This window comes from Euprymna scolopes, chromosome 38 (assembly GCF_053919585.1).
Source record: "Euprymna scolopes isolate OS-2025 chromosome 38, ASM5391958v1, whole genome shotgun sequence".
Lineage (NCBI taxonomy): Eukaryota > Metazoa > Mollusca > Cephalopoda > Sepiida > Sepiolidae > Euprymna > Euprymna scolopes.
The window spans coordinates 9,106,131-9,250,309 of record NC_136519.1 but is presented as its reverse complement, the minus strand read 5'-3'; the positions used below and the strand labels follow the sequence as shown (position 1 = coordinate 9,250,309).

General features: G+C 33.9%; 2 protein-coding genes across 3 annotated transcripts in view; both read right to left on the bottom strand.

The window, feature by feature from the left end:
• The window catches only part of LOC145263068 (DNA-directed RNA polymerase II subunit RPB1-like), a 47,373-nt gene extending 3,522 nt beyond the window's left edge, over positions 1-43,851 (bottom strand). Inside the window, exons 1-23 of the mRNA XM_080119926.1 lie at positions 43,663-43,851; positions 34,943-35,212; positions 33,636-33,797; positions 31,766-32,047; positions 30,316-30,477; positions 29,610-29,830; positions 27,904-28,161; positions 26,982-27,192; positions 25,731-25,940; positions 23,406-23,654; positions 22,197-22,286; positions 20,494-20,622; positions 18,566-18,788; positions 17,680-17,890; positions 16,779-16,923; positions 14,938-15,043; positions 13,765-13,970; positions 11,135-11,359; positions 7,447-7,693; positions 5,822-5,922; positions 3,811-3,915; positions 3,422-3,604; positions 502-705 (exon numbers count right to left, since the gene is read on the bottom strand). Coding sequence (XP_079976052.1) covers positions 502-705; positions 3,422-3,604; positions 3,811-3,915; positions 5,822-5,922; positions 7,447-7,693; positions 11,135-11,359; positions 13,765-13,970; positions 14,938-15,043; positions 16,779-16,923; positions 17,680-17,890; positions 18,566-18,788; positions 20,494-20,622; positions 22,197-22,286; positions 23,406-23,654; positions 25,731-25,940; positions 26,982-27,192; positions 27,904-28,161; positions 29,610-29,830; positions 30,316-30,477; positions 31,766-32,047; positions 33,636-33,797; positions 34,943-35,212; positions 43,663-43,743 — 4,281 coding nt within the window. The 5' untranslated portion in view covers positions 43,744-43,851. The remainder of the gene's footprint in view (positions 1-501; positions 706-3,421; positions 3,605-3,810; positions 3,916-5,821; positions 5,923-7,446; positions 7,694-11,134; positions 11,360-13,764; positions 13,971-14,937; positions 15,044-16,778; positions 16,924-17,679; positions 17,891-18,565; positions 18,789-20,493; positions 20,623-22,196; positions 22,287-23,405; positions 23,655-25,730; positions 25,941-26,981; positions 27,193-27,903; positions 28,162-29,609; positions 29,831-30,315; positions 30,478-31,765; positions 32,048-33,635; positions 33,798-34,942; positions 35,213-43,662) is intronic.
• Positions 43,852-65,700: 21,849 nt separating this feature from the next.
• Positions 65,701-139,190, bottom strand: LOC145263067 (dnaJ homolog subfamily C member 1-like). Of its 2 annotated transcripts, none has more exons than XM_080119924.1 (11): positions 138,978-139,190; positions 129,158-129,259; positions 124,418-124,464; positions 114,242-114,413; positions 109,353-109,635; positions 99,747-99,886; positions 96,384-96,506; positions 89,537-89,600; positions 83,987-84,405; positions 81,434-81,527; positions 65,701-66,993 (listed from the first exon to the last, which is right to left on the bottom strand). In XM_080119924.1, exons 1-10 carry the CDS (start codon positions 139,125-139,127, stop codon positions 81,453-81,455), a joined length of 1,575 nt encoding a protein of 524 aa, XP_079976050.1. In that variant the 5' UTR covers positions 139,128-139,190; the 3' UTR covers positions 65,701-66,993; positions 81,434-81,452. The 2 variants fall into 2 exon arrangements, with proteins under 2 accessions (XP_079976050.1, XP_079976051.1); XM_080119925.1 differs by lacking the exon at positions 65,701-66,993 and adding an exon at positions 77,131-77,229.
• Between the last annotated feature and the right edge of the window lie 4,989 nt (positions 139,191-144,179).

The following is a 144,179-nucleotide window of genomic DNA, read 5'->3' as shown; positions in this document are numbered from 1 at the left end:
TCTTGATTTGGAATTATCTCCGTTCTTCCTTCAGCCTGCTTTCAAGATGGTGTTGCAAGATCAGCACTCGTAGTTTAGCCAAATTTTATTTTATCTTATTTAAAAATAAAACTATTTGATCAAGTTACGTGATTTGTGGTGTAGAATATTTTTTTCCATCACAGGTATGTACATCAGATTTTTGTTTTTTCATGGGAGAATTCTGGACAAGCACCAAATGCTGATGCATCACACCCCCTTCACTCACCTCTCCTCCTCATCAATCCTATTTTCTGGTCAACTGACTTATATTATTATTCCAAACTCACACATATCCTTTATATATCTAATGCTCTTTTTTTTTTTTTTTTACAACTCTGACAAATATTTTTTGGTCATTACAAACAAATTAATTACTCAAACGAGTGGATTTTGTTGCTTAATCACCCCCCCCCACTTATTAATCAACATTATATACACACGTGCAAGAGAATAAGCGTTAAAAATGGCGCAGAAAGTTACCGTTTCTTCAAAGGAGCATCGAGCAAGGGCTCCCGTTTCTTGTCTGTTCACACCGTGACGTGTGATGGCCATTAAATGGCCTTTGGCAGTCATCACATCGCACAACAACGCCAAATGTCGATAGTTGACATAAGAACCATCAAAAGAGATGACGTGATTCATTTCTTTTTCGATTGATTTTCGTACAGCTTCAATTCCAAGGGACTGCATGGAAAGAGAGAAAGAGACAACGTTATTCCATTTGTCTAAGAAACAAATTCATAACACTGATAAAATATATATTGTTGGAAAGTTGAACAAAAAAAATATTAAATCAAATATCTTCATTGAGAATATTAATAGGTGTTTGTTCGGAATAACGGAAATTGAAAAATTAAATTTCAACAACAATCAATATTATTTACTTGATCGTGGTGTCGAAATTAGTAACATATCCTAAAATTACAAAAAAATGATCTAGTAAAAACTTAATTATGAATAAAAATTGCTTTAAGATAATTGTAAATTTTACTTAAACATTCCAAACAGAGTTACTTCCCTTGTCTAAGTTTCATTTAAAAAAAAAATAATGGTGGATTGTTGGATTATGAAAGTATATTTATTATGTAATTAATACAGTAACATGTTACTAATTTCAACATTGCAATTAAATAGATGAAATTGCTTTTAGTTGAAATTCAACTTTTGCTATTATCCCAAAGAAGCACCATAATACTAGTACAAGAAACGCAGATGTTTAAGTAACTATTAAAAAATTTAACAAGTGTATACTATCTAGCTAGGTGCTTATTCATAACAAAAATCAAAAAGTTGAATTTCAACTAAAAACAATTGTCATGTCGAAATTAGTAAGATATCCAAAAATTACGAAAAAATGATAAAGTAAAAAAAATTGTTATAAATGAAAATTTCAAAGTAAATTGCAAGTTTTACTTAAATAATAAACAAATACTAAACTATCCTTTGTACAAGTTACATTTCAAAATAATAATGGCAGATCACTGGAACATGAAAGTAAAGATTTTATGTAATGTAAGATGTTACTTATTGTGACATACCAGTTAAGATAGGATTGCTTTTAGTTGGAATTCAATTTTCGATTTTATTTCAAACAATCACCAATTTAGTTTTATTATTAAAGTGACAGAACTGGATTGTTAGCATATCTGTCATAATTCTTTGACAAAAATGTAAAAAATTTTTTTTAAACTAGCAAAAATATGCTCGCCTCCAGTCACATATTTTTGCTAAGCTTAACCCTTACCCTCGTCTGGCTTTCGGGCCTTGATAAGCGATGATTCACAAGTGCAAGAAAAAAAATCCCTTGTAGGATTATATAACTTGTGAAAGAATATTATGTAAAATACGTATGTTTTGGATTATTCAAATAATTTCAAACATTTAATAATATATACCTATTCATTCAATTTTTTCGATTAAGTTTGAATTGATATTTTGAAACAGGACATAAATCATAAATATACGATGTCACGCCAAATCTATAATTATTTTAAGGTAACGTTTTAAGCTTTATTTATAAGAAATTCTAAACAGACGAGTTGGTAGAAGATTAGACTGAAGATCTCAAAGTTTTTGAGTTGGGAATTTATTATTTATTATTTAACATTAATGCAATATTCTCTATTTCTAAAAAGTTGCTTAGATCTGAATTTTTTTTTCACAAGAGAAATCCTACAATATTTTTATGTTTAAAAAAAATATATATTCACATAGGATATTAAAGATGAAAATATTTTATCTAAATGACAGTTTAAAAGGAAAAAAAAAATTGTTTTTTTTTCTTTTATAATATGTTCAATAAACAATTGATCTGTTTAGAGTTTTTTTTTTTTTTTAACCTAAAATTGACAAAAAAAGAAAAAAAAATCTTGTAAAAACTAAAAGAAATAATTCAACCATTTCTAAGTAACTGATCACCTCGACTGTCAAGACAAAGTTTAGTTGGAACTACAGTAATAGGCGTGCACCGTCTCTAACTTTATAAAGTTTGCGAGATTTGTTTGCTTAACCAGCATATCAACCTTCTTTGGGTCATTTAATGCTGTATACAAGATTTACATTTTTGAGACTTTTAGAATCGATTTTCGCTGGGTATATTCAAGCAATGTTTTGGTATAGTTTGTTATTTGATAGTATTTATATTTTATGGTAAAGATTTGCTTTTTTTTTTTTAAGAAATTTAGAATGTTTTTAGGATTTTCTTTATCAAAGAGTTTTTTTTAAGTTTATAGCCTTGTAGTAGTGTTGTGTGAGATCATAGCAGTCAAGTAAAAAGTGTTTCACTGTATAAGGTTTGTGACATGGTATACATTTGGGAGGTTCTTCACTTTTTAGTATATGGGAGTGAGTTATGTATGTGTGTGTCCTATCCAGATACGTGATAAGAATACTTCTTTACGCGATTTTCTGGTATCTAGAAGGTTTTTATTTTTTTTTTTTTTTAAGTATAGGGGTAATTTGGAAGAGTTTGTTGTTTTGGCAATTGTTCCAGTTTTCTTGCCATTTCTTTGTGATAAAATTGTTTATTGAAGTTTGTAGTTCATATATGAGACTTTAATGTCACTTATTTGGAAAGGAAATGGTTGTACTTAGTTAAAATTGGATTAAAGAGTTTAAAAAGAAAAAAAATTGTAAAACAAACAAAAAGAATTTTCTGATACTAGTCAAACTCCAACAAAACTGGCAAAACCAAGTGACCAGTAAATATCTGTCGTATAATTACGTAATACTATAAATAAACAAAACAATCATAGGATTTATGCTTAAAATGTTTTTTTTTGCCGTCCGATGTCCATAAAAGCCTGAAACCTGATTGGTAATGACCAATTAAAAACACGTTATTCAAATACTCTATATATAAATCTATATTCGTTTTTAATGTGTGAAAAAAAGAACTAACCGAGAAAATTTCGACAATATCATTGGATGTTGACCTGACTTTATCAACGTTCTTCTCACTGATAACTTTCATGAGAGCTGTGCCGTCAGTCTCAAGAATCCATTCGGCCACAGCTTTGAATTCACCATCGTCTGTGATGTGAATCCTTTTCTTGTCATCAGTTGTTGGTAAATGCATGTACACCTAGAATAAAAAAAGAAATTTTTTTTTAAAAACTTTAAGGCAAAAATTATGTATCTATAAGTTTTCAGAATTTGACACAAGTCTAGAAATTCTTGGTGGGCTTTCTTGACAAAGAGCTTACGGATAATACTTTTTACTTTGGTTAATTTTAGATTTGCAGCAAAATTGAGATGTAAAAAAGTGTGAAAAGAATGGCTGATTCTTACTTTGGAAATTGCCTCAATTCCCTGCAGTGTCATGTCTGTAAGAATATTTGCTTCAATGCATCTGAGCAAGACATCGTCCTCCATCTTGTCAGCAATTTCTTCCTCCTTAAAATACAAATATTTGCAAGACATTAGCTTTATGATTGTCAAACATAACATTGCGTGAATTGCCGAATAAATGTAACTTCAAGTTTTAATTTCAAACAATTTCATTCAATTAATTTAATAATTTGAAAATATATCAATAAAAGTCCTAAATTTCACAAGAATCCTAACTAAAAATAAAATTATTTTATAAAACTAACCTTTTAATTTCGAATCTTTAGAAATTAAAGTTACAAAAAGAATTTTTAAAAAAAGAAAATTTCAGAAGGGGGGGGGGGATTTCATAGAAAAATAAAAATTCTAGAAAAAAAAAATTTATAAAAAGAAACCCTTACAAAGGACACACCCCTCCTCTCCGATAATGAGACATTCAGTTTAATTTGTTTCTTCTTCAGGGAAACAAAAATAAGTGCTTGTTTGTTCTTTAAACAAAATTCAGAGATGAATATTATTGCATTATTAAATGAAAAGAATGATCAAGCTTTATCAAAAAAATGCATCACCATAATTGTTTGGAAGACGTGATGTAAAAAAAAAAAGTAACTCATGATTTGGAATTGGCTTAAGATGTTCAAACTTTTCAGAAAATAATTACTTCCCTTACCACAAAAACTTTCATTTTCGTTGATTTTTTTCGAAAACTATATTAATAATTTTGTACTTTATTGTTTTTCATAATTTTTGGATATATTATTTCGACATAATTAAGTAGATATCATTGGCTTTATTTGACATTCAATATTACGATTTGCACTCTCATAATGAAGAAGCACCCCAAAATAAAAGTAAAGTTTCCTCCTAGCAGATACAGCCGAGAAAAAAAAAAAAAGTTATTTTCACATTTCATTTAATGTCTGACCTTTAGGTGCAATATTTTTTTAAAAACGGGAAATTTCAAACTGGACATTTTATTTAATCTATAGAGTAAATTGCTTTTGCTCTATCAGCCATGACTGGAAAAAAAAAATCAGTGGCGCAACAAATAAGGGTGCCGAGTAAAATCATTTGTAAGTGGCAGTCTTCTGGAGGTTGAAGGTTCAATTCTCGCTACAAGTGATAAAATAACTAAGACTAAAATTATTATTTAAAACTTCTACTTGATCATAGTTGATGAAACGAGAATAATCTACCACTGTGTATTAACTAGGATATTCAGTTTGAAATTCAATATGGATTTCTTAGTTCAGCAAGATACACTTGAACAAGACTGGGGGTTAAATTAGCTGAAATGTGAAAATAACATCCAAGATGAGAATAATTCATACTTGTTTTGATTGGACTATTGTTGTCATTTTGAGTGTTATTTGTGCAACGTGTAGCCTCCGACCTTCGTCAAGCATCTTGGTAACGGTGAAAGGGAAGCAATCCAGTCCAACGTTATTAAAGTTACCTCCCCTTGTCAACCAAATTTTCTCTCACATATGGTGTATATATATATATATATATATATAAAAAACATGTCCAGGAATATGAAACCATCTACGGAGCCAGTAACTTCTTTTCTGAAATTTTTTTTTTTATTTTTGTTCCTTTTCTCCACGTTAAAAAACGACCCTGGTGTCTAACTCTGTCCCGTGGGGAGGCATTGTAAATAGGAACTTCTTTTCTGAAATGCCTGATGAAGGTCGGAGGCTACAGCAACCAAAATCTTGCACACGATGAGATCAATAGTCCGATCAAAACAAGTAATACCAACAATCAGTCCTCATCTAAAAAATTCAGGTCGTAAATTCAGTCCTTGGCAGCAAGTACATCCAATAATAACACAGTTCACACGTGGAGAGGAGACAAAGTCACCAAGATGTATCAGAAAGAATTTCAAACATCAATCGATTATATTATTTACTGTTATGGCTAAACAAGTGTTGTATATATTTATATAAAAAAAAATTTTTTTAACACTTACATCTTGCATTTTTCCCTCTTCCGAACTCATGATTCGAATTCGTAGAACCAATTTCTCTGCATTGTCGTCATTGAAAATACAATTCAAATCTTCACCAAATCCTTAAATAAAACAAAAAGTATTGCTTATTAATCGTTTTGTTTCATACAACATAAATCTGTTTTCATCCTAAATTGAACATTAATTTACGTTTCTGAATCTTTGAGATGAGGATTGGTTATTCATATTATTTGGACCAAAATGTTAAAAATGACACTCAATATGAGAACTCTAGTCCAAAGTATCCAAATAATATGAACATTAATTTAGGTTTGACTTTAGCAAATTCATTAGGTTATACATAGTTTTAAAGCGTAACAAAAGCAAAAACAAGGCATTTGGTGATTTTTACTTGAATGTATTAACTATTACAAACAATTTATAAAAGGTTAATAAAAATGTGGAAATATAGAAAGGAAAAATGAATGACAAGGTGTTTTTTTTAAATACATAGTCAAATCTTCCTTGTTTCTAGATTTGTCAATCACTTGAGCCGCATATATGAAACTAGAATATCACATTATTTCAGAGGTATTACACCCCTTTTCAAGTGTTTCTATTTCTTTATCTTAAGTTGCTTGATTGTATTATAAACTGTTATATAACAAATCCATATATATATAAAAGTGAGAATATGTCAGGACATTTCTCAACCTATATACTCAATGAATTTTGGATCTACAAACATGAAATTTTGTACATAGGACATTCAGATATCCGGAAAACTTTTTAATCAGTTTTCATCTGAAAAAAAAAAAAAAAAAAAAAAAAAAAAAAAACGTCTGCTAAGAGGTCAAAAATTGAAAAATTAGTATGTGTGAGTGATCAGATTTTTATCTGTTTTCAATAGTTTCACGGCTGCATATGTGCGGTCATGAAATATGACAGCTTCCTTACGTCATGTATAATTTCATTAGAAAACATTTCTTAAAGATCACGTCAAGCTGGCCTAATGATTATCGTGCTAGATTCACTGTCTTGATATCATCTTAAGTTTTTTTTTTTTTTACTTACAAGAAGTGAACGGTTTAGAAAATAATATTCACATGCACATATCTCAGTTTCTTTCCGATTTTTTGTTTTTGCTTTTCTTACTTCATTTTTTTTTTAAGAAGAATTTAACATTACGTTTAATATCTACAGTATTTCTGTTTATAATAAATAAAAATTCTGCATTAAAATATATTTATGCGTATTTTACGAATGGGCAATGCCAGGCAGCCTGCTAGTAATTTATAAAAGGCTAATAAAAATGTGGAAACACTAGGTTGTAAGAAGGAAAGCTGAATACTTAAATTTTGTTTTCAAATTTCCCTTGACCACTAGAACTGTATGTATGTCGCTAGAATATTACAATATTTTTGAAATATTACCCTTTTTTATTTCTCGATTTCAGATTACTCTTTATTTCATATATAAACCTGGTATATTTCCACATTATCAACTATATATATAAATAAATAAATATATATATATATATATATATAAAAATAAATACTAGTCAGCTTTGTTAGCTCATTATCGTGTTGTAAAGTTTGCAGCTAAAAACCAACATTTACTTGGCACTGATGATTATGAACATGTACCTGCAGTAATTTTTTCAGAAATCTGTTCCATGGTCAATTTTTTATCAGTCATTCTTTTTCTGTCAAGTTCGATTCGAAGCAGCCAGGGTGAGATACGAGAGACGTCAAAATCTGGCATCTCATAGTACACATTCACCCAGTCTTGATCTTCGGCAAGTGTTGTATTCTGGGGGTCAGGATCATAATGGATGGCAGTATTGGCTGTCACTTTACGCAAAGTAGTGTGCTCCAAACGATGTAAAACATCCTAAGGGAAGAAATAAAAAAAAATTTAAAAAAGGGAAGATATAAATTGTTCACATCATAACAAATCAAAAGTTAATTGTTTTTTCCTCACTTCTTAAAAACAAACTATTTCATACAAAGTATTCGAAGGCTATCACAATGCAAGAAATGGAAATTTGCCAGTGTTGAGAAGGTAAGACAGGGGATTTTCTCTCTCTTTATACATATATTTTTTCCAATAGTAAATCTTATTTGATTAATAAAAACTTCTTTACAATGATCTAATGTATGTGAGGTGGCATCCAATGTACTGACTGTTTGGAAGAAGTGCTGAGGTGGTCAAGTCAAGACGTGACTCGCAACAGTCAAAGCAGACATGGAACTTTTATCAGGTGTTTTTGGCGTCAGACTCTGGAATCACAAATGGCTACTTCATGCCGCTGACTTTGTTGCCAATTGACATGCGTAGATAGCCTTAATGTGCAATGCGGTTAACACTATTGGCGCCAACCCCACCCCATGTGAATGCTGCTTACAAGTCATGTGTGACAGTGTTCCATAATATATTTAATAATTCCCCCCACTCTTTATCTGTGCCTAAACCTAAACATAGATTCCATGAACAAAGCTTCTTTCTTAGAACTGCACGCCTGTGGAATTGTCTTACGTTTTCTTGCTTTCCAGCTGACTACAATATGGTTACCTTCAAGCCCAACGTAAACAAGTTCCGTTCCACTTGTTAACAAATTTACTGAATTTCCATTACTAATGATTACTATATTGTCCAATTGACTACTGCACACCCTTAACCCTTATCCTCGAGTAGTCTCTGGGCCTTGATAATGGTTATGCCTATGTAAAAAAAGAAAAAAGACCTGTCATATGGTAGGTGCTTCAAATCCCTAGAAATCCGTGTGGATCTAATATTTTATGTTAATACTGCAGTAGATATCAATGTCACCTGCAACAAATAGAACAAAATTAAAATTATCTTTATTTGCTTGTTTTTGGAGGAGGGAGTAACAAGGAGTTTAAATCCCAAGTGTTACTCCATTTTATAGATATATGTATTTTTTTTTTTTTTTTTAATTACTCACTAATTTTGTTTTCTTTTTATATTTTATCAAAATAATAAAGTAGAAAGACCAAGACGAAATTGGGTAAGAATTATCTCTTTCCCCTCTCTAGTTATAAGCCCCTTTATGTAACTAATGTTGAGCCCTGTTTGGGAAATTAAGAACAGGCAGTCAACTATTGATATGCAACTAGCGGTCATAGAATGCTCTCTACTTGCTTACTATGTTATGCCTGCTTTTGGTATTTATAGGTGTTAAATTTGTCTTTATTCTCGTGTAAATTGCTGGTGGCCTAGAGGTAATCTACTAGCCTAGGTGTCAAAAGTGACTTTATGACTGGGTTCAATTCTCCCGACCAGCAGTAATTATTTCCTACACTGATGACTGCGAAAGGATGAAACAGCAGTGTTTGTAAGTATAAAAATAAAATAACTATACATACATACATAAATATGTAATGTTTTATGAGTTAATCCGGGTATTATAATGGCAATATATTTTCGTTGCAATTTTAACTTATGTACAAGTAATATTTATAAAACTTAAAAATCAGCAGTATTAACAAAATAAAATCTGACAAGAAACAAGCACATTGTAATTAAACAATTTGAAAATTCATCAGAAGTATTGCTCAAATAATATCTTAACATAAAAGAGGAAATCATAAAAAAAAAAAAAAAAACCCTAAACACTCACAATCTCACACTGTGAAAACAGCTACACAAAAAAGTTTGACCTGAGGTGACCTTATAATGATTGAAAGGTTGTTAAACATCAATAAGAAAAACATCCTTTTCTGGCATTTTCCAAACTAAAACAAGCAAAATTGCTATAAATTATAACTGTCACACCTGGATAACTACCTCCATAAAATGATTTACCTACTTAAAACAAGATGTGTATGATAGGAGTGAACAGAGAGGGGGAGGGTGTAAGTTAATAACACAGCAATTAACTAACAAATTTTAATAGGCACGGGTGTACATACAAGAAGCAGAAATATGTTAACCCTTTATAATGAAACATGTTTAAAAAAGGAAGGTTTTCAACACAAATATACTTGAAAATTTCGGGATTTATCAAATGCTTTTCATTTAGAATAGTAGTTGTTGCTACAAGAAAATACATTTTTAATTCAGTTCTTGGCCTTTTTTTTTTTTTTTTAAAGACAAAAACAGAAAAAAGAAAAATTGGAAGAGGTCCTTGAATTTGATACATTTTACAATATCAAATTCAAAGACTTCTTTCAATTAACTTTTCTGCTTTTGTCTTAAAAAAAAAATAAATAAATAAAAAAATAAATAAATAAAATAAAAAATACACACAATTTTTATAAAAATACTTGGGAAATTAAGTAGGTTTAAGTCCACAGTATCAATGCGGTATTATGGTAAATGGTGCCAGCCAAAAGTATTCTTTAAAGTTCTATAGACCTTTTAGGAAGACCCCTCCGCTCCCCCAAATTTCTCATGGGCTTCATGATTTAGTTTCTTGTATGTTATTTTTCATTTTTTGTGTCATAACTTAATTTGTAAATAAACTATATACACAAGATCACAGTGTAGTATCTGTTCTGATGCTAAACTTTACCTTTCAGTACTTGATCAGTGAAGGAGAAATTCTTCATGATTGAGACAATTTTTATTCCTATCCAGAGTGCCCCTTTTTGGGAACTAGATTTTCCCCACATTAAAAACCGTCCTTGTGTCTTACGCTGCCCTTGTGGAGAGGCAAGTAATTAGGAACAAGCATGAAAATAAACAATCAAAAAAACAATAAAAAGTTTTCATTTATTTTCTCTATATTAACTAGCAGGATTACCTGGTGTTGTCCAGGGCAAAAGTGCAATTTTTTTTTTTTTTAACTTCTATCTTTCTACTTCTCCATAGCAGTCCATCTTTTTTTCTTCTCCCATTCAACACATTCCTCTTTGGGCAAACACATAAACTGCACTTTATCTAATAAATTTCTTGAGAACCGAGTTGACATTTTTTTTTTCTAAATCAGAACATAAAATGGCATAGAAACAAACCCACCCTTAACAAAAGCTTAGTTGGTCTTCAAAATATGAATTTTTTTTTTTTTTTTTTTTTTTTTTTTAGACGTTATTCCTCCAGAACAATACTAATAAAGAATATACCAATTTTGTGGGTGTTTTTTTATAATTGTTTTTATTTTTTACCGAACACAGACAACTGGCCTTTATATAATACATCATCAGGCAAGATCTTGTATATATGTGAGTTTTTCATCTTTAAATAGCATGAATAAATGAGCATTGAATTTTTTTATTTACTATTAATCGAGAATGAAAACAAAAAATAAGGAGAAAACAAGAACGGATTTTTAAAACTGCCAAAACAAAAAATGGAAAAGTCAAATCATACCTTGGCTTTCTCTGCGTCCCTTGCCGACTGTCCTGTCAGATAGACAGTGAGCGAAGGTGTTTTTGGTTTCTTTGAAATGTTGATAATTTCCTTCAACCTGGGTACACCCAGGGTTACATTTTTAGCTGATACACCAGCATAATGGAAAGTGTTGAGTGTCATCTGAGTAGCAGGTTCGCCCAACGACTGGGCAGCCAGGGCACCACACATCTCACCTGGGTGAGCCTAAACAAACAAGAAAGAGAAATGATTAAAATTTATGAAAAATACATTTATTGTTACGAGGTGATGCTGAATTAGATAACGATGTGGATGGACTACCTACACATGCTAAGTTCAAACATCTTGTCCGTTCTATATCCTTTTCATTATAGATATTGGCAACCTTCACATGATCCATCCTGTAAATACCAAATTCTTTTTTTTTTTTTTTACTCTTATTTATTTCTGCATGTTAGGGAAGCAGGAAACAGAAAAGGAATTTCAAGTTCAGCAATTCAACAGAAGAAACTATTTTTTTTACTCAGGTTCACACCTAACATAGCATATCGCTACTGAGGCGTAAGGGTCTACTATATGGGACAATGCCTAGGAAAGATTAACAAGATGTTGGTTTACATTACATTTAAACTTCTGCATGTCAGTACAGTCAGGCAAGCAGGTAGCAGAAACTATTACCCCATAAAAAGCTTTCGGAGATACAGGAACCACTACAGTGGGATTTTGTTGTCAGGTTAGTCTAGGGGAGGTATTTACATTGAGGGAGCATATGTGCTACAAGTTCATCACAGCACAATCCATTAAAGTACTTCAAAACCAAATGCCGGGATACAACATTATGGCAATGGGACAGAGGTTAGAGCTTGTCCGACAGCGCAAAACCTATTTGATTTGGGACTCTTTTTTGGATCCTGTTTAAGAGGAAGAGACTAGTAGTAGATGCACCAGCCTAGATGTGGCAACAATACTCCATAAATTTGTGGCTTTATAGAGATACAGTATACTATCAGATGTAATTTTCTAGAACAATCAAGGGAACCCACCTTCTTTGCAGCAGCCTAGGCAATGTTCTCAATGTATTTATTCTAATTCATGTTTCCTGTGAATGTTCACCCAAGAAGTTTGAACAATGAGCTCTTAGGTAGTATGTTATTAGTCATGGCAATCAGTGGTTGAGAAGGTTTCTTGCAATTGTTAAAGGAAAGAAGCTTAGTCTTAGTAGCATTAAATGTTACTATTCATTTTCATCCCCTATTCCACTACTGACTGAAGATCATTTTCTAAGGCTCTTGGGAAGAATCTGGGAACAAAACAATAGAATTAAATCAAAAACTGATACCATGCAGATTCATATGAATCTAGTTTATTGTGTTATGTATTCGCTGCAGTCGGTTATTCCAAATGCGTTTGTTCAATCTATATAACCGTTAACATCTACTTTTGTCACTGGTCTATGATATATGATATATATACACTGACAGTAAGTAAAACAACACAGCTGATCTATATCTTTTTTTCTTACACCGACAAACAGTTTGGGATTTAAAGTTGTGACTGGTGTTTTGACATCAGTGAAGGCGTGTGTGGTTGGTGTGGATGTTGGCAGTAAAGAAATGTGTTAGTTTGTTCTCTTTCTGATCGACTGCTCTGCTTTCTGTTTGTGACAATTTATATAAACATTCTTTTTCCCTGGAATGTTTAATATTTCCCATTGTCTTTGTTTCAAATCCTTCGACCGATACCATCTCACATTTCTGGGTCAAATTATGCATTCCAATAAACAATGGTGGAAAAATATAGGTCATTAAACAAAAATTTTTAATTGCTTTTTGCAATAAAATCAAGCAGACATCTTATGTAATGCTGAAATTTAAATCCAATAAATACTTTGCGTTTTTTTTTTTAGGATTTATATATTTCGAAATTTAAAAAGATAAAAACTTAAATTTATTATTAAACAATTTTACCTATTAAAAAAAATTTGTTTAAATTGAACTTTAAAATTTTATTAGGATAGCATTTTGATCATTAAATTGAATTGTTGAAACTATTTTGAACAGTTACGTAGAAAAAAAAAAAAATCATCAAAACATACACACATTAATCTGGTGACAACATTTTCAAACTTAAGCATGACAGAGCAACAAAAATTTTGGATCTTGTCCAAACTTTAACCTAATTAAAAACAAAGGTGTTTTAGAATTACACTTAATTAAAAAAAACAATCTTTATGATGTAGGTATTTGTAATGGAACAAAGATGTCATATTTCAAAAGTCATCTAAAGTAGTTTTATTTTTAACTAAGAAAATCAAATAAAAGGGACTGTCTCATGTCACCATCTTGAAAATACAAAGGCAGATAACTCCACAATAATTCAAACTTACAATTTCACATTGATCCTTTAAAATCATTTAAAAATGATTATCTTAAAACAACTATTTGATAAAATTACATGATTTTTGGAATACGACATTCAATAGAAAGATTTTTTGTTTTGTTTTTATTTAGGTTGAACTGTTAACTTGTACGAAAATTTTAAGCAGGTACAACAAATCAAGGTTTCTACTAGAACTGCATGAACACAGACGTAGACGCACACAAAAAAAAATACAATCATTTTTATCTTACCTGAGCCTGCTGGAATCTGGTCTCAATTTCTCCGAGGAGCCATTCAAAAGCTTCGGATGATAATCTGTATTCTTCTGCAACACGTTTCGCACACAGTGTTGATCGGATTAAGCATTTCATCAGTAAAGTGGCATTTTCATTAGCGATGATACTGAGGCGATCTTCACCAGCCACAATAGTCAGCTTTTTACACAAAGCACGGACACCTGTAGAGAAAAAGGCAGTTAACCAGATGTTACTTTTTCAAAGGATACAAACAAAATAAAGCATGTAGGATTCCAATACGATTACCTACATACATGCAAACATGTACATAGGTATCACAAACCAGCATAGAGTTTACTATGCAAAAATAGGAAAAAAAGAGTAACATTCTATTCAATTTAAACTTGTGATATCTCATTTATTTTGATAAAATTTACATGCAAATAAAATTTTATTTTATTCATAAATGTACTAACAGGACTACTCAGCATTGTTTGGAGCCATGAAAAAACAAGAGATTAAAAAGTATGTGTAAAATATTTATATTAAAACTTATCTTTCAACCCCCCCGCCCCGCACTTTTTCCATATTTGTCTCCTCATCTCTTTCACCTCAGCCCTTTCCTCTAATGTCTTAACTTATTGAAAAAAAAAAAAATAAATAAATAATAATATAAGCCATTTACCTCTCTTAAATAATAGATACATTGGAAATAGCTGAAAAACGCCCTCCCTCCTCTGACAAAACCTGGCCCAGTTGACCCCCAAAGAATGAATAATTTTTCTTAAATTTTAGATATTATTCATCTGGGGAAACGCGGATAAAGAATATACCAACTTTGGTGTTCGTTTTGTAGTTTTTTCATTTTTAACTAGATATATCAACACACAGACCAATATATAACATAATTCTTTCTCTATTGTTTATTATTTCTTTATTTTTTGTTTTCATTCCAGGCTACTTCACCAGAAATGGATTCATGTAATCATTAATATTAACAAATAATCAAAAGGTACTTTTCAATCTAATTGAGTTGTAGAATAATTTATTTGGCCTTATATGATATAGCAATAAGAATAAAACTAAATGCATTGTATAAAAAGATTAGAGAAGGGGAAGATATTTGATAGGCAGATTTGATACGAGGGCAATGTCAGGTAGTAAAGAGATCAAAATGGTAAATTTTACCTTCTACAACTTTTAAAGGATGCAAATCTGATGGTTTTCGTTTGTCGATTCTGAAGATTTTCTGGGCATTCCAGATCATTCTTTGAAGGTTACATGGGAGTACAACCTGGTAAAAAACAAAAAAAAAAAAAAATCAATTGATGAAAGTATAAAAATGTTCATGAAAACAAACCGTCATTCAGGCAGTAGAAAAATGTTAAGTAGAAATCTCAACAATGCTTCAATAATATCTAACCATTCAAAAATGAGGGTTATTAAAATGGATAGATTACTAGAATATTATGAGAGGATTGAAAATAGTGAATGGAATGAAGAAAATTTGATTACTTATGAGGACAGTTCAGAAGTATTTCACATTTTATTTGAAAATGACCATGTTGCAGCAAGTAGGGAAGTAACACCATAACATTCTACAGATGAGAAGTTCTTGGAAATAAACTTTTCATAGAAATTTCATTTAAAAAAAATGTTTTCTTATTTTTACAAAGGGGTTACCACATATCAAGCCCTAGATGCCACTCAAGGATAAGGGTTAATGTGTGTAGTCCTTGGAACAGTAGTGTAGTAATCGTTTGTGGTGGAAATTTGGTAACTTGTTTACGTTGGACCTAAAGATGACAGTATTGTAGTCAGCTGGAAAGCAGACCAGCGAAACAGAGTTCCACAGATAGGCAGTTCTATGCTTTGTTGATAGAATCCACGTTTAGGTTTAGGCACTGATAAAGAGTCGGGGAATTCACTGATAGTGGTTTTTGCTAGACAAATGTTTTTTGTGAAAGATTGGCAAAAGGGGAACCATAGATTGGAGCTCAGTCAAACACTTGCCATGAAAATAACGATGGAGCAGAGACAGGTTCACAACGTCTCTTCTGTGGGAAAGAGGTCGCAGAGAAGAACAAAGGGCATTGCCTAATAGATTACAAAATCGGTTTTGAACTGTCAGGGAAGGATAAGGTGCTTCTAGCAGCTCCTGCCCAGATGTGGCAACAGTACTCCATCCTAGGACATACTCGGCTCTTATACAGGGAGAGAATTGCATCGGCTTTAAGATAACTACTGGAGTGGTAGAATGATCTAATCATTTTTCCGGTAACCTTGGAAACGATTTTGATGTATGTGCTCTATTTCAGATCAGGAGTGAGGGTCAGACCAAGAAGCTCGTCTAAACATTGAGTACTCTCCAGATGCGAGTCAGAGCGTTGATGATGGAAAGAGAGAAGCTTGGTTTTCGATGCATTAAAATTAACCAGTCACCTTTTTCTCCATTGCACCACATGCTCAAGATCAGAGAGGAATCAGAGAGATCTTGATCATTTCCAGCCTTTAAAGTGTTGCCAGAGATGGTAGTGTCATCAGCATAAATGTCTATGAATGATCTAAGAATATGATTTGGGAGATCGTTGATGAAGATCCAGAAGAGAATTAGACATAGGATGCAACCTTGAAGGACACGAGTATTAATGTGAGCTTCTGATTTTGGCCCATCAACAACTATTCTTATAAACCTATCAGAAAGAATGATTTAACGATTGATAAGACATTTCCAGCTATTCTGCAGCTGATATATAATAATGTTTGTACTAATGTACATATAAAATGTCTCAAGTGGTAGTTACAAATAAAATTTAAAAAAGGGTCCAAACCTAAAAAGATTGTGCCTTTTATGCTGCTGTAGTCTAATACGGTTACAAGTATATGGCTGACATCCATAATACTTTTGTTTTAAATGAATTCAAACAAATTTAAGATTATTTGAGTAGCAACCAAAAAAAAAAACAAAAAAAACAAAAAAAACAAATGGATCATTTAAAAAACAAATTTTTTTTTTTTTAATAAATTACCTTGTTGTCTCCCTTGTCAAAAATCGTCCTCAAAACATTTCTGTCTGCTATCAACTGGTCCCATTCTTTTTCAAGTTCTCCGATAACATGAGCTTCACCCAACAAATCTTTGATGACATCTTCCGTCAGGCATTTTTTCATATAGCTAAAATTTGAAAAGTTGGAAAAAAATAAAACTTGTCAACTTATGGAAGAGTTTATTGTATTAGTAAATCTGAGTCAGGATTAGTAACCCTAACACCTCAACAAAAGAACAAGCCGAATGAGAATTACACAAATTCTTAGTGACAATGGTCAAGTTTTTAATGTAGGTAGTCTATGGGACACACAAGTAAAGATTTGAATGTGTCCCCGAGAAATCCAATCGGGTTCTAGTAATTTCCAACCTTCTTCAGAGGTATCTTGTCAAACTAAGAAATCCGCATGGAACTTTCAATGGAAGCTTTTATTTAATCCACGGGGGTAGCATGCTCTCGTTTCATCAGCCAGGACAAGGTAGAAATCTATGTAATTTGCAATTAATTATTCTTAGTATCAACTGCACTGAAGATGGAACCAGGTCATTTACAATTGAATTTTATCTAGTACTATGCCATGGATCCTTATGGAGTTTGAAGGGTCAATTCTCAATGTGGTGGATACTCAGAATACAATTGAAAATTACTTAGGACTTTTACCCTGTCATGGCTGATGGAACAAGAGTATGCTAACCCCACGGATTAAATAAAGGGTTCCATTCAAAATTCTGCATACATTAAGTTTCACAAGTTATGTTTGAAGAAAGTTGGCGGTTACATTGGCCAAAACGTTGTACAAATAACATTCAAAATGAGTTTCAATAATCCTAATTATCTAAAAAATTCAGAAATAATTAAAAAAAAAAAAAAATAAATAAAATTACCGTTCATTTGAAGCATCAAATTTGAATTTTTTCTCAAACGCTTTGTTCGAGGGCTTCAATGTTGGCATTTGTTGAAATTCTACACAGCAAGCATCAAGTCCGTCTTCCCCATAACGCAATTGAACCAGCTGTTCAACTTGATTTCGGACTGTCCCATCATACTTGACCATCACGCTCTCCATAGCTTTGATTAAACGTCGCTGGATATAACCTAATACAAAATAAAAGTCATGATGGAATTAGAATTTGTTTTTTTAAAAACATGTGCAAACACATTCCTTATGATTTGATGCTTATGGTTTATATTTTAATCTATTTTCCACTCCATTCTTTTTTCATAGTTTAGCTGAAAATGCAAACTGTCAATCCTGGCTTTAAACAATTTTCAGGAAGTTATTACAATTGTAAAATGGATCACAGGTTTTCTATGATGTCTGTATAAACTTTCTGCTACCTAATTATGAACAATATAGTTATCCACATATAGTACTGTTTCACTATATTATACTTCATCAGTGCAGCTAAATTTATATGATAGATAGAGAGATAGACAAACACAGTGACCAGTAGCTTCTTGCATCTCATTTTTCAGATCAAAGTCTTAAGACTGGTAAAATAAAATAAAATATAAAATGTGCAATTCCATATCTACATGAGCTTTATCATTATTGAGCAGATTAAATAAGATACATTTTATTTTAAAATATAAAATAAAAATTTTGAAAGTAAAAAATAAAACTATTTAATAAAAAATTTTGAACAAATTTTTTTTATGTAAAAATTAAAAAAAAAAATTAAAAACAGCACTGATTCCAGTTATGAAAACAGGGGGAAAAAAAACAACTCAAATTAAAGTTTAAAAGAAACAAATTTTTAAAATTCTTACCAGTTTCAGCAGTTTTTACAGCTGTATCAATGAGACCTTCACGACCTCCCATGGCATGGAAGAAAAATTCTGAAGGTGTCAAACCGGCAAGGTAGGAATTCTCTACAAATCCCCTAGACTCTGGGCCATAATCATCTTTGATGAAATGGGGAAGTGTTCGATGGCGGAATCCAAAGGGAATCCTTTTACCATCAACGTTCTGTTGACCCACACAGGCAATAACCTAGAGCGAGAAAAATAACATTTTAAAAGATTTTTACAAATTGAATAAAAACATCAAAATAAAAGATTTAAATTGTTTGACATTTTTTTCTTTCTAACTTTTATGAATAGTCAGATGTTTTTCGTATTTAGAATTAAATCTATTCTAAAAACAAAAATACAGAAAAAAAACATTTAATCACGTCATATTCCAAAATTACATAAATTGATCTAGTTTTTTTTTTTATTAAGAAAATCAAATTTGTATCTCGTTGAGTTGTTTTGATCAAAATCAGCTTTGTAATGGATACAATGTACATTAAAAATCAAAATTATTTTCTGTGTGTGTGTATATATATATATATATATATAGAAAGAGAGTCAGCCACATACAATACTGTTTCGCTGTTTCACAGCTCATCAGTGCGGCTAGACAAACTACCTCAAGCCAGGATTGAAATCCGATCGCCCAAACGACAGTCAGAGCTTCTAACTTGCGCTTTACGGCTGCTGCTATGCAGGCAGTGAATTAATGTTTTGACATATATAAAAACCTACTTGATCAATTTTACATAATTTTTGGAATACAGCATCTTTGTTCCATGACAAGTCTATACATCATAAAAATTTTTCTGTAATTTTGTGTTTTTAAAACGGTTTAATTCTAAATACCACATATTTCAGCATATAAAACAACCCTTAAAGTTAAAATATCATCTTTAAAAACCAATATTTCATAAGATACCGGGTGTTGTAATCGCTAGCCTAGACTAAACAAACATGGTTTTGTGATTTAGCAATTGTCTTATATAACCGATATACGATAAATTTATTAAAATTTGCTCCAATTTTGTACCTTGTCTTATCTGACGGTCGCCTTATACGCTAAGCACTTTTTTCATTTCTATTAGAATGTTGAAAATGGACATGAATACTATGATTTACCAGCAGAATGAAGCAACACAAAATTGCTGCAACGTTTAATTCAAATATTTCCATCATTATTGAAGAGAGCCTCATCTATGATACAGATTACCCTTGACGTGTTCATTCTTCAGAATTATTCCTTCAGTTTATTTTATGTAGCGATACCTAAAAGACAGCATATACTAAATTCTCAAACTATCGCTGCATTCAATAGTATTCTAATAGAAATTTAAGAGATTTCTCCATTACATGTTGGATAAATTTCTAGCAATTCAACATCAGAGAACTTGAATCAAAAACATCATACTATTTGGGTTGTGCTAGCAAAATGGTGGTATATTGAAAAAACAAAACTTATAGCACACAAAATTTACATGCCTGTAAGATAGGTCTATAAAAAGAAAAAATATAAACTATCTATTATTCAATAATGAATGTTTCTTAATTAACTGGTTTGTAGACATGGCCTCACAGGAAAGCCATCCCTCTAGGGCCAATAGACACTGCCTTGCAAGACAGCCATCCCTCTAGCCCCTGTAGACATGTAATTCTTCTCCTGATCACCCTTTTTAAACGTATTTTTATGCTGAGATTTCATCTCCAGATTTCTTTGAGCTTCAAACGAAATCAAAGGAACATTTTAGTGAGTGGTGTTTTTAAATTCCTCAAAAAATTTAACCTTTATTGAAATTTAAAATTTCTAAAATGCCCAAACAAATTTTCTTTCATAGATTGACGATACAAGATATATATAAATAAATGAAAAATAGCAATAATTCAACAACGCTTATTCTTCTTACCTGAGAGATATTAATTTTGGAGCCTTTTGAACCAGCGACTACCATAGCCTTGAAGTTATTGTATTCAGATAGAGAGCGCTGAGCAGCACTGCCAGTTTTGTCTCTGGCATCGTTTAGAATTCGGTTCACCTGTTAAGAAAGAAATTGCAATTAAAATAGCAAATACCATTGGACAGTGATAGTTCTCATATGGATCTAGAACAGGCCGTTGGTTTGTCATACAGTACGAAATAGTATTTTCGTTAGTCTGTCATGCTGAAATATTCATTAGCATTTTTGAAATCAACGTGTTGTGGCCAGGATTTATCTGAAATGTTGAATGCTCTACCAAATCGAGAGTGATTTAATGCTGAATAAAGTTATCACACAATAGAGTCCTAAGGTAGGATAATTATTTTGTTTTTGAAAAAGAAAAATAATGAATTATTCAGATGATCAATGATTTGTATTATTTGCAAGGATCAGTGGCATAACGGATAAAGTAATAAGTATAATTCAGTTCTAAGCGATACTCATCTGGAGGTTGAAAGTTCAATCTTTGGTGTGAGTGATATTCAAAATACAATTTTAAAATTAATTAAGGCCTCTACCGGATCATGTCTGATGAAACGAGAGCATGCTACACCCATAGATTAAATAAATCATTCCGTTCAAAATTCCATGCAGATTCACAAGTTTGACAAAAATTTTAAACAAGATACATCTGAAGGAGGTCGAAAGTTGTGAAAATAGTAGCTCAAAGAATCTAAATAAAATGAAAATAATGAAATGAAATTTTATTTGGAAGAGTTTAACTTCTGTGACAAATTCAAAGATGTTGGTCTTGAGTGTGTTTTTAAGTAATTTAAATTTTTCAAATTGTATTTCCTTCAGTTTCTATTTTATTTTATGACAGTCTATTACTGATTGATTGTATAAAGATTCTTGACATGCTATACACATTGGAAACTCTTCACCTTCCAATAAACGTTTGCAAGTAATATGCGCACGTCCTACAGAAAAATTTGGCTATTATAACCCAGTCTCTTCTTGCCTTTCTGTAGCCTACGGGCAACTCATCAATAGTTGATCAGATCTTGTGTAATTTTACTTTGCCATTCATCCCAAAATTCTTGCTATTTAATTTTGATTATCCTGTTCATCGAAGGTTGAAGATCAATACATGGGACTTTTGTATTGGAAGATAATTTTTGACGTTTTCAACACTGGAAAAACATAAGCTGGAGAGTAGCACCAAAGATTTCCATTACTGATCTAGAGTGGCCTCTTTTGGAGAGATCTCTCTACCTTTTGTTACATCAAAAACAGATCTTATGTTTAACTAACCCCAAGAAGAAAAGTAAATCTGGATCACATCAGTTCTACTTGTAAAAAGGAAAACATTAACATCTCACCACAAAGATGAGAAGATCTGGCCCAATATTCAATCGAACAACTAAGCAAGAATCATGCTGGAGAAGTGTTATCGAGAACTGTTTGGAAGTAAAAGAGAGATTGTGCCAGTGTCAGTCTGTACTAGGAGATTTAACTTATTGTATGCATCTGAAACAGATCAGGAATTGACCGACTTAATCAATAAAGTCCATCAGTAAGAAGGAGATAGATTCCAAATATTGTCCTCTCTGGCAAATTGTGAGGAATGACCTTATTGTCGCCTTATAAGCAGCTGCTACTACTATGATTACAATGATTAAAAATGGTACCTGATTTTCGAACGTCTGCCTCAGTGTGTTTCCAGGACTGGGTTCCAATTCATCATTATGAGCTTTTTGAATGACTTCTTTTACATCACTCTGAAAGTAGAACAAAAAATAAAAATTAAAGCGAATAAATTTCAGTTTTTAGATAATATAAATTTTCACCCCCTTGCAAAAGCATTCACAACAAGAACGCCTCTAGCTACCATTACTGCAAAGAACTTTCCTTCAATCCTCTGTATTTAAAACCAGAGTTTCTTTCCAAGAATTTCCTTCTGTGAAGGACATTACCATAGGACGGGTTCTCTGCTGACTACAACATGGTCCTCTTCAAGTCCAATATTAACAAATACTTGTTGTGCTGCCCTTTCAAATGTTCAAACTCTGCTCACCTCACCCATTGTTTTCAATCCTCTCATCATATTATTCATCATCCAACTGACAATCTCATTAACATTTATCCTCAATTGATTTTTAGCCTTGGTAAGTCATAAAATGCCAACTAAAATCCAATAAGTCAGATTTTCTTGAACAAAGACTTTAAAAAAAAAAAAAATATTTAATCTTTGTATCAAACAAACATCATGTGTGATTAAAGCGTTTGCACACAAATATAACAGTTCTTCCACAATACAAAAATTTTTTGGTTCAATTTTTAGAGAATTTAATAGAATTTAACAATTTGTTCTAGACACCAAACTAAAGAATTTTGCTGAAACTATATTTTCTGCTTGTTAAAAACTGGCAAAAGTTATAGCCCATTAATTAAGAATGAGTGCTTTATGCCAAATTGATGATTGAACATGGTTAAAATTATGTTAATTTTCACATTAAATACTAATCCCTAATTGCTACAATACTTAGTTCGCTGCACCTTAAAAGGCTCATACATAATTTCAGCCAGATCAGCCAAGTAGTTTCCGAGAAAAAAGTGGAACGAATGACAGAATAAGAGAAATATAAGACATAGATAAATGTGGCAATATCATGACTAATTCCTAATTGTGCAAATAGATACCATAATACTTAGTTTGCTGCACTTTATCATAGAAAAGTTTCATCTCAGTAGTTTCCGACTAAAAGTGGAACAGACAAAGAAATATAACGAAATCATATTTTCACACTAGAAATTGAACAAAAATTGAAAGCAAAGAAAGTTTCAAGTAATTTTTATCTCTTATCAATTCGATCATCTAAATAAAAACTTTCTCTCACCTTAGCTTTGAGAATGGTGTCCTGAATGACGAGATAAGTGGAAGGGTCGGCAATGGTGTCACCAATACCGATGCTGTGACCCTCCAGAAGAAGCCAGTTATTGACAACAGTTTGAATATCACCATAAAGTAGGCCAGCGACTTCGTGACCCATCTCCAAGAAGACGACGTGTGCTAATGCACCAGCAGACGGTCCAAGGGTTTTCTTGCACAAAATTCCAGATATCAATTCTCCATCTTCAATAAGTACCTAGAAAATTTTTTTAGAAATATATTTTAAAACGTTTTTTTGATATACGTTTACAATATATTTAATGAAAATCTGTATAACAAACAGCATATAAAATTGTTCAGATGCAAAGACAGCGGACAAAAGGATGCTTATCCTATTTTATCCCAATAGTAAAACTACTCATAAAAAGAAAATGGCACAAAATTTTTTTCATGCACTTGCATGTTAAAAAGAAAAAAAAACACCACTTAATGATAAAATGTCATCATTTTCCGCTTATATTAAAACAACCAAGTAACATAATTCAAACTTAAATTCAAGTTTTATTTATAATACCAGTTAGAAATCATTTACCAATCAAATTTGATTTTATAAAAACAAAAATATTAGATAAATTTGCATAAATTTTAATGTAAAGCCTTTTTTTAACCTAACACAATTTTTTTTGTGCAATTATAATTTTTTAATAAGGGGTAAAATTGAATAAGCACAGACAAATGTTATTGATATTAATAAAGGATTTACAATTGATGAGAAATGGTTGTGCGTAGAAAGAAAGAGAAGATTTGGCGCAGGGGGCGGGTGCCAGGATTCCAGAATTTTTATTTTGATACAATACTAGCGTTAAAAAAAAAAAAATACACTAACACCACTGACGTCATATGTTGCATAAAATTGGCTTCCTATAAATTTCATTGCCAAAACTTGTGTTCACACATGGCAAATTGTTTTCAGGCACTTGCCAAAAGTTTTCAAAAAGGATTAAATGTAAAAACTTTTGTACAGGAAATCTAATTAAAATGCTACCACTTCTGCTTATTTGCATATTTCTATAAAGTTGGGTAAGTATATTCGTCTATTTGTATATACAGGATTCACTCCTAAACCAACCATAAATTATAAAACACCTGCTAAGCATAAGGAGCTATAATGGGGGCTATATTTATTTGGATTTTTATGCAAAGGAGATATAAAAAAAAAAAGGAGTGGAAGTACTTTGTAAAAATTTGGATAACTAATTTTTGTGAAATTTTAATAGGTATTAGACAAATAAATTTTAGTTTATTTGGCATATTTTAAAGAGTTCTAAGGGGGGTCATAATGAAGATACCAATTAAGCAAATTCTCTGCATTTCAATTTATGTTTAAGATTTCTTTAAACTTTAAAAATCTTTCTAAAATCAAAGGAATGTAATGGCTTTTGGTCAAATCGGAATAAGGATTCTAGACATAAGGTTTAGTATCATTAATTTTAATCTTTGTAAGGAGACAAAACAGATTAACTGTTTTCATCAGAGAATTAATAATTCTAGGATGGATGTTTGTGTATATATATATATATATATATATTTAGTAATGTGATTGATAATTTAAAATTAAAAATTTGTTTCATAAGAAGAAACACAACAAAGTCAATAATTTGTACGATCGTTTCGAAACAATGTTTTTATTGCGATAGACATTAAGTCATGGACAATAATTTTGACAGTTTTTTTTTTTAAAACAAAGTCTCCTCATCAGAAAAAATATTGGGTGGATTTTTTTTATATATAAAAAACACCATAAATAAACCTAGCATTTTTTTAAGTAAGGCAGTTGTATCTTTTGTTCGCCTTTTGAAAACTGTAATTATCGTCAAAGCATTCATTTGGATGTTGATTGTAGTTTATAAATGCACAAAATATATATATATTCATAAATCTTTAAACAAGAAGAAGCAAAGGTGAAGAGAAAAATTCAAAATCTTGTCAAAAGATTGGAGAGGGCGATAAAAATGTTGAGCAAGTGGAAGACAAATAAAAACACACACACACAAAAAAATTGAATAATCTAATATAAAGTAATGCAAAATAAATGTCATTTCATTTCTATAGCATCATCATTTTTATGTAAAATGAATATACAACATGTATTGCGCTAAAAACATGAGAAAATACTAATTCTTTTGAGAATCCTAATTTAGAAAAATAGAGGCATCTTAAGTGGGGAGTCAGTTTTTTTCTTTTTTTCAAGAAAAAGTTTTCATTAAATGACTGATCAAACAAAGAGGCTCCATTCCTTTTAAAAATAATATAAAGTTATAAATGTACTCACTCTGGTGTCTCCAGGGGAGATCCACTTATATGGACCATCGTCTTCACTGTCTGGATGAGTACTGTGCACACGGATGCAATTCACGCGGCCAGGGATAATCAAAGAGAAAAGTTGTTTGCCTGTCCACAAGGGTTTCGGTTTGAGGATAGAAGGCTGTGGGACACGACCATCCCATCGGGGTAGATACATGAGTAGGTTCATCATTTGAGACTGAAAAAAAAAAAAACGATTATAGCAAATGAAAACTAAATATCAAAAAGGCTGCCAATAACTGGTAAAGTGAATTTAATTTATATCCTCCCAGTAGTTTTATATGGCCTTAATTGTATCACATGGACTAAACAACTAGCCAATCGCGTTGAGGTGTTTCAAAGTCATGTAATGCGTTTCATTACGGGATATCGGAGAGCAAAGAAAGACAGGCTTAATTTAAAAAAAAAAAAAATAATAATCGTATAATTTTTTTTTTAGTGTAATACCGAATAAGCACTTATCACGCATGTGACAGTGAAAAATAAATTATCAATAAAAATGATGCTTGTGCAGATTAGTTATGTTTTAAACCAACACATTTCAGGTGAAAACATTATGTACTTACATGTCATAGCAAAATTAGTATAAATTCCAAATATTTATAAAAATAATCCAGTGCTAGACATATTTTTAACAAAAGAAACATCTACAATTACATTGCGATTGTGTTTAAAAATGGCAGAATCACAATATAATCAAGATGATCGATTGCAGTTATTGCCCCTGGATCTTGCAAACTCTTCGACATTAAACATACAATAAAACTATAAATCAATAAACTTTATTTGCAATTTCTACTCAATATTTTTTTTTTTAGTAAGCGGCTCCAGGGCGGTGGTGCCGCCATCGTCCTTTGTTAATTTTAGACAAGTAAATACTTGTTTATTTTCATAATACCGAGTTGTAATTCGGATTTCAAACGTATTTAATATGTATTTCAATTTAAAATTCAATCAACGCTTCTAACAAGGAAAACACTACCCTGAATTTTTTTTTGTAATTTTTTAAAATTTGTACTAATTTTGGCATCACACATAAGTATGTAATAATGTTTCGACTTGAAATGCGTTGGTTTAAAATATCTTTAATTTACATAAGCACCAAATAAATTACTACTTTCCCGGGCGACACTAACTTTGTTTAATTTTATTAATTTTAAATAAATATGAGTTTTATCAAAATTAAAAGATGATTTTATTTTCAAAAATTAAATCTAACCCTTGTTAAAAAGACGTCTCGTTTGGTCATTTTTCTTACGGCTGCTAGAGTGTCCTGTACAATACCCATGACGGGTCGGTTAGCTTGTGGAGTCAGAATCATACGAGGGACAGAAGCGAGGTTGTAAATTTCTGCCCTTGTCTCCAACGATTGAGGAAGATGGAGATTCATTTCATCGCCGTCAAAATCTGCATTGTATGGTGTCGTTACACTGAAAGAGAAAACTTAGATTGTTAGAAACAAAATACTGATCGATATCAAAATTGAAAAAAATGCAAATGGCCGAGTTACAAACAACTAGACCAATTAGTAAGAATGCTTGTGTAGATTGGTGATCTTTTAAACCAATGCATTTCAGGTGAAAACATTACATACTTACATGTCATTTTGAAACTAGTAAAAATTACAAAAAATGATCCAGTAGAACATGCTAGATGTATTTTTAACAAAAAAAAAAAAAAATCATCCATAATTACATTCTGTTTAAAAATGGTCGACCCTTAATTTAAGTCAATTTAAGTCAAGGGAGATAAGTCAGTTTGTCATACTGAATTGGTCACAACTCTTCCACATTTAAACATACAATAAAACTCGATACTTTGATAAATTCTATTTTTACTTTAATTATTTTTTTCTACTTGATCTTTTCATAATTTTTGGAATTTATACTAATTATGACATGGCACATAAGTACGTAATGTTTTCACATGAAATGCATTGATTTAAAAGAATTGCCAAATGCTGGTCCAAATATTTAGTTTTTGATACAAATAGCCCCCAAACAGAAAGACAGAGAAGATTGTAATTATTTTAAAGCAATCATTGACAAAGAGCACATTTTAGGTCGCTGAGTAAATTGTAGATGATAGAGTCATAAAATAAAAAAGAAATTGCTTTTCTAAAATGAAAATTAATGTCTTACCTGAGGTTCAATCGGAAAGTGGACCAGGGTAGCACTTTGACCCTGTGACACATCATACTCATTTTATGTAGAGTTGGTTGTCGGTTGAAAATGACAACGTCATTGTCGTGCATGTGACGCTCCACTTTGTAACCAATTTGAAGATGCAGATCACTGGCTTTTGGATGATATCGTAGATCAATTCTCTCGCCATTGTCACGAATAATATATTTTGCACCGGGATATTGATTGGCGCCTCTGTGAACAAGTTCATGCATTCTGAAATTTAAAAGTAAATTTTCTTTCAAATTTAATTGAAAACAAGAAGGTGAGTGGTCACCGACTTAAAAAAATTTGAAACAATGGAGTCACCAAGGCCCGAAGGCCACTCAGGGATAAGGGGTAATGAATGTAATGTGGTAGTGTAGTAATTGTCAATGGTTTGAGTTGGGTAGAATTTATTTAAGGGGACGGACGGTTCAGCAAGAACTTGTTTACATTAGACTTGAGTCTACCATATTGTAATCAGCTGAGAAGCAGGCCAATGGAACTGTGTTTCACAGGCGGGTAGTTTTAGGAAAGAAGCTGTGTTTGTGGAATCTGTGTTTAGATTTAGGCACAGACAGAGACTGGGGGAAACTGTTGATGTGGATATTTAAAGAAATATTTTTTATTTATTGTGCGTATATATTATTTCTAATGGAGAAAGATTTTTTAGGTCAGAGATGAAATATTGAAAGGTTTTGTGCTACAGATTCTATAGCCTTACTCAATGGAGGTCATCCTTTTAAGACGACAAAAATATGATTTTTCTATAACTCACTTCAAGAGATTAGAAAGTGGACATTGGTTTACTTTCGACAGCCTCATAACTCTCGCTTCCCTTATTTTATATTTATCTTATATTTTGACCTTTAGTCCTCATATTACATTAAAAATGTTTCTGACAAAGGGAGAAGTATTGCTGTTTTAGGATCAGAATTCATCTAAAAAACACTTATTGTGTGGTATTTTTTTTTTAGTTCTTGAAATGGTATTTTTTTTTTTTTAGTTCTTTACATTAAGTGACTTTATGCTTTGGAGTAATTTTCATATAAATATTAAAAACAAAATGAAAATTTTATTGTTAATTATTCTTTATGTCGAAAGGCATCCATCTTAGAAAGATACCAGTTTAATGCTACTTGAAGTGATTTTTTTTTTCTAATTTCATACGTAATAATACTAAATGGATTTGTTCAGCATGTCATAATCTTAAAAACAATTTTGAGCTACTGCATATTGTCTTTCCAATAAAAATTACATTGATTGGAAAATGATAAGTTTAACAAGTTTGAATTAACTTTTCATCTTTTCAGCAATTTCTCTGATTAATCAAACCTACTTCTCAAATGTTAAACCTGTACCTGGCATTTGCGACACAAATACTTAGAGACCAAACTTTAAACACACACAAATTTCATTCTCTATTGAGAAGACGATTCCTGTCTTTGTTCTTTAAAACTTGTGCAAAAACAAATTATCACACTTGTTCTTTTAAAATTTTTAAAGGGCTTTTACAAATTCTAGAATGTGGTGAACCCCAGATGAAAAACGTTAAAACTGTCATGATCAAATCCAACCAATCCAAGCCTCAGACCTCTAACCCATCCCTCTGTATTCAACATGATAAAAAAATGAGGATTAATAAAAAAAAAAAAAAGAAAAAAAAAGAACAATCACAATACCTGTCTATGTTGAATGGTGTTACGATCTCTGGGAAAGTTAAATTTTGAGCAATACTTCGAGGTACTCCGACCTGATCAATTCTCAAGTTAGGATCCGGGGTGATGACAGTACGTGCAGAGAAGTCGACACGTTTTCCCATCAAGTTACCTCGGACACGACCTTCTTTCCCTTTTAATCTTTGTTTGATGGATTTGAGAGGACGCCCAGATTTTTGGACTGCCTGCAATATAGGAACATTGCATCATTTTAGAATGGAACTTCTTTTTTTTTTTGTAAGTAAATCAGATAGAAATTAAATTTTTAAAGACAAAAAAAAAAAAAAGCAGATAAAGAAAAATCTTTGATATATGTACCACTTATGGAACAAAAATGCTATATTTCAAAAATCATATACATTGACGAAGCAGTTTTATTTTATATACAGAAAATCATTTTTTCACTATTTTTAGAGATTTTAATAGCAAATGGTATCTATTGGAAGCCTAATTTTGATCTCTGTGGTTTGAATCAAGTTGTCTCCCTTATTTTAAAATATGGGGGATCAAAACACTCACGCTTATGTATAAAAAAAAAAACAAAAAAACTGATCAATTTACATGATTTTTGGAATATTACAGTTTTGTTCAGTGACAGGTAAGTACATCAAAATTTTTCTGTATATTTTTATGTTAGGTTGAAATCTAGACCAAAAATATTTTGCATTACCCTTGGCAATCCTGGTAATTCATTGTCAACCAATGTAGCAACGTGATATTGCAACATTTTTGTGTCTTCTGAAATAATGTGGGCAGCGGCACCATTCTGTTCATTTCGACGCAATTGGTTATTTGCTTTGATGATATCAGCCAATTTATGGGTCAAATCATCCTGAAATTAATTTGTAAAAATAAAGTTAACAGTCAAACGATGACAATCTTTATAAAAACAGTATTTTATCGTAAAATTTGTAAATAGGAAAGCTTAAACTTAATGGTGACAGACTCCTTTAAATAATTACATAACTCCTTTTGAAAGTCTCCACTTTCTGTTTGGCTTTTCTGTGAAAGTTAATTTCATTTACGTAAAAAATGTTCCGCATGTGTGAATCTGGGAAAAACTCTTACACAGCCCAGATGAGCTCAGCAAGATACATCGCCAAATTTTGTTTAACATTTTACATGCACACATGTATCAGCAATGGTTAAGTAACTCCAAAGTTTAGCACAAAATTCAATTATAATGCAAAAAACATGAAATGAAAAAACAGAATTTTCCTTAGAAGCATAAGTACTTGATCATCCAAACTTTTGGTGGATTCAGAAAAAAATAAATGAGAATTTTATTTTTTTTACATATGATAGAGGTATGAGTAACCAAAAATGTAATTGAAATAAATTTCAAAACCTAAAAGGGAAGGGGGTAACAGGTCATTAACATGTATCCTTGAGTGGCTTTCGGTCTTTTATAAGTGGTGAATTGTGAAAAATACAAAACTTTTGAAAAACTTATGAAATTTTCGGAAAATTAGAATACAAACAGACAAAGAGATTGAAAAAAAAAAGATAACTCCTTTTTCATTTTTATGAGGGTCGTTCCAAAAGTAAAACCTCTTAAATTTTTTTTTTTTAACCCAAAAAGTTAAAGAGCTACAAACACAGAAGTGATATCATTAAAATGAGCAACCTTTTTGTGCTCCAGAATTTATTTTTCTACATAGTCATCACCATTCTCAATGCACTTTTGCTAGGAATTCAATGACGCATCTCTGCTTTTGATGCACATCCGTTACAATTGCTTTCTTAATCTCACACTGTTAATATCTGCAACAGAGAAGTGAAACTTTCAGGTCATGAATGCATAAGTTCAGATATAACAATGCAATTTGTAATCCTCTCTAATCCATTTGGGTGGAAAGAAGTAAGAGGCATTACTTTTGGAATACTGTTTGTACTTTATCACTACTTATCAAGGCCAACAGCCACTTGAGGCTAAGAATTAATGATGGAATTATTATCAGAAGAATTTTATGAGATTCTTGAAAATGGTTGGCGTTCATGACAGAAAGCTCTTCACATCGGATTTAAAGATGTCCATGTTGTAATCTGCAGAAAAAAAGTCACAAAGGTCTTTTTCGAATAACATGACTGGTGAGGGGGGTGGGGGATGCAAAACTGACCTGATTTCTGGCCGATCCATACATAACAACAGCTGGTCTCATAGGAAGTGGTGGCACTGGCAAAACTGTGACGATCATCCAATCAGGACGTGAATGTTTCGGGTCCATACCCAATGTGATGCATTCTTCATCTGAAATCCTTTTGAAGATTTCTAGCACCCTCTCGGCAGTTAGCATTATTTTCTTTTCTTGGGAATCTTCATTCACCTGCTTCCATTCCGCCACTAGCTCTAAGCCGTTTCGGCGGATTTTAGGTTGGAACCGACCACAACCGCCATGGCCCTGTAAATTAATAAACACATTAAATTAAAAACCCAAATGGAGGCAGGAGGGGAGGATATGGTTATGTCTTCCTAAAATTTCTTATATTATATTCTTGCATCTTCTTTATATTAAGTTAAACTTCCATCCTATTTTAGTTTTTTTTTTTTTTTTTTTTTTCAATTATTTGGAAAAGAAATCAATCAAATTATGGAATTTACTGGTTGTACCTAGCAGGCATTGATTGTGATTGAAAAAAAAAAATCATTCATTTTGGTGACTTAATTTTGTGATATAGGTATTTAAAAAATGTTTTTGTACTCAATATTAATCGATTAAGAACAAATGTGTAATATAGAAGTAAAAAACAAAGGCGTGGTTAAAGTTGAATAATTTAAGTGATATATTTATGGTTGAAGAATTCAAGGGAGAGAACTCAGTATAACTGCACACAGTAAGTTCCACTAAATGTGTTTTGATGAGTGAAAGAAATTGTTTCTATCTTGTTTTCTTAGTTGGAATAAGTATTTAAAAAAAAAAAAAAAAAGTTAAATTACAACATATTCATGCTAATAATATTGAGCACAAAAATAACAAAAACATGTTAGACTGGATCAGATCAAGATATGTCCGACAGATTTCTATTTGGATTTCACTCTGGCATTATCCGATTGTTAGAAGATAAAAGAAATCAAAACGGCTTAAGTTACCAACTTTTGCTTAACACGTTTGTTTTGACTTATGGATGGTGAATTAAAACATGACAGAAGACAAATTGTGCAAAGTAATAATGGTAAACATTTACACTCCTTGCTTTTTCAAAGTGTTTCATTTGTGAAGGAGTTCTCCAGGTGGGTGTCAAAACTTTAAAATGGTTTGAGTTTGCTGTTTAACATCCAGAGGAATAAATATATCACAAAATCCTTTGTATTATTTGGATTATTGTTTTAATCTTGAGTGTTATCTTTACATTTTATGGATGTAACCACTGACCTTTGTCAGGTGTATCTTGTCGAACTCAAGAATCCGCATGGAATTTTGAACGGAATCGTTTATGTAATCTATGGGGATAGCATGCTCTTGTTCCATCAACCATGACTGGATAGAAGTCTTAAGTAATTTGACATTATACTTTTGAGTGTCGCCCAGGCTAAGGATTGAATTTTCAACCTTTATCCACTATGCCACAGATTCATGAAAATAACACTGAAAATGAGAACGGTAGTCTGGAAAATCCAATACAAAGAATCAATCCTTATCTCAAAAATTCCAAAACAAGGTTCTTCTTTCCTCTTCGACTCGATTAATAGAAAAATGTTGATGGCATTTGAAGATCTGATCTGGACGGCAACAAGGCAAAACGGTTTTGATTGGGCTATCATGCCCACAAATGATTTGCGACTGTGGAATTGGGATTGGCTGGGCATAGCACATTCAATATAAAAATGTGGGAAATTATATTTTTGCATTTGTTTAGATTGCCAGTTTCCAAGAAAAATCAATTCTAATATAAAAAAAAAGTGCTTTACAAACCAAGCGGAAATTGTCTTCTACTAAAGAGTTCAAATTTGTCAAGAAAAAGATTTGTAAAAATAAAACGATCGTTTACCTTTTTAGCTTGGTCGACTTCGCCATTTTCATTTTTGACAACATCCATTTCATCACCACCTTCGCAGACGCGTTTGCTTTTACAAAGATCGTAGACGTGAGCCAACCGCTTACGGGGGTAGCCTTTTGATTTACTTACGATATCTTTGATTTTGGGATTTTGCTAAATAAAAAGAAAAAGTGAAAATTTAAAAAATGAAAAAATATTAAGGAATCTGGTAGCTGGGAAACAATTTTTGAATAATAAATGATGGATCTATTAAGATTAAGATTCCGGATATCTTCATTTTTTAGTTTATTTCACAGTTAATTCAAGAATAGTTCTTAAACATTCTATTTCAAAGACATTCAGCTTCCCTTCACGCTGCCAATAATAGTCCAGGTTTCATTCATGTATGTTTGATTGTTAGTTACCGGAAATGTTGTGAAAAAGAAAAAAGAATTTTGTAAAGAATCCACTGAGTGTATGCACAACCAGCGATAATTCTGGTATTGCCTAAATCAATACCCAACACCTACAGTAATAAAAAGTATCAATGCATTGTAAAGTTTTCAAATGTTCTTTCTGCTCCATATCTTTTGTTTTTGACGTTCAAATGCAGAAGTTATTTGTATTCTTTGGCTAATATCAGATGAGAATCCTGCAACCACTGAGTAAAGAAATATCTTTTTTTTTTTTATTATCTCAATTATTTTCTGCATACCAAAAAAAACAGCTTCAATGCTATATAAACATCATGAATAACGTATCATAAAAAAAAAACAAATATTTGAAGATGCGTAAAAGATTAAGCATAAAAACTTACACAAATGATTATTCGACATTAAATAATTAAAAAAAAGCTGGATGCTTATTTAGAATTAAACAAAAATACAGAAATTTTTTTTTTTTTTTAAATTTTATGTGTATCTGTTACAGAATGAAGATATATTCCAAAAATCATGTAAATTGATCAATTAGTTTTTATTTTAAGAAAATCAAATTTTATGATGTAGCAATACACTATTTTGATCCGCCATGTTTTATAATTAAGGGGAGAAAACACAATTCAAATTATTGAGATCAAAACCAGTCTTCTAATGGATACAATTTAGTTTTAAAATCGTTAAATAAACATAAAAAAATGATTTTCTATCAAAAAAGAAAATACTTGATCAATTTATGTGATTTTTAGAATATGACACCTCAGCTTTGTGACAAATACGTATATCATAAGTTTTTTGGAATTTAGTTTTTTTAAATAGGAAAAATTCTAAAACAAACACCAAAGGTTGCTATGACATAAAACAAAAGAAAATTCTTCTTACCGTATCAACAAGCAATTTTGAACAGAAGAAGCAAACACATCGGATTATTTTGATGGTCTTCACTAAAAACCCAATGTGATAAACGGGTTTGGCAAGTTCAATGTGTCCAAAATGTCCAGGGCATTCAGTCATGTTACCAGCACAAGTCTGGCACCGAGACAATCGATCTGTGGTTCCTTGGCGAGGGTCCATTAGACCTCCAAGTTTGGGCCGGCCGGCTTCCATCGTTTCTGGATATTTGATGCCTCCCTCTGTAACCGACATACGTCGCTAGAACAGAGAAAAATGACAAAATTGAAACAGGTTATTACAAACATAAAACTCCACAAGTTAATTAGTTGCTAGATTTGGTTTTTAATAAATGTCAAACCTAACAGTGGATCATTTATGCTGTTATCTTTATTGTCCAAAAATATTCTAGTAGGTTTCTTGCATTAAATTAAAAAAAATTGTTTCTGATATGGACTATGTTTTTGCATTCTAGAAGAACATTTTTGCTAATGATCGGCACTTATCAATGCCAAAAGCCACTCAAGGATAGGAGTTAATCAGATGAACAAAATTTTTAGTTGAATAATGAATATTAAGAGAGGATTGAAAATGAGAAATTGAATGAATAAAACTTAATCATGAAAACAATTTATAACAAATGCACTCAACAAAATCATAAAAATTATATTTATATACGAGTTATGTTGACACACTGGTTACATACCAAAGTTAAGCAACAATGACCTTGGTCAGTACCAGATGCGTGACTATTTGGGAATATTAGGTGCTGCATATATTGTACTGGGGACATAGAAATTTCCAGGTTAGAATCTGGGTGCACGTTTAAAATCACTAAGAGAGATGCACCTTCGGTCCACATTAAAACATGCATCTAGGAGAAAGAAAACCGATGTAAAACAGATCTACTGTCTGCTCGGTCGTGTGACATTTGCAACGACTGAGGTTAGCAGTGGTTTCAGAATGTGGAGAATCTTACGCAAAGCCTTCACTGTTATAAAAAAATCATCTGTGTGTATTTCAGACAACTTAGTTGCCGGAGTCTCATACGTCAGGATTCAATGAGAGCCTATTTTATATATAAAGCACAGTTCATGTTTTAATCTACATAAAATCTAAAAGTGTATTTTTAAGTAAAATTTAAGACAAAAAAGTATTTCCAAATCTCTAAGTACAGCCCTAGGGGGGTTATGAAGGCATAACCCCCTTAAAAGTACAAATATATAGTTATGAAATTTAAATCATATAAAATTTCCTGAAAAATAGAAGTGGTCTCAAATCTTTACATGCCACACCTTTAAGTGATCCATGAGGACAAAACCCACTTAAAACTTAAAATACATCCAAATGTAATGAAATTTGATTTGTATGTTGCTTCTCCTGGCTATATTTAGGAGATTAAACGGGAATGGGGAGGGCAGTAAAAAATAAATTTGGTGTCATGAGCGTAATGAAAACAGAAAGACTAATCCTGATTCAATGCCGAGCAACATCGGGTCTTCCTGCTAGTATTATATATATATATATATGATCCGATATTTTGTGCCACTCCCTCAGTCACTGAACGTCCATGTGCCCAAAGATGTCTTCAGTCCTGCCAGCAACTTGCACACCCTCAACAGAAAGGACACTAATGACAGTCATTGGTTTGAATAAAACCAACAACAACAAAACTTATTGTGCGCCTTCATGTGATTAACGAAACCTGCCTTGGACAACAAAGCCCAGTCACACACCTCACAGATCGAGAGATCCCATGATTGGATGGCAAGGTTTGGTCTTTCGAAATGCTCTCTTTAGCTTCGCTCGGTCTATCTTAGCCGCTTCAAAGTGCTCTGCGCGCCCATATATCAGTGCTTGCCACTGCTTGTAATCAAACACAAGGGACTCCCAACTGTTAACAGGAACATGAAAGTCCACCAAACTCTCCTTCATACTATCACAAAAACGTGTGTGTGTGTGTGTGTGTGTATATATAATATATATATATATATATATATATACACACACACACACACATACCAATCAGGCAGTAGATAAGAAAAGTTTACCAGATAAAAGCAAAAGTAAACTTCAATCTAACATAAATATTAATATTCATAAATTAATCATTAAGTTATTAATTTATTTTAACTGCTTTGGATTATTCATTTTAACCACGTCGTATTGGAATATTATTAAACGTCATTGTGAATTGGGATTGATTAGAATCTGAATATATACATTTTTTTTTTTTTTTTTTTAAATCTAATTATCCACTGACACGTGTTTCGTCATCTATAACTCTGGCTGAGTGGCTGAATCTAGCAAGATTTGAAATCGGGACCCTATGGTAAGAAGCCTGAACACCTACCACTGGACCATCTCGCACAACTGCCTTGGATATATCGCAATTTAGGTAGATTTTATTTATTTGTTTTTGTGATAGGTTTTGAATGATTATATATTTTTAACTTTTCTTCGTTTCTTGATTTTACCAAAAGACTTCATTTCACTATAGAATTACTAATTTTCAGGATTTTTTTTTTTTTTCATTTTTATAAACATTTTACAAATATTTTTTTGCATTTTTGACCACCGTCATATAATGCAGTTTCATACAATGCTAAAACCAGCAAATTTTTAGCTTTGCTCTATACATAAATTTGCTAACATTTCTTTTCTCTGAGAGGAAAATTTTGTATTCTTCAAGTCTCCGCAGAATAAGGATTAATTAAATTTGTTTGAGGTATTCTGCCAAAAATTTTTTAAATGTGTAAAATTTGCGGCGAATGCTCTGTTTTACGGTTGTTTTAAAAATGGAATGGAAATTTAAATTTCGTTCCGGTACATTACACTACATCCAACCGTTCATATTTGACATGTCAACTTTTATAAGTTTTCGGATATGCTTACAAGGTTGGGAGTGTCTATTCTGAAAGCTGTTCTTAACATGTGAAGGTTGGCGGTTTATGACAACCATAAAACAGAGCGTTCTCTTCAAGTTTTTACCCTAATTATCAACAAAAATTAAAATTGCACACTTGTTTACAAATAAAGTAAAATGCATTCTGGTAGATTTTATTTCGCAATTTTTTTTAGGGTTTTTTAAAAGTCATTTTTTGTATTTTACACTATTGCCTCCTTTTATTTCAATGAATAAGCGATTAATAGTAAAAAAAAATGTATTTATGGCGGCAATTAAAAGTAAAGAAAATACAGAAAAGTCTTTATGATGTACGTACTCGGTACAGAACGAAGATGTCATTTCAAAAATTACGTAAATCGATCAAATAGGTTTTTTGGGTTTGTATTACTGTACACATAGATTCGAAAAAGTTGTCTAAAAACAAATAAATGTTACCAAAGGCAAGATAAGTTACTTTTCTACCAAACTGGATATATTTTTCGTGTTTTTATTCAATATAACATGTTTATTCAGCTCGAAAACCATACAGTGTTTACCGATGTATTGGAAGTTCAAGATGAAGTCTGACTCTCTCTTTAATACGGTAAATTTAGGAAAAGGTGTTATAAATAAAAAACCAGATAAAATACTGTTAAAAACTCGCTCAATATATGTTACCGTGACATAGGTTGACATATATTCGGCGGGTTTTTAATAGTATGTTGTCTTACTGTGTTAAAGAGGGAGTGAGGCGTCATCTGAATTTTCCAATACATCGGTAAACACTGCATGTTTTTCGAGCTGAATAAACATGTTACATTGAATAAAAACACGAAAAATATATCCAGTTTAGTAGAAAAGTAACTTATCTTGATTTTGATACTTTTATTTGTTATATATTTGTTTTTGACAACTTTTTCGAATCTATGTGTACAGTAATAGAAACCCGAGTTGTCTCCCCTTTTTTATTTCATCGGATTTAATCATGGCCGACAAAATCCTTACGACTCACCTAGTCGTAAAATTTGATTTTCTTAAAGAAAAAAAAAAACATCAAATTACGTGATATTTGGAATATGGCATCTTCGTGCTGTAACGAGTACGAACATATTTGAATAATTACCTAAAATATCGGTAAATTTTAGGTATTTTTTTTTTATTACGTAAGAAAATATTGTTAGATTTTTTTTTTAATTATCGAGTTCAAAGGAAACCAATTTCCTCTCTGAACGCAAATAATTTAAAATAAAAAAAAGTATATCTGATAATTGTATTTGGTCAATGGAATAAAAATAAAATACGTTAAACTTATTTATCGCCGTTTTATTTACTTTTTTAGGCGTTATTGTTGCGAAAGCTTAGTTTAAACGATTAAAAAAAAGTACGAAACTATGTAATTTCTCGCGCGAAATCTGCCTAAAGTATTCATATCATTTCACTTTATAAAGATTAACAAATTTAAAAACAAAGAAATTCCTATCAAGTAATTTTTCAGAATTAATCCAATAATACAAAAATGCATATATATTTTCAATGAAAATAGTCGTATTTAAAGTCGTACAATGAAAATACAAAATGATGTATGACAATGGTAAAAAAAAAAAAAAATCAAGTTCCGTCCGTCTTTGTTTTTATTCTTCGTCAACTGATAGTTGTGCTTCACGATGAATGCCCTGGAAAAGCTCCATCTGATTAATGTCTACAAGTTTTAAAATATTGTTATCATAAAAATAAAAAAAAATAGTCAACTTCGTTTGCATATTTTACAACGAGTAAACATTAATCAGAAGTGACAGTATTTTTTTTTTTTTTTTTACATAACCCAGCGTAAATACTCCCAACATTCCCATGTTAAGAACGGCTTTCGTAATAAACACCCCCAACATCGAAAACCGTTCTTAACATGGAGAGGTTGGGGGTGTTTATACTACGCTTTTGGTTAGATCGTAAAACAATAACAAAGTGACTTTTCCAGGTCATTGATCGTAAAATACACCAATTACGTAACGAAGAAGGTAAACAAACCCGGACACAACTTGATTTTCACTAGAAATTTTGTTTAAGTGATAAAAATGGTTTTTGTTTCATGAGGATTCGTTTAGAGTTAAAATCTACTTAGTATTACGCATGTGATCTGAAGAAAAGCACGTTTTAAATGTGTAAATAAAGACGCCATTTTGTAGAAATTAAATCTCGATTATTCGAGCATAATTTACGTTTCAAAGGATTTCATTTCAGACTAAATGAAAATTGTGCCTTATGTAATAATATAAAATAGAAATCTTTGTTATCCCACTTTGTTTAGGCATATGATCTCATTTACCAAAATAAAATAAAAGAAAAAAATAATATCGGAAAAAAAAAAAGTTTTGCCAACCGGATTTAAAGCGTGTTTTTTTTTGTTTTTTTTTTTTTATTATTAAGTTTATTATTAGAAATAACTGTCCACGTGAAATTAAAATAATTACAAAAGAATATTAAAAATAAAACGCAAATTCATTCTGTTGGTAGTTATGATAAACTAAAAGGTTATTTGAACTGAAGTTCCGAAAAAAAAAAAAAAAATTTGTTATGATACCGAACAAAAGGTTCAATTTTTAGGAAGAAAAGCTAATATTAAAGATGGGGAGGAAATGTCGGCGCTTTAAACCGAGTTATCTCCCCGTGGCGTTTCTAAAATCCAAACAAAAATTTTTAAATTAAAAAATCTGCCCTCATAAAAACGTGTTTTTCCACTGTAAAAAAAAAAAACAAAAAAACTACTCGATCAAATTAAGTGAAATTTTTTTTTTTCGGAGATCTTCAATTCAAAACGGAATAATTACAATATCCCTGGTCCCCCCTCGCCAATCTTTCACGAAAAACACCCGTCTAGCTGAATCCACTGTGAAAAATTTCCCCCACTCTATATCTGTGCCTAAATCAAAACGCGGATTTCATGAGCAAAGCTTACTGCACGCCTGTGGAACTCTGTTCCGTCTGCCTGCTTCCCTCCGGACTACAACTTGGATGTCTTCAAGTCTAATGTTAACAAATTCCTAATGAACCGCCCCCCTAATTAAACACTTCATAAAATCTCCTCACTAACGTAATGTACTTGCAATAACCCTTATCCCTGAGTGGCTTCCGCCCTTCCGGGCCTTGATAAGTGGTGATCACCGTGTAAAAAAAAAAAAAAAAAAAAAAAAAAAAACTTTTTTCGATATTTTCATTTTTTAATGTCTTGATTAAACTGTATAAGTACCAAATCGTCAGCTAGAAGCACAATAGTTACAAAACACCTTCCCCATGTTAAGAATGGCTTTCTAAATAACGTTATTATTTCAGCATGGTAAGATAAGTGCACTATTACATTAAAATCTATAGAGCATATCTCCCACAAACGTATTTTTACGTTTGAGAAAATATCTGCTCATTTTTTTTTTTTTTTTTTACACGTGTTTTACGATAATCGGAGGGGGGATAACTGTAAAGTAACTATAGTATAGTTAAATATTTAAAGGATCAATGCACTGCACTGCACTGGTTGGTTGTCTAACCTCCAAAGAGTGTTTATTGCGAAAGCCGTTCTAACATGAAGAGGTTGGGGGTGTTTATTTAGAAAGGCATTTTCCTATTTTCAACCTCACCCCCACCCCCGTAATCAATTTCTGAAAGGTAAGTCCTCCAGCGCACTTTCACCATCTAAAGATTTATAAAAATCGGAATTGAGAATAGAATGTAAATAAAGCAACTGCTTCAATTTTGCGTCAGGAACCCGATTTTAATTTTGTGTAGTCAGTGATGATGGGCGAGTTTTCGGATGTTTTAACTCATCAGTGAATTTTACCGATCCAACGTGGGTACTGATGTTTTGAACTAATTCAAACTTTTTTTTTTTTTCAAAATAAGATTAAAATAATAGCATTTACATAGTATACGAATTCACATAAAAAAAAAAAAGATTCTTATTTATTGATTACATGTAAAACAGCCTTAAAACTTGGCGGTAAAAACAGAATAATTTTTTTTTTTTTTTAAAGAAAGGGATCAGTTTCACGTGAATTTAAAGTAAAATGATCACCAAGTTTTCGACCAGTAAAGAGTTTTTGGGTTTTTTTTAAGGACATACCCATAGTTTTTTTTTTTTTCCTTTTAGGAAGAGGATTAACAGAGTACGGGACTTCAATAATATCGAAAATTTACGATGTTGAAAAAGTCACCTTTAATATACAGAAAAAGTATGAAGTTAAAATAAACAATCTTTTTTTTTTTTTTCCCCACCGGAAAACGAAAACAATATTGTACCTATTTACTATGCCTCCCCACGGGTTAGACACCAGGGTCGTTTTTTAACGTGGAGAAAAGGTACAAAAATAAAAATTGTCTCAGTCGTGAAGGATTTCTCCTCCACCGAAAGAGAATATTGTAAGCTGGTTTCTTTGGATTATAAAGCGATCACTACTCTATTCAGCAAACAGTGCTCATGCACTTACTGATCCGCGCTATTTTTTTAAATCGTATTTCCACGTTTAATTAAAGTTTTATCTTTTTTTATTCAATTGTAAGGTTAAAGTACAGAATAGGTACAAAACACCCTCCCCATGTTAAGATTGGCTTTTAAAATAACGTTATTATTTCAGTACGGATCAATAAGTGCAGGAGTACCCCCCCCCAAAAAAAAGGTAAATTTATACAAATACCGTGACAGCGAATTAGTAGAAAAAAATGTACCCTAACCCTAACCCAGTTTTCAGATTCGTGTTCAGCACACCGAAACGTAACAGAATACTACGTAAAAGATTTTACTAATTCGCTGTCACGGTGTTTGTAGCTCATGTTTATTTTTGATTCTTATTTACAATTCAACCTAATTAAAATAATAAAACTGCAGAAAAAAAAACGGTCGACCTAGACGAGAGTGCCCAAAATGCCGACCAGGACTGAATGGAAGAAATATCTCATGTATTTAATTTAAGCCGTCGTTTCGTATCTTACAACATCGTATCTTACAACATATACAACAAATATTTTCTGGGTGGACACGAGCTGTTTACTTTGGGCATACTGTAATCCTTTCTCCTGGGTAAAATTAAGGAGAATTTCCATTCTTGGAGAAGTAGCCATTTTTTACAAGCGATAACGGTAGAGAGAAGAGTGTTGCCAAAGTAAATTCAAGTGCCTATCAGGGTTGACAGCTTGGTTTCTTTTTCAATTTTGGCTTCAAATTTGGCTTTTTTCTGATAATTTTATATAAATATTTATAAATTATTAAAGATTAAAGAAAAAGTTACAATAAAGTATTTGTTGTATATGTTGTAAGATACGAAACGACGGCTTAAATTAAATACATGAGATATTTCTTCCATTCAGTCCTGGTCGGCATTTTGGGCACTCTCGTCTAGGTCGACCAAAAAAACAAACTGATGTACGTATCAGTCATGGAATTAAAATGTCATATTCTAAAAATCACGTAAATTGATCAAGTAGTTTTATTTTTAACGAAAAAAATTCATAAGGATCTGAGAAGTAACTTGCCTCGTTCGCCATTATGAAAAATAAAATTTCAAGAAACAAAAGGAGATAACTCAACAATAATTCATAGTATATTTGTTGTAATGGCGACGAATTCCCATTAATCGTCTAAAATGGATTTTTCTTCATAAAAGTAAAGCTACTTGATCATTTTACATAATTTTTGGAATATGACATTCCGTTCGATGACGGATACGTAGGTCATAAAGATTTTGCTTTAGTTTCGTTTTTTGGGTTTTTTTTTAGGTTGAATTCTAAATACGAACTGTTTTTGTGATTTTGGACGGCAATGTTTCATAATAGAACTTACTGTTTCATCAGGACTCAAGATACCAAATTGAATCCATTTACATTCCCGTAAAGGAGCGTTGGAGTCACCAACGTAAGCCATGTTTGTTTAATGTCGTATCAAGTTTGCTGGGAAATTAACTTATGACGTCTAGTCTTTTGAGTTAGAACAGAATTTCTGCCGAATACGCCGCTGCGCACCGCAATTTATATTTTTTATTGCTACGGGGTTTTCACTTAGTATAGCACGGGCTACTAATTTCTTTCCCAACAATATAAAATGAATTATTTACAAAATATATAATTTAGGATGCAATATTTAATTAATACAAATATTTTACAGTTGTTTATTTATTTGTAAATTTTAGTTTTAGTTTTTCGGATATTTTAAAATCGGAAGTAAGTGCGGGATCATTGGGGTGTTTTGTTGGAAAACGAGAAGGAAAAAATTGGAGTTGTCCTCCTCCTGTGTAAATTTTATACAGACCGCGGCAAAAAAAACTCCCACATTTTGAACGGATTATTCTTATGAAATTGACACAACAATTTAGGAACAAAACTGATTATATTTCTAAAATTACATAAAATGCATATGAATATATGTGTGTATATTGTAATGATAAGACAATAATAAAGTAAAAGAATTTATTTCAGTAAATGTAGTTTATTGTTTACGTACGTGTGGTGTGTGTGACGCGTGAAATTTTCAACTTGTAAAAAATTCTGGTTTCTAAAAAATTTTCTTGGAAAAACAAATTATTTATAAAATAAAAAAATACAATTATACATAATGTATATAATTGAATTGAATTAAGGATCACTATATATTTTCTGAGCTTTTTTTTTTTTTTTATTCTTCTATCCTTTTAAAGTCGGACATTGTTCAATACTTCGTGAAGATAAAAATTACTACTAAGATTGTTTTTATATAAACGACAGGATGGCGGGCGAAACATATTTTATTTTAATTTAGAAACCCAATTGAACTTGGCTGTTGTTTTCACATTTGAATTTAATCATAACCAGAAATTATTTTCTAATCGACAAGTTTTAAGATTTCAAAACATCTGCTCCAAATTTCGAAATAATATCGAAATAAACATGTCGGCCATTTTTTTTTTAATCTCACATTTAAAATGGCGAATTTTATCGCGGATGTTTGTTTAGAAGAGAATGTAATGTATTTAAATAAATGTAGATAAATGCGTGTTTGGTTTGAAGGAAAGTTTTAAGGAAAAGAAGAATTAAACCGGAGACATATACACACATATATTGCAATTCTAATGAATCAATGCAAATCATTGACAATAATAACTGGTAATTTTATATTTATTTAACTTTATTACAAACTACAAAAAGTTAACAATATCAACAATATTAATAAATAAATCCAAGGTGCTTGTTCAGTTTAATCAAGACATTAAAAATGAAAATATCGAAAAAAAAAAAAAAGTTGGGTTTGTACTATTGTACACAGATTCGAAAAAGTTGTCAAAAAAAACCAAATATATAACAAATAAATGTTATCAAAGGCAAGATAAGTTACTTTTCTACCTAACTGGATATGTTTTCAGTGTTTTTATTTAATGTAACATGTTTATTCAACTCGAAAAACATACTGTGTTTACCGATGTATTGGAAAATTCAAAATGGCGCCCGACTCTCTCTTTAACACGGTAAGTTTGGGAAAAGGTGCTATAAATATAAAACTAGACAAAATACTGTTAGAAACTGGCTCAATATATATTACCGTGACATAGGTTGAGATATATCGGTGGTTTTTTAATAGTATTTTGTCTAGTTTATTATTTATAACACCTTTTCCCGAACTTACCGTGTTAAAGAGAGAGGCGAACGCCATTTTGAATTTTCCAATACATCGTAATGTATGTTTTTCGAGCTGAATAAACATGTTACATTGAATACAAACAAAAAAAAATGTATCCAGTTTGGTAGAAAAGTAGCTTATCTTGCTTTTGATAACATTTATTTGTTATATATTTGTTTTTTGACAACTTTTTCGAATCTATGTGTACAGTAATACAAACCCAAAAAGTTATATTGTACGTATCCGTTTTGGACTGAAGTTCTCTGGGGGAAAAAAAATTCACTTAATTTGATTGAGTATTTAAAAAAAATTTTTTTTTATAGCGGAAAAACACGTGGATAGTAATTACGACTACGGAAAGTATTGAATAAGTGCATCGCTGTTCAAAAACAAAGCATCAACAAAAACGAAATTATATACTTTTTTGCTCTAAAAAAAAATCCTGTAAATTTATTTCACTCGGATAGTAATTACGATAACGGAAGGTCTTCTATAAGCGCATCGCTGTTCAAAAAGCAAACAAAAGTATATAAAAAGATTGGATAAAGAACTAAACAATATGGTCTCAGATCTTCTTACGAGCAACACTTCTACTGCTGATTCTTCTAACTCTACTGCTGTTTGCTCAATTAGTCCATCTAACAAAGCCATAACCCTGGCTACTATAAATAGCACTGCTTTTCCTCTTAACTCTGACCCATCTTCCAATATTCAATGCAAGTGTGGTTTTTGTGGCAAGAAAGTGGGTGATGAAGATATAGCTGTAGAGTGTGAGGTGTGTCTGCTCTGGTTTCATGCTAAGTGTCAGAAAATAATATTCAAACTCTATGAGGCCATGTCTGGTGATCCTGACAATATCTCATGGTATTGCACCTCCTGCAAGCAGGAAGCAAGAAAGCTCCACCTACAAATTGTAGCTTTGCAGAGAGATCAGTTGGCAATGCGGGAAACATTAGATTCTCTTGTCAGAACCAACACAGAGACTATAGCAACTCCGAACTCTCTGGTCACGGCCAATATGGAGACTAAAACAACTCTCTTCAAGTTACAAGCTGGCATAACAATGGCTGACCAGAACATCGAAGATCTTAAATGTGGTTTGGAGCTCGAATTGAGGAACAGGCTCGAATCCTGACCCAGAATCCCACCGGGATGCGGGAGATGACAGATATGGAATAGAGGTAGATGTCAATGCAGAGATGTCTACCACAATCAAGAATATGGAGGAAAGGGTAATAGAACTGGCCAGAACCCGCACCCTTCCACCATCACAGAACACAAGGAGACTTAGGGAATGTTTGAAGGAGCTCGAAGACATTAAACAAAGGAAGCTCAATCTGATTGTTTTTAACTTCCTGAAATCAGACACTCCTGATGAGAACATCCAAGCTGTCCAAGAGATGATCAAAGAAGAATTTAAAATAAAAGTAAAAATAAACAAGGGTACCTGCCTAGGACCTCCCAGCAGCGGACAAAGGAGAATATTGAAAGTTGAGCTGGAGTTTCTTTGTCAAAACAAACAAATATTAACAAAGGCTAAGGAATTACACAAAAGTGCCAACAACACTGACAACAGAGTATACATAAGAACCAGATCTAACCAAGAATCAGCAGCTTGCCTAAAAAAAAACTTGCAAGCCCAGCTCCTGAAGGTAAGAAAGGAAGACCCCACCAAGCATTGGGTCATCAAATGGAACAAGATCATAGAGCAGGCACCCAATCCAGATCCCACATTAGTTCAACAAACTCTAAAAGCATAAATGTATCTTCAAGGCCACAATCTCAGACTGCATGCACTATAGGCAACCTTTCAATATACTACACCAGTGTGGATAATTCTTTGATGAGCAAACACAATGAACTTACTATTTTTACTCACACTGACTCCTACGAGATTATAATCCTTACGGAAATCAAACCCAAGATGGGGCATATACCAGATATACCTACAATGAACATTACTGGCTACGATCTTTTCACTAGTGACTTGCTTGCAACCAATACTCGGGGAACCTGCATCTACAGCAAATCCTCACTCAACGCCAAGCAGATATATCCAGATTTCTGCACTTCATATAAGGATAACATGTGGATCACCATCAGGGGAAGAACAATGCGGAGTTGTTGGTTGGTAGTCTCTATAGAAGCGGCAGTTCAGCAGTGGCTATCCCATTGGATGAAGATCTACGCAGGATTCTTTCTTGGGCGTCTTCCATGAATTGCTCTCATAAACTTTTAGCAGGCGATTTTAATCATCCCACTATCAACTGGACTCCCATGCCTGAACTCCCCGAGAATGTCAATCCCAGCAGCCCACCTTCTAGATTTGTGGAGCGTATCAGGGACACCTACTTCCTGCAACATATTACTGAACTCACCAGGTTCGGGCAAGATCAAACCCCCACATGTGATGATCTTGTATTTAGCAATGAGTTCGAAATGGTTGAGCAGTTAAAAACCCTTTGGGAGCAAGTGATCACATAGGTATTCATTCATATTCTCATTTAATCATCAGTATACTCCCCCTAGCAAGACCTGCTACATCTATGATAAAGCAGATTATAATGCCATGAGAACTATGCTGCACTTGAACTGGGAGGATACACTAAGAGACAAAACTACACAAGAAATTGCTGACTTTTTAGAATCATCTATTATAGATGCTATAGAAAAATGCACACCTACAAAGATTGCAGATCCATGAATTATTAAGAAAAAAACCCTGTGGATGACAGCACTGCTCTTCATAAAATTAAGAAAAAAACCTCACTTCTGGATCTGCTACCTTAACACAAAAGACAGCCACGACTACCTGAGGTACATCATAGCCAGGAATGAAGTTTCACACACAAGTAGAAAGCCAGGGAGACACGTTTCAACAATAAAGCTTTCCGGAACTATGTAAATAGCAGAAGAGCAACCAGGCGCAGAATCCCAGATCTACGTAAAGAAGAAGAATCCCTTGCCTGCGATGATAACGATAATGAATAAACAGTACTGCAATGTCTTTACGAAAGAGGATACATCTTCTCTTTCATCATTCACTCCCAAGCATATGGATTCGGAACTTAAGGTCAAATCACCAGCGAATCCTCAAAGAACTGGCCCACATTCTCACTACTCCCCTATGCATCCTGTTCAATGCCAGTCTTGTCAATGGATATGTATCTTATCAGTGGAAGTCTGCCACCGTAACCCCTATTTTTAAGAAAGGTAACAAGTCTGACCCGGCCAATTCCAAACCAGTCTCTCTCACACCAGTTGTTTGCAAGATCATGGAGCGGCTAGTATCTGAGGACATTACCGACCACCTCAAGAAAAATAGCTTACTTTGTGAACAACAACACGGATTTACTACTGGCAAGTCAACTATCACTAATCTCATTGAAGCCCTGGTCATTTGGACAGAGGCATTGAGTCATAATATACCAGTTGCTGTCATCTTTCTGGATTATGCTAAGACATTTGACACCGGTCCACATGAGCGACTTCTTACACAATTGAGTACCTTAAAGATCCAGGGCTATACCCTACAGTGGGTTTGTAGTTTCCTCACACACCGAAAACAGAGTTGTAGTTCATGGAACGTGCTTTGACTAGGCGAATATGACTAGTGGTGTGTCACAAGGTTCTGTTCTTGGCCCACTACTCTTTATGCTCTTCGTTACTGATATCCCAGAGAAACTGAAGAGTTCCGTTCTCATGTTTGCCGACAATACCAAGATCTTTTGAGTCATTGCCGACTCACAGGATACTCAACACTCCAGTCTGCAGAGTGACTTAGAACAACTCCAATCCTGGGCACACAACATATCTATACGGTTCCATCCTGAGAAATGTACAACAATGTATCTGGGTAAAAACAATCCCAAGTATCCAAACACCACGAGATACAGTGATGGTAGTTGTTGCACTCTGAACGAGACCAATGAGGAGAAGGATCTAGGTGTGATCATTGACCAAAAGCTATTCTTCACTAAGCATGTTGAAGCCCAAGTCAATATGGCCAACCGGGTTCTTGGAACCATCAAACACACTTTTACAGGTCTGAGCACAACATTTTTCTTGCTTCTCTATAAGTCCCTAATCTGCCCACACTTGGAATATGCCTCTGTGGTCTGATATCTGAATCTGAAAAAAGAAAAGGATGCCCTGAAACGGGTCCAGCGTAGAGCAACAAAACTTGTTCAGGGTATTTCCAATTTGCCCTACTCAGAACACCTTGCCTACCTCAACCTCCCTACTCTTGAACTCCGCAGAAAATGCACCGACATAATATAGGCCTACAAGATAGTACGGGGTTTCGATAATGTCCACCATAACAGACCTTGCACCAACTGTGGCAATTGCTTGTTTGCTCCAGCCCTCAACCCATCCACCTGGGGACACAATCTAAAGATGCAGATACAACATCATCCTGGCTCTTCTGGTCAGTTCTCCTCTAGCAGAATTACTCCTGTTTGGAATGGGCTAAGTTTCCACACTGTTAATGTCCATTCAGTTATTGCCTTCAAATCTTGCCTCGCTACAGATGGAAGAACCACCAGGACTGATACCACTACCAATTTTTCTACTGGACCAGTGACCCTACCCTCCCATTTTTTCCCTCCATGAACATACAACTAATATCATTTGATACTCTTCGATAGAAGATGGCAAATGGTCTTCATACATTTGTCGGGTAACCAATGACCTTTACTTAAGATAATACTTAAGATAATACTTTTATGACAGTGTGCTGGAGGCAGCCATGTTTGGACTTTTAGAACACACCATGGGGAGATAACTCAGTCTAAAGTGCTGACACCCCCCACCCCATCTTAAATAATAGCTTTTCTATCTAAAATTCGGAACATGGCTACCTTTTGAAAACAAATTGTTTTTTCGCTGTAAAAAAAAATACTTGATCAAATTAAGTGAAATTGTTTTGTTTTTTTCGGAGAACTTCATTCCATAATGGATACATACAATATAACTTTTTTTTTATATTTTCATTTTTTTATGTCTTGATTAAACTGTACAAGTACTAAATCCAACAATAACATTTTCTATGGATAATTATAAATATTTAAAATTTCTCATTCAGAAAAAAATCCAAATATTTTTTCAAATTTATATAATAGCTAACTTTAAATGGCACATATAAGGATTATTTTTGCTTTTATTTTTATTTTTATTTATCTCTATAGTAATACATTTAATTTTTCTAAATTTTCAATAGTAAATTTGTAGATTAACACCTTCAGCTAAATATCCCCCTCCTAAAAAATGAGATTATACTTTTTAAGCAATTATGTGTGAATACCCCGAAAAACTTGAAGGAAAGAAAAAGAGAAAAAAAAATTCAGAGTGGAAGATCAAATTCGTATATATATTTAACCCAAAATGATTCCCCATTTTCGGGCCATTCTAGCATTTTAGAGCAGTTAATCAAATTTATTTGCTACTAACCCTAAGTCCGAGTTGCAAGGTTGTGAGACCATACGTAATTGCCTATAAAAGTATCCCCCCCCTCCATCGACCATCAAACATACACACAGGATTTATCTCACGTAGCAAAGAAAAATATAGGTTAACAGCCCTAAAACGCTATGGTTACCTGAAAATGGGGGGTTATTTTATGTTGAATTTATATGCAAAAATGAGTCCCTATTTTAAATTCTAAAATAATTTTTTCCACAAATTTTTCAGGGTGTTCACAAAAAATAGAATATCTTGGGGGGGGGGGTATTTAGTTGCAATAATATTGTGTAACCACTTGTCGTGCGTATATTTCTCGCCTGTATGTGATTTACACATTTTTTTTCCTTTCTGCTCGTCCTGTGTTACAATGTCCACAATAACAGATTTTTTCCTCCACTTGAAAAAAATCAAAAATGAAAGCCGGTCTTATGGAAATCATTGTGCTGGACATTTTTTCTTTCTTTAACTCTTTTTCACCCCCAAACAAGATATGTTGCCACTCAGAAGGTAAGCGGCTATTATTTGGGAGCATGTCCAACAGGGGGCTGTGGGAAGTTGTCCAACAAGATGTCTGTTCATATTACATTAAAACTTCTGCAGGTTAGTACAGAGAAGCAGGAAACAGGGAGGGAATACCAAAGTCTAGCAGTTTGAGGGAAGAAACTATTAGAGTAGAAGGTTTTCCAGCATCTAGGGATCTCAACAATGAAAGGGTGGAATTTTGTTGCATGTTGGGCTGGTCGGAAGAATGTGCATTGAGGGGGCACAAGTGCAATGAGTTCATCAGAGCACGTTTCATTAAAGGACTTGTATAACAGGCACGGGAATGCAGCATTGCGACGATGGTACAAATGTTGGAGCTTGCCCAATAGTGCAGGTCCTATTAGATTTGAGAGTAATTTTTTAACACGGTAGAGGGAGCCCACGTTCTTTGCAGCAACCTTTGCAATATCTTCATTATATGTATTCCAAGTCATGTTGTCTATGGATGTTAGGTTCCTATTTACTTGCCTCCCCATGAGGACAGAGTTAGACACAAGGTCGGTTTTAAATGTAGGGAAAATCCAGCTCCCAAAAAGGGGCACTATGGATAGGAACAAAAATAAAAATTGTCTAAGTTTGAAAGATGGACTCTCAGGTAGGGTGTAATCTGCTCAACTCACTGGCTTTCATTTCTATCGTTTCCAAACAACTTCAAATGCAACTTGTGCGACAGTGTTGCCGATCATATTTAAACCATCTAAGCCGTTATTTTCTTATCATTGATCAGCGCAGTGTTATAGCACCTTCAGATGTCATTATCATGGTTGCAATCGAAAAGTTGCAGTATACATTGCATGTTCAACGAAATGTTGCAGCATTAAGAATTTTTTTTCAAATTCAATTAATAACATTACATAATCAATTCTTAATGCTGCAATATTTTAAGTTATAAACTTATTATATTTTACTAGAATGTCTCGTCCTTTTCTTTTCCAGTTTTAATAACTAGCCCTTTACTTTTCCACGTTTAAGCTTAACAATATTACTTTTCATACTCGCAGTTTTCTATTGTAATATATATGTGTGTGTTTGTGTGTGTGTGTGTGTGAGGAAATTTTTTTTTTCAATTATATTTCACCTTTCATTAATACAAATTCTTTCATTTATGAAACTCAATGTAATTACAGAGCATATAACAAATAAATGACAAATGTCTATTTTCCAAATTTCAAGATGTTGACCATCTTACCATTTATTCCTTAAGTATGTTGACATTCACAATTCTTGACAGCATCTGTTTCGTAGCACAAGATCATTCATTTAATTATTATATCAATCAATGAATTTATTCTATTGATGAATTGATAGGTGCTTTTTCTTCTAATGAGTTAAAGACAGAATAGATTCATTGATTGATATTATAATTAAATGAATGATTTTGCTTGAAATAGGAGCTGTCAAAAATTGTACATGCCAACATAAAGGAATAAATTGTAAGATGGTCAACATCTTGAAATTTTAAATATAGACGTTTGTCATTTATTTGTAATATATTATATATAGGAGAGATTCTATGTGTTAGTGTATGTGTTTGTATGTATGGACACAATTTTTGTCATCTGCATCGGACAGGCACAAACTGGTACCATCTTTAAGGGCAATGCCCCGGATGCATAATATGTAAAAATTAGAAAATAAAGATTTATTCTGTAGGAGTCAACTGTACCACTTTTTGGAAGAAGAGTCCGTTTTCCAAGTCTCTTTTTCACAAGTCACATGCATATTAAACTAAAACTATGTTTAAAATGCTTGATGTCATAAGCACTCATGGTCGTTTGGCTTCTTCCCCTCTTTCGCGTTTCACGTTCGGGTCCGGACACTGTGGCTCATTTTTTTCTTCTTTTTTTTTGGTCACATGGGCGCTTCCTGCTATTTTGATTGAAAGAAAAGTTGTTTTTATTTGGGAAGGGGGGGGGCGTGGTAATCATTTTTCCAGCACACAGGCAACGCCATGCACCCACCTGCTAGTATATATATATATATATGGCTACTGGTACCATGTAACCCAGTACTACCTGCCTCATGGTCGGGTCACCGGCGACTAAACTGATTCCCCCACCAGACTTGTTTGGTGAGGAGAGTTGCTAGTTTCCCTGAAGGATTAAAAATAAGACCTTCCAAAGGGTGAATGAACCTTTTTTCGGGGTCAATGGCCAACTAGCACCGTGTGTGTTTGTGTGTATGTATGTGTGTGTTGTGGTGGAGAGGGCTCCCGTAAGCTGTGGTGAAGGCAACCTTTCTAGGAGAAGCAAATCTCTGATTTAAAAAACCATAAAGCCAGAGACCAGTACCCGCATTCAACTGGTCTGCAGTTTAACTTGTTGCTGGCTATCTTGCTCTTGCTTGTTGCTAGATCTCAACATTTTGAACTGAGAGAGAGACTTGGCTGTCGTATAAAGCTAAGACTCTGTAGCATCATCTGTGTATAGATACTCCCTCAGGCATTTGTCTATTAAAATGGTCCTTTGGCGTTGAAAGTCATTTTGGGGCTCATGGATTTTTAAGTGTCTGAGGGAGTGGTATTCGTCTGACAAGACGTTGCAATCATCGTGTATATATATATATATATATATATATATATATATATATATATATATATAGAATAAATGATAAAAAGTTATATTCCAAAATTCATGATGTTGATCATCTTATAATTTATTCCTTTAATTCAGTTGACATATACAATTCTTGACAGTATATTGGAAGAGAAGCTTCAAATACCTTTATATTTTTCCATTACACCATATTGAATTGAATTCAATATCAATATGGCGTCATGGAAAAATATAAAGGTATTTGCAGCTTCTCTTCCAATTTTCGGATTTTAATCATGTCAGATCATTCGTTTCTCTTTGACGAATTGATTGTTGCTATTTCTTTTAATGAGTTTAGGGGATAATAGATTCACTGATTGATATAATAATTAAGTGATTGATTTTGCGCTACGAAAAAGATTTTTTTTTTTTTTTTTTACATAGGCATAACCACATTATCAAGGCCAAGAGGCCACTCAAGGATAAGGGTTAAAGAGTGTACAGTAGACATTGGACAATATAGTAATCATTAGTAATGAAAATTTGGTAAATTTGATAACTTATATGGAACGGCTCATCAAGAACTTATTTACGTTAGACTTGAACACAACCATATTGTAGTCAGCCGGAAAGCAGGAAAACGGAAGACAATTCCACAGGCGTGCAGTTCTAAGAAAGAAGCTTTGTTCATGGAATCTACGTTTAGGTTTAGGCACAGATAAAGAGTGGGGGGAATTATTGATAGTGTTTACAGCTAGACGAGTGTTTCTTGTGAAAGTTTGGCGAGGGGGACCATAGATTGAAGCTCAGTTGAACACGTTCCATGAAAATAACGATACATCAGAGACAAACTCGCAACATCTCTTCTGTGAGATAGAGGTTGCAAGGAAGAGAAAAGGACATCTCCTACGAGGCTACGAAGTCTATTTTGAACTCTATCAAGGCAGCTCCTGCCCAGATGTGGCAACAATATTCCATCCTTGGACGTACCTGGCTCTTATATAGATAGAGAATAGCATCAGCAGTGAGATATTTACCGGATCGATAGAAAGATCCCACCATTTTTCCAGCGGCTTTGGCAACAGATTTGATGTACGTGTTCCATTTAAGATCAGGAGTAAAGGTCAAGCTCAGAAGCTTGTCAAAACTTGAGGCCTCCTGAAGACGAGAGCCATTCATTTCAATTGATGCCAGATGTGGATCAGAATGTTGATGATGTAAAGAGAGAAGCTTGGTTTTAGATGCATTAAAAGTAACCAGCCACTCCTTTCCCATTGTACTACATGATCAAGATCAGAGGAGAGAGAATTGGAGAGAACTTGGTCGTTTATTGTCTTAGATGTGCTATCATAAATGGTAGTGTCGTCAGCATAAATGTCTACAAATGATGTAAGGATGTGATTTGGAAGATCATTAATGTAGATCAGGAAAAGAGTTGGGCCCAGGATGGACCCCTGAGGGACACCGGCATTAATAGTGTGAGCTTCTGATTTTTGCCCCTCAACTACTACTCTTATGAACCTATCAGAAAGAAATGATTTAATAATTGAGAAGACATTTCCAGCTATACCATAGCTAGAGATCTTATGAAGTAAACCTTTATGCCATACCCTATCAAAGGCCTTAGATATGTCAAGAGCAATTGCCCTAGAAAGGTGGCCTCCGTCGAGAGATTTACTAATCCTATGAGATATAACTGTAACCACATCTGCTGTAGATCTAGATACTGTCAAGAATTGTATAAGTCAACTGAATTAAAGGAATAAGTTATAAGATGGTCAGCATCATGAATTTTGGAATATAACTTTTTGTCATCTATTCTCTATATTGCTCTGTAATTACATTGAGCTTCTTAAATAAGGATTGATATATAAGAAAATATATTTCTACAGAAATATATATATATATATATCAAACATGCCAATTCTGGTCAAATGCTAAAATGGATGACAATTTTGGAATAGCAGGTACTGTTTTTATTCTCCACTTACCTCGGCATTGTTTCTAGTAGTCCCAAACTTCTCTTTGCCACTAGATTCAGGCAGTGCCGACTCAGGATAGGTGAGGTTGGCCATGACACAACCCTTGCTTCACAATTACATGCACTGATACTGTTACAGGGGATATCCATTATATCTCGGGACAAAACAAAAGCATTCTAAAATAAACATCAGTTTTCCATTCTTCTTCCCAATTTACATGTTTTTATCACGTTTACTATTCATTGTATTTATTCCACTTCTCTCATAAATTTTATCTTCCCAAATTTGTCAAGCTTTGGTCTTTTCCCATCATTTATTTCATCCTCTTTCTGGCCGAACGTTTTTCCTACAATCTTTGGTTAGTTGTGTCGACATGTTCGCCTATCTCGTCCTAGTGGACAATGTAACAAAATGCGTTTCAACGATCTTTTCTGCCTGCACTAACATTTATCATCCTGGATCTGCTTCCAGCGTGTTAAATTTGCTTGTGAAGGAAGTACATCATAAATCGAAAAAAGTCCGTGTATAGAATACTATCCAATGCAAATAATCTTACTTAACTACAAAATTTTCCACTGCAGTTACTTCCCTTGGATCTTATTACAAAACAATACAGAGAAAAAGATAATATGCATACGCATGTATGTATAAATAATTAAATAAGTAATTACACCTAAGAGAAACATGTAATAATAATATAATTATTACTGGTAAATGCTATAATAATATTTAACAATACCGAGCAGAAATGCCAACACACATTTCAGTTATAATTTAATAACCATGCTAACCGACTGTAAAGCTGTTATTTCTGGCTTCCGGCATAAACACACCTCCACCGAGTGATTGCTTGTGCATATTATTTTTTTTTTCTTCCTGAAGATCAGATATACTTTGAAAATTTGAGAACTTAACACCACGATACTATCCTAGTTCGACATTATGTTTGTAAATAAAAAATATATTTTATAATAATTGAAATCTTTCAATATTGTCATCATTCTTTTTACATTGTCTTGTACCCAATAATGTTCCAATGAGCTTATTGTACTTGTACCCCTATCAATGAAAATACCCCCGACTAGCAGCAAAATTCCACCCCTTCACTGAAGAGTTCCCTAGATGCCAGTAAATAAAAATATGCAAAATACTATTAAAAACCTACCGAATATATATCAGTCTATGTCACAGTAACATATATTGCGCAAGTTTTTAACTGTATTTTGTCTAGTTTTTTAATTATAACTCCTTTTCTCAAACTTACGGTGTCAAAGAGAGAGTCTGGCGCTATTTTAAATTTTCTAATACATTGGTAAACGTTGTATGTTTTTCAAGCTGAATAAACATGTTACATTGAATAAAAACATATCCAGTTAGGTAGAAAAGTGACTTATCTTGCCTTTGATAACATTTATTTGTTATATATTTGTTTTTTTGACAACTTTTTCGAATCTATGTGTACAGTAATATAAACCCAAAATAGTTTATTTTCTTGGATTGCTTCTCTTTGGTATTCTCTTCTTGCTCCATTTCTCCGACTGTACCAAACATCATATTTGGTTTAACATTGATTTTCCATGTTGCCATGCATTAAACAGCTTTTAGAAATTGACTTCCAAACTAACCTATCTCTGGCCATGTCTTCATTTATCCCTCTTTCAATTAAGTTCATCCTCATCACTTTCTCCTGTACTTTTCTTGGCCTTCCCTGCTATCTCAACTGGGCAGTTCTACACTATTGGGACGAGATTTTGGAAATCATAATATTGAATTTCACATGAAAACAATGGTATTTAAGTATTCCCCATATTTTTAAGATGATTATTTCCCAAAATTACGAAAATCGATAAGGTAGAAAATTATTTATTAAAGAAAATAGAATTTGAAGAACACAATTGTGTTTGCTTATTTATGTAAGACACAGGAGAGTCACAAGGGAGATAATTCAACAGTTGCAAAAAACTTGTATATATGTTATTTTTATGTGAACAGTTATTTTTATATTAAAAAATAATGAAAAAATCTTAAATGAAAACCAGACTCAGAAACACTGTATATGTTATGCTTATTTTGTTATTTGTTTTGCTTTAGTCACATTAAAAATTTGGAGTTATTTCCCTTGCTTATGGTTTCGTTTCACTTCATTTTATAAAAACAAGATGGCGGCAATTTTTCACCTGCTAACATGATTGAAGTTGTTTTTTTTTTTTAATAATTCAGTAATATTCAGGTAATTTCAACTGCATAATTTGGAAACTACCATTGTAACTTATTAGATAAGTAGTCACATTCAAGACATGTCAGGAGACATTGAATGCAATCTTAAGTCAGAAATACTGAAACATAAGTTATTTGCACTTCAAGTTGATAAGAGTACGGACATTATTGGTAAAGCATAACTTGTATTTGTTCCTTTTATTAATGATGATGATATCATAGAAGACTTCCTGTGTTGCAAAGAATTGCCAGCGACAACAAAAGGAAAAGATGTATTTGATGTTTTGAATTCATATTGAGAGTATTTTTGATTAGACTGGAAAGACTGTGCTGGTATTTGTATAGATGGTGTCCCTGCAATGACAGGTCTTAAAAGCTTTGTCCCAATCGTGCAAAAACAAAATCCAAATATTATCCATGTTTATTGTTTTATTCATGGAGAAACACTTATTGCTTAAACTCTCAGATCCGAACTAAAATCTGTATTGGATATGGTAGTGAAAATAGTTAATTACATCAAGATGAAACCACTTAAATGTTGACAGTTTGTGAAACTTTGTGTGGGTATGGAAGCAGACCATTCTACTTTAATTCAGTACAGAAATATGATAGTTATCAAGGGGGAAGGTGTTATCTCATTTTTACAAATTAAGAGATGGACGTCTTCAAGTCCAACATAAACAAACTCCTGACAAACCGCCCCCTTAAGTAAGACACTCTATCAAAATCCCCAATACTAATGATTACTACAATACTATCTCATTGATTACTGTACACGCAATAACCCATCTTTTTTTTTTTTTTTTTTTTTTTTTTTTTACGTAGGCGTCACCACTTATCAAGGCTGATAGGCCACTCAAGGATAAGGGTTAAAGAGTGTACAGTAGTCAAAAGGACAATATAGTAATGAAAGTTCGGTAAATTTGTTAACTTAAGTGGAACGGCTCATCAGAAACTTGTTCACGTTGGACTTGAAGACAACCATATTATAGACAGCTGGAAAGCAGGAAAACGGAAGACAATTCCACAGGCGTGCAGTTCTAAGAAAGAAGCTTTGATCATGGAATCTATGTTTAGGTTTAGGCACAGATAAAGAGTGGGGAGAATTATTGATAGTATTTTCAGCTAGTCGAGTGTTTCTTGTGAAAGTTTGTCGAGGGGGGAGCATAGATTGAAACTCAGTCGAACACTTTCCATGAAAATAACGATAAAGCAGAGACAAACTCGCAACATCTCTTCTGTGAGATAGAGGTTGCAGCGAAGAGAAAAGGACATCTCCTACCAGGCCACGAAGTCTATTTTGAACCCTATCAAGGCAGGACAATTCCTTATCCCTGAGTGGCCTTCGGGCCTTGATAAGTGGTGACCCCCATGTAAAAAAAAAAAAAAAAAAAAAAAATGTCCGAAGTTAACATGTGTTGCTGATATAAACCATGAGCCAAAAGCAGGGCAGGAATGAAATTATACTGTCTTCTACTGATAAAAAAAAAAAATGCTTTTCCGAAGAAATTCACAAAGAGATGCATAAGAGTAGGAAATTTGGAAATGTTTCCAAGTATTTTAAGAAGAGATGTTCAAGAATTTAGGCCACTGATTTTGAAGCATTGGATCCTTTAACAAATCTTGAACAATATTTTCCATCGATAAATAGCTGTTGACCAGTATGACTGGATTAGAACCCCATTTGTAGAACTTTAGCCATCAGAAGAACAGTTCACATTAGCAGAAGAAGAACTTGCAAATGTTCTAAATGACATGCTATTAAAGTTGAAGCATTCTAAGCTTAATCTGAATGCATTTTGGTTGTTGGTTAAAAAGGAATATCCTGCAATTGTCCAGAAAGTGCTACATGTTCTTGTGCAAGTTTCAACTTATTATTTGTGTGAATTTGGATTTTCAGCTTTGACAACTATTAAGCACAAGAAACAAGCACAATTGCTGTATGTAGACGATGAAAACAATCCAATCTAAAAGAATTGTGCAAGAAACACTAAGCTCAAGTTTCCCATTGAGTTTTTGATAAGAATAAATAAATAAGAATAAATGTACTCTATTCAAATATGTACGATTTTGTTTCCAATTACATATAGAACAAACGTGTACAATACATTGAACATGAGTATTTTTAGTTTATTTTATATTTTAAATGCTGTTTTTTTTTGCATGAAACAACTAAATCATTGCATAGCCCAGGGAATGTTTCTATGGGGTTCCACACCAGCAAAAAAGGTTGAAAAACATTGACTTACTGTTTAATTTATATAGATTTAACAGAATGAATAAAATGTTTTTCGCTTCTTTCTAAGGTATTTAGGGTGCTACAAGTGTTTTGGACTCACTTTCGTTACACATGACAGTCTTTTCTATAATATAGAACATTTTCACATTTTAAGAATATAACATTCGTTTTAAAATCTATTTTCTTAAAAACCTGGGTATGTTTCTCGCCTCAGTAACAGAGCGCGTACATGCATATGGCAGCAGCAGCACACGTATGCAAATGATCGAGCCATGTACGATGTGACATCACAGCGAGGAAGAAGGAAAGAAATTACAAAAAAAAAAAAAAAAAAGAAAGAAAAAGAAAAAGAAAGAAAGACATGGGATGAGAGTGACAGGGAAAGACGTACCCTAAACATGGTCGGACTAAAACAGAGTACCAAATGTTTGACATAGAATCTTGTTAAGCATATTGGAGTACGAGAAAACTTTTGAACCAGAGAAAAGGTGATATTCTGGAAAGTCCCTGTAAATAAATGTCTGCTAAAAAAAAAAAAAAAAAAAAAAGTCGAATTCTTTTCTTGTCTTTGTTTTCATTGCAACTCTCTGCATAGAACAGGTCTCGAGTGTTGACATGTGACGACTACTTAACAGATTTTACTTATAAGTAATTGAATAATTACTGAAAAAAATACAACAACCATGTAAAGATTTGATAAGGAATGAGTTAAGTTTAAAGTGCAACAACTGGCAATGCTACAAGTGTCACGGACTCTTGGGTGGACGACAACAGCCAATGACTCACAAATGCTCTCTATAGGTTTGTTTTACAAGTCAGCCATTTTAATCATTTTGTTAACAGTTGGGTGAAAAAAGTGGATTATATTGTGACTCTCCAAACAGGTTATAAGGATTCTAGGCTAAACAAAACCAAACAATAACTCACTCTTGCTTTCCATGCAGTCCGATCAGTCAGGTTGCATGTATACAAATTTTATTTTTTTTGATCAAAGGACAGCTTAATCTTAATAACTGATAATAATAATAAAGGAAAAAATAATTATGTATGCAAATTTAACTTTTATGAGCAAAGAAGGATAAGCTTAATCTATTATATAAAGAGCAAACTTCTTTTTGCATGTCTGGCTAAAACTTGAAGAATACACGACAGACACCCATAAAGATTTTTTTTTTTTTTTTTTTTTAAATCAGCATAACTCCAGATGTATAATACCTAAAAAAGAAGAAAAAAAAAAAAAAAAAAGAAAGAGACTCATTACTTGAGAGTGAAATGGCCAGTTTTATGAGTTAATTTGGAATTGAAAGCCAGGTTTAATTTCAGAAGATTTTTTGATGAGTAGCTGATCTGTATAAGCCCTTGACTTTAAAATTTTGCAGAAACAAAACCAAAGCTTTTTCTCTTATGAACACAAAAAAAAATTATATGCAGTAATTCTGAAAGTTCCAATACTTTTATGAAGCAATTCCGGTTTCTGATTGGTTGCTAGCAGAATATGGCTCCATTTGATTGGTCAGTTCATATCACCAGTGTCTATGAGTAAAACCTTCCAATTTTCTTTAATCATACCCTCTAATTATCTTAAAAATATTGCAATAATGATCATTAAGGGAAGTAACTCTTGATTTTCTTTCACAGAGTTATTTCACTCATGCCGACTCAACGTACGTGTGTGTGTGTGTGTGTGTGTGTGTGTGTGTGTGTGTGTGTGTGTGTGTGTGTGTCTCTCTCTCTCTCTCCAGAGATAGGAATTGGCTGGACAAAGAAAAAATGGGTGCGGAGAGGAACAAGAGAGAGGGTTAAAAGGTATGTTGCACTTTTTATTCCGGGCAATGCCGGGTAGCCTTGCTAGTATTTTACAAAAAAGAAATGAAGGAATTTTTAATTTTTGAATAATAATATATTCCCTTATTATTGTTAAAACAGGGAGAGTTTTGTCTGGTTTTTCTTGTCAATTAGTTTCGTTTCAATGATTTTAAGTAATAAATAATAAAATTGAAAAGCGAACTGACGAAGCATGTGTAAGGGAATGATGAAGGAGAACACTGGTTGCTAAGCAACCAATGGCTTACTTCTCCTTAAGTAGAAAGACTCAGACAAAAAAGATTAAAACATCAAAATAATTATTTTCATTGTTTTTTTTTTTTTTCAAGGTTAAAAAATTTTTTTTTTTTTTTTTTTTTTTAAATAATTCTTAGTAAACAGTAAATAAATTATTAACCATCTTGCTAACAACAACAACAACTCTGAGCATCTTTTTCTGTCAAACACACACATGGGGATGCCTACCAAGTCAGAAAACAGCGCAGCTCCTATGACTTTCAGAAACATTTTTTTTTCATATTCAGGATTGTTGGAACATGAAACAAATTGCTTGCATCAGTTGCTGGCTGCAGAGGCACTGCACCCTTTAAAATCTTCATGCTTAGCAAGGTTCGTCAAAACCCCATCAATACATGTGCAAACATGTATATCACAACGCATACATTGTTCATTTCCTTGAAAATTGTACCGTATTCTACGTAGTATGCAATGAATTCGCCATCATCATGTTGTTCACTCACAGGCCATAATCATTTTTCCACACTCAGAATTGGTAAAGCATGAAGCAAATAAACTACATCAGCTTATTGGCGGAAAGACAATGCATCCTTCAAGCCCTTGTGCTTTCTGAAGTTTGCTAAAACTACACCTGATGTTTCCCCCTCCTTAAAAACACATGCACACATGTATATATGACTAATACACGGTTCATTTCCCTCACAACTATAAATTATCCTATATATCACACATGCTCATTGGATAAGTTGAAGTTGACCTCCAGAGCACTGTACACAATGAATTCATTATTATTAGCGTTATATTATGCTCAGGAGTTTTCACACAGGGCATCATTAAAGATTTTTCTCTGTCAACAAACTGTGGCATTCCCTGAAGTCTAGGTGACAAGTCCCCCCCTCTTCCGATTTCCAGTATTTTCCACCTCTTTCGATAACATCTGTTATTGAATTTTCGTTATCACAACAGCCATTTACCATTGATTTCTCACTGACAATGACTATTAGTCTTTACTGGAAGTTGGGTAGCAATAAGGCTCCTGACAGTTCCAGTTCTCTTTGCACTAATCCATTGAAAGTCAGGTTAAGATAAAAATTACTACCAGAACAGTAGCAGAAACTTGCCATGAAGCAGTGAACAACAGATGTTGTTGTTTTGAAAGAAACAGCTAACCTTATAGGCTTGTATATACCGATGCTTATCAGCTGTTTTCACTTGTGAATTAATCCTTTTCAGATAAAGTTAATGTCAGGAGAGAAAACGTGCCTACCTAGGGCTTTCCTTATCTTAGTTTTTGTATAGGATGGTGCTTTTTTTTGTGTGTGTGTGGGGGGGGGGGATATTTCATTGTATATCTTAGTTTTTTTTGGGGGGGGGGGGTATTTCATCTTACAGATAATATCAGATAATCAGGAGAGAATATGCACCGTTTCAGGGGCTTCTTTCTATCCTCCTTGACTTTTTTGGTGTGGTGTCCGTTGATGCGAACATTAATATTTTATTATTATTATTATATGCTTCTGAGGATAATAGAACCAGTTCAAAGCGCCATAAATTCATCCATTCTTTTTTTCCAACTATTAACAAAAGATTAACATGGCTGACTTGTTTACTGATTTCTATAACTGCCCCCAATCCCCCTCTTTACAAACACACATGACTAATACATTGTTCGATGTATCACACATGCACATCGAATGAGTTGTACTGCACCTCCAGAGCACTGTACATAATGATTAGATTTCATTGAACAGCAGGATAGACAGAGAGACAAATAAAAATGCTACTTCATCTGAAAGCCTAACAGACGGAGTGTTTTATAGCAGTGCTTGGACATATCTAAAATGAGATGCGTTCATTTAATGCATATTTAGTGATAACAATGCAAACATGATTGACTGCCCAACAGAGAGAACCTCTTACAGAAATAAATGCTTTTTTTTTTCTATCCAAGAGATTGTCTAGAATTGCTGACACTAGAAACAAGCAAAATAAACAAATAGTCAACAGTATTACTAAAGCCAATAGAAGTTACTTTTCTACTAACCTGAAACATTTACTGTATTTTTAAATTGTCAATATTCCCACCTCCCCAAGTGTTTGGAATTAAAAAATAAATAAAAGGAGAAAATAAATTCATCAGCAGAACAATAGAGAGGAAGTTATTCACCAAGGTACACAAAAGGAAGTTGAATAGGATTGTTAATCAAGATGTGGAAGTGAAGGAGAACAAATAACCAAACAATGGAGGTTAATATGTTCAGAGTTATGGGTAGTTTTAGGAGTGACAAGGAGTTTTGTGATAGAAACAGTTTACAGATAGTGTTTGGTTGGTAACGATTGAGGACAGTTTTGAGTTAAGGAGTTGCAAGTTTAACTCAGTTGAAAGCAAACGGGCCAGATCGAGAGAGTTTTAGGAGATAGAGAGGAGTTGACATCAACTGACAAAGAGGCCTCGACAGACTGTAAAAATATGGACCTTAGCATTCAGAGGGTTGATGGTGTCACGCACACACACAGAGTGCAACTGATGTTTGTAAAATGTGTGACAGTGTCGTTGGATGTAACAATAATAGTAGTGACGATGATGGAAAGAAAGGTTACGGTATTGATTTAATGTGCACACACTTATTTGTGGATATAATGAATTAATAAGAGAAATGTTTTCCTTCCATGGTAATCGAGTTGGCATAAACAAGCATAGTATCCCTGCAACATATATCCCCGATAGTAGCCCCCTACATCAATGTGGCTTAGTGCCTTGTTTGGGGTGAAATAATAAATAAAAAAAAAAATAAAAATAAAAAAAAAAAAAACCCTCTGTTGCTTGTCTCAGTCTATTTTTTTCTATAAATACTATTATGGCATGTGCTCTGAAGTACTGTCTGATCTATTCCCTGCTTCCTTTGTTCCAGCTCGTTTGACTAGAGGTCTAGTGGTCTCCATCAATCTGCTGTTTTAATACCTCCTTGTAATACAGCTTCTTTCCAAAAACTGCAAAATTGTGGAACTCTCTTCCTGCTCAGTTTTTCTCTTACTTACAGTTTTAGTCTTTTCAAGACTAAGGTCAATAGACATCTCCTGTCTTTGCAATAATCACCTTTCGTTCTTGTTAACTCCTTACATCAATTGGCTTCATGTCTTGTCTCAAGCGATTTTCATAAAAAAAAAAACAAAAAAAAAGAAAACACTAAAATCACTTGATGCACCAATTTATTCATCACAAATTGGAAACATACTTGAATGATTTTATATAAATAATGTGTCAATTCATTCATATTAACTAATACTTGATTAAAAGTATGAAAAATGTTTGTATAATACAGCCAGAAAGCATAGTTCAACATTTTAAAAAATTGTCCAACAAAATCTTAAAATATTTCTAAGATAAATAATGAATCTGAGAGAGAACTTTGAAAATTCTTTGCAAATTTTGCTTCCAAATTTTTCACACGAGGATTGATAACTTGGATTATTCAGACTACTATTCTCATTAAATTTCCGAATTTTGGAGATAAGGATTGGTTATTCATATGATCTGGGTTCTTCAGACTACTGTACTGTTGTGAAAATGACATTCAAGATGAAGACAGTAGTCCGAGGATTCCAAATATCATCATGAGTCATATCTTTTGCTTGGTGTGGATTGCAAACCCACGTGACATATTTTACCATTCCTTCTGATCCAAGGCCGATCAAAAACATTTTTTCTCCACCTTCTCCTTAGCTTTCCTCCGATTCCAAATAATACAAATACTATTCTTAGATGTTATTTCTCACAACTTCTATTGAAGAAAGTCGGGAGTCATATCAACGAAAACATCAAGAGATGAAAATGGTAATTCGAATAATCCAAATAATCATATTCCACAGTGTTTGATATAAGATTAACAAACATCTAAACACATCATGAAAATTGCAGGATAGAATTGGCAAATCGGGATTCTTCAGATTACTAATCTCGTATTCGACATGAATATCCTAATCTCTGAAAAGATGCACCTGAAGAATGCCTGAGATTTCAATGGACAAAACTGAAAATGTCACTCAGGATGAAAATATTAGTCTGAATATTCAAAATTTTATGCAAATTTTATTCTGCAATTTTTTTTGTCTTATGCCTAAGTGTTTGCTATTCTTTACCAAAAAATGAAGAAAAGAAATTATTTCAGGATTATACAATAATTAGACACATTGTCCTCCTGGCATCATTTCTCCATGTTGCAGAATCCAGTTGACTGCCGCTAGGCCTGTTATAAGCATCATGTTTTTTTTTATGGTTTTAAGTTTTGACTTTAAAGAGTCTTTTCAGCCAAGAGACCCCCCCCCTTTCATGAGCCCATTTTTTTTTTTTTTTTTTTTTTTTTTTGTAAACTTGCGAGGTTAATACAAGTCAATGTGACAGAGTCTTTATCACAGATGTTCGTTTAACAAGATGAACTGAAGTCATTCGCTTTCAGATTCTTCATTCTCACCCCACCATGATGATCTAAAAAAGAAAAAAAAAAGTTGTCCATCATTCTTTTTTTTTTGTTTGAAAAGATCAATTGGTACTTCTGGAGGAAATGGGACAATGCACGCATTTTTTGTTTAACGACTGGTCTCTGCAAGGAGTATGCATGCGTAAATATTCATCTGTAACATTTTCTTATGCACTCATATGCACTATCAGCAGCAGTGAAGGATAGCTGGCTTGCAAAGAGATTAGCAGCAGCAGTAGCCGAAAAACGAGATGACATTTATAAAATCTGGTGATACAAAAAAGTTTTGGGCGTCAATTAAAAAGCGGTCATTTTTGGAGAAGTCTAAATTGACTTTACCAGATTTATGGTCCAAACAGATAAGTGGAATGGTCGCTACTGACTTATGTAATTTGCATGTATGTATGGTGCAAATATTTAAGATATTGCAAGTCACCATTTGTTGTTGAACCCTTATCAAAAGTTTTGTTTGATTATTTTTTTTTATAAAAGAATGGTTTACACACTAAAAGATCTTTGTGATGAAATAAACCAAGCTAAGTAAATAAATATGTTGAATGCTGCGTTAAAAACAAAAAGAAACAAAAAAGAAAAAACGTTTTGTGGTTAAAGAAACCGTACAAATGCATAGATCTTGCAAGAACCGGTTGTTAAAACAACTTGCGTATGTGCACTTTTTTTTTCCCCCTTTGGGAGTACCAATTAATTTTTTTTTTTTTTTTAATATTCCAATTATCGTAAAAACCCACAATCTCAACACATTTTGCTAACAAACAAGGAGATAAAGTCAAATAAACACGATTACTCAAAATATACGTTCATCTTGCAGTGTTTAGATTTTGTTTTAACGCAACATACATTCATGGTGGACCTGATTCATCTAACTTACAGTCACTATCGTTGCAGTACTCGAGATAAAAGAAATAAAGACATTTGAGAACGGGACTTTTTTTTTTCTCAAAATAGTTTTTTTTTTTTTTTTTTTTTTTTTTTTATTCAATTTTCACCCCAAACAAGGCACAGTGCCACTTTGAAGCAGGGGGCTACTATTAGAGAATTAATTAGCGGGGTCATTATGAAGGGAGAAGAGTAGAAAGATGTTTGTTAACATTACACTTGAACTTCTGCATATCATTGCAGTTGGGAAAGCAGAATCCCGGAAGGGAGTTCCAAAGACCCGCAGTTCTGGGGAAGAAACTATTGGAGTAAAAGGCTTTCTTGCACCTAGGGATCTCCACTGTAAAGGGATGAGACTTAGTAGCTTGTCGGGTTTGTCGGGGGTAGTTACGTCGGGGAGGTACAAGTGTTTGCAGTTCGTCAGAGCATTCACCATTAAAGTATTTGTAGAACAGGCAGAGGGATGCAACATCTCGTCGATGTTGCTTTTTCTCGTTCCATCAGCCATGACCAGGTAGAAGTCTTAAATAATTCATAATTGTACTGTTAGTATTACCCATAGCGAGGATCGAACCATCAACCTCCAAAGACTGTCACTTAGAACTAATTATCAATTAACAATTATATCCATCACAGATCCTTGCAGACATAAGTAATAATCAGTTCTAAATGACAGTCTCTTGGGGGTTGAAGGTTCAATTCTCAGCATGAGTAACACCAAGAACACAATTACAAAATATTACTTGTTCAGTGATTGTTTTGTGAACACGCAAATTTTAAAGATGATTTTTAAACTATCAATTAGAAATTCTTTGCTAAAACCAAAGTTTAAAAGAAAAAGTTATTTTTTTTTATTTTTATTTACTAGCATTTCAGTCCGGCGTTGTCCGGGTGTTTGGAGGTGCATGTTGAGAAAAGAAAAGAAAAGAAAAAAAAAAAAAAAAAAGGTAAATTTTTTCAAATTTGACCCCTATTATGACCTCTTAAAATTGTTTTGGGCTCAAATTAAGTCAAGTTAGATCTATGTCCAAGGAACCTATATCTAAAATTTCAAGTGTTTAGACCCAAAATTGGTGGAGGAGTTTGGTAGAGTTCTCAAAGGTCAAATCATCGAACTTTGACCCTTTAACAGCCAAATTTTTGGCCGAAAACAGATTACAAAGATTTTCCTAAATCTCAGTACCTTGTATATCAAATTTTGAATCTGTAGAGTTAAAATTGACAGAGTTATTGCGTAGGAAAATGTACAGACACACGTTCACTTTTATAATAGATCGCAGGCTATTATCCTTATCTTCCTTAGATGTTGTTTCGGCCAACTATTCCTCTGGCCTTCGTCAGGTGGTAACCGCAACGCGATAGGAACTCCGAATCTCCTAACTGCATTCTCAGCAATTACTGCCATCCATAGTTGTTGTCGTCTCACCACATTTTGACTGGCTTTGGGTAGGATTGAAACCACTATCTTCAGGCAATACTCACTCGGAACCATAGAGATTCAACATCTCTATCCACGGGCCCCGAAGGGCGATCAAGGTTAGATTTTTTGGTCTAATAAATCCATGTTTAGTTTATTATCTGATCTCCCATGGGCTTACTTGGCCAAAACGTGGTGAGATGACAACAACTATGGATGGCAGTAATTGTTGAGGATGCAGTTAGGAAATTTGGAGTTCCTATCCCATCGTAAGTTACCACCTAACAAAGGCCAGAGGAATAGTTGGCCGAAACATCGTAAAACAACATCTAAGAAAGATGAGAATAATAGTCCGCAATAAATAATACTCATCTTAATAATGAATTAGCAAAAGTTATTGTTCATTTGTGTGTCTGTAGTAAAAATAAACGTGGGTGCATGAAAATGTCAAAAATAAAAGTTTCCACTTGAGGCTAGAGTAAGGAGAAAACAGAAAAATCCATTAGAAGTTCAGATTAGAATTAGAGCTATATGTTCAAGATGTTGTGCCATAGCTTGGCCTTTTAGCTTGAATGAAGGTGTGTTATCTGTTCTAATATTACGCTATTCTGTCGTCAGTCAATGAATGAGAAGTTCTTCTAGACTGAGGCCATTTTTATTTTTGTTCCAATCCGGAGTGCCCCTTTTAGCAGGAGCTGGATTTTTCTACATTAAAATCCAAGCTTGTGTCTAATCCAGACTTCATGGAGAGGTGAGTAAATAGAGATAGGAAGTCATCAGCGATATATAACGAATAAGCTGATAAAATCATTTCCAGCGGCAATATGACTTGTTTGGGGATGGAAAAGAGTAAAACCAAAAATCCCCAATAGATTTTTATACCCCAAATGATTTTATGCTGTTGTTATCAATCAACACTGATCGCAACACATTAAGGTATTTGTGTTGATTGGTGATCTTCTAAATCAACGAATTTCAGGTGAAAACATTGTATTTTTACGTGTCGTGTTGAAATGAGTATATATTCCAAGAATTCCGAAAAATGTGCTAGATGTATTTTTAACAAAAAATTATCCACCTGTTCTGAGATTTGTAGACCTTTATTTTAAATCAAGGGAGATGAGCCAGTTTGCCATACTGAATTAGTTGCGCAGCACTTCCACATTAAAACATACAATAAAACTCAATAATTTGATAAATTATATTTTTACTTGTAATTATTTTTCTACTGGATCATTTTTACCTGAAATGCATTGATTTAAAAGATCACCGATCTACACAAGCACCCAGAACAATGTAAATGTAAGGAGAGAATGAACTACTGCTACATGTTAATTAGACAACAAGATTCCAGCTGTTTATGTGATGAGGTGCCGTCCAGATGATGTGCTGTGATTGAAGAATTGGCACAGTGTAGTACTACATTTGGTGCTTATTCAGATTGGCACATATGGCGGCATTTAAAAAAAAAATAAAAAATAAAAAAAAATAAAAAATGGGCATCATACACATTTCTGTATACCAATCATGGGGCAAAGATGAAAATTTTAAAAATCACAATTTGATCAAGTAGTTTTTTTTTTTCTTCCGAAAAAAATTTTTTTACTGTTACGATAAGGGTTAAAAAACAGCATCCATATTGAAATCAATTGGTAGACAAGGGCAGACAACTGTAATGCACATGGAAACTGTGAAAATAATCAGATTACCTTACCTTATTATAGTTGCTAGAAAATCATGGCCTCATTTGTCACTGATCGGTAAAAAAATGACAAATTTGGTTTAATAAATATTAAAAAATTTTTATGATTTTTTGAATATATAATCTTCATTCCATGACAAGTAGGTACAATATAAAAGTTTTGTGTCAATCGCTATAAGTGTGCATCTGAATAAGCACCCCATATTTCCAAACAAACGAGAATCATAAATTTTTCATGTGCATACATGATATCAAAAACACAAAAAAAAAAAAATTAAAAACCATCAATGTTAACCCTTTACTGCCCAATTTATTTTTTTTGCTTTGCCTTTTGTATATACTAAATATATTCAGTTTTTTTAATTTTTGAGATGAGGATTGTGTAGTTTGAAGAATCCAAATTATACAAATGAATGCATTCTATTATTCAAGCATTTCCCTTTGCCGCTGGATTTAACCCTTTACTGCCAGAATTTATTTATGCGTGAAATATATTGAATACTTCGACCCCCTGTTTCCAAGCTTATATATTTTTATGCAATAAATCATTTTTTTTTTTTTTTTAATCATGAAACCCACTAGGTGTGTTAGAAACTGACCTTACGAATGCGTGAAATATATTGAATAATTCGACCCCCTGTCTTTCCAAGCTTATAACTACTCGAAAAATGTAATTCAAACCCTAATTTTTTTTTTTTCAATTAAAAAAAAAAAAAAAAAAAAAAACAATGTGGTTTTTAAAAAAAATGTTTTCAACTTCAGACCTTACAGGTAAATTTCTAAAAAACACTTTTTTTTGGTTTTAAATTTGAATATATTAGATATTGATCTTTTATCTTCAATTTGTGATATATAAAACTTTGGGGCGTAAATTATTTACTTTTTAATAGACATTTAAAAATGGGGGTGCATGAATTAAAAAAAAAAAAACAACAACAAAAAAAAACGTTTGTCTAAAATATTATATTCGGTTTATTGGAAAGAGCATAAAATTTCACATTGACCCTGAAAATATCATAAAAATTGAATCAATAGAAAAATTTTGATAGATTTTTAAAGTTTAAAAATTGAAAAATACTTAACTCGTAAAATTCAATTCATTTCATTATTGTTTAAAAAAAATAAAAAATAAAAATAATATTTCTATTACTTTTTATACAACTTTAATAGTTTATTTTGGAAGTATAATCCATAAAGAAAATAAAAAAACAGAATTTTTCACATAAGGCTAGAGTAAGAAGAAAGAAAATTCTATTCCAAATTAAAGATAAGATTCTTCGGACTACTGTTCTTATCTTAAATGTTACTTTCATAACATTTCAATCAAAGTAATCTCCAACCTTCTTGTGTACCTTGTTGAACTCTGCATAGAATTTGAAATGGAATCCTTTATTTAATCCATCAGTCAGGACTGGGTAGAAATCTTAAATAATTGTAATTGTATTTTGAGTGTCGTCCACACTAAGGATTGAACCTTCAACCTCCTGAAGAGTAATTTTTACAACGGGTCCTTGCAGAACAAGATGAGAACAGTAGTCCAAAGAATCCAAACAGAACGAATAATCAATACTCATCTCAAAAATTCAGAAACATCAATGGGTTTCATGTTTAGGATCTTATGTCACAGAGAAAGTCAACAGTGTAGATAAGCTGATAAAGTCTTTCTCTTCTTTCTGAAGGAGGGAAATCGATGATGTTAAATGCAGAAAACAAATAAGTTTCATACTGCAACTAAATTGTTAAAGTAGTCAACTGATTTTGCTTCCATAATATTCTCAAAGGACTAACAAAGGAAACTACCGTTTGTTGAGGAGTTCTTTTCTAAGAAGAATAAAATTTAATTTCGCCGACGAGATGAGCAGAATATCGCCCCTAGAAAGGAAATCCCCACTTTGAAAGATTTTTCAACCGAAGTTTCCTTCAGAAAGGAAATCTTCCATAATTCAGGAATTTACCCCGTATTTGTACGTATAAAGCCTACCACAGCGGCTTTATGGTCTTCTCTCCCCTTTGAATTAAAAGGCACATGAGCCTTCACAAAGGAAATTACTTCTTTCTCCCATTTTAGGTCAAAGAAACTTTTTGTTTGTCCTTTCGGAAAAGAAAAACAAAAAGAACATTTTGTCAGAGAAAGACTGAACATTTTGTTAAAAGGACTGAATATTTATATATTACTAGGAAATGTACCCGGCATTGCCTGATATTAAATGTAACATTACATTTCTTTAAAAACACTGAAGTAAAAAACAAAGGGGGGGGGGGAGAAACTGAAACATGCATAAAAAAAAAAAAAAATCAAGCTGAGATCAAAACAAAAACCTAAAGACAAGGAGTCAGGTACGATAACCATTAGACCAGCTTGCAACGGTCTTTAAGGTGTTTTTAAACTTTGTAAAACAGTTAACAAATAAAATACCCCCCCCCCCCAGTACCTACCAGTTTTTCAATTTTAACCCCTTAGCAGCTTTTTTTTCTGGAGGAAAAAAAACGATTAAAAAGTTTTCCACATGTATGAATATCCGGGTTTGTATTACTGTACACATAGATTCGAAAAAGTTGTCAAAAAACAAATATATAACAAATAAATGTTATCAAAGGCAAGATAAGTTACTTTTCTGCCAAACTGGATATATTTTTCGTGTTTTTATTCAATGTAACATGTTTATTCAGCTCGAAAACCATACAGTGTTTACCGATGTATTGGAACATTCAAGATGGCGTCTTATTCTCTCTTTAACACGGTAAGTGTGGGAAAAGATGTTATAAATAAAAAACCGGATAAAATACTGTTAAAAACTCGCTCAATATATGTTACCGTGACATAGGTTGACATATATTCGGCGGGGTTTTAATAGTATTTTGTACAGTTTTTTATTTATAACACCTTTTTCCATACTTACGGTGTTAAAGAGGGTGTGAGACGCCATCTTGAATTTTCGAATACATCGGTAAACACTGTATGTTTTTCGAGCTGAATAAATATGTTACATTGAATAAAAACACAAAAAATATATCCAGTTTGGCAAAAAAGTAACTTATCTTGCCTTTGATAACATTTATCTCTATATAAATAAAATGAACTCATTTTTTCCCCCCCGTCTGATTTTGACATTAATAGGATTAAAAATCAAGATATTTCATGCAAATATAATATGCACAAACGGCAGAACAATATCTGAGGTGTGTTATAGGCTCATTATTTCTCAAATTCCTCGATAATCTTAGATTTCTATACTTTTTCTGCTGAGAAGTCACGGCCAAAATCGGTTAAGATCAATGGAAGTGGTAAAATATTTTCTCTCTAATAAATTCCTCCTCCCCCTGCCACCACTTAACACCGTTTGGGGATCGTTCACAAGGAACAGTTGAGAAGAGAACACTGGTTTGGCTTCGTAGTTCTTTCATGTCAAGTTATTTAAAATCACTAAACTAAGCTGCAGTGCTCTGTGGCGTAGTGGTTAGCGTGCTGGACAATTCACATTATATTTTCACGTTCGCGCCGACCTACCGTAGTCGTTTTTTTTTGTTTTTTTTCCCTAAACAACTGGAATGGACTTTTCTTGGTGGCCGAACTGTTAACGTTGCAGATGTTTTTTTTTTGTTTTTTTTTCACACTTTATTTTCCTACTTTTACTCATGACTCCGGGTTTGATCCTTCCTACTTACCTACCATAACATTTTTTAAAACTCCACCCCCGCGTCCCGGAAACAAACACTCGGGCAACGCCGGGTACCCCCGCTAGTTTGTTATATATTTGTTTTTTGACAACTTTTTCGAATCTATGTGTACAGTAATACAAACCCGAATATCCTATATACCAAATTTCAAGTCTGTAGATCCAAAATTTGTTGAGTATATAGGTTGAGAAGTGTATTCATACACGCACACACACATTCTCACTTTTATAGATATATAGATAGATTAAAATATTATGATTGCTTTGGAGCTTATATTTTTGTACGCAAATAGAAATGTGATTCGTTGACAAAAAAGAATAAGCAAAGTACACCTTACCAAAACAGTAGTTTGTATGATGCAGATACTCATTCATATTTAACGAGTCTAAAAGATCTTTTCTTAACTGGTTATATGTTTTATAAACAAGAAAAAAAAAATTAACGTGGTATAAGAAAAATATTAAATATTTCTTTTAATCAAACATTTTTTTTGGTTATGTGCAAAAAAAAAAAATAAATAAATAAAAAAGGAAAAAAGCATTTTACATTTTTACTCATGAAACATCATTGAGCTTCCAGGTTTTAATCATATATATATATATATATATATATATATATATAGTCATCCACATACAGTACTATTTCGCTGTATCAAAGCTCATTGTGGCTAGACAGGCACCTACCTCAAGCCAGGATCAAAACCCGACCACCCAAACGATAGTCAAGTTCTTACTGTTACGCTATTCGGCTGCTGCTGTGTGGGTAGTGAATTAACAATGTTTTGGCATATATATATTCGATTTTGTTTATGTGAGACGATATATAATCATTTCTACAATTACTCTCTAATATGAATACTAAGTAGCTTATGTTTTTACCACAAATTTTCAAATATTTTTTTTGTACTTGACATGAAGCAGTAAACCATGTGTTCTCAACCGGGATCCAAATGGATCCTAGGGGTTCATGGAATATTTCTGGGGGTCCACAGGCAAAATATAACAAACTGAGGGTCCACAATGATATTTTGGTGGTCCGTGAATAAAACCAACTCATAATGGCTTTTATTATTAAAAATTTAATTTCTACTGTAATTTTGGTTTGACACGAAAAATGCTGAAGTAGACATTCAAACAAACTCAAATGTATTTTCTAAATTTAAAAAAATTTCTATAAAATTGCAATAAGAAAAAAAAATGAGGAGCTGTATTATTTAATTATTGGAATTGTTTGAGCTGAATAATTTATATATTTTATTTATTTATTTACGGACTATGATCCTCATAATATATATATATATATATAAAATGAACTGATTTTTTCTCCTGTGATTTTGACCTTAATAAGATTAAAAATCAAGACATTTCATGCAAATGTAATATGTACAAACTGCAGCACAATATCTGAGGTGTGTTTTAGGCATATTACCTCTGCCCTTCATCGCTAATCGTAGATTTCTATTTTTCTGTTGAGAGTTCACTGACAAAATCGGTTAAGATCAATGCAAGTAGTGAAATCTTTTCGTTCTAATAAATTCGTTCTTCCCCCGCCACCCATTTACACCATTGTGTGATCGTTCACAAGGGACAGTTACAAATGACCACCGGTTTCGGTTTTCTGTACCTCGTAGTTGCTGAAAAAAAACTGGAATGGAATTTCAACCTGCCTTTCCGTTTGATGCTTCCTATTGGGTGAAACGCACGACGCTTACTTTTACGTTGCTTAATTACCATTTATTTCCCAACATTTATACACACAAAAAAAAAAAGATTCTTTTCATTTTTTTTTTTTTAAATAAACATAATACATTATTTTCGTTTTCTCAATGTTTTTTTTTTCTGCTTTCGTTGTTCCGATTTTTTGGGGAAGTTTAACATCGTTTTTTTTTTTTTAATTTTTGCTTATCCTTTACTTTACCCCCTCCCCATTACACTCACCTACAAACACCTGGCAAACGCCAGGTACCCCCACTAATATACATATATATTAGGAGTATAATATATAAAGATGAGGATAATAGTCCGCAAATAAATAAATAAAATGATAGGAGCTGGTTTTTAATATGCCCCTCAGGCAGTCGGTTCTTTTCCTATTATATTGTCTGACTTTCACCCTCCCATACTATGACTAATAATTATGAAGGGTTCCACCGGGAAGAAAAAAGGAAAAGGGAATCCATGGGTTAAAAAAGATGCAGAACCACGGCAGCAAATGGTGGGTAACAATAGAAATCGACATAACATACTCAAGTACTGCAACAACACCACTCAAAGAATGGCTATTAGCAATTTTAAATCACATGAAAACATAACTCCTCGTTTTTTATAGAAATGCATCAAGAGTCTGAGAGTTTACGAGCATTGAAATACTCACCAACAAACATGCAATTATTTGAAAAAAAAAAATTTTTTTTTTGTCCATGGCACTGTGATTTTAAAGAAGCACATTCTGTTTTGGATTTTTTATTATTTAACCAATGTGATGACCAGGATCGTTATTTTCGTGTATTTTCCAAGCTAATATAAACAACCTGGTGCATAAAAATATTCCCTGAAAAAATAAAATAACATAATAAAAAATACTATTTTAAATTAAAATGATCATTGTTTTTTTTTTACCCCCACCAAAAAAAAAAATTTTGATATATATACATATATATATATATATATATATATATACACACACACTGTTTATATTTGAATAATTTACCCCCACCAAAAAAAAAAAAAAATTATATTATATATATATATATATATATATATATATACACTGTTTATATTTGAATAAACGTTTTTTAATATATCACTACACAATCATGACAATGTTTCAGTCAATTAGTTATAACTAGGGCTATGACAACAGAATATTTTTTTCATTCTTTTGACTCCAGTATATATCTGACACATTAAGACAGTCAATCAACCGAGAACCACATCAGTCTATATTAAAACATAAGATATTATCGGATACATACTCAAGAGTCAAAATAACGAAAAGAATATGCTGTTGTCACAGCCCTAGTTATAACTAAAGACCTTATCAGACGATAATAGACCCTTCTTTTAAAAAGAAAAAAAAAATTCAATTTTTTTCCAAAATTCTTTTTAAAAAAATGGACTACTATTACCTGACAAGGTCTTTAGTTATTCATAACTAGGGCTATGACAACAGCATATTCTTTTCATTGTTTTGACTCTTGAGTATATATCCAACACAGACACAATTAATCCACCGAGAACCACATCACTCTACATAAAAACATCTAAGATATCAATTGATATATACCTGAGAATCAAAACAAGGAAGAGAATATGCTGCTGTCATAGCGATATTCATAATTGGAACATTGTCATGATTGTGTAGAGACAATAAAATTTACACTTTGTTCTATTCATTATTGAGCACTCTTATAAAAACCTTATTAAATTCCTTGGTTTTTATTTTGGATTATTCCTAACCTGGAATATGTGTATATAACCGTTGTATCAATTGGTTACCTAGATGTAAATCTAATGAAACTTGCAAGATTATTAAAGAGTGTTCAATGCAGCACAGAGCTGGTATATAGTCTGTTTATTATACGAACATTATTGGCTACATATGTTCATATAATAAACAGACTATCAATTATGAAAGAGAGTTATTATTATTCATGGTTAAAAGTAAAAAGTCAGCTAACAGGTTTATTTTTTTAAAGGGAATAAAAAAGAAAAAAAAAAAAACAAGAGAGAACTATGTATATGTATATATTTTTATGTAGAAGAGATTTTGAAGGCTATCACAATGCAAGGAATGGAAGGTAGTCGGTGTTGAGGAAGAAAGACGACAACAAGTGATAATTTGCAAATCAATAAGTATGTACATAAATGTCTATAGATACACATATTTATTCAATTGTGATGAGTATCAATGTCTTACTTGAAGAGGTCTACTACTGTATGTGATAATTTCAATAATATATTTCGGGGGAACCCTTTTTTTTAATTCTTTAAAATTAACAGATCTATTCAAAGCATGCTCAATGGAAGAGTGAAAACAAATGAATTAAATGGCTGTGTGAGATACCGCAGCAAATATAAGGAGTGGGGGTGTATATGTATCGCATGTTTTGAGTGATAAGCATTATTGTTGTTAGGTTTTTCTTTTTCCTTCTCGTAATTTGTTGCTTTTACATAATCATTTACTTTATTTTATGTATTATTTTTATATTTTATTTTGTTTTTTTTTCTGCTTCCTTTTTTTTTTCTTTGCTTATTCAGTGAAATGACCTGGTCTATGTAGGTCAAGTGGGACTCTTGCTTGAAATTTTATTAAAATTTTTTTTTTTTTATTACATTTTCACCCCAAACAAGGCACATTGCCACTTTTGGTGTAGGGGGGTACTATCAGGGGCAGCAACTACTGGGGCACTATGTTGGGATTTGGGCAGCAAGATGTCGGTTCACGTTACACTTGAACTTCTGCATGTCAGTACAGTTAGGGAAGCAGGGACCTGGAATGGAATTCCAGAGTCTATCGGTTCTAAATAAACTAAATTGAAATGAAAAAAATAAATGGACAATCGAACAAGAACGAAAAAAAAACGTTTCATCTATAATCGATTAAAGTTTTAATAAAAACAACAGAATGTCAAGAATTAATAAATTTTAAGACCAACAATACCGATTGTCATTCGTGTGTTCTTCCCTCTCTATCTTTCTACCTCTCCCAACCACAGATCTAAACACTCCAACAGTTGGCCAAGAGCAACCCCATTCTCCACTCTCCCCTCTACTACTACTCCTCCTCCTCCTCCTCTCAATACTTAACCCATGGTCACATTCAATGCTACCAAGACTAAACTGATTTCCTTCAATAATTACAAGAAACCTTCTCTGTCAATAGCAATGGCCAGTGACTCCCTGTCTGAGAATATATATCTTTCAAACTGCTTGGCCTAACGTTCACAGGAAACATGAGTTGGAACAATTATATTGAAAACATTGCCAGGGCCGCTGCGAAAAAGGTAGGCTCTCTCTCTCCCATGCTAGAAAACTACTGACACCTGAAAGTATCCTGTACCTCTATAAGGCCACTATTCGCCCATGTATGGAGTATTGTTGTCACATTTGGGCTGGTGCATCTGCTGCTAGTCTCTCGCTCCTAGACAAGGTTCAAAAGAGAGTCGCCAATCTGATAGGCCCTGAACTGGCATCTAAGCTTCAGCCTCTGTCCCATCGATGAAATGTTACATCCCTCTGCCTGTTCTACAAGTATTTTAATGGTGAATGCTCTGGTGAACTGCAGACACTTGTACCCCCACGACGTAGACACCCTCGACAAACCCGACAGGTAGTTAAATCCCACACCCACATAGTAGAGATCCCTAGACGTAAAAGATCTTTCTACTCCAGTAGTTTCTTCCCCAGAACCGATAGACTCTGGAATTCCATTCCAGGTCCCTGCTTCCCTAACTGTACTGACATGCAGAAGTTCAAGTGTAACGTGAAACGACATAGTACCCCAGTAGTTGTTGCCCCTGATAGTAGCCCCCTACACCAAAGTGGCAATGTGCCTTGTTTGGGGTGAAAATGTAATAATAATAAAAAAAAAAAACACTATATTGAAGGCACCTTGTACCTAAATCCATTATTATGATCTATAGATTCCTAATTTACTGGTAGTTTAAAGCAAATATCCATCTTTTGTCTCATATCAGATGCTAGATAGTAATATATTAAAGAAAAAAAATTTATATTGAAAATAAAAACATCTCATTAAAATTTTAAAATAAACAACCCGGGATAATACGTTTCATTAGCAACTTTAGTTTTGTAAATGTTACAATTGGTTAATGTAGTTAGAGTAAAACCACCTCTCCTTTTCCTTTACCAAATATGGCAACTTATACACCTGGCGGAGGTTGGAGATTACATCGCCTGAAACATTGTGAAAATAACACCCAAGATGAGTACTTAGGTCCAATATTAATCCAAATAATACAAACATGCCTATATATATATATATATATATATATATATATATATATATATATTTTAGAGGGAATTAGACTTGAAGCAGAGTTTATTTTAATGTATTAGTAAATGTATTAATACTTTTAAAAGAAAACAGTGCCCATTGCCCATTAATATATATAAACAAATATTCATCCTTTCATCATTAGTATCAGCAGAAAAATAAGTTTAAAAAAAAAAAATTGTTTTTGAAATCGGAAAAGAAACATGAATTTTTCCGATTGCAAATCCAATTCCGATGCTTCCAAAATTTCGAGTTTTTCCTCTATTCCTGATTAATTGTCCCAACATTACTCCTGATGCAATCCTCCACCTGTATAGGAATCATGTTTTTTGTTTTTTTTTTTACATAGGCATCACAACATTATCAAGGCCCAGAGGCCACTCAAGGATAAGGGTTAAAGAGTGTACAGTAGAAATTGGACAATATAGTATAATCATTAGTAATGAAAATTTGGTAAATTTGATAACTTATATGGAACGGCTCATCAAGAACTTATTTACTTTAGACTTGAACACAACCATATTGTAGTCAGCCGGAAAGCAGGAAAACGGAAGACAATTCCACAGACGTGCAGTTCTAAGAAAGAAGCTTTATTCATGGAATCTACGTGACTGCTTCCCTGTAGATTGCTGTTGCCATTGCCGTTTTTCAGTCCACTGTCAACAAATACTCGTTGAGCCATAAAAATTTTGTTTTTTTAATTTTAAAAGAAATTGGTTGTGTAGGTTTCTCTTACCTGTAATGGTATCGGATGCTTAAGTAGTGACAATGGTTTCTTTCCTTTTTTTAACCAATTCCACTAAATGCTTAAAGCGTGCGATACAATCTTCCTGCAAGAAAAAAAATTAATAAATAAAATAATTAACATTGCAAGTAACAAATCTTTTTAGAGTGTTCACGCGTAATCATCTAAAATAATAAAATTTTATTTATTTGGCTGCTAGAAAGTCATTTGTGACTAGAATTAGTTCAAAAGTTGATTATATTTTGAAAACCAGTATTTCTCAAAGCATCCACTATTTTATAGAAGAAACATAAGTCACATTAACTTAAATTTTAACCAGAAAAAATGTTTGCCTTTTTTTAAGCGTGTAAATGAAATATCATTAATTTTGTAAACAGCAGCTGCTGATGAATTATCAGTGCTAATAGAAAGATTTTTTTTTTAAATAAATAAATATGAGAAACTTATAACACAAAATATATATTTTTTTTTTTTTTAAAAACAGACATTTTAAAAAAACTTTTTTATAAAACATGAACAAAGATTTTGTAACACATTTCTGGAATTAAAATGAATATAAATTAAAATAACACAAAAATGATTGTTTTGTGTTAACAAAATAAACATTTTAAAATTTTTAATAAAACATTATCATGGATCATGCATTATTGAAATATGTGTGATTTTGAAAAAACGTATTACTTTCAAATTTTTTACATTTTCATAATAAAGTCAAAACTTTTTTTTGCAATTAATGGAAGAAAGTTGGATACTTATGCACTTTTGTTACCATGCTGAAATAATAACATTTTGAAAGCCATTCTTAACATGGGGAAGGGAGGGTGTTTTGTAACTATTCTATGCTTCCACCTAAGAATTTAATAAAAAAAGATAAAGATATCGTGAAACTTGAATTTAACCTGAAAAAGCTATTAAAAAATAACACGGTATCAAAAGTACATAAGCACCGAAAGTTGTTGTCTACCCCTGTTATGCACTCTCCCCATATCCCAACTAAAAACCAAAAAAGCAATTCCATCCTAGTAGTGCACTAATGCCAAAAACTTAGCAAAAATGGCTGTTTCATGGTGTTAACATTTTAGCCATTAATTTGCTCAAAACTCTTCAGATCTTTCATGCAGATTATTAATTAATTAATGTGTATGAAAGGATATTCATTTGCAAAGAAATGGTGGTATTTTGAGGACGAAAGTGCTTCAGTTATTAAAATATGATGACTTTAGTAGAACTACCTTGAAATTTAAGATTTTCAAAAGAGTTTTTTGATCAGTTAGTATTGCTACATTCATTAGACATTCAGCATGAATACATACCCCATGATATAATTGTATCACATTTGTTCAAACTCAAACATACTTCGGTACTCTGATTAATGTAACTTCAGAACAACATCTGGTTATGAGAGTATCTGTTGCAATATTTTTGGTGTCATGTGAGGATATACCCCATAAATTTGGGTGATTCCTTATATAAGAACGAACCAATCAAATGTCAGAACAATTTTATAAAATGACTGAATCTTGTTGAATTCTTTCCATGTCAAAACAAAATGGCCACTGCATTCTTGCCGATCACAATTGAATCGATTCTTTATCTGAGAAAGTTTCTCAAACTGAATTCATGCTGCCATATTTTTTAAAATTTTTTTTTTAACCACATTTTTCTATGTCAAGAATGACTTTACACTCAAAATCTTTATTTCCGGATCAAATTTTTTTGGGTGCCACTATACTATAATACCAATATTTGAAATTTTTAATAACGAATTTCAAGGCAAACCAACGGTTTTTACTTAACTGTCACGTTACACTAATGAATATATACAAAAAAACGATAAAACAAAGTCACTGATGAATGACTCTAGTGTCATCAATGCACTTGAATGAGTGCATTCTCATACCTCGAGGGGTGTCCAGTGTGAGCACGCACACACCCATTACAGTAATCCCATTTTTTTTAAAAAGAGTAGAACGCAAGAACATATGCATCAACAGGAAATTACCCTAGCATATCATCTTTAATATAAATCTCACCTGTCTGTTTAAATGTATGTATGTTTGTATGTCTGCCTAAAACTTTTGACAGAGGTGACGGATTTTCACTAGATTAGTATCATTTTGAAGCACGGCCATTTGGATGCCAAATATAAAAAAATTGGCCAAAAACATTAATTCCTTCACCCTCAACTGGGCACTTTTTTTACAAGGAGAGGTCGCTTTTTCCGCCTGTATTTTTGAAAATCATTGCCTCTTTTCGATTGACTAGCCTCAATTTAAACCTTCGCCACTTCTCGTTTCGCGATAGATGCAATGGTGAAGATATCACTTTTTTTTTTCACGTTTTTTTTTTTTTCCTCCTTTGCAGTACAGGTTTGAGCCTACCTGCCTACTACCACTTTTTTCTTGCTCAACCCACACCTCCAAACACCCAGATGATGCCAAGCACCTAGGCTAGTTATTCAATAAAAAACAAATAAAATAAAACAAAAAACATAGAAAGCAAATCATCATTCTTTGTTAAAGATTAACACTTCCAAATACCAACCTTGGTTTTATTGGATAAGTTTTCAGCAATTTTTTCCCACCTCTGGTCGGTTCCTTTTGGATATTGTCTCAGCATCATTTCAAGAACCATCTGTTCATTCTGTGACCAACCTCCCGCATCACCGTGAGGAGTATCACTCTTTGAGTGTGTTTCTGACGAAGAACTGGTATCATCAGCTGATTGCAATTCCGTCTGAGAATTATTTTTCGATGTCCCGGCTGGTACTAAAAAAGTCCGGTCCTGTGGAACCAATTTGCCTTTAGTTACATTTTTTTTTTTACAGTTTGTCTGCGAAGCATTGTTTTCAGTGGCACTAGACTCGGTTGTGCTATTCAAGTCAATTTTTGTTGATATAATATTGTCACTTATCTGTGATGTGCGCGTTGTCGATTTGAATTTGATGCTGTCAGCATCGCTTCCTGGAAAAAGAAAAGAAATCAGCGTGAAAATGAAAAAAAAAAAAAAAAAAAAAAAATCTATATATCTATAAAAGTGAGAATGTGTGTATGAGGACAACTCTCAACCTATATACTCAACAAATTTTTGATTTACAGACTTAAAATTTGATATATAGAGTATTCAGACATATAGAAAATTTTAATCAGTTTTCATCTGGAAAAAGGGATGCTAAAGGGTTAAAAATGAAAAATAGGTAATTCATTATCAGATTTTTATCTGTTTGTCAACTGTTTCATGACTCAACATGTGCGAATCATTAGAAACTCTAAATAATTATTTCAACCATTCAGAGACAAAATACAGCAGCATGCCCAAAGATATACTGACTGAACTTAAAACAAGTTTTCTAATGCAACTCGATAAGAAATATCTGCCTTACTACAAAAATGCTAGTTTTGTTTTGGTGTCCTAACTACCCCCCCTATTTTTTGCTGATGAGGAGATTATATTCGAAGACAAAACCTTTGTCAATTATTGTCAATTTTAATAAGAAATCGTTTCCGAAATGATCGTACGCTCAAGTTGATTGCGTTTGCCTTTCCTTTTGAAACGGATTCATAATTTACAATTATTAATCTTTTTTCTAAAAAAAAAAAAAATAAAATAAAAAAAAAAAAAAAAAAACGTGTATATATGTAAAAATATTTTTAACCTTTATATATCTAATTTTAAATAAGAATGTAAATATACTAAATACTAATCATAGTGGGGGTGATAAGTAGTTAAATGGATTAATCCGTAATCTTATAAATACAAGACTGAAAAATTAAAAAATATATCCATTTTAAATGTGGAAATTAATGAATCACACAGGTAAGAAATTCATTTTTATAGTATGAAAAGATTAGTAATTGCAATTAAGAATAGGAAATTGGATCAAATGTTTGTAACATGTCTTCTTCCTAAGATTAAGGGTGGTGGTGTTTGATCAACATTGCTGGGGAGCCATGATGTAATATACTGTTTTGTTTTTAAATCCCCGAAACAGTGTTTCATGGTAAACAACTGATGATCCCTTGAAAAATAAATTATTGGTACTATAGTAAATTCGAGAGCGAGTTGATGCAGTGATTGCAGGTCATTAAATAACTTACTGACTAGATGGTTTTCTAACGAATGATAAAAAATGATTTTTTGTATAGTTTTAAAGGTTAAAAACTTCAAAGACTATATATATATATATAGTGGTGGCTAGTCTCCCTGAATGATTAAAAACAAGACCTTCCAAAGGGCAAATGAACCCTTTTTCGGGGTCAATGGCCAACTAGCACCGTGTGTGTTTGTGTGTATGTATGTGTGTGTTGGGGTTGAGAGGGCTCCCGTAAGCCGTGGTGAAGGCAACCTTTCTAGGAGAAGCAAATCCCTGATTTAAAAAACCATAAAGCGGGAGACCAGTACCCGCATTAAGCTGGTCTGCAGTTTAACTTGTTGTTGGCTATCTTGCTCTTGCTTGTTGCTAGATCTCAACATTTTGAACCGAGAGAGAGAGACTTAGCTGTCGTACAAAGCTAAGACTCTGTAACATCATCTGTGTACAGATACTCCTGCAGGCATTTGTCTATTAAAATGGTCCTGTGGCTGTGGAAGTCATTTTTGGGCTCATGGATTTTAAGTGTCTGAGGGAGTGGCACTCGTCTGACAAGACGTTGCAACCATCATCATATATATATATATATATATTAGTGATGGGACAATTCCAAAATTTAAAGACCACTCGAGGATAAGTGTTAAAGAGTGTACAGTAGTGAATGGGACAATATAGTAATCGTTATTAATGGATATCAGGAACCGTTAGGAGTGAAAATTTAATAAATTGGATTATTTAAGAGGAATGGTTCATCAAGACTCATCCTTCGGCTAACATTCACATTTGCGGTGACTTCAATGTCCATAATGTGGAATGGCTGACCCACTCAAATAAAACCGATGACGAGGGGAGGTTTTGTCATGATTTTGCCATTGCCTATGACCTCACTCAGATTGTTCACAAACCCACCCGTGTGCCCGATACACCCGGTCAATATGCAAGCCTACTAGACCTTTTCCTCACAACTTTCCCTGAGCTGTGTTCATGTTCCGTTCTATCTCCTCTGGGATCCTCTGACCACTCGATTGTATCAGTTAAGATAAAAATGAAATGTAATAAGTCTTCAGACGTACCTCTCCACCGTACTGTATATCGATACTCTATGGCTGACTGGGTTAGCTTCCGTACATTCATATCTGACCTACCTCTGCATTCCATGTTTAAAAAGGATGTGGCCTCTATAGTATCAGACCTGACCGAATGGTTAATTGTAGGCATAGACCGATTCATACCATCCAAAAAATTCCAACAAAAACCTAACAGCCAGCCATGGTTCTTCCCTGAATGTGCTGCTGCCATTGCGCACAGAAATCAGTTTTTCCATAGCTACCAACGTAATAGATATACTGAGACTAAAGCTGCTTTCAGGACTGCCAGCAACCACTGTAAAAGAGTAATAAAAAATGCAAGAGAGCTATATGTTCAGTCTGTTGAATCCAAAGTAGCTGAGCAACGGCTTGGTTCCCACCAGTTCTGGCAAATAACAAACAGGATCTTGAACAGAAGCGTGCGTTCTATTCCAACTATCATCAATGGACCTGAAGTCATCTTGTCAGCATCAGACAAGGCCAGACTATTTGCCAAGAACTTTGCAGCTAATTCTACCCTATGCGACAATGACCATCAACTCCCTGTATTTCCTCCTATAACAGACAACACGCTATGCAACTTACAAATATCTGTGCGTGAGGTTGCCAAGCTAATCAAGAATCTTGATTCCAGTAAAGCAACTGGCCCTGACAGCATTCCAGTTATAGTGCTGAAAAAGCTCCAACCAGAACTTGCCTCCATACTTACAAAACTGTTTAAGTTTTGCCTTAAAGAGAAGTGCTTTTCAACACCCTGGAAAACCTCATCAGTATTCCCTGTATTTAAGAATTCAGGTGAAAAGTCATCTCCCTCTCAGTGCAGACCAATAAGTCTCCTGTGTGTCATGAGTAAGTTGTTGGAATCCATATTAAATAAAGAAGTAGTCAACCACCTCAACAGAAACAACCTTCTTAGTGACATGCAATATGGTTTCCGCTCTGCAAGATCTACAGCAGATGTGCTAACGTTTATATCACATAGGATTAGTGAATCTATTGACAAAGGTTTCCTTTCTAGGGCAATTGCTCTTGAAATATCAAAGGCCTTCGATAAGGTATGTCATAAGGGCCTACTTCACAAGATTTCCAGCTACGGTATTACTGGAAATGTTTTCTCAATCATTTTGCTCTGATAGGTTCATAAGAGTAGTGGTTGATGGGCAGAAATCAGAGGCCCACCAATATAAATGCTGGAGTCCCCCAGGGGTCCATCCTGGGCCCAACTCTCTTCCTGATCTACATCAATGATCTCCCTAAACACATGCTTAAATCATTCGTTGACATTTATGCTGATGACACGATGATCTATGGCAACACATCAAATGCCGTAAATGACAAAGTTCTCTCTAATTCTCTCTCCTCTGATCTTGAGCGCGTGGTACAATGGGGGAAGAGGTGGCTGGTCACTTTTAATGCATCCAAAACCAAGCTTCTATCTTTACATCATCAAAGCTCTGATCCCCATCTGGCATCAATTGAAATGGATGGCTCTCATCTTGGGGAGGCTCCATGTTTTGACAAGCTTCTGGGTTTGACCTTTACTCCTGATCTGAAATGGAACACATACATCAAATCTGTTGCCAGGGACACTGGGAAAATGGGGGGATCCTTCTACCGCTCCAGAAGATATATAACTACTGATGCAATTCTCTATCTGTATAAAAAGCCAAGTACATCCAAGGATGGAGTACTGCTGCCACATCTGGGCAGGAGCTGCTAAAAACAGCCTATCCAGCCTTGACAGAGTACAAAATAAACTTCGTGGTTTAGTGGAGAATGCCCTTTTCTCTTCCCTGAAACCTCTCTCCCACAGAAAAGACGTTGCGAGCCCGTCTTTGTTTTATCGTTATTTCCATGGCAGGTGCTCGTCTGAGCTCCAATCCCCCCCCCCTCGCCAATCTTTCACGAGAAACACCAGTCTGGCTGAAACTACTGTCAATAATTTTCCCCACTCTTTATCTGTGCCTAAATCCAAACGTAGATTCCATGAGCAAAGCTTCTTTCTTAGAACTGCATGCCAGTGGAACTCTCTGCCGCTTGCCTGTTTCCCACCTGACTACAACTTGGACGTCTTCAAGTCCAACATAAACAAACTCCTGACAAACTGCCCCCTTAAGTAAGTCACTCTATCAAAACCCCCAATACTAATAATTACTACAATACTATCTCTGATTACTGTACACGCAATAACCCTTATCCCTGAGTGGCCTTCGGGCCTTGATATGTGGTGACCCCACATGTAAAAAAAAAAAAAAAAAAAAAAAAAAAAAAAAAAAAAGACTTGTACTTTGGACTTGTAGATGACCATATTGTAATCAACAGGAAAAAAAACAGAAGAGAGTTCCACAGGCGTGAAGTTTTAAGAAAGAAGCTTTATTCATGGAATCTACGTTTAGGTTTAGGCATGGATAAAGAGTGAGGGAAATTATTGATAGTATTTTCAGCTAGACGAGTGTTTCTTGTAAATGTTTGGCAAGGGGGGGGCATATATTGGAGCTCAGACAAGCACTTGCCACGAAAATAACGATAAAGCAGAAACAGGCTTGCAACGTCTCTTCTGTGAGAAAGAGGTTGCAGGGAAGAGAAAAGGGCATCTTCTACTAGGTTACAAAATTATTTTGAACTCTGTCAAGGCAGCTCCTAATTTCTGATTTAAACAGTCTACATGGGTCATCTAAGTTTCTACATGTGTTGGCTTGTCATACTATTTTCCACCTGACTATTGGCGACCGTCTATTTTCTTTGAGCTCTCAGTAGTGGTTAGCTAATGCTGTTTTTATTTCGAGTTTTGTTTTATTGAAGCTTGGAAAATTCTGTGTAACTTAATTGCCATATATATTTTCAAAACTTATTACCTAGCTCTACTTGTGTATCGAGCACTATCAAAGTAAATACTGAAAATATAGAAAAGTTTACCTTGCAAAGTAGGCGTGACATTAATAGGAAAGCTCTTCTTGTTGACTTTAGATTTGCTTAAAACCTGAAATACATGAAATATACAACAAAACTAAATAAATTTATTCACACCCGTGTCAACCCGGTGTTGCCCGGGTTTTCTTGGCCGCATATTTAAAAATTATTTTAGATGAATAGTGAAATCTTTAAAAGTCGAAAAACAAACACATAAGTCATGTAAATGTGTGAAACTCTCCTTATGTCATTCAAGTCATTAAAAGATTGTCGTAAGGATCATTTCTTAAAATGGGGTTCGTACAGATTTTCAATGTCAATTTTCAAGGCTTTTCAAAATTTTTTAAGGCCTTCTTCAGACAAAATTCAAATTTTCAAAATAAAATTTGGGATTTGTTTTACAAACCACAGCAATTCGAAAAAGTGATAAATCAAATATACAACAAATATATGGGTACTTGTACAGTTTAATAAAGACATTAAAAAATGAAAATATCGAAAAAAAAGTTTAAAATGTACGTATCCATTATGGAACAAAGTTCTCCGAAAAAAAAATTTCACTCAATTTCATCAAGTAGTTTTTTTTTTTTACAGAGAAAAAACAATTTATGATACCGAGCAAAAGGTTTGATTTTTAGGAAGAAAAGCTAGTATTAAAGATGGGGAGGGAGTACCGGCACTTTAAACTGAGTTATCTCCCTGTGGCGGTTCTAAAATCCAAACAAAATTTTTAAAAAAATCCAAGATGTCTGCTTTCAACGTGCTGTCATAAAAACGTCTTTTTCCGCTGTAAAAGAAGAAAAAAAAAAAAAACTACTACTTGATCATATTAAGTGAAATTTTTTTTTATTCGGAGATCTTCAGTTGAAAACAGATACATACAATATAACCTTTTTTCGATATTTTCATTTTTTAATGTCTTGATTAAACTGTACAAGTACCAATAAATGTTACTATAGCCAATAAAAGTTATTTTGCAACCTTTTTTATTTTTGTATGTTTTGAAGTAGTTTTAAATGCTTTTTATTTAATCTCAAACATTAACTCTCTTTACAGCTTTTAATTTTCAACCAAGATGGCTGCCGTCTTGTCCATTTTTTTTTGGGGGGGGTAGGGGGGGGGTCACCATTGGAGAGTCCCGTCCATGCAAGAAAAGTATTTTTTTTTAAGAAAAGGGAAGTAATTTTATTTATGGCAGTCGCCACTACTCCTTTCCCCTTGAAAAAAAAAATAAAAAAATAAAAAATAAAAAAAATTATAAAATTTAATTATAAATGAAAGCAAAAATAGACAGAGGAGATTTCAATCTTTATCAGAAAACTACTCAGGTAGTTTTCTGATAAAGGGACGTAACTCTTGTATCCACACTAGTATGCCATTCCAGAACAATGTATTTAAATTTTATTTCCAATATTTAAAAAATATTTTATTGGTATTTTTATTAATACTTGAATAATTTCATAGTATTTATTTTAATTTTATTTTTAATATTGCAATAGAAATTTTTACTGGACATAAAGAATACAATTTTCAAAGCCATTACAAGACATTTTCCATATTTTCAAGGATTTTTCAAGGAAATGATAGAAATAAGGCCTTTTTGAGTCAAAATTCAAGAACTTTTCAATTTTGTACAAACCCTGTAAAAGCACGATCAGTCCAACAGTGGCTTCATTGCTATTAGACTGCTGTGCTGTCCAATTTTAGGAGGTAAGCCTTCCCAAGATTTGCCTTCGCTATGAGAAGGGATTAGCTTGTTAATCGTGAAGTTTCTGTATCCGTGATTGCCAACGAGGCTGCTCAGGCACTTTTTGTAGGTCAGAATGCACTAGCTTTTCAAATCCATACACGACTTTGTATCTAAGCTGCAAGGGAGTTAATCAATTAAAGATTGTCGCAATCGTAACAATCTTCTGGTGATGGCCCGCATTCAATTCGAGAATAGTTTGTGGATTTTTTTTTTGATAGATATTATATCCGAGAACGTAACACATGAAAATAAATCCCTGTATGTCTGGGAGAGGGGGATTGTAGACTCCAATGTGTGTGAAACCCATTCAGCATCTCATCTTGTACTGATGAGGAAATCACCAAAGAAATCTTGCCTTATCTACATCCTATTGCATGACTAAATCTTCCCATCTGTTGTTTGCATTTGTATCATCAACACAGGTGATTTTTTTTTTTTTTTTTTTTTTTTTTTTTTATTATTAATGGAATACAAATCGTATCAATCACTTGCTGCAACATAACGCGAACGACATTCACAAATGCATGCAAAATTATGTCACTGGTAGGGAAATATAAAGATTTTTAAAAAAAAGATGAGATCAGGTTAGAGGCATGGAAGACAATGACATGAGAGACATTACAGCAGTAACGAGAAAACAAAAAAATAAATGTACTAAAAAAATGAGTTTAAGTTCTTTTCTATTCTTGGTCTTCTTTGTGACTGAGGCTACAACGTGTTGGTTCTCGGACAATATTACATTACACCCATAACTCTATATTTCAATATTATGATATGTGGAATGATAGAATTTTTGCCTTAGAAAAAACAAGACTCCATTTTTGTTAGATGAAAACTGTTTTTTTTTTTGTTGCAGACCATCTACTAGTTAGCCAGTTGTGTACAAATCGCAAGGGCAATAGGAGCCTTCTATCATGTCTGAAAGTGACACAATATTCAACGAGCGAAATCAGAGATGCGCCGCTGTACAACTCATGCTCTCTACCGACCCACTTTATGACAACAGGACCATTGCCAGCACCCTCAGAATGCATCACTCGATTGCCACAAATAAAAGGGACATGCCCAGAGTGATGAAAACAGTTTCCGGCCATGGTTATGGTCTTTGGTGTATGCCACCTCACATCTTCAAAGTCGTCTTGAAAGTCAACACCAAAGTGTACTTGTGAGTACTGAAGAGTGCGGTGATCTCCTGGTGCAATTGGGTGGTCACTGACAGACCCCAGGTGTGGCAGCAGGACTCAGCATCGGCCTATAAATCCAAAGAGACCCAGGCTTGGCTTCAGAAGGAATGCAACGAATTTATACCCTTCTCTCACTGCCCCCCCTCCTCCCCGACCTGAACTTGCTGAACTACTTTGTTTGGTCATATATCAAGAACATCACCAACACGACCTCTCATACCACCAAAGCCAGCCTGATTGTCAGTATTTGCCGAGCTCCTGTCAGCGCTTGAGGAAAAGGCATGCTTTCAGTTCCGGACTAGTATGGAGGCGGTGATTGAAGCTGAAGGCGGCTACAGTGAATAGATGTCGACTCCACTACATAATCAAGTTACCTGAATTGATTTTTTTCAATAAAAGTTTTAAGATAAAGTTGTTTTTATCGTTCCACCGTGTCATTATTATATATTCAGGAGGCCTTAAAGCATAAAAGTAAGAATTAAGTTGCCAATGGGGTCATAAGGTCAAAAATGACAGGCATAGGGAAAATGTGGTTAAAATACGAGAAGCAGCAATCAGTGACCAAGTAGCATGAGAGAGAATTAGTCTAGAGACAAAAACGTACCACGTAGCTCTTAAAAATAAACAGCGGTAGACACTGTTTTTCTTTAGCTTTTCTTGTTTATGCCCAAACAAATCGTACATCAAGTTGTTGCATGTTTAGTAAGGTGCATAGATGCATTCCATGGACAGCAGGCCGGCAACAGGAGAAATATTTTTTTTAATTTTTTTTTTTTTACATGGAGTTCACCACTTATCAAGGCCCAATGGCCACTCAGGGATAAGGGTTATTGTGTGTACAGTAATCAAAGGGAAAATGTAGCAATAGTATTGGAGAATTGGTAAGGTGTCATTACTTGTGGGGGGGGGGGGGTTCATCAGGAATTTGTTTGTGTTGGACTTGAAGACATCCAGATTGAAGTCGGGAGGGAAACAGGCAAGTGGAACAGAGTTCCACAGGCATGCAGTTCTAAGAAAGAAGCTTCGTTCATGGTATCTACGTTTTGATTTAGGCACAGATAGGGAGTGGGGAAAATTATTGACGGTGGTTTCAGCTAGTCGGGTGTTTTTTGAGAAAGATTGGCGAGGGGGGACCAGAGAATGGAGCTCAGACGAGCACCTGCCATGGAAGTAACGATAGAACAATGACAAGCTCGCTACGTCTCTTCTGTGGGAAAGAGGTTGCAGGGTAGAGAAAAGGGCATCCCCCACCAAGCCACGGAGTCTATTTTGTACTCCGTTTTAGCTAAAAGAAGAAAGAACATTCAAGAAATCAGCTTGCTCTTTGAAATAATGTCTTTTTGGATCTGAGATTCCTTGATTGTGAGCTACTTGAGACTTTCCAAAAGTTAAGATCATCTGAGATAGTTCCCCTCCTCTTCGATCAATAAGTTTGGTGCTTGGGTAGATCAATGATGTTTTAAACCAATGCATTTCAGGTGAAAACTTTACGAACTTATGGTGCATAGATGCATTTCACAGACAGCAAGTTTGCAATAGGAGAAATATTTAACTAAAAGAGAAAAAGCCCAAGAAATCGGCTTGCTCTTTGAAATAATATATTATTGAATGTGAGGTCCATGATTGTGAGCCATTCAAAACTTTCCAAAAGTTTTGATCATCCCAGATGGTTCCCCACTCGTGGTCATCTAGCAATTAGTATAAATTGAAAAAAATTATAAAAAATGATCCAGTAGAAGATGTGCTAAATGTATTTGTAACCAAAAAATCATCCACAATCTCATTTTGATATTTTATGTTGAAAAATGGGAGGCCGTTAATTTAAGTAATTTAAAATCAAGTCAGTTTGTCATACCGAATTGGTCACACAACTCTTCCACATTTAAACATACAATAAAACTCGATAATTCGATAAATTCTAATTTTACTCAATTATTTTTCCTACTGGATCATTTTTGTAATTCTTGGAATTCATACCAATTTTGACATAGCACTTAAGTACGTAATAATGTTTTCACCTGAAATGCATTGGTTTAAAACATCATTAATCTGCACAAGTAGCAGAAGTTTTTATTTCCAGTGATAAGACGGCTCATGATTTTCAAAAAAATAACTGTGCAATCCTACCACAAATGATAGTAATATTTATATTTATTGCAACAAGTCAGGCATAGAGGAACAGCTGAACCTTTGGAGCTTAAGCTGATTTGCCTTTTGTGTTCGGTTGGACAACATGGTGTAGCAGAACACATGAACGCATACGAAAATAGCAGCAGCCGGAGGATGGATGGATGGAAAGCGATTGCATTAGTAGCAGGAGCAGCATTTAAATGCGTATGCAAATTAGGAAGTGTGCGAAAGCTGGCAAAGCTGAAACAAAGTTGGTACTGAAGAAAATCGGCATGTAAAATGAGAGAAGAAAGAGTGCAGTCGGAAAAGATAGACTATAAGAAATGGCTGTCTATGGCCGATACGGCATAATCATGTTTGGGACATCGGTTCCCATCAGATTATTGAAGTTAAGCAACAATGAGCCCAGCCAGTACCAGATGGGTGACCATTTGAGACTCTCACGTGCTGTATGTGCTTTTCGTTTATCTCGGCATTGTTTCCAGTCATCCAGGACTTCTCCTTGCCACTGGACTTGAGCAGTGCTGATTTAGGAGATGGTATTTATTTGCTCCCCCACTGAGCAAATTAGGCACAAGGCCGTTTTTAATGTGAGGTAAAAACCAGCTCCCCTAAAAGTAGGCAAAAAGGGGGCACTCTGGTTACCAAAAATAATAATTGTCCCAGTATAGAGGGTTTTTATTTAAATGCTGCCCACATCAGCATTATGTGGCACAAGGCCGGAAAGTGGGAACCCCGCAGGCTCCCCTAAAGGAGGGGCACTCCTGCAATTTTAAAAATTGCCTGAGTAACCCCGTCGGCATTCCCCGGTCGGGGCGCCTCAGGCAGCAAGCAATAAACTTGCCCCACCGGAAAGCCCGGTGGCAAGGCCTGGGAGGGTGGACCTCCTAGGTATTACCCAGGCGGTTCCCAGTATAGAGGGTTTCCCCTCCATTGACTGGTACAAATTATCTTAAGTGCAGTATCTGCCGGAACAGATGGTGTTTATTTGCTCCCCCACTGAGCAAATTAGGCACAAGGCCGTTTTTAATGTGAGGTAAAAACCAGCTCCCCTAAAAGGGGTCACTCTGGTTACCAAAAATAATAATTGTCCCAGTATAGAGGGCTTCCCCTCCACTGACCGGTACAAATCATCTTAAGTGCAGTATCTGCCGGAACAGATGGTATTTATTTGCTCCCCCACTGAGCAAATTAGGCACAAGGCCGTTTTTAATGTGGGGTAAAAACCAGCTCCCCTTAAAGTAGGCAAAAAGGGGGCACTCTGGTTACCAAAAATAATAATTGTCCCAGTATAGAGGGCTTCCCCTCCATTGACTGGTACAAACCATCTTAAGTGCAGCATCTGCCGGAACAGATACTACACTTTGATCTTGGCCAAAAGGCCAATAAGTGCTGATTTAGGAGATGTGTGGGTGGGAATTGCACAATACTTGCCACACAATTACATGTGCAGCTGCCCCTACAGGGGGTATCCTTTGTCTTTTGGGACTGAATGGAGGCATCGATGTCTACGGCCAGCATGTAGTGGAGCAGAAGCTTTTAAAAAAGAAAGAAAATGCCGATCTAGATACATTTATTTTTATTTATTTGTTCTTTTAAGACCGTATCCATATTACAATGGTTGTCCTTTTTTTTTTTTTTTTGTAAGTATGTCTTTTTTTTTTTGCAGAGGATAAGTCAAAAATAATTCTTCATCACTTCTTAAGTTTTCAGAGCAGCAGCAGCAGTTTATCAACCCGAATAATCAAAACAATATCTAACACAAATAAGAAACTTTATTTACACCTACCTCAGTTACTGGACGACCAACCATTTCGGAGATTTTCTCCCATCTTCCAGTAGTTCCACCAGGAAATTTAGCCACAGCTTTTGCGAGCATTGCATATTCTTCCTCGCTCCATTCTGTGCCAGACTTTAACAGAAAAATAACCTTCAGCACATCAAAATCCAATGATATATCCCAACTAATCTTTATTTATATATAAAGTTAGGTGTGTGTATATGTCCACATACTTGTAGGTATAGAATATTCTCCTAAACTAATCAATCATTACAAATTCTGGAAGACAACTACTAAGCATTAGGGTCCCAAATGTGGGCTACATTTATTTTATTTATTCTACTTTGATTTTATTTGAAAATTTATAAATTGCGACATTTTTGCAAAACTAAAATAATTTTAACTTATGTTATATATAAGAAAAAAAATAAAAAATAAAAGTTATTTTGCTATCTAATTCACATAATTGTTTGTGGTATGTACTAGTGTTGGGACGATTAATTTGAATCGGAAAAATCAGAACTTTTTGGGGTATCAGATAAAATTGTGTCTATTTTCCGATGCCCAAAACGATTCTTTTATCTTTTTTTTTTTTATTTGATTTTAAAACAAAATCTTCCACTGCTGATAGCAATGACTACCAGTAATACTAAAATCTAAACCATATCATCCATAAGTATTTATTTTTAGGCTTGAGAAAATATTTGCACAGTTAACATGTATTTTTTTTTTTACGGTGATTGGAAAAACTAACAGCTTTATGGTTAAATATATAGAAATTTATTAAGAATCAGAATCGATAATTGCATCGGAATCAGAAATTTAGTATAGAATTGGTAATTGTATTGGAGTTGAAAAAATATTGGAATCATCCCATCACTAGTATGTACGAACATGCATATGTAGATTGAATGGGTATATGAAAAAAAAAAAAAAAAAGTCAATCTTTCTTGAAATTCTCTCAAAGAAATATTAGAGAGTGGTTGAATCAACAGAGAGGAAGCAAAAGAAATACAGATTGCTAAGAGAGAAAAATGGATGGCGCTCAGTTAATTATAAATTAAAACTAACTTGAAGGGATCAAGTAAAGAATAGATACCCTGTGGCAGACAACGACAACTAGTGACAACCGGCACACATTTCAATTGGCACCGGTGATTCGACCTTGACATTGGCACAAGCACATGGCGTCGGTTGTTTGTAAATGCGTCAAATAGCAGACATAAGCGAATATTCGCAAGCAAGATTTTTTTAAAAATATATTTACAAAATTTTTAAGTAAGTAACAAAACAAACGTATTTGAATAAAAGATATTTAAAGAAAAGGGTGCCTTTCTGAGTGCGTTTTTAATATATTTACAGAACTTTTTAAATAAAACTTATAATTATAATTATAATTATAATAAATAATTAAATACATTTAAGCCAAACTTAATGGCAAAAACAAATATAAAATAACTGCCTTGTTCGGATTTTGTGAATGTTTCAGTTTGTTTCACGGATTTTTATGTATAGCGTTTTTTTCTTGTTTTGTTTTTTTCTGTGTGCAATACAATTCAATTTAATTATTCTTTAAAACATTAACTTTAGCGATAATTAATATATTTTTAAATATTAAATTCTGATTTAATCTCATGATACCCTCACGTGATCAATTTATTAAATGACAAAAAAAATCCAAAAGTAATATATTTAAATAAATGGGCATCTTTCCGAGTGCGTTTTTAATATATTTACAGAACTTTAAGAAAACTTAAAATAATAATTATTATAATTATAATAAAAAGAATTAGCTATATTAATTACAAAACATTAAAAATCGATGTTCTGTCTATTCGAATATTCGCGAGCAAGATTTTTAAAAAATATATTTACAAAGCTTTTCAAGGTTTAAAAGAAAAAAATATATATTTACAAAAGATTTTTTTTAAAGTAAGTAACAAAATGAACGTATTTAAATAAAAGATATTTAAATAAATGGGCGTCTTTCTGAGTGCGTTTTTAATATATTTACAGTACTTTTTAATAAAACTTGGAATAATTATAATAAATAAATTTAAGCCGAACTTATTAATGGCAGGAACAAATATAAAAAGATTTGTGATATATAATATATTTTTTAAATCTCTTATCCTTGTGATTTTATTATGCATAAAAAATGCCTCTGCCAAGAAAGATTTCTCTTTCACTGACCAACATACATCGCACTTTAAATAAATATAGAATTGTATTAAAAACGCACACAAAGAAAAAAAAAACAAAAAAAAACAACAAAAAAAACATACTGTACATAAAAATCAATCTTGGTCGCAAAAACCCACGAAACATTCGCAAAAATCTGAAGAAGTCAGTTATTTTATATTTGTTTCTGCCATTTAAAAGTTTGGTTTAAATAATTTTATTTTTAAAAGTTTTTAAAATTATGTATTTTTAATAGAAAGGATGTCGATTTTTAATGTTTTGTAATTAATATAGCTAATTCTTTTTATTTATTTTATCATAATTATGATAATTATTATTATAAGTTTTATTAAAAATTTCTGTAAATATATTTAAAACACACTCAGCAAGACGCCCATTTATTTAAATATATTATTTTTTGATTTTTTGTCATTTAGTAAATGGATTACGTGAGAGTATCATGAGATTAAATCAAAAATTAATATTTAAAAATATATTAATTGTCGCTAAAGTTAATGTTTTAAAGAATAATTAAATTGAATTGTATTAAAAACGCACACAGAAAAAAAAAGAAAAGAAAAGAAAACACTGTACATAAAAAAATCTTGGTCGCAAAAATCTGTGAAACAAATTTAAACATTCACAAAATCCGAACAAGGCAGTTATTTTATATTTGTTTTTGCCATTAATAAGTTTGGCTTAAATGTATTTAATTATTTATTTTATTATAATTATTCTAAGTTTTATTTAAAAAACTCTGTAAATATATTAAAAACGCACTCAGAAAGGCACCTATTTATTTAAATACGTTCGTTTTGTTACTTCCTTAAAAAAAATGTTTTGTAAATATATATTTTTTCTTTTAAATCTTCAAAAGTTTTGTAAATATATTTTAAAAAAATCTTGCTTGTGAATATTCGCTTATGTCTGCTATTTGACGTGTTTACAAACAACCGACGCCATGTGCTTGTGCCAATGTCGAATCACCGGTGTCAATTGAAATGTGCGCCGGTTGTCACTAGTCGTCGTCTATTCTTTACTTGATCCACTTGAAGAATTAAATTTTTTTTTTTTTAAACACAACTAAATCCCAGAACTAAGATATATCATAGCAGAAAAGTAAAAAAAAAAAAAAAAAACCCAAAGAAAAGAAAATATTGTAAAGTTCAAAATGTCATTGAATGGAATTACCTTTTGTTTTTGGTCCACCTTTTCTTCTTGTGTCGAATCAAAGATTGGCATGTAAGCAACTGCAGTGGCATTTGCTAACGTCTCTGGAGAATATTCTGGAAGCTCAATCTTTTGCCGCTTTTTTACTTTCTTCACTGGTTCTACAAGTAGAAAATAAAATAAAAAAGTGTCTATTCAGTTGCTTAGAAATAAAAATGCAACTTCAAATCTGTGACAGACCAAAGAAAATACTATTTCAAATGTGAGCATGGCAGATTAAAGTAAATGCTATTTCAAATGTAAGAGTGACAGACCAAAGCAAATGCTATTTCAAACTATATAAAAATATAAGTGAACAGTAAAATGCCATTTAACCGTTGACCTACGATGGTATTTTTACACACATTGCCTATGATGGGTGTGAATTTTTTCACATCACATAAAATCATTTCTAGGGTCTTTGAAAAAGAATTTTTTTATCAAAATAAATACAAACAAACATTCAAAAACTGGTTTCAAACATGGGTTTCATACATTGATTAATGCAGTTAAGGCAAAGAAGAATTCCATGGTGCTTGAAGACACCATTGCTAGGTGTTAAAAAATTAACCACCAGCATAGCCTAAGGGTTAAAAATGTGACAAACCAGAGAAAATACTATCTTAAAAGACAGACTACTCAAAAAAATTTCAAAATAAATAAAACGCTTATCCTCTGAATGTATAAGCCCTAGTGAAACCTTTGTCCTCCCTTCCCACATTCGAGCACTGAACATACTTTTTTGCAAGAAAAACTGGGAAACAGAGAATGGTTAATTCTCACTACCACATTATTCTGACCAGCCCTATAAGCAATGCCTTTGAAATAAAGTGGTATTTTAAGAGTGGTAAGGCACAAATATGAAGAAATAATTTGGATGAAAATGATTTGGTGTAGATCAACAATAATAGATATTTATTATAAAAAAATAGGATGGCACTTATATTTGAAATTTAAAAAAGCCAAAACAATGTTTTTTTTTCTTTAAAAATAAACCTCTAATTACATTAATAGATATGAAGCAAGCTTTAATCTCGGTTAAAGCTTTTTCAAGTGATTTCTTTTGTATTCGCAATCTTCAAGGTATTCATATCTAGCAAAAAATGCAATTTTCCCCAATTTTTCGTAAAAAATACTTTTAACTATAAATAATTTTCTACTCAATGAATTTTCGTAATTTTTGGATATATTACTAATTTTGACATCACAAGTAAGTACTGTTGTGTTTCCTTAAAACCAGATATTTAAAAAAAAAAAAAAAAAATTGACCTGTCAATTATCTTAACAAGCACTGCTTGCTTCATGTCTTTAAAAGGTAAATAAATATGTATTTAAAAAGAAAAGAAAAAAACTCATATCATTTTGGCTTTCTTAAATTTCCAAGTTTACTATTTATTATATTAATACCCGCTCCCAATTACTTTGAAATGCGGACGTCTTTAATTGTCACCAAGTTGATGTCAATCGAATAATTCCTAAATATTTCGCCAAATACAAGTGTTTTCCAAAATGTTGTTTTGATCAAGGGAGATCACTTATGGGAAAAGAGTTACTCTTTTTAAAATATAAAGTAAATAAAAGTATTAAGTGCTTGTCCATAATTCACCCATATTAAAAAACAAAAATAAAGAAAAATATGCACGTCTTTTTTTTTTTTTTTTTTTTTTTTTACACAAGGGTGTCACCACTTATCAAAGCCTGAAAGCCACTCTCAGATAAAGGTTAATAAGCATACCGTGGTTACCGGGACAACAGTGTAGTAATCATTAATAGTGGAAATTGGGTATAATTTGATTATCTAAGGTTGGTTGGTTGTTTTTGTTTTATGGCATATCAACCCTTTTCGGGTTATTTAATGCCGAATTCAAAGATTTTGAAGAAAATTCTTTTTAATAGAATATATTTGTTGTTTTCACGTCGTTTTCTATTTAACCCATAGTTGGGACCCTAACAGGTACTACCACTCCGGGTCAGAGTGGACCTGGGAGCAATGGTAATTAAAGGGTGGCTCCACACTCCCCAAAGCCCACAAGCTGGGGCCTCACCACTGGATATAGTTTAAGGTCATATCCAGGACCCCCATTGAGGGACTTTAACCCTCTGCAGGGGGGCAGTCGGCGTATTCTAATGCCCCACCGACAAGGCCAGATTATTTAAGGAGATGGTTCAATAAGAACTTGTTTACATTGGATTTGAAGATGACTATTGTAGTCAGTGGGAAAGCAGACCTGCAGTACAGAGTTCCACAAGCAGGCAGTTCTAGAAAAGAAGCTTTGTTCATAGAATTTGCGTTTAGATAGAGTAGGGTAAATCGTTGCCAATAGTTACAGCTAGAGGAATGTTTTTCGTGAAAGTTTGGCGGGGGGAGGGGAACTATAAATTGAAGCTTAGATGAGCACTTACCATGAAAATAATAGAACAGAGACAGACTCACAATGTCTCTTCTGTAGGAGAGAGGTTGCAAGGAAGAAAAATGGTATCATCTACTAGGTTTCGAAGCCAGTTTTGAACTCTGTCAAGGCAGGATAAGCTGCTTCTAGCAGCTCCTGCCCAGATGTGGCAACAGTACACCATTGTAAGATGTACTTGGCTGTTATACAGGTAAAGAATTGCATTGGCAGTGAGATATCTAATGGAACGGTAGAATGATCCAACCATTTTTCCAGCGACATTGGCAACAGATTTGATGTACATGCTCCATTTAAGATCAGAAGTGAAGGTCAGTCCCAGCCACCTTTTTCCCCATTGCGCCACGTGCTAAAGGCCAGAAATGAAAGAGAAACAGACTTATCTTGGTCAATGCCAGCCTTTGAAGTGTTGCCATTGATGATGATCAGGAAGAGAGTTGAGTCCAGGATGAGGAATGCCAGCATTGATACTATGAGCTTTTGATTTCAGCTCATGAATGACTACTCTTATAAAACTATCAGGGAGAAAGGATTTAATAATTGAGAGGACATTTCCAGCTATTCCATAGGTGGAAATCTTGGGAAGTAGACCTTTATGCCATACCCTATCAAAAGCCTTTGATATGTCAAGAACATTTGCTCTACAACTGAAGCCCTCATCAAGAGATTCACTAATCCTGTGTAATATTACAGTTAGCACATAGGCTGTAGATCTACCAGAACAAAAACTATATTGTCTGCCACTGAGTAGATTATTTCTGCTGAGGTGGTTGACCACTTCTTTTTATCACAGATTCCAGCAACTAATCATAACGCACAGGAAACCAATTGGTCTGTACTGAAAGATAGATGATTGATCTCCAGAGTTTTCAAATACAGGGAAGACTAATGAAGTTCTCCAAAGTGTTGGGAAGCATTTCTCCTTAAGGCAATGTTTAAACAATTTTGTAAGTATAGGAGCTAGTTCCAGTTGAAGCTTTTTGAGCATTATAATTGGAATGCTGTCAGGGACTTTACTTGAATCAAGATTTTGATTAGTTTGACAACATCATGCACAGATATTTGTATGTTGCATAATGAGTTTTCTGTCACAGGAGGAACTAGAGAGACGGGGCCCTAATTGCAAAGGGTAGAATTTGCCGTGAAGTTCTTAGTAAAGAGTTTGGTTTTGTCAAATGCTGACAAAATTATCTCAGGTATATTAATGATGGTTGGGATAGGGGATACGTTTCTGTTTAGGACCCTGCTTGTTATTCACCAAAACTCATGGGAACCAAGCTGCTGCTCAATGACTTTAGACTTGATGGACTGAGCATGACTCTCACATTTATTACTATTTTGCAATAGTTGCTGACAGTCTTAAAAAGTGGCTTTAGTTTCAGGACATCTATTTCATTGAAAGCAATGGAAATGGTTTCTGTGCGTGATGGCAGTGGTACATTCTGGAGTGAACCATGGCTAACTGTTAGGTTTTTGTTGAAATTTCTTGGAGGGTATGAAGCGGTCTGTGCAGACAGTTAACCATTCAGTCAGGTCTGATACTATGATGCACATATCTGTGATGGAAAAGAAAACATTGTATTCCAAAAATCATGTAAATTAATCAAGTAATTTTCTTTTTATAAATAAAATGTTTTAAGTGATTAATGAGAATTCAAAGGCATTACAACAAAAATATCACAAGTTTTAATTATTTCCCTTAGTTTTTTTTTGTTTTAAAATGTTTTTCAAGATTACATTATTCCTCAGTTATAAAATTAGATTTTCTTACTTAAAAGTAAAAATATCTGTCAATTTATGCTGGTTGGTTGTTTTACGGCATATCAACCCTTTTCAGGTTATTTAATGCCGAATCCAGTGATTTTGTAGAACAATTTTTTAATAGAATATATTTGTTTTTTAAGTCGGTTTCTATTTAACCCATAGTTGGGACCCTAACAGGTACTACCATCCTGGTCAGAGTGGACCTGGGAGCAATGGCAATTAAAGGGTGGCTCCACACTCCCCAAAGCCCACAAGCTGGGGCCTCACCATCGGATATAGTTTAAGGTCATATTCAGGACCTCAATTTATGTGATTTTCTTTTCATAATACAATATTTTTTTTCCAGTATGGCAGTATGAGTATGTACATCAAACGGATTTTTTTTTATTTTTGTTTTAATATAAGAATTCTGGACGAGCAGCAAGTATTATTTTCTATATAAACTTCTAATCCATATTATTTGGATTCATCAAACTACTGTTCTCATCTTGAGTGTCATTTTCACAACATTTTGAACGATGTAACTTGAATTTTGTCTGGAGAAGGCCCTGAAAAACCTTGAAAAGTTCTTGAAAAATGGACATTGAAAATCTTTACGAACCCTGTACAAGTTCTTGTTCTTTTATTTTGTGAAAGAAGGCTGTTAAATGGATAACAAGTTTGAGGTTTCTGAATTTTTGAGATGAGGATTTGTTATTCAATATTTTTTGAGAGAGGGAGGAGTAGTGCCGGATTTGGATTCTTCAGACTACTGTTCTCATCATGAGTGTGATTTTCACAATGTTTTAGTCAATATAACCCCTCTGACCTTCTTCAGGTGTATCGTGTTGAACTTGTGAATGTTTCTGTTGAACTCTGAAAATTTTGGATGGAATTTCAAATGAAACCCTTTATTAACGTCATAGGAATAGCATGCTCTTGTTCCATCAACGATGACTGGATAGAGGTCCTAAGTAATCTGCAATTGTATTTATGCGCCTGCAAGGACCCATGGTGCAGTAGTTAGACTACTTGGAAAAATAGTCGCTCCAGTTCTATCCAAACTCTACAACAAATGCCTTAATGAATCTTGCTTTCCGGGCTGCTGGAAAACTGCTTCTGTGGTATCAGTATTCAAGAATTCTGGCGAAAGAACTGACTCATTAAATTATCGCCCTATTAGCCTCCTCCCACTTTTTGCCAAAATATTTGAGACCTTAATTAACCATGCTCTAGTCCAGCACCTTACAGATTCTAAACTTCTGACCGACCAACAATATGGATTTAGACAAGCCCGTTCCACGGCAGACATCCTCACTGTAATCTCTGAACGCATATACCATTCACTGGACAAAGCGGGAGATGGCAGAGCGGTAGCTCTAGATATATCCAAGGCTTTTGACAGGGTATGGCATGAGGGTCTCCTCAGGAAGATTAGATCATACGGTATCACTGGTAGAATACTTAACATAATTAAATCCTTCTTAGATAAGAGAAAAATCCAGGTTGTCCTCGACAGTCGTACATCTAAACAATATGATATAAATGCGGGAGTGCCCCAGGGATCTATCCTTGGACCTCTGCTGTTCCTGATATTTATTAATGACCTTCCCGACAAAATTGTCTCTAAGATGGGTATATATGCTGATGACACCACACTCTATAGCAGGCACGACAGAAAAACAAATGAACATATATCTAAAGTAATGGCAGAAACACTAGAGGATGACCTCCAATCAGTAGTGGAATGGGGACAAAAATGGATGGTCACGTTCAATGCCGCCAAGACAAAACTGGTTTCATTCAATAATTACAAGAAACCTTCTCTACCACCTATAGCAATGGCCAATGACTCTTTATCTGAGAGTACGTCTCTCAAGCTCCTTGGCCTAACGTTCACAGGAAACATGAGCTAGAACAATTACATCGAGAGCATTGCCAGGGCCGCTGCGAGGAAGGTGGGCTCTCTCTACCGTGCTAGAAAACTTCTAACACCCGAAAGTATCCTGTACCTCTACAAGGCCACTATTCGCCCATGTATGGAATATTGCTGTCATATTTGGGCTGGTGCATCGGCTACTAGTCTCTCGCTCCTTGACAGGGTTCAAAAGAGAGTCGCCAATCTGATAGGCCCTGAACTGGCATCTAAGCTTCAGCCTCTGTCCCATCGTCGAAACGTTGCATCCCTCTGCCTGTTCTACAAGTATTATAATGGTGAATGCTCTGATGAACTGCAATCACTTGTGCCCCCACGACGTAAACACCCTCGAGAGACCCGACAAGCTGCAAAATCCCACCCCCACACTGTAGAGATCCCTAGATGTAAAAGATCTTTCTACTCCAGTAGTTTCTTCCCCAGAACTGCTAGACTTTGGAATTCCATTCCAGGTCACTGCTTCCCCAACTGTACTGACTTGCATAAGTTCAAGTGCAACGTGAACCAACATCTCGCTGCCCAAATCCCTACATAGTACCCCAGTAGATGTTTCCCCTGATAGTAGCCCCCTACACCAAAGTGGCAATGTGCCTTGTTTGGGGTGAAAATGTAATAAAAAAAAAAAAAAAAAAATCAACTGTAAAAGTGATATTTTCTTGAAGGTTGAAGGTTCAATTCTCGGTGTGGGCAATCAAAAAATACAATTGTGAATTATGTAGGACCTCTATAGAGTCATGCGAAGGAATACATTTTCATTTTCCCTTTTACACCAAAGAAACTCCAACATCTCAGTCTTGGTCTCCAACAATTCATGGATATGTGTTTCGGTATGAAACCAAAAACCTTTATTTTAAAATAAGAAATTTGTTTTTTTATTTTAGTTAATTGTAATTATTAATCAAAATATATAAATTTCAATGTTAATTATTTTTTAATGGCTCTTATTCGTTAATATTCAAGACATAGAAATTTCAATGTTTTGAAATATTTAAGCGTTTCTTTAACTACAATGGTTTGCGTGTGTGTACGGTCATCATCAGGATTGATGAAATTGGTCTCATGGATGATTGTGACATGTTCGTATATGCCATTTTCATATTTATTTGAGGCTTCACACGCAGCCCAACTGTCTGATATTATATGTCTTTGGTAAAATCCATGATTGAATTAATGAACAATGTTTCCCTATCTCTCCATTCTACTATAGTTAAGTTACATTTATTGGAGTGTCTCGCCACTGCCCCGAAGACCCAGATACCGTCTCTAAATCTACCTCTGTTATATTTCCTCTTCAAAAAGAGTATGATTCATCTATTTCTACATCCTTGGGAGTATTGTCTACATCTACACCACCAAGCAATATCAGCTTGTTTAAAGTGTCCAGTTCACACACTTCTCTAATGAACCATTTCCAATCTACGACAACGTGCGATCCAACACCAACTTGTTAATATAATGATGCTTCATTTCCATGCTCCAATGAAAAAAAATATCAGAATTATCTGCCTTATTTGCAAACGACTTTTTTTGAAAAAAAGATCCTTTCCATACGCTATTTCTGACCGATAGCCATGACATAACCAATCCCATCAGTCTGTGCATTTTCTTTTGGTTAAAATCCAAGGTACTTCACAGGCTGAACTAGAATTCCCTATTAATCCAAGGGAAGCTGAAAAGTACTCATCTTCAGTAATTTTCAGCAAAATTGGACTAAATGTCCAATTTTAATAAGCGTGTTAAGTGAAGGTTTATAAAGCGAAATAAACAGGTGCGAGAAAGTGGTGTGATGTCTGACCTAGTTTTGCGCTGCAACCCAGATCATTTGCTTTTCCAAGACGCGGCGAGCTGGTAAAAATCAGGCAAATTAAATACACACGCAACCCCTGTTCATAACTCTTAGATATTATCATTTAGATGTGATATAAAAAGTTTTAAAGGGATGAGCCAATCGAGAATCACAGCGAAAAAAGCCTTTTACAGACATACACAAAAAGTGAACATACATACATACATACATACACACACACATTTTCGCTTTTATATTTATAGATTAGTTATGTAACCAATAGTAAACAAAATATGAAATTGAATGAACCAATTAAAAAGTTGATTGCTTTCAATTAACCAATAATAAATGTTTACCAACTTACAAAAACAAACTTTTATAAAGATTTTTTAAATATTTATTAAAAAAATGATTTTATTTACAAAAAAATATGGAAATGTACTTAAAAAAATTACATTAGCCAATTAAAAAAGTTGATCTTTCGAATAGCCAACAATGAACAAGTTGTTTTCGATTAGCTAATGCCAAATGTTTACCTACTTAAAAAAAAAAAAAAAAAATTTTATAAAGATTTTTTTTTTTAATTCAATAAAAAATGCTTTCATTTACAAGAAAATATATAAAATGGAAAAATAATTAACATTTTTACATGGAAATAATTAAAAAAAAAAAAAAAAAAAAGTGCTGAATGACATTGGTCATGGAAATTGCCGAACCAATTCATTTACCATCGGTTTTGTATATGTTGATTAACAAGTTTTATTATTTTGTTATTTAATATTGTTGCATTTTTAGTTTACTTAAGATAGTATTGTTCAAGTATAGTATTGGTTTTTCATTCTCTTATAGACAGGAAGTATTTGTTTTTACTTAAAATTGTTTCATTGTTCAAGTGATTATTTAGCATCCTAAATTATTTCAAAATATGTTTTTTGTCTTATTCAATGGGAGTTATCTCCCTTAGATTATCTAAGGGAGATAACTCCCATTGAATAAGACAAAAAACAGCAGCGCCAGAGAATAATAACCTTTTTACAATTTGAACTCCATTTATTTATTTATTTATTTTTTTAGCAAAACTCAATTTTCACTAATTTTCTGCAAAAACTATTTTTGTGAATAATTAATTTTCTACCTTATTTTTCATAATTTTTGGATACGTTCATGATTGAGACATGACAATAGTTTTACTTGAAATTCAATATTTCGATTTTCAAATTTCGCTATGATCAGGCACCAAAGTATTTGTAAAACAGGTACAGGGATGCAACATGCAGTGATGGGACAGAGGTTGGAGCTTGGCTGATAGTGGAGCCCTTATTAGATTTGGAGACTCTTTTTAGACTGATAAAATAGACATTGTCTGAGAAGTCAATAAAAGAATGCCCCATTTTTGTTGAATAAATCATTTGCAAAAATAAATTAAAAAATAAAATCAATGTTGTTTGACGAATGTTCAAGTATCTTCAAGACTGGAATCTTCACAAGTGCTGAAATTCTTTGGTGCACTATTCTGCACAAGTACTAAAGACCCTGGCTAAAAGAGATAAACTAGACATCTTCTATGAAGTCAAGAAAAGAATGTATCATTTCTGTTGAATTTGCAAAAAAAATTTGTTTTTTTTAAACGTCTGTTTGTCAAATATTCTCTGGAATCTTCATAAATACTGAAGTTCTTTCATGCACTATTTCAGGGCCTATAAGATTTAACTTACCTTCAACAAGTTCCTCGATATGTTCCTCTGGCTCTGGCTGGTTGTATCGCTCATTCCACAATGTGGTCAGGTATTCTCTGAACTCGCTGTAGTAATGCGGTGTATTCATGGCAGTCACATACAGCCAACCAGCTAACCGTAGCGGCCAGAGATCCTTCAGTTGAGGACGGGTTAGGGAGTTCAGCTTTTCTTCAAACTCTGCTTCAATCACATTTTCACACATGGCAGCTTTTTTCCGACTTTTTTTCTCGGACTTCTTTAACCGGCTGTGAAAATCTTCTTCCTGGCAGAAAAACAAAAAGATATCCATATGTTTTTTTTTTAGTCAACAAAAAGGTTATGCAACAAGTTTATGGTTAACTCATGTTGATACACAGATTTCCCCATCAGAAATGTTGAGCCCTGTCAGTAATCAGATGGAAATAACCATTTGGAAATAACAGAGGCTGGAAGCAAAGACTCGACCCAGGAGTATAAATAGGTACAGCTAGGAGTAAAACAAGCAGTAAACTAGTTTCTTGCTGTAGCATGGCCGTTATGCTCGAACTGTGTTTGTTACAGTTCAAACCTCTCTTGGACCCCCCACGCTGTTTGGCACCGTCGAAAAGAAAGAAAGAAACAAAAATAAATAAACCTGATTCTACTTTTCTTTCTTTTTTTTAACAAAAGTCGTTTATTACCATTTTTCTTTCTCCCTGTCTCGACAAAAGCTTAAAGAGTATCTCTGCCATTGGAGCCACATGTCTATCTCCCCTTGATTTTGTTTTTCTTTCTGCTCCAGTACACCTCAGCCGTAGTCAGCCATTTCTCGTCTTCACAAGTCTACCTTTTTCAACCAAATTTTTTGTTCTCCCAGCCACGTGGTGTCCTTTTTCTTTTTCTTATCACGCCAGCTCGTGCGCACTTCCTAATTTGCATATGTGCTTTTTTTCGGCTAATATCCTCACAAGCCAGTTATCTTACAGCTGCTGCTGATATTATCCCTTGTGTTCATATGCACTGTTACACTACAATTCATGAGAAGGTTGTTAGCAGTGATCGTTACTAGTGGCCTCGTTTCACTTTTGTGTGCTTCTACTGCAATTGTTATATAGTTGTTTCATTAAAGAGTCTTAGAGAGAGACTATTATAAGTGATGCTTTTTCTTGTGAGAGTTCTTATTAGTAATGATATGAGTCTTAGTGAGAGTTCTTGTCTTATTACATATGATGTTGTATCTTAGAGAGAGAGATGTTGTTGTAATGACATTTTATAACACAGACATATAATAACAATACAATTTACCTTTTTGTAGAAATCACAAACACAAAGATGAGCTTTATCACAAACACATGATGAATTTATTTTCTGACGACCGGTCGGGATTTCCTCATTAAGAACTCAAAGTTTCACATCTTAGTTTCTGAAGTGACGTCTCGCTTCAGACGTCCGCCTGTCTGTCTCTCCTGACTGTCTCTCTGACTGTCTCTGACTCTCTCCCCGACCAACTAACTCCCACTTGCTATATTGAGAAATCCATGCATCCCGGCCACGTGAGCAAAATTCACGTGTTTCAACATGCGCGACTTTGCACGTTTTCGACATTGATTTCCCAATAACCTATTTTCCTTGTGTTGTTTCCACAAAGGAATTTAACCTACATATCTAATTTATTTAACCATATTTTATTATCCACATTCTTTTAACAATTGAATAGTTTATTTATTATTTATTTCATCCGAATTAACAATTTACTGGACATTCCATTTAAACCTATTGTTCTTTAAAACTTATGTCCAGGGTTCGATTTCTGCTTTCTCTTATTTCCATTTTAACTAATCTCTCTATTTTTATACTTACATGAACAGGGGACAGCCCTTATCATGTAACACAATTAGCTAATAATAAAAAACAGACAATGTAAAAATTAAAAGCACTCAAACTTATATCAACAAAGAACAGAAATAGGAAGTAAATTTCAAATGTTTCAATTCCAGAATGTTATTTATGCCATTAGTTTTAATCCTTTCATAATGAGACTAGAGGGAGGGGGGGACCGGCGTTGCCCGGGTATTTGTAGGTGTGTATATGGGGGGGGGGTAATTAATAATCCTGCTTAAATATTATAAAAAAGATGTAAAAAAAAAAATAAATAAATAAATAAACCTGTGTAGGGGGGGGGGGTAAACCAAAGAATAAGCGAAGTAATAAAAAAAAACGTTTGGTCGGGAGGAGGGATTGAACCCAGAAGCTTTGACGCAGAGGTGGAAACCAATGCCAATACTTAACGGTCTCGACCACGAGTGAGAGTAATTGATTAATGTGTTAAGTTAAAGCTTATGAAGCTAAAAGAGGTTTGATTGACAGGACGACGCTAAATGAGGTCATCGCGGGATCATTATTTTTAGTTTTCACTTTCCCCAGATGATGGTGGGAAGGGGGGGGGAAGCAGAGCGAAAGCCGAGAACCCAACATTTTTCACTGTATTTATACTAAAATGCAGGACAAACCGGGCAAAAAGCGAAATAGCACGAATCGCATAAAAGTCGACGTAAATAAATCTAGAGACGACCCGCGTTCACAAATCCTACATATTATGATATAGGATCCATATAAACAGTTGTAAGCGATAGCAACGAACCCGGGAGCATGTGCTCGAAAAGCCTTTTTAAGACATACACGAAATGGTCACACACATTTTCCCTTTTATATATTAGATGAGATGAGCGCAAGGTGATTAAAAAAGCAGGATAGTAAATAAGAATTTGATGCTAACACGATATAGGTCAAGGGTGATAATTTCAAAGTCAAGACAAAAATTAAAATATAAACATTTTATTGTGCTGTATTTTGTTAAAAATAATTTAAGTTATGCCACTGATTGGGAGAGAATCCTGAAAAAAAAATCAGAGCAAGAAAGACCTCAGGTTAAAGTGAACAGATGTTCCATCTTTTGCAGAATTGGAAAACTGCCTGTGTATGCGAGACTGAAAATACTCGTAAATTTGAGAGTGTGCGTTTCTGCCGGTATAATTAATAATTTTCAGACTGAATATTCGCTTTCCGCACTGCTCTCTTACAAGTGAAAAATGCCAGGGGAATTTTTAGTCTCAACAGTCTGGCTTGAGTCAAGTCCTTCTTTTCAAACTGACTGACATGCGGGACTGACATTTTAGAGGGTCACTAGTTAGGCTAAAAGAGGTAAGCATGTGGATTTGAATTCATCCAATTTAAATCATCACCGATATTTCATTTTTTGGTGCGTTTTTTTTTTTTTTTTTTTTTTTTTTTTTTTAAATATTTATGAATGCATTTTTGTTTTGTTTCAGTTTTCGCATTAAAGAATATATGCCTGTTTTATATCGAACACGCGTACCAAATAAAAAATATTCATTTCACCAGTAAGACTCATGGTTTTGGATATTGAGCCGAAGCGATGCCAATAAAAGCATAAGTGCGCGCACACACACACACATTCCAGGAGGATTTTGATCTACATTCTTGTATCCCATAAAAATGACCAGAATTGTAATTATCACAAAATCAAAGAAATGTTTACATTCCAAGTCGGGAGATTATGAATCACGCAACACAAAATAAAAAAGAATTAATATTTTAATATTTACATTTCACAAATGTCAGCTGAGGTCTGTATAAGACACTTGATATAAAGAGAGAGAACAGAAGACCGACAAGAGTGGTTGTTGTCAACGTTTCTTTTTTTTTATTGTTTTATTTTTTTTATTGAGGCTTTGGTGTATTTATAGTTCAATCTATTTTATCTTTATTTTATATTGGTTAAATAAGTAGGTGCAGGAAAGGTAGAGGTGAATTACTTTTATTTTTAATTTCTTATTTTATTTATTTATTTATTATTAATTCTTGAATACAGTTAGTACATTTGTCCCGATATTAAACGTGATTCAGTTAAGTTTTTTAATTAGTATGATACACTTAAGCTTAAAAAAAAAAAAAAAAAAAAAACAACGTAATAACAGCAATTACTCCTGAAGATGATCGGAAGTACCGATAGAAAGTGCTAGAGTATATGGCCAAACAACAACCACTGGCCGTCATGATACATAACCTACCAGCCGAAACAAGAAAGACCGCTGGGTGAATAGAAAAGATAACCAACAAAATTGGAAAAAAGACGAACTCAGTTGGGTTTAACAAGACATGCATGAATATATATATATATATATATATATATATATATATATATATATCTATAAAAGTGAACGTGTCTGTCTGTCTGTCTGTCTGTGTACATTTCCCTACGCAATAACTCTGTCAATTTTTAGTCTATAGACTCGAAATTTGAAATACCGGGTACTGAGATTTGGGAAAATCGATGTGACGGGTGTCAGCCAGAAATTTGGCTGTTAAGGGGTCAAATTTCAACGATTTTACCTTTAAGAACTCTACCAAACTCCTCCGACAATTTTGGGTCTAGACACTTGAAATTTTAGATATAGGTTCCTTGAACCTGGATCTAACTTAATAAAGTGATTTGAGCCCGAAACTATAAATTTTAAGGGGTCATAATAGGGGTCAAAGTTTTAAAAATTTAACCATTTTTTTTGTTTTTTTGCTTTTTTTGCACAGCATACACCTCCAAACACCCGAGCAACGCCGGGCACCCCTGCTAGTATATATATATATATATATATATATATATATATATATATAGCAGCCATGCCAGAAGTTAGGAAGTATGTTAGCTGACTTTAACCAGCCAAGGAAAACATTGGAGGAAGTGATAAAGATGGATAAATAAAGACCTGTCCAAAGATACGTTAATATAAAAACCAAATTTTAAAAGTTGTCCAACACATGCCAGTATGTAACAGGTCATCAAACCATGAACAATAACACAAAAAATACAAAAGACACTTTCTCATACTTACAACTGTAAACTTTTTTTCAAAGTATATCGACCAAACCACTAAATATTGTCCAAACGTGAGAATGAAAAACATGATGACAGAAAGTTCCAAGAGACCAAGTTTTCGGACTCGCCGGTAGTAGAAGACCGGTTGTTTCCAATCAGGAAGTCCATTCTTGAGGATCTCATTGTATCTATGAAGGAACGAAAGGAAAAAAATACAATTTACTGACATAATCTAAAAAATAAAAATAAAAGGTTACATTTTTGTATCACAGAAAAAAAAATAAATAAACAGTTGTTAAACTTGACATAGTGATAGGAGACGAGAGAGTAGCAACCCTAGTTGAAGTCAGTCTCCCCCCCCCATGATGTTAGCAGGTAATTCCATGTCAAATGATCCAGAGCTTGAAACCCAAATTCTCAGATTTTGTTGCAACTTGCAACACAGACAGACATCATAAAAACTAAGAAATCCCGAAAAATTTTAACATGTAACTCCAAGCGATTCACGATTCAGAGCATTTTTTCTTTTGTGCAAAATGTCACCTGGGCAATATTTCAATAATTACATCTCCTTGAATATTTTTAGTTTGAAACGTGTGACCCCCGGAAATTCCCTCCGATAAGTTTTTGGTTGGTTGGTTGGTTGTTTTACGGCATATCAACCCTTTTCAGGTTATTTAATGCCGAATCCAATGATTTTGAAGAACAATTTTTTTAATAGAATATAATTTTTTTTATTTAAGTCGGTTTCTATTTAACCCATAGTTGGGACCCTAACAGGTACTACTGTTAAAGAGCATCTCTCCCCCCTCTCTGGCTTTCTTACTCTTTCTATTTTCTCTCTGTGTGTCTCTATTAGAGAATAGAGAAAGAGAGAGGGAGAGGGAGAGAGAGAGAGAGAGGTGAATAACGTGGACAGTGGACACGTTTGCAAAAGAAGGGTCAGCTGACCAGATGACGTGGTATCATGTGATGAGGTTAGCTGATTCTTTCTTGGCAGTTGGTTTTCGGGTGTTGAATAAGACAGACGGCTTTTCAGCTGTCCCCCCCCTGGGCTGGGGAGGACGCTGACGTGTATCATCAAACAAGCAAGGTTCACCTCCATTCTGTGTCGACCTTTGGAAGGTGAATAAAAACTATAAAACCATTTCATCGTCTTGGAGTGAATTCTTCATCCAACAGGCCAGCTCCCCTCCAAGAGACAATGAAAACCAGAGGAACAACCGACGACACATGAATAAAGGTATGTTAAAAAATACATGCACACAAACACACACTCACGAAGACATCAAAAATAAAACCATTAGAAACTAGACGATCACGTACACGAATCTCCTTGACAAAATCTCCTTTATGACACCCCCCGAATATATAACATATTCGTTTTGGTGCTCGTGACTAAGTCGCATCACCGATGCGATAATCGAACCTGTGTTTAAGAAAATACAACGTGGAAGCATGGAGATTTAGTGTCAAGAAAAAAGAAATAGACTAAAAAAAAAAAGAAAAAAAAAGGACAAGAAAAAACAATAAAATGTATGGAAAAAAAAGAAAAAGAAAGAACAGTAAAAAAAAAAATAGAAATCAACACACACACAACGTAGGGTCCATTAAAACACTAGGCGAATTAGAAAAATAATTAAGAAAAAAAAAAGAAAAAAAAAGAAAAGCAATACACACGTACAACCTTTTCACGAAGAAAGAAAAGGAAGACATACAGACACACAGATGTAAAACTTTATGTATAGAAAATAGTTAAAAAAAATATTTATCGTATTGGGAATTAACTCGTTATGAACGAAGAAAAATATCACTTAATGTCAAAATTAGAAGGGAAAACGAAAAATGACCTTATTTTGTAAAGTTTTAACAACGGCCAGTGAGAAAACCAAAAAGAAACGAGCCTTACCACAAAGATAAACATGTCAATCAAAAATATGTGTTATGAATATTTCGTGTCATTTTTAAATTGTGAACTAAATGTAACTTTTAATGAAAAACAATATGTACTTTTGATGAAAAACAATGGATAGGTTCTGAAATGTGATTTTTTTTTTTTTTTTTTTTTTTTTTTTTTTCCTTTTTTTCACTAATTGAACGATTTTATTTCTTAGGATTTTTTTTTCTTACATGGACAATTTTAGTTCCATCGAGTTGTCTGAGACTTTATAAGTGAGTCGTTTTATTTTATTTTAGAAACGACTGTATTTTAATTGTAAATGTCTAGGTATTTTTTTTGTAAACGACTGTGGTTTTTCTTTAATTTTGAATTCTGTGGAATGGTAAAAGATGATGCACTATGCAGCCGACCTACTTGCTGACGTGGACAAAATTTTGTTGTTTGGATTTTTGTTATTGCTAAGATGGGACTTTGTGATTGCTCATAGGATATTTTTGTATTTTTTTTAATTTATTATCTTTATGTAATTGATGTGTTCTAAAATGGTATTGTGCAGGATTTTCTTACTCTGTGACATGTATTTTTTTTTTCGCAGAATGGGGAGGTGGAATCTTGCTTGTGGGGTCTATGGAAAGAAGGATTAATAAAAGAAAAAATGTGTTTTTAATTAATTAAATAGTAATAATAAAATAGGGAGAAAGAAATAAGATTTAAACAGTGTAATAAATGATTTAAAAAAAAAAAAAAAGTTTCGGAAGAGTCAAAGGTTCAGTCGGTATTAATTTCAATTTTCGAAAAGTAGAATAAATGTTCTATTCGACATGAGTGACGTTTTGACCACATAAGTAAGGTAAAAAAAAAAAAAAAAAAAAAAAAAAGGATAAATATAGGGTTAAATAAACTATATGAAGAAATGAAAGAAAAAAGTGGGGCGTGAATGGAATTTAATTTCTGTGGCAAGCATGTTAGAATTTTGGAGAGGTGTTGAATTACATGGGTAGTTATTAATTTCATTATTCTCGGGAAATGATTCGAATTTTATTTTTTTTATCGTGATTTCTGTTGATTTCGAGTAGAATCAACATGGAGCAAGTTTGAGTACTTCATGTGTGGAAATCCGATGTTTTCCGTGAAGCTATGTGTCTTCAAGGCAGGTTGCGCTTACCGACTTTGGAAAAAAAAAAAGAAAGTTTTTTCTGACATAGCAGTGAACGGAATGTATTCTGTCCAGCGTGAGCGGATCTAGTTGTAATCAACTTCAGGGAGCAAATGAAATGCCCTCTGACATGGTGTAAGGGGCAGAGGGGGTGCAATGGCTGACGTGGCCATTATGTTACGAATCGCTCAAGAGAAGATGAATGAAATATGTATGCAAGTACTTAGGAAAATAAAATGTTACCATATTGTGAATTAAAGGTACCAAAATTAAAAAAAACCCATGCTGGGTGAATTTAATTGGTATTATTAAATTAAATTATTTTGGAATAGATTTGGTTGGTTTAGTTATATTTTAGGGACGTTTAGCGCGTAGTTGCATTTTTTTTCATGAGAATTACAAGGCGATTAGGCTGTAGAAAGCAGTTTTTTCTGTTGTTTTATTTTTTTTTTATAAGCCACGGTATTGTCACAAATTAGAAAATTTGGCAGGGGAAATACTATTTTAGAGTAATGAGAACCCTGTTAAAACAATACTAGTGGTTCCAGTGAGTTGGAAGATGCCACGTAGGCCCAAGCAACGGCAATAAGTCTTGTCCAACAAAAGTCTGGCGTGCGAGGTCGCGATAATTCCTCAGGGTACGGAGCGACTGGACAGTCGGTACCAAGCCTAATCACGGGGAGATAGAAGAAAGGGAAAGATGCAGATTACGTAAGGGACAAGATAGAGCCTTATTATTTTTTTATTTTTTTTAGAGGAATGTGTGAGGGATATCTGGGTTGGAATCTTGGGACTTGCTGGGAATGCGGAAAAATCACAAAGGGAAAACTACTTAGTTAGAAATCGATGGCGCATTAGTTAGGGAGTGATGATTCCGTATCTTGTCGGGTTCCAGGAACTCAAACAGGCTCCGAGTGAATCAGTGTGAAGGCGTATCTTGACTTAGACCAACCAAGGGAGTTAGTAGAAGAGCTTTGTGAAGTCCCGAAGTAGTAGATAGAATAGAACAAAGCTCCAGTAATAGGACCACTCAGAGAAAGACGTCAGGGCATTACAGTAAAAAAAAAAAAACAAACAAAACAAACTGGGACTTAGGCCTATGCTGAAAGTCGAGAACGCGAGTGGGATGGTTGGGTTGGTAGAGCATCAGACTTTTAATCTGAGGGTCTGGGGTTCGAGTCCCCATGCGATAAAGCTACCACCAACAGAGCATCCGACGTTCTGGTCGTAATTGCGATATGCTGGCCCCATTTCGAAAAAGTGATCGAAAATGGAGTCTCCATTTGTTTGGCCAAGTGGTCCAAATAAAGAGCAGAGTCAGTGGAAAATATCCAACAATGCGACCGCCTAGACAAGATGTATATCTGCAAAGCTGTATCTTTGTCTAACTTGGAAGCAAGTTAATGTCTAGGAGGGACTTTTGAGAAGCAGCAGAAGGGTTGATAGTGTTGTAGAAGAGTACTGGTGCCTGATCTTTCTTGGAAAAGGGGTGAGTCCGGAAAGTGAAAAAATAAAGATGTACTTCGGACATAATTATTTTTTTTTAGTTAGTTAGTTATTAAAAATGTATGGCTTGCCATACATTTTGATAAAAAAGGGGTGGAGGAATGTTAAAGAGCATCTCTCCCCCCTCTCTGGCTTTCTTACTCTTTCTATTTTCTCTCTGTGTGTCTCTATTAGAGAATAGAGAAAGAGAGAGGGAGAGGGAGAGAGAGAGAGAGAGAGAGAGGTGAATAACGTGGACAGTGGACACGTTTGCAAAAGAAGGGTCAGCTGACCAGATGACGTGGTATCATGTGATGAGGTTAGCTGATTCTTTCTTGGCAGTTGGTTTTCGGGTGTTGAATAAGACAGACGGCTTTTCAGCTGTCCCCCCCCTGGGCTGGGGAGGACGCTGACGTGTATCATCAAACAAGCAAGGTTCACCTCCATTCTGTGTCGACCTTTGGAAGGTGAATAAAAACTATAAAACCATTTCATCGTCTTGGAGTGAATTCTTCATCCAACAGGCCAGCTCCCCTCCAAGAGACAATGAAAACCAGAGGAACAACCGACGACACATGAATAAAGGTATGTTAAAAAATACATGCACACAAACACACACTCACGAAGACATCAAAAATAAAACCATTAGAAACTAGACGATCACGTACACGAATCTCCTTGACAAAATCTCCTTTATGACACCCCCCGAATATATAACACTACCTTTCAGGGTCAGAGTGGACCTGGGAGCAATGGCAATTAAAGGGTGGCTCCACATTCCCCAAAGTCCAAAAGCTGGGGCCTCACTATTGGATATAGTTTAAGGTCATATCCAGGGCTATAAGGTTTTGGACCCAAGGAATCTAAATATAGCATCAGATTTGCTCAGAAATGATTTTCTGAGATTTTGGAATTTTTTCACACGTGCATCAATATAGGATGATGCAGCTGATATGGTAGCGGCCTTTTTTTTTTTCCTTTTTTTTTTTTTTAAGACATTCATGCAGACATTATGAAGTACTACTGAACCAAAAATGGTAAAATGTTCTTTTGTTCATTCACAGTGCCTATTCAAAGCAAGTCTTTCTTTCCCGGGGTTTCATAAATACCATTTGGGGAGAAGCAACCAGTTCAGATATATGAAATGAAGTTGAGGAAACCATTTAAATTTACATCAAATTCATACCGAAACAAGATTTAGAAAGTAAAAGTTGCAGTGTCACGCAATGATGCTGAGTTAAGCAGAAATGAGAGGGAGAAGAACATTAAATATGAAGGTCTTATGTACGATATGAAAAGAAATATGAACGTTACGAAGATTTCAACCATTCCAGTAATCATAGGAGTAACCAGGTTCATGAAAAAGAACTTTAAAAAAAATATCTGGCAAATATACCTGGTGAACCAAGTGCAAGAGAGATCTAAACAATTGCACTTAAAGAAACAGAATCCTAAAAGATTTTTTGGAGTATTCAAATTTTTTTTTTATGGAGGAAAAAAAAAAAAAAGAAAGAAAAAGAAATCACTTCTAGGTCAAAAGCTGCCAAACGATAAGTGTTATATGATGGTATAACTTATATATATATATATATATATATATATATAAAACCCCGAAGAAAGCAATTCTCCCTTTGTCAGAAACATTGTTTATGGAATGTTAGGACTAAAGAACAAAATAAAGGAAGCAAATGAGAATGAATGCCTAGCATCTGCATCCTCAACAAAAATAAAATGAAAGTCATGGATTTTGCTTGCTTGTTACCGTGCACACTAGATGACATCATTTTGTGATGTCATCTATTATAACAGAGACAAGGATAACAATGCCCAGTGGATGACAATTCATGAAGCCAGTGTTAGAATGGGAAGGAAGAGGTCTTTTATGATGTTTTATCTAGATGACCCGTGACCTTAAAAACAAACCATCTAAACTTCTGCAGGTTTAGTGTATTTCCAAAACTGTAAATCCATATATACTTGCCTCTCCATTTGAAGGCAGTTTTTAATGGGACAGGAATTCCAGCTCCAAAATAAATCAAAAAAAGAGGGTACTCTGGATTGCAACAACAATAAAAATTGTCTCATTCTGTGAGTGTCTGTAAGTCGTATATATTTTGGGGAGTTTTTTTTTTTTTATCATCTAGCATTCGCGTGTGTATATACATGTCTAATCATCTAATCTAGTTTGTTGTGTGTATGTTCATTTAAATGCAGTTCATGACAAATATAATGTATATATTGATATCGTAGTATGTACATGCGTCACAGTTTCCAGATTATAAATTATTCGATCGGGAGATCATATTTATTAAAAAGTAGGATAGAAAGTGATAACATGCTACAAACATTAAATTATTATATAGATACGATAATTTAATGTTCACGGTATGTTATTACCTTCTACCCTCATTTTTAATAAATAGAATCTCCCAATTACCAAAAATGCAATGTAAAATAAATAAATAAAAATAAAATGATGTTGCTTTTGGTTTGTACGTGAAACTAAAATACACCTTTGTCTTTTGGCTAGGATCTAAAAGGTAGTATATGTTCTGTCTAAAGATGGTATGATATCGTGGGGTTTCCATTCATACTAGGCTTTCATACAATGGAAATATGTCACAGACTCCTATAAGGATATTGGAGGTAAACCATAATCATTAGATATATTCTGACACTACATAAATCAGATTATTAAAATAAGAGCTACAATAACATTGCGTGGTTTCCATTCATGCTGAATGTCCACAGAATGCCCAGCAGCATATGAAAAGATATCGGTGGAATTTCCACTGGTCCTGCTAGTATACATAAGTACCTTTACAACACAAAGGACGAATAACATTTATCTGGGGTTGCAACATCTGGCCAATTGAGAAACATATCTGGTCCGTCTTGGAAAGACGTAATAAAAATTCTCCCCAAGAATGACAGAGCCTAGGGTTTTACTTTTGGCAACTTTTTATTCCAGAGGGGTTTTCCTCTTGGAAAGTATCACGTTAATTCTGATTATCGCCATTTCTGACCACCTCTAATCAGAGCTATCACGATCTCGACGGTCTCTGTCTCTCACCTGACCTACTAACTAATTTCCACATAATGGGGAAAGGAGGGGCTGGTTACTTTTAATGCATCTAAAACCAAGCTTCTATCTTTACATCATCAACGTTCTGACCCCCATCTGGCATCAATTAAAATGAATGGCTCTCGTCTTGGGGAGGCCTCAAGTTTTGACAAGGCTTCTGGGCTTGACCTTTACTCCTGATCTTAATGGAATATGTACATCAAATCTGTTGCCAAGGCTGCTGGAAAAAGGGTCGGATCCTTCTATCGATCCAGTAGATCGATCACTGCTGATGCAATTCTTTATCTATATAAGAGCCAGATACGTCCAAGTATGGAATACTGTTGCCACATATGAGGAGGAACGGCTAGAAAGGACTTGTCCTGCCTTGATAGGGTTCAAAATAGACTTCGTGGCCTGGTGGGAGATGTCCTTTTCTCTTCGCTGCAACCTCTATCTCACAGAAGAGATGTTGTGAGTTTGCTTTATCGTTATTTTCATGGAAAGTGTTCAACTGAGCTTCAATCTATGGTCCCCCCCCTCGCCAAACTTTCACAAGAAACACTCGTCTAGCTGAAAACACTATCAATAATTCCCCCACTCTTTATCTGTGCCTAAACCTAAACAGATTCCATGATTAAAGCTTCTTTCTTAGAATTGCACGCCTGTGAAATTGTCTTCCGTTTTCCAGCTGTCTATAATATGATTGTCTTCAAGTCCAATGTGAACAAGTTTCTGATGAGCCGTTCCACTTACGTTAACAAATTTAGCGAACTTTCATTACTATCGATTACTATATTGTCCTTTTGACTGCTGTACACTCTTTAACCCTTATCCTTGAGTGGCCTATCGGCCTTGATAAGTGGTGATGCCCATGTAAAAAAAAAACCCACTCTAAATGACATCGTTAGTATACATCACTAAGATAATCACCTGATGCTTTTATGTGCCATTATATCTAAGTTGTCAACTAAACTGTTATGATAAAATTTTAAGTTAACATTCCTAAATCAATGTAAGAATATATTTATTCTAAATATTTTCCAATATTCTACATATTTTAGCTGACAAAACCTTTTGACTTGAATAATCAAAATGATCGTTAACCAGAACCCATTTCGATGTTGCCTGGTCAATAGTCAATATCTAACAATTTTATCTAGAAGGATATCTCACTGACTGAGGACAGAACAGATAATACACTATGAGTCTTGTTTGCAGGTTATCTTGTTTGTCACCTTATATATAGGATGACATAATTGGACTATCTGTAAAAAGTTCAATATTGAATGCCGCAGCAAGTCCTGGGAACATGTTTACCAGAAAGGACAGTTGGAAATAAGTCACACACCATTCACTACGTACCTAGAAGGCAAAGCTATTAGACCTAACACAATGATATGGGACAAGGAGAAAGAATCAACCGTAGTAGAATTGATGCTGGGTTAAACAGAACTGAGAGGAAAAAGATAACGAAATACCAACGTCTTATGTACAACATGAAAAGAAACTGGAATCTTAGGAAGATTTCCATCATTCCAGTAATTATAAGAGCAACCAGACTCGTGAAAAAGAATTTCAAAAACTACCTGGCAAATGTACCCAATGAACCACGTGCAAGAGATACAAACAATTTCACTTAAAGGGACAATTAGAATCTTAAAATATCTCAGTTGGAATGTATGAAATAGTGGGGGAATGTCTGGCATCCAATAGGATGCCCCATCCCCAGCTAGAACAAAATAAGTAAAAAAAAAAAAAAAATGGTTGAGGACTCCTTTTAAATTCATAAGGATCACATCATCCATTATATCAGAGAAAGAGAGAGAGGAGAAGGGTAATCCTTTATGATGTAATTAAAGTGTGATTAATAAAAGGAGGAGGAGGAGGAGAAAAATGATGGGAAAGAGAGAGAGAGAAGAGCATTGTCTAGAGCAACTAGGGGTTGAGGAGTCAAGGTTGTCAACCAAAAATATAAAGCAGTGTGAGAATCATTAAATTTTAAATTCATGTGTTCGTTTATATTTTTGATTGCAAAGTTTTCTTTCTAAAAAAAAAAAAAAAAAAAAACAGCAAATAATCATAAAAAAAGAAATTTAAAAAAATGGAACTTTGTGAGAAAACATTGAGATTTTCTATATTTTTCTCTTAGTATGTCTGTCTGTTCCGCTTTTTCTAGGAAACTAATGGACCAATCTGGCATAAATTTTGTATGGATCTGTTACAAGTTGCAGCGAACTAAGTATTATGGTATCCATTTGATATACATGTATAAACTAATAGGGATTAGTATTTAAGTTTGACGTTCTCAAAAATCTACTGGTCTGATTTGGCTGAAATTTTGCATTGATCATTGTTATGATAAGGTGCAGCAAACTAAGTATTATGGTATCTGTTTAATGCAGGCTTAGGGATTAATTGAGATTAGTATTTAATGTAAAAATGAGCACAAATTTAACCATTTCAACCATCAATTTGACATAGAGCACTCATTCTAAGTCATACCTACACTATAACTTTTGTCCGTTTCTAGCAGGTTAAAACGTCCGATCATTTGAGGAATGTTCAAAAAAATTTTTTTTCTCACCTTTGCCTTTTCTCGGTATCCTTTAACACTTCATAAACAGAAACCATCTGAAAGGAAATAGTTTGAAAGTGAAAATCTTCCACATTTTTATAAAAAGCCATGTGTTTATATACACACACAAGTTTAATGTGTTTATATACACATACAAGTTTAATGTGTTTATATACACATACAAGTTTAATGTGTTTATATACACATACAAGTTTAATGGTTAAAAGTTAAATTATGTAAATCAAAATATAAACACATATATTTAAGGTTTTTTTTTTTTTTTTTTTTTCTTTTTTTTGTTTTTATTACATTTTCACCCCAAACAAGGCACATTGCCACTTTGGTGTAGGGGGCTACTATCAGGGTCAGCAACTACTGGGGTACTATGTAGGGATTTGGGAAGCAAGATGTCGGTTCACGTTGCACTTGAACTTCTGCATGTCAGTACAGTTAGGGAAGCAGGATCCTGGAATGGAATTCCAGAGTCTAGCGGTTCTGGGGAAGAAACTACTGGAGTAAAAAGATCTTTTACATCTAGGGATCTCTACTGTGTGGGGGTGGGATTTAGCTGCCTGTCGGGTCTGTCGAGGGTGTCTGCATCGTGGGGGCACAACTGTCTGCAGTTCGTCAGAGCATTCACCATTAAAATACTTGTAGAACAAGCAGAGGGATGCAACGTTTCGTCGATGGGACAGAGGCTGAAGCTTAGATGCCAGTTCAGGGCCTATCAGATTGGCAACTTTTTTTGGACCTTGTCTAGGAGCGAGAGACTAGTAGTAGACGCACCAGCCCAGATGTGACAACAATACTCCATACATGGGCGAATGGTGGCCTTATAAAGATACAGGATACTTTCAGGTGTCAGTAGTTTTCTAGCACAGTAGAGAGAGCCTACCTTTTTCGCAGCGGCCCTGGCAATGTTTTCAATATAATTGTTCCAGCTCATGTTTCTTGTGAACGTTAGGCCAAGCAGTTTGAAAGATGTACTCTCAGACAGGGAGTCACTGGCCATTGCTATTGGTGGCAGAGAAGGTTTCTTTGTAGTTATTGAAGGAAACCAGTTTAGTCTTGGCAGCATTGAATGTGACCATCCATTTATGTCCCCATTCCACTACAGATTGGAGATCATCCTCTAGTGTTTTTGCCATTTCTTTAGATATGTGTTCATTTGTTTTCCTGTCATGCCTGTTATAGAGTGTAGTTAAGAATTTATTGTTTGAAACAAGGAATATATAGAGAAATTATGTTTATTTCCTTAATCCATAGATTTTCAATAATGGCTGATATCATCAGAAGAAATGAAATGCAATTAGCAAAATGTTCAGCTATGAATACATAAGTATTTTCGTTTTTCAGCACATATATTGCAAATGTCATTTGAATGGTGAATAAGAGTCATAGGAAAAAGAATTTCATACAACCTGGGCAGTCCATTATCAGAATGAATTCAATATTTTCCAGGGTATTACTGCCAGGTCGGAGGAGTAGTGATTCAGGGGAAAAAAATCAGTAATCCGATATATCAAGAATGTTTGCCCTTCAGAATAACAGTATGGAACAACTCTTCAGATGACAAATATCGAAAAATTGGCTAAAAACATTAATTCCTTCACCCTACACTGGGCACTTTTCTACGGGGGGAGGGGGGTCACTTTTTTTGCCGATATTTTCGAAAGTTATCCCCTCTTTTCGATCGACTAGCCTTAATTTAAACCTACATCACTTCCGGTTTGGCAATGGAAACAACAGCAAAGACATCACTTTTTTTTTACATTCTTTTCCTCCTTCGCAGTACGGGTTCAAGCCTGGCTGCCTGCCTACAACAATTTTTTTTTTTCATTTGCTCAACACACACCTCCAAACACCCGGGCAACGCCGGGCACCTAGGCTAGTACACTATAATTACGCTCTGCTGGTCATTGATCACTTTTTGATAAATGCTAAAGTTTGAATGAATTTACATCTCTGAAACAACAATGATACAATTAGTATATTAGCAGGCTGCCTGGCATTGCCTGGTCGTAAAATATGCTTAAATATGATATTATAATTAATCCAGATTTCATATTTACTATTATTATAGAACCAATGTTCTATTGATTATGATATTGTACCCAATATATAAGAATGTGTCTGATACAGTACCTGACTGATTGGTTAACTATCAGTATACTACGCTACATACCCTCAAAAAAATTCCAAAAGAAACCAAACAGTCATCTTTGGCACATTCCTAAATTTGCTGCTGTCATTGCACACAGAAACTTCTTCAATTACTTCAAACGTAAAAGACGTTTTAAAACTAAAGAACTACTAACAATCATTGCAAAACAATGTTTTTTTGTAATTCCATTTTTACCCCAATCAAGGCACAGCACCACTTTGAAGTAGGGGGGTACTATCGAGGACATAAGTTGTAGGGAGATGAGCAGCAAAATGTCTGTTCACATTACACTTGAACTTCTGCATGTCAGTACAGTTCAGAAAGCAGAATTCCAGAAGGGAGTTCCAAAGTCCAGCAGTTCTGGAGAAGAAACTATTGAATTAGAAGGTTTTCTTACATCTAGAGATCTCTACTGTAGGGGTGGGATTTTGCTGCTTGTCTGGTTTGTCGGGGGTATTTACGTCGAGGGGATACAAATGCTTGTAGTTTGTCAGAGCATTCACCATTAAAGTACTTATTATAGAAAATGCCAGAGTGTCGTCTGCTCAGTTCATCAAGTCCAAAGTAGAAGAACAGAGGCTTGGTTCCCATGAATTTTGTCGAATAACGAACAAGGTCCTAAATAGATGCAGGTCTTCTATCCCGACCATCATTAACGGGTAAGAGATGATTTCGTCAGCATCTGACAAAGCTAAACTCTTTGCCAAGAACTTTGCAGCAAACTAAACCCTATGCGATCAGGGTCTCTTCCCTGCCAAGATTAAAATTATTCTGAGTTATATCCACATACCCATCCGAAATATTGCCACACTTATCAAGAATGTTGATGCCAGTAAAGCAACTGGTCCTCACAATATTCCAGTCATAGTACTCGAAAAGCTGTAACCAAAACAAGCACTCATTCTTGCAAAGCTGTTCAAGCGATCTATTAAAGAAAAATGCTTCCCAACACCTTGGAAAAACCTTATTAGTTTGACCAATATTTAAAAATTAGGGAGATTAGTCCTCTGCATCTCAGTACAAACCAATTAGTCTTCTGTGTGTCATGAGCAAGTTGCTTGAATTCATGTTAAATAGAGAAAGCGTAAACTACCTCAGCAAAAACAAACTAAATGCAATAAGCTTTCTGTCCTGCAAGATCTACAGCTGATATACTGACTAATTTCACATAGCATCAGTGAATCTATCGACAGTGGTTTCTTCTCTTGAGCAATAACTCTTCACATATCAAAGGCTTTTGATGGGATTTGCCACAAAGTTCTACTTCACAAGATTTCCAGCTTCTGGAAATGTCTTCTCAACCATCAAATCTTTTCTCTGATAGATTTTTATAAGTAGTTGTCAATGGTCTGAACCTCAAAGTGTCAATGCTGGCATGCATCAAGTATCCATCCTGGGCCAAACTCTCTTCCTCATCTTCATCAATGATCTACCAAATCGCATTCTAAGTTCATTTGTGTCAGATGACACTATGATTTATGGCAACACTTCGAAGGTCAACAACGACCAAAATCTCTGAGTCTCTCTCCTCTGACCTTGAGCATGTGATGCAATGGGGTAAAAAGCGGCTGGTTAATTTTAACGCATCCAAAACTAAACTTATCACCACAAAAACTGATCGCCACGTGGCCCCAATTTATATAAATGGCTCTAGTCTAAAAGAGGCTCCCTGTTTTGACAAACTTCTGGGTTTGACCTTTTAACCTGACCTGAAAAGGAAGACTTGCATCAAATTTGTTGCCAAGTTCGTTGAAAAAATGGTCACGTCATTTTATCTCACTCCTGACGCAATCCTCTACCTGTATAAGAGCCTGATATGTCCTAAAATAGAGTACTGCTGCCATTTCTGGGTGGGAGCTGCTCGGAGCACCTTATCCTGTCTTGACAAAGTTCAAAATTGGCTTCGAAACCTAGTAGGTGATGCCCTTTTTATTTTTTCCTACAACCTCTTTCCCATAGAAGAGACATTGCAAGCCTATCCCTGCTCTATTGTTATTTTCATGGCAAGTGCTCATCTGAGCTTCAATCTATGCCCTCCCCTTACTAAAGTTTCACAAAAACACTTGTCTAGCTACAACTACAATCAACAATTTCCCTCACTCTCTATCTGTGCCTAAATCTAAACACGAATTCCATGAATAAAGCTTCTTTCCTAGAACTACCTGCCCGTGGGACCGTTCTGCTGGCCTGCTTTTCAGCTCACTACAAATCCAATATAAACAAGTTCTCGTTGATCCATACCACCCAGATAATCCATTTCTACCAGATTTCCACTACTATTAATATGCTGTTATTCCAGTGACCACCATACGCTCATTAGCCCTTATCCTCAAGTAGCCTTTGGGCCTTGTTAATTAGTGACCCCCCCCCCATAAAAAAAATAAAAATAAAATAAAAGGTGTAAATGTATATTAGCCCATGAATAGAAGAGTACTTTAAGTTTACAAATTCCAATTTTTTAAATTTTTACCCCTTAGCAGCTATTTTTACCGGCTAAGGATCAAATTGAATTTGTTCCACAGGTCCTGGACCATTAGCAAACACCAACTATTATACAAAACAAGTCACTACGTATATACTCTCACCTCTAGGAACTTCTTCTCTGCATCTGGAGCTTTGTTTTTGTCTGGATGAAGCTGCAATGAAAGTTTTCGATAGGCACGACGGATTTCCTGTGATGTGGCACCCTACGAAAAAGAAAAGAAAGATTCATTAATTATTAATCTTGAGTACAGAAATTTGACAAGAAAAATCAAATTCATTTTAATAAAATTCTTTACTTGGAAGATTCCAAAGACAAAATTGGAAAATTTTTTAAGACAGAAATCAGGGTGGTTACAATCCAAATGCCGAACTCCTACTCCTTCAATCCCAAAAATTCTTACCAGAATTCAGCCTGTTGATTTTTTTAAAGATTAAAAATCAGTGCGACTCCAACTCTTTATGTTTCTGAGTTTTTGAAATGAGGATTGATTATTTCTATTCGTTGGATTCATCTTGATCGTTATTTTCACAAAAAATGAAAAATGTTGTCAAAAAACAAATGCATGACAAAATAAATGTTACCAAAGGCAAGATAAGTTACTCTTCTACCTAGCTGGATAAATTTTTTGGTATTTTATTTTTAAAGCATTTATCAAGTTTGAAACACGAGAAGTGTTACTCTTCTACCTACCTGGATAAGTTTTTGGTGTTTGAATTTATTTTAAAGCATTTATCAAGTTTGAAATGCAAGTAGTGCTTAGCGCTTAAGTTAAAACAAAAGCAAACATGGCAACATGATGCTCTCATCTTCAGAATTTTGAGAATCACGACAGAAATTTACTGTGACATTTATTAGATGAATTTCTATCAGTATTTTTGGTGCTTATTCACATTGGCACTTACGGCGATAAACAAAAATGAAGAAAAAACTTATCGTGTACCTACTTGTCACGGAATGAAGATGATATACTCCAAAAATTGATCAAGTCTTTTTTTTTTTCATGAAAAACAAATTTCTATTTACTGATAAGTGAAAGCCGATACCATTATAATATTCTTCAAATTTTATTTTTAACTTTTATAAAATCACCCTTCTAAAAGATGTTTCCATAATTTGAAAATTTTACTTTCTGAAAAAATATAAATAAAAATACACATTAAGCTAATAAATTATTGATTGGTTTTAAATCTTAAGTTCCGGCTGTTTTTCTGACATTAAAGTCAGTTATCTGCCCTTGATTTTATTATGGTCACTACTTTTGTCCCCCCTCTCCATTGACACGGAGTAAAATTGAATTTTATTGAATAAAAAATAAACTACTTAATCAAATTACATGATTTTTAGAATATTTTATCCTCATTCCATAACTAGAACATACATTATACAAACTTTCCCGTATCTTTTTTACTTTTAATTGCTACCATCTGAAGAAGCACCATATTTTTGTTTTTTTTGAGTTATGTTGCTATCTTGGTTTCCATTTTGATTTAAGTGCTGAACACTATTTCAAATTTAAAAACACTTTAAAATAAGTTAAAACAAAAAAAAAAACTTATCCAAGTAGTTAGGAGAGTAACTTACCTTGCCTTTGGTAACATTTATTTATTATATATATATATATATATATATATATTTGTTCTGCTGTCCATTGTAAAACATGCTTACTATTTTATTTGAAATAAACATTCATTTTTCCCCCCCATTAATTTAATTTATTATATTTAAAACTATATATTTTTAAAATAAATAAATATTTAAAATTAATTTACAAAAGCACGAGTCTGATCGTTTAATCATTATATTTTGAATTTCATTTTCACTGTTCTTCTTAACAGTGGAGTTCTCTTAATGTTAATACATATTAGAGGTAGGCTGTATGAGGACCTACCTGCAAATCCAGGAGTGCAGTCTCATTTTGGATGTATTTTGGGATAAGGAACATTAATAAAAAAGATTTTTTTTTTAAATAGCTATTTTAGGCAGTTAGCAACCCCCAAAAAATAGCATTTTTGGCTAAAATCGTCAAAGAAACAAAATTTTGTAAATCCTCTCCTTTGCATGCACTCACCCTTAGAATTATTTTTAAATGACTTTTGTAGCATTGAAAACCCATAGGAAAAAAAAAACAAAAAAAAAAAAAATGGGGGGGATGGGAAAAAAAATAAAATTTGTACACGTTATTGCAATAATCACCCAATTTTTAGTTTCATTGCAACTCTTATGATTCCAAGGAAGACACTGCAAAATCATTTTGAGCAGTATTCAGTTTCATTAATAAGGCTGCATAGGGGGTACATTTTATATGAAAAGCCCTGCATCAACAGAATTTTAACAGACATATAGACTTAATGTTTATCCTTCTTATTCAGTGCTTTTTTACTGTTAATAACAGATACAGATTACAACAAAAACAACACCACAAAAAAAAAAAAAAAAAGACATGGAAGACGATGTCATCCGTACTTGGTGATAGGTCGTCAACATACTACGATGCAGCTTGCAGCTATCACGATATTTTCAGTGTGCCGCAAGGTAAACAGTGCCAACATTACAAACACGACCAAAAGTAATTCCGATGCACAGATCAATATGTAGAAACTTGCGTTTAAGCGCGGCTTTGAAACGAGTAGAAACGCTGTGATTGATCGCATCGAAAAAATGTCTCATCACTATTTCAACCCTGTCATCGCTAATCTTAATAGAATGACATCCAGAAAGAAAGGACAACCACTCATAGTCAAGTCAGAACAGGCACTCAAGGAATGGAGGGAAAACACCTTCACTATTCGTTTGAAAGAAGATTTACTCATAAGAAGTATTCTTGACATTGGTAATGATATGGATATGGAAAAAGTTGGTTTTTTTTTACTATGATCAAAGAAATGAGAGAATGTCATTTTAGTGTAGAAAGACAGTAAGACGAGGAAAAATTATGGTTGATGGAGCTGATGGTTGAGCAAGAAAGGGATTTGGAGAATGATTTGCCAATGTCACTAGATGACGACTGTGATGTCACTCAGGACTCATCAATTAATCGTTCAGGTCTTGTCAGTGTCTCAGTGGATGACCTGGCTACCCAAACAGATACATTGGATATGATGTTGCCACCAGATACCAGAAAATCGCATGAACACAATTTTAATACGAGAAAAGAGAATGGATTAATTCTAAACCCACAGAATATCATTTATCTATAGAAATCAGCAATATTTCCTCATTTTACTCCGAAATTCCAAGTTTTGCCAGTTTTTTGGGGTACTAACCACCAAAAATTGACTTTTTTTCAAAAAATTCTTTTGGGATCTTACTCAGGGCACTAATTGGCACCAAAAATGAGACTGCACTCATGAATTTGAAGGTGGTGACTATTTTTGATCTCATACAGCCTACACATATGCACATGACTGAACTCAAACACTCAACTGAACAATACAATCCATCTTCAACTGAACTAAAGACTACCGCCAATCACTATCATGGTTAGTAAGAAAAAAAAAGTACTGTCTAAACCTCCCTAATAAGGGCTTTGATATACAAGTCGAAAATTAGAAATTTTAAATAAATAAATATTTATTTAAAAAAATAAAAAGCACGAATCTGATCTTTTAACAGTCATGTTTTGAATTTCATTTTCACTGTGCTTCTAAAAAGTGGATTTCTATTAATTTCAACATATATTTTACTTTTAGTATTAATTATTCTTGTAAATATTTTCTGTAAATTAACATTCATTTACTTATTTTAAATCCGTAAATCAACATATTTCAATGAAATTAATCAGTTTTACATTTACATACAGATATAAATTTTGTTCAATTTTTCAGATTAAGAGTAATTAAGTAACTCTTTATCTGTGCCTGAACCTAAATGAAAATTCAATGAACAAAGGTCGTCTTCAAGTCCAACATGAACAAGTTCTTGATGAGCTGTCCCCTTAAATAATTCATTTTACCAAATTGCCACTACTAACGATTGACTACCGTACACTCATTAACTCTTATCCTCGAGTGGCCTTCGGGTCTTGATAGGTGGTGACTCTTTTGTAAAGAAAAAGAAAATGAAATAGAATTATAAATTTGCAACGGCAAAAAAAAAATTTTCTGATTTTCTTATGTGATGGCCTACACAGGTGACAGATTTCGAAGTACGTTTTTTGTATTTTTTTGTTTTTGTTTTTATCTATTGTAACATACTGCATATGAGCGCGTGGGAAAGTATCAGCAGCAGCAGAGGATAGCTGGCTCGCAAAGAGATTAGTAGCAGCAGTAGCTGAAAAAAAAACAAAAAAAAAAACATGTATATACAGATTAGGAATTGTACGCAATAAGAAAAGGGGAAAAAAATACACCACGTGGTCAGGAGAAAAAAAAAAAAGTTCGCATCGAAGAAAATGGACTTGTAAAGTAAAATGGTTGGCTATGGCTGGTGTGAGGTCGGAGAAGAAAAGTGTACACCCGGGAGAGATGGACCATGACGAGAGATTTAAGTGATGTTGAGACGGGAGAGGAACAGTAATAAAAACTTTTGTAAAAAAAGAAAAAATGCTGACCCGAATTTTTTTTTTTTTTTCTAACGACAATGTTACACTATTTTTTGAACAGGAAAACAGGATGAACTTCCCATTTGCCTGCAACTTATAAAGACGTATTCAATAAAGAATATTTCCAAAGACGTAAAAACTATTAAAACGTATTTTGTTTTATTTTTTCTGAGGTCGCATCTTACAAAAGTCACATGATATTTTGGTAGCCATGTTTACGGTTCACCATAGGACCTACAATTGTCAACATCGTCCACTTATTTTGTAAAACAAAAATACAAAAAAATTTTATGATGTACATACTCGTCACGAAATGAAGATATCACATTTGAAAATTCACATAAATTCATTCAAGCTCCTTGGCTTAACGTTTACAGGAAACAGGAGTTGGAATAGATACATTGAGATCATTGCCAAGGCTGCTGCAAAGATGGGCTCTCTCTACAGTGCTAGAAAGTTACTTACGCCTAAAAGTATCCTATACCTCTACAAAGCCACCATTCGCCCATGTATGGAGTACTGTTGTCACATTTAGGCTGGCATTTGCTACTAGTCTCTTGCTCCTTGACAGGGTACAAAAGAGTCGCCAACCTAATACGTCCCGAACTGTCATCTAAGCTTCAGCCCCTGTCCCATCGACAAAATGTTGCATCCCTCTGCCTGTTTTACAAGTATTTTAATGGTGAATACTTTGACGAACTACAAGCACTTGTACCCCCTCGACGAAAATACTCCGAAGTCTCACCCCTACACAGTCGAGATCCCTAGATGTAAGAAAACCTTCTACTCTAATAGCTTCTTCCCCAGAGCTGCTAAACTTTGGAATTCTCTTCCGGTTTCCTGCTTCCCCAACTGTACTGGCATGCAGAAGTTCAAGTGTAATGTGAACAGACATCTTGCTGCTAAACTCCCTACATAGTACCCCTGGAACTTAGATCCCTGATAGTAGCCCCCTACATCAAAGTGGCTTGTTTGGGGTGAAAATGTAATTAAAAAAAAAAAAAAATTGATTGAGTAATTCTTTTATTTATTTTAGAAAATCAAATTTTATAAGAGCCGGATGGGACAGGCAGTAAGCGCCATATTTTTTTTTAAGATGCACTAATATTCCAGAGCAGATAACTCACTTCGATTAACGAGATTTATCTATTTCTCGAAAAATACCTCCCAAAGATACTTAATTGCAAATAAAAAAAAAAGAAAAAAACTTTATGAATTTATATGACTTTTGGAACGTAACATATTCGTTCCGTGACGAGTACATACAGATTTTTCTCTTTAAGTTTTTTAATAAGTGTAATTCTAAATCTGCACCCAAATTCTTAAAAAAACGAGGGGGGTGGGATGTCTACGAGATTTCCCCACCACCTCTAAATTTTACAATTTTCAAAACTTTTTTCCGGTTAATCTCATCAATTACAGACAACTTTCAGATTGAAAAAATAAAAATAAAATTTTCAATAACTTTTATCATTAGAAGTTATTTTTCAATTATAACGTTTTATTAAATTGAACACCCACTTTGTGGCCATCATCAAGAAAAATAGCGACTTTCTCACGTGATCGGTAAATATTTTACTGATAACTAAAAACTTTTTTTTTTTTTTTTATATATGGTACTTGTTTAGGTTAATCAAGACATTAAAAAATTAAAATATTGAAAAAAAAAAAAAATATATACATATATATTGTAGGTACCTGTTATGGAAGTAAGCTCTTATTAAAAAAAAATTTGGCGGACCTGAACGAAAATCTCCCCCCTCTCCATAATTTTTATCGTATGTTTTAGTATGCAGTTTTCAAAGTTGGGGTGTTTATTTGAAACGAAAGCCGTTCTGGCGGACGTACACGAATGCTACCCCTCTAGCAAAATGGTGTATGCAGTTCAATTTAGGGAGCGCCTAGTTTTTCTTATTTATTCTGGCTTTTTCGGATTGTTTTTTGGGTTTTTTTTTTATGGATATCTTGTATTTTGGCTTGAACCTTTCAAATTATTAGGTTATGATTTTTTGGTGCTAGAGTAATGTACTTATTGATCAGCTCTATTTTTAAATAATATTTTCAAGTTTTACGATACCTGTGTTATTTTTTATTTAAAAATAAAAAATAAAAATTTCAAGTTGGCTTGAGTTTTGCAGATTCTTTTCTTCTTGTTTTTGTATTCTTTTGCTGTTATTTTTTGTTTGTTTTTTTTTTGGGGGGGGGGGATTTAAAAAACAAACAAAATGAAAGCAAAGCAAAAAAACAAAAAAAAATTCGGTGCTTATGCACTTATGTTACCGTTAAATAAGAAAATTAGGCTACACATAAATTCTTTCCTTGTAAAAATAATAATTGCTCTCTAAGTCGAATGTGTACATTCGGAGCCAATGCGTATTTCGATAGAGGGCTCGCACTCTTACACGTCAGCCACCGTTCTTAATGTGAAGAGGTTGGGGGTGTTTATACTATGCTAGATTGGGTCGGGAAAAAAAAAAAAAAGACAAAATACCAACTACAAAATATTGGTAAAATTATGAGGGAAGGCAGGATTTTCGTTCAGGTCTGCCAAAAATTTCAATGAGAACTTTATTCCATAACGGGTCCGTACAATAATTTAACGAGATTAACATGAAAAAAAAAAGGTGCTAATGCACTAGGTGCATCAAATTTTTTTGGGAATTTGACACCCTTAACAGAAAACTGAATAAAATATAAAAAAAACTTGTAATTTCTCTTTTTAAAGTGGGTTGTTTATTTTCTGTATGGAATATACTTCCAAAATAAACTATTAAAGTTGTTTAAAAAAAAAAAAATAAATAAATAAATAAATAATAGAAATATTTTTTATTTTTTAAAAAACAGTGTTTACAAAGTGCCGATGCATGTTTAACCAGCCATTTTTTTTACGTATGAAATCAATTGAATTTTACGAGTGAAATTTTTTTCAATTTTTAAACTTTAAAAATCTATCCAAAATTTTTTTATTGGTTAAATTTTTACGATATTTTTAGGGTCAATGTGAAATTTTATGCTCTTTCCAATAAACTGCATATAATATTTTAGACAAACGTTTTTTCTTTTAAATTCACCCCCTCCCCATTTTGAAATGTCTATTAAAATTTAAATAATTTACTCACCAAAGTTTTATGTATCATAAATTGAAGATAAAAGATCAATAAATAAAATATTCTAATTTAAAACAAACAAAAAAAAGATGTTTTTTGGAAATTTACCTGTAAAGTCCAAAGTGTACAAACCTTTTTTTTTTTAACCACGTTGATTTTTTTTTTTTAAATGAAAGCTCATGTTATGCTTATGTCAAGTAAATACTGGATGCTGACGACAATTTTTCTATTTCATTCAATGTTTTCTTTTTTTTTTTTTTTTTTTAGATATTTAAAAAAAAATTCACTCGACAAAGTAAAAAGAAAATATAATAATCCAATGTATTTCATTAAGAGAAATAAGAAATGGGTTGACTGGATTTTTTGTTTAACGGCAAAAACTTATAAATGAATGTGTGCTGTTTTTTGACAACGGAGGTCCCAAAATATTAATTTTGGTTAACAGCACGCAATAAAAAAAAAAAGAAAAAAAAAGACATTAATTATGTCCCTTTGACAAATCCATATTTGATGTTGCAAATTAGCAGCAGCACCGCTTTAAGCTAATGGCGCAAAATGAGTTGCGAAAATGCGATTATCTGGGACCCTTGCTTTAAAAAAATCCTTTTATTTAAAAAATACGTGGAATATAAAATATAAATATGGACGATTCTTATAAATGGAGAATTGAAGCAGCCATTGCTTAGTTTTTTTTTGTTTTTGTTTTTTTACAGGTAAGTGATTTTTTGGCATTTATATATATTTAATAGATTTTGGTATCCGTTAAAATTTGAATTTTGTGAAATTTTTTTTATTTTTAAAGAAAACCGATGAAAAGAAAAATATTGTATTTTTTCGATTGAACCTTCATTATTTTAAAATTTAGTCTTTCCTCATTTTATTGAAAAAAAAATTACGGTTTGAAATTACATTTTCATATTAATTATAAGCTTCGAAACAGAGACAGTCTAATATAATCAGATGTTTATTCAAGTTTTCAATGGCGCCTTCTGATACTCCTAATGCACTGATTGATTCGCGCTATTTTTTTAAATCGGATTTCCAAGTTTAATTAAAGTTTTTTTTTATTATTATTCAATTGTAAGGTTAAAGTACAGATTATTAGGTACAAACAGCCTCCCCTCCCCATGTTAAGAATGGCTTTTTAAATAATAACGTTATTATTTCAGCACGGATCAATAAGTGCATGACTGCATGAGTACCAAAAAAGTGTAAATTCTTGAATTTAGAGGTGGGGGCAATTTCCTAAACGTCCGCCAACAACGGTGCTTCTACAGAATTGAAACAAATCGACTTTTGGTGAACTAAATTTAATACTTAGGGTTAATTTAGTGTTAAAAATAAAATTAAATGGTGAGAGTGCACTGGAGGGGGGCACCGAAGGTGATCAATGTGCACTCACTGACTGCAACTGCACTGCAATCCAATGCATTAGTTGTTTGTCCAATCTGTAAAGCCGTTCTTAACAGGAGGAGGTTAGGGTGTTTATTTCAACCTCCTCGTAATCAACTTCTTCGGGTGGTCCTGGTCCCCTAGTGCACCCCCCCCAAAAAAAAACAAAAAAAGTTCGGTTCAAATTCTGTACATGTACGAAGAAAATTATTAAGGTATTATTAACCCCATTCATAAAAAGGCGGACGTTAGGTAACTGACCTAACCTTACGTTAGAGAGTAAAAAATTGTGGTATTTATTCGAAATACAGACTATGCTGAAATAACACTTATGGCATTTATTAGTACAGACAGACACTTTTTCCGGTTTGGCGTTTATAATAAATGTCCAATTATTATTTAGAAACTCATATGCAAGAAGATGGTGTTTGTAAATATTCTGTACTTTCACCTAACAATAAAATATAGCGTAAAAATTGAATAGAACTTAAAAGTCTCACCCCACCCCCAATAGCATGGTTCGTATTCTGCATAAGTATCAAAGTTGTTTCATTAAATGCCGATACTAATTTAATGTTCGACGACAACGCTTTTATTTCCGGTCTGTTCCGTGAATAATCGCAATTGAAAACAATTCATGGCAATATGTGTCCTGATTTGTAAAAGTTCCGCGTATTTAAACAAAAAGAGAAATATCTTTTAAGAAAACGTTCCAGGTTTATTTTTAACTTAAAGAAAAATGAAAACGAAAAATGGTGCGAAAGATTTGTTTCTTTTTAATTATTTCTTAAGTAAAAACATTTCTTTTTCAAAACTTATAAGAGTGTCAAAGAACTCTCGTGTTTCTTATACAAGATTTAAGACAATTCCAAGTAACATACCTCGTCTACACCCAGGATTTCATAGAAGTTACCGCCAATTTCTTCCACAAGATCGAACAATTCCATATGATCGGAATCCCAGGCGACAACATCGCCGGAAAAGATGATAAAAAAATAAAGACACGTTGACAGTATGCCACTCGCCGCCATGTTGACGGATTAAAGATTCAAGTTGACAAGTGAATCAAGGGAGATCACTCTTGCTTTTCCAACACTGTGGAGGCGAGAAGAAGCACAGAGTTATTTTTATGGTGTTTTTTTTTTTTTTTTTTTACCTATTCAAATACATAAGGAAAATATAAATAAGAGTGCGATGATTTAAAATTTTCAGCACCAAAAATCAAGTTTGGGAGGCTAAAAGAACTGTCAGAAATCACTATAACCTATCAAAATATCCGCATATCGATAAAGTTGGGTTTTTTTTCTCGCTCTGACATTGATAAAAAAAAAGCCTACCTCTTCTATTAAAAAAAAAAATGAACTTTTTATTATACTCAGTCATGAATATGCGAGCGACTACATGAAGGTTAGCTAATTTGCATATTCCCTTGAAAAAAAAGCGAGAGTTAATTAAATCTTTATTCATTTTTTTTTTTTTTTAGTTTTATGGTTTCTTATTAGATGAGTGGTTTTATTTCACTATTACGCTGCATTCTATTTTATGTATAGTTTCTACATTCTGCATAATTGAATAGAATTTAAGATGAAAACGTTCCAGCACACACACACACACACACACACACACACACACACACACACACATATAAGTGACCTTGTCAATGTGTGTGCGAAAATTCTCTACCAAACTCATCTCTGACTATTTGGTCTACAGAGTTGAAATTTGATATATAGAATATTGGGACCTATAGCACACTTTAGATTTAGTTTTTAGGCGGCCAAAATTGCTGCCAAGGAATAAAAATTGAAAACAAAACAGTTGATCTTGGCAGAGTAAGCTGAATAAAACATTGCTCCTGCAAAATTAAACGTTCATAGCTCAAAATCACTTAATTTTTAATCTTTTGTGGGTTTTTTTGTTTTTGTTTTTAATTCAATTTTCATCCCAAACAAGGCACAGTGCCACTTTGAAGTAGGGGCCACTATCGGGGACATAACTTGCAGGGATATTATAAGGGGAGATGAGCAGCAAGATATCTGTTCACATTACAATTGTACTTCTGCACGTCAGTACAGTTAGGGAAGCAGAGTCCCGGAATTGAATTCCAAAGTCTAGCAGTTCTGGGGAAGAAACTATTGGATTAGAAGGCTTTCTTATACTTAGGGAATTCTACTGTGTAGGGGTGGGATTTAGCTGCTTATCAGGTTTGTTGGGGGCATTTACATCAACAAGGTACAAGTGCTTGTAGTTCGTCAAAGCATTCACCATTAAAATACTTGTAGAACAGGCAGAGGGATGCAACATTTTGTCGATTGGACAGAAGCTGAAGCTTATATTACAGTTCAAGACCTATCAGGTTGGCGACTCTCTTTTGAACTCTGTCCAGGAGTGAGAGACTAGTAGCAGATGCACCAGCCCAAATGTGACAACAGTACTCCATATATGGGCAAATGGTGGCCTTATAGAGATACAAGATACTTTCCGGCATAAGTAGCTTTCTAGCACAGTAGAAAGAGCCCACCTTCTTTGCAGCAGCCTTGGAAATGCTCTCAATGTATCTATTCCAATACATGTTCCCTGTGAATGTTGGCCTGAGGAATTTAAAGGAAGTACTTTCAGGTAATGTGTTTTTGGCCATTGCTATTGGTGGTAGAGAAGGTTTCTTGTAATTATTGAAGGAAAAAAGCTTAGTCTTGGCAACATTGAATGTAACCATCCATTTTTTCCCCATTCCACTACAGATTGGAAGTCTTGCTCTAGTGTTTCTGCCGTTTCCTTAGATATGTATGCATTTGTTTCCCCCCTCGTGCCTGTTATAGAGTATGGTGTCATCCGCAAATATACCCATCTCAGAGACAATTTTATGAATATTAGGAATAATAAAGGTCCAAGGAGAGACCCCTGAGGTACCCCCACATTTATGTCATATTATTGAACTGAAAAGAAGCAGGCCAATCTCTAATTGGGTAAAGTCTAGATGAGAGGGGAAAAAAGAAAGAATGGATGGGGAAGTTGGTAAGTAAGATGAATGCAATTTGATGAAAGTCGAGGTGAAAAGAATAATTGGGGAGTAGATATTTTGAAGGTTTCCAATTGGGAAGAGGGGGGTATACACTAAGAAACTAAAAGGCTTACATTAGGAGGTCTAGGGTCCAATAGGACCATGAATCATATGCGCCATGCTGAAACAGAGAACAGATACTCAAATTTGACTCCTCTGCTATCCATCTTTCGAAAGCCACAGAATGTAATGTTGAAACCTTTGCTGATCAGGATCAAAACCACCCAATTGAAGTTCAAGATCCGCTTCCAGTGGAGTTGGGCGCTAGGTTCGAGTCTTCAACAACTCTAAGAAACACCATCAGTTTCTCCCTGTCTCATGTTGATCCGACATTGTGGATGACGTAGGATACATTCAGTGGGCGAGGATACTTGGGATCAATATGAGCCATCACCTCATTGACATACCCTCAGTACCACCAGAGTTTACTGCATTTGAAATAAAGCATGTTCCCACATTTCTTCTGCTGGATCCTGCAACAGAGACACCTAGGCGAATCCACGAATCCAAAAATGTGTAGTATAGCATTGAGGGGCAATCCATTCCAGGCCAACTGCCAAGCCAAGAACAACTGACAGTTGTTGAGATAACTCAAACCTGGTGCCCAACTGCACTAGGAGCGGATCTTTGCTTCCGACACCCCTAACCGCTCGACCCCCTTATTAGTCCTCTGTGCACCTTGGAAGCTTTGTCAGCGCAGATCGGCTCTCTTTGAGGAACTGTGTATTGCCCTTTGACTTACAAGGACCCTCAACTGAATAACTAAGGATGAGGTCAGAAAAGTGCTATTGACGGTAGAGTTTGACGCAGATTCAGGCATCAATGTTTGACTCAGAAAAGCCAGCCGCTCAGCGTCTCGACGACATGCCAAGTCAGGTATTTCTATGGAAAACACTATTAAGAACTAGATTCTATATCTACTTTCTACTGATGATAATGAAGCAGAATCAGGATAAACTTCTTCAAGCTCTGCTGAGTGCCAAGAAGATTAAAGTGAACATAAAACTGTATCTCTTTCAAGCCTGTTTGATGAATTAGCTTTAAATAGGCCTACAGTAACAAAAAAAAAATCCGAGTAGATAGAGGCTGAGATAAACCTGGAAACTTCAACTGTAAGTACAACAGAAATACAAGAAGCACAATCTAAACTCCAAATGGTAAATCCCTTATTCATAAATGCAGAAAAGAAGTTGATCATTACGTAGCTTTACCATTACTTGCAAGATGTGATGACCAATTTCAGTGGTGGAAGAAGACACAGGAAACCTTACCACTGCTGAGTAAACTAATGTCAAAATATTTAATCGCACCACCTTCATCCGTGGAAACTGAGAGGCTCTTTAGTACAGGTAGTAACGCGTATTGACATACGGGGAACAGGTTGTGTCCTGAGAATGTAGAAACTCTAATGTTTCTATATTACAACTTAACAACTTAAGAATATTTAATCATGAAGTAAGAGGAGCAGCAGGTGCAGAGCAGAGATAACCTTAATATTCAACTTTAAATACCGATGAGATTGTGTCAGCAGAGGAGGCAGGCAGCAAGAATAGAAGAGGAAGTAGAACAGCAGTAGGTGCAGGGCAGAGGTAACCACCGCAGCATGCTCCAATAGAAGCAGAACTTCAACTTATAGTTATTTACTTAAGAATCGGAAATTGTACTTTGTAGTTTGTTTGTAATTTTTTTTTATTATCTAGTTGTTTAATTATATTCATTTAAGAATCGGAAATTGTACTTTGTATTTTGTAATTTTAGTTAATAAATCAAAAAAGGACAAAAAGTCATTATAGCACTCAGACATTTAACAAATGTCAAGTTAAATTGTCAGTATCTGTGTTAATATGTCAAAGCTATCCGATGAGTCACTTAGCATTGATGAAATATTTAAGATTTAATGGGAAAGAAAAAGTAATTACTTGTCAGCAAATTGACCGATTACCAATTAATTGGCAAAGTGGCCGATAAGGTTGATTACCGATTACCCACCGATTAATCGGTGCACCCCTATTGTGTTCCTGTGTTAAAGAAACAGTTAAATAACATATAAGTATTGTCATTCAATGTTAAATACCAAGAAGGGTTGATTTCACGTAAAGCCTGCCTGCCGAACCAACTTGCCTTACATTCTTGTATTCTTGTATTAAATAAACTGTTAAAAAGAGTTGATTTCATTGTAGAGAACATGTTAGTATTTTTATATGAAACAAATTGTAAGAGTATCTTGTGTAGGAGATGGTGAGAATCGTCGTGGGCGACGAAGCGTTTCACTGAAGAACCACGGCAACACACAGCAAACCAACAAACAATGACAGCCACGGCGCGAAGGCAACTAACAAAGCTCAGCTGACTGCACGAATAGAAACGGAACCCAACGGTCACTGTACTGATCGCCACGAACGTCAGAACCCGACTGCCTCGCACCTCCAATGGACCGATTTTTATTACTCAAGATGGCCTAGCTAATTTGCATCCCCGCGAGATCTCGCGCGATCCTGCGAGATTCCGTCTCTAATAAAAGCAGGCAGGCGCCATCTTGAAACTCTTTCTTCCGCTGCCCCGATCACAGGATCAGCCACCACCCCACACGCCAGGCACACACGGACCCTCTTGCGCCGAGGGCTACGGTTAGTCTCACACTCCCCCCTGGTCTCCAGATCACATACGTGACACGGCGGACGTGGCCGTTTGATTCGAGCACTCCTGCGGAGGGGTATTGCCGGGACTTCCTCATCGGAGCTCTCAGAAGTGGCATCGGAAGCATCAGCATCAGCATTAGAGCTCGCAGTTGAGTCATCAGGTCCATGGGGCACAGGTTGGATCCATCGCTCATCGTCGGATGACTCGCTCCTTCCACTGCTTGCCGATTGGTCAGCGCTTAGAGCGGGCCGGACATCCCTTACGTGGCGCGGAGTATCATCGACTAGTATGGCCTGTTCACTGATGACGCCGGTGACCCGCCCCCTCAAAAAGCTGCTGGTGCACCGGCCGCCGGGTGGCTTCACCCAGACGGTGTCTCCCA

What these genes read in the sequence shown, in the direction of transcription:
- LOC145263067 (XM_080119924.1), bottom strand. Translation starts at nt 139,127, where the DNA reads ATGGCGGCGAGTGGCATACTGTCAACGTGTCTTTATTTTTTTATCATC. An exon ending in AAATCCTGGGTGTAGACGAG is followed by an intron (nt 129,260 to 138,977) that starts GTATGTTACTTG and finishes TCTTTTTCGTAG; the next exon opens with GGTGCCACATCACAGGAAAT. An exon ending in TGTCACGCCTACTTTGCAAG is followed by an intron (nt 84,406 to 89,536) that starts GTAAACTTTTCT and finishes TTCTTTTTCCAG; the next exon opens with GAAGCGATGCTGACAGCATC.